Source organism: Lygodium microphyllum, chromosome 2, assembly GCF_053477565.2.
Source record: "Lygodium microphyllum isolate KBCC chromosome 2, Lygodium_microphyllum_v1.1.10, whole genome shotgun sequence".
Lineage (NCBI taxonomy): Eukaryota > Viridiplantae > Streptophyta > Polypodiopsida > Schizaeales > Lygodiaceae > Lygodium > Lygodium microphyllum.
Window position 1 is genome coordinate 54,529,843 of NC_141136.1, and position 144,179 is coordinate 54,674,021.

General features: G+C 43.5%; 1 protein-coding gene across 1 annotated transcript; it reads left to right on the forward strand.

Moving 5' to 3' along the window:
* Positions 1-1,962: 1,962 nt before the first annotated feature.
* On the forward strand, positions 1,963-106,942 carry LOC148039753 (ABC transporter A family member 11-like). Its single transcript, XM_087693616.1, has 18 exons — positions 1,963-2,568; positions 29,239-29,470; positions 48,316-48,485; positions 48,587-48,772; positions 48,966-49,061; positions 49,156-49,356; positions 49,510-49,663; positions 49,769-49,983; positions 50,354-50,471; positions 50,573-50,649; positions 50,737-50,826; positions 50,915-51,058; positions 51,268-51,573; positions 51,708-51,788; positions 75,746-75,922; positions 105,710-105,866; positions 105,950-106,038; positions 106,194-106,942. The coding sequence occupies exons 1-17, from the start codon at positions 2,044-2,046 to the stop codon at positions 106,030-106,032; spliced, it is 3,012 nt and encodes a 1,003-aa protein (XP_087549742.1). The 5' UTR covers positions 1,963-2,043; the 3' UTR covers positions 106,033-106,038; positions 106,194-106,942.
* The last annotated feature ends 37,237 nt before the right edge of the window (positions 106,943-144,179 follow it).

The following is a 144,179-nucleotide window of genomic DNA, read 5'->3' on the forward strand; positions in this document are numbered from 1 at the left end:
GAGGGCTTGCAACAACACTTGCATGCATCACATACTTTTTGTAGGGATAAAGGCCTCACAGTGAATCTTGGAAAAACCAAAGCGATGGTATTCAATATCTCGGCAGCATGGGTGACCTAATCTATGTATCAATTCACATTCGGAGAGGGTGTAGTGGAGAGGATATGTTAGCTCTACAGTCGAGCCAAAGACGGAGAAACACTACATATGTAGATGCACACTCTAGTATGATATGCGAGAGAGATACCACTATCTCTCTCGTAATGGGTTTAGTCTTCTTCGACATGTCATGGAGTACAAGGACTATATATACATAGGGATTTTCCTCTTATAGCACATCTAGCCCCATCTATTCAGACCATATCTACATCATGCTGCACAGTCACATTAGACCGGGCCATTGCACTTTGTATTGCACAAGGATCACGACCACCTGGCAAATGTCTAAGAGGCCCATACCATAATCAGATAAGAGCCATTATTACAAGACATAGGAGATTCATCCCTCGACACATTAGTAGAGCGGCCTTGGACCATTTTAGGATGGAGATTCGAAGAGATGGATCACTCTAGCTAGATGTCATATATACATAGATATAGTCTTCAGTTTTTAGATCCATTTTGATTTTAGTAAATCTCAGCCTCTTAGGATACATTTATTTCATGTTACTTCATGCGCATGCGCGTGCACACACACACACACACACACACACACACACACACACACACACACACACACACACACACACCCACACACACACACACACACACATCACCCTTGCTCCTACCAACCTACTAGCGGCTCACTGAGCAACAATGTGTATGTGAACAATGTGTGCAACGTGTTGACCGAATGGTGGTGGGATGGGGTCTGGTGAGAAAGCAGCATAGATGGTAGCAATTATTGTGCAAATGGTGGGCTACAATTGTGATACAAACGGCATCTACGCCTATGCCGAGAGAGACCCTAGGCACATGCATAAGTTCTACCTGATTTCTATTTAAAGAGCTACTTGATGGAGATAAATTGTAGCACGAGCACATACAACTTGGATCCCCGACCTGCTATCAATTGGAGTTACAAGCACATGCCAAAGATGAGTCCATCAAGTTGAAAATGGGAGGAAGATCATGAGATGGCATCAACTAAGTGGATTCTAGAGCTTACCTATCTCATGTCGATCAATATAAGGTGATGTGATCCGTTAGGTAGGTTTTGACCTTTCACTTGCATTCTATTTGCACAAGTGAAGAAGCGGTGTGCTACCACCTCAGCAAAAAGAAGCAAAAATTTGTTGATAAAAAAGAAGCAAAAATTTGTTGATATATTTAAAAAATGCTTAGTTGCTGTCATTTAGAATTTGTAAAAGTGTATATGTGTACACACACACAGAGGAGAAGAAGAAGAAAAGGGGCAAAGAGGAAAAAAAGAAAATGGAGAGAGAGAGAGAGAGAGAGAGAGAGAGAGAGAGAGAGAGAGAGAGTGTGTGTGTGTGTGTGTGTGTATTTCCCTTCATTTAATTTTTTGAATAAGAAAAGGAAAGAAAATTAAAAACATTTTCTTGCTATTATTTATCAAATTTAAAAAGAGAGAGAGAGGAAGAGAGAGAGAAGAAAGGGGAGAATGACAGAGAAAGAAGAAGAAAAAGGAGGGAAAGAGAGAGAAGAAGAAGAGAGAGATTACATTTTCTTTCACTTACATTTTTTAAAATAAGAGAGAGAAATTAAGAAATATGCTCTTGCTATCATTTATAATTTTTAAAGGTAGAGAGAGAGGGAAAAAGAAGATCAAGAAGAGGTGAAAGACAAAAGAAAGGGGAGGACAAGAGAAAGAAGAAGAATAAAAAAGGAGGCAAGAAAATAGGAGAGAGAGAGAGCTTTTCGGAAAAAAAAAGAAGAGAAGAGAGAGAGAGAGCAAAATGCAATGTGTGGAGAGGAAACTCACAAAGCTCCTTGGTAACATAGCATGAACCCGCCACGAAGGGGCTTAGCGTTCCGCTAATTTTCTTGTGTAAAAATAACAACAGTTCACAAGCCCAATGAATGGCCTCCGGGCGGCGGGCTATATTGGCCTTGCCATTCGTTTTTCCGTTTTTCCCGGGTGCAGGGCTATTTGTTGTCCAAAGTGTCCGAGGAAAGGGAAACCCGAGACCGTTGGAGAGAGAGAGAGAGAGAAGAGAGGGTGCTTTCATGGATCCTTCACCGAAGCTGACGGGCACGAGGCTGCTCTTTCAGCAGTTGACGTCACTGCTGCGGAAGAACTTCCTGCTGTCCTTGCGTCACAAGCTCCGGACAGCCCTGCAGCTCACCTCCTCCTTCTTCTTCATCTTCCTCATTTTCTGCGTGGACCGCTCCATGCAGGCTCGGCTCAGAGCCACCACCGCCTTCCGCAACCTCCCAGACCCCCCTGCCACTCGCGTCACTGCCATCCCGCCTTGTGAGACCGGATTCTTCATCAAACGCCCCTGCTATGACTTCGTTTGGAGCAGTAATTCGAGCTCCTCTGTCATGACTGTTGTGGACCAGATCATGCAGAACAATCCTGGCAGGCCTATCCATCCTAATAAGGTACATTCGAGTGGCGACATTTCAAATGCCAAAACAACACTTATCTTGTGCATGCAACATACTTTTTGGATTATTTGACAACTGTAAAGGATAGTGCAGTTACCATACCATGTAGTAAATATATGCATACAGCTGTGAACCCATTTACAAAGTGTGCGTTGAGGGCATGCACACTTTCTTTTTTCGGTTGTAATACATGGAGTTGTATTACTGAGTGAGACACCTTAAAATGGATGCAAATTGCAACAGCAAAGGAGTGAGGAGAAAAACACTGCAACACTCAGTGGGCACCTACTTGGCTGTAATTATTGAACAATCTTTGAAGATACGGTAAACATTCCTTTATAATGCAAGGACAATATAACGTTGCAGCAATGATGTGACAAAGCCTTCATGATGGTGAAACCATCTTCAAAGAGATACTTTTGTAGTCTTGAGCCAGTTTGCCATGTTACATGGTAGCTTGTTGCTTAATAATAAAGATCCAAAGAAGGATTTAAACGTTGAGCCTTGATCCCTGAATCTTGAAGTAGCTGGGAAAAATGAACTATGGGAGTGTCTTGTCTCCCAATGCTTGGTCGATGTATAACAAACCTTGAAATGGACTTGAAACATTCACACACAAGCTTTTTTGGATGGTAACGACCTCTTTACTAAGTATTCTTGCCCATCGTTGTAAACTTCTTGGCTTAGTGTGCGAGGAGGGAGGCATGTGGAACTTCTCTTGATGATGAAGTGGGGTCATATTCTAGACCACTTCAGTGAGTGTTTGGAGGGTAGGGGTAGTGAAGATGACACAAGCTACCCTAGCATAGAATGAGAAACATAAGGGGATAGACATCGATCTCCCAGCCGTAGAGCCAAATGGATTCTTCCTTGAGTAGAGGCCATTTTCTCATCACAAGGGATGGTGTCCCATAGCATCAGCCCACACAATCATGGTGCGTGAATGAGATATTATATGGGCTAAGAGTTTAGGTAAGGTGATAATACAAGACATGTCTCAAATTAGCTTGAGAGTCCTTTGTGTATCCTTAATTGTCCTAGTCTTAGGATGCATTTGCACCTAGTCCTAAGTGTGAGATGGGAGGATCGAGGTACAACTGGGATTCAGTAGACAGTGTGAGAGTGAGAGACAGAGTTGAAGCACGACACCCAAGAGAATAGACTGAATGAGTGTAACCAAAAAGTACAAAGTACAACCCTTAAACCTTAGGGTTGTAGGGGGTGTTCACACCTGACACACACTAAGTGCCCAAATGTGTGTAACATAAGCACATAAGTACATACGACAATAAGACCATAAGTTTGGGGGAAAAAACCTCTCCTACCGAGAGTAAAAAGTGCCCCAGTGTCCTACTGATCACCGACACTCCCATATGAGCGTAGGCGTAAGTAAGGCGTGAGTCAAATACCCAACAAACCCCCCTGGAGTGAAGAGTGATCAAGAGTACAAGGATCATCCGCCACCAAAGGATATCAAATTTAAAGCATCGCGAAATGCTTCAAATTTGTCACAAGGAAGAGCTTTGGTGAAGATGTCTGCCACATTATTGGTGGTAGGACAATAGACAAGGCTGATATCACCTGCATGTAGCCTCTCTCTGACAAAGTGATAATGAATCTCAATGTGTTTCGTGCGAGCATGAAACACTGGGTTCCGTGCCACTGCAATGGCACTCTGACTATCAGTAAACAAAGGAGTAGGCTCAGTAACAGATACATCCAAATCAGCTAGCAAGCGTCTAAGCCATACGCATTCAACTGTGGTAGTGAAAGCTGCCTTGTATTCAGCTTCACATGATGATGTGGCAACAGTGGATTGTTTCTTGCTAAGCCAAGAAATGCAAGAAGAGCCAAGAAAGAAACAATTGCCACTAGTGGAGTGACGTGTATCATAATCACCAGCCCAATCAGAATCACTGTAAGCATGTAACTGCAGTGGTCCCCCCTTGGCATAAAGCAACCCAAGAGAACGAGTACCCTGCAAGTAGCGAAAAACACGCTTGACAGCTTGCCAATGTGACATACGTGGCTGATGCATATACCTGCTCAAAGCTGAAATTGCAAACTGTATGTCCGGCCTAGTATTGCATAGATAGATAAGACATTCAACTGCAGGAGCATATGTATGCATATCAAACAAATCACTGTCATCATGTAATGACAGTTTCAGTCCAGGTTCCATGGGAGTACAAACTGGCTTGCAATCCTGTAAGCCAAACTTCTCAAGAAGCTGCCCAATATACCTTGACTGTGATAGCCCAATACCTCGAGCATTATGTATGAACTGGATGCCCAAGTAGTAATGCAAAACTCCCAAGTCAGACATGTCAAAAGTTTGCTGCAAATTTTGTTTGAATGCTGAAATCTGATCAGCATGTGTTCCAGTGAGCAAAAGGTCATCAACATAAGGACATATAATCAGCATAGATTCCCCTTCTTTACATACGTAAAGGGTAGACTCAGATGAGCTGTTTAGAAAGCCCTGACCAAGTAAGAAAGCATCTATTTTTGCACCAAGCTCTAGGAGCTTGTTTCAAACCATATAGTGCCTTTTTGAGCTTGCATACCAAATGTTCTGAGCCTTCAACTGCAAAACCAATGGGTTGCTGTACATAAACTTCTTCCTGAAGTTCCCCATGTAAAAATGCAGTCTTGATATCTAGCTGATGCACTGTCCAATCATAATGTGCAGCCAAAGCAATCATAGACCTGATGGTCGTCATACGGGAAGTAGGAGCAAATGTCTCCTCATAATCAATGCCCTTTTTCTGTGCGTAGCCTTTAGCTACCAGCCGTGCCTTGTATTTATCAATGGATCCATTTGCTTTTCTTTTCAGTTTGTAGGCCCATTTCGTTCCAATGGCTTTCTTCCCAAATGGCAAGGACACCAAATCCCAAGTTTGATTCTTAGTAATAGAATCTAATTCAGCTTGCATAGCTGCCATCCAATGCACACTGTGTTGTGCATCCTCATAACATTCAGGCTCTTCATTATCAAAAGTACTTGCTGCCATAATAAACTCCATGGTATGTGCCGAATCATGCAAACGAGTTTGCCTTCTAGTACGACCAGCCATGGGTGCTTCCAAAGGACTATCTTGCATAGTCTGCAAATACCATCTAGGTAGCTGTCTAGCATCCTGACTGTGTGCAAGCTCTTGCTGAATTTCAGTTTCAGCATGATGCTGAATATTCCGATCAGCCAATGGCTGAATTTCTGCACTTTCCATAGGAGCAGCTGGCTGAACATTAGGTTCATTTTCTGAACCTCCAGCTGAATCACCAAAAGTAATGGGCAGCAGCCCTTCAAAAACATCACGGGCAGCCTGATATGTATCCAAACCAGCCAAGGATAATTTTGATTTTTCATAAAAAACAACATCCCTGCTGACAAAAACTTTCTTTGTAACGGGATCATAGAGTCTGTAGCCTTTGCTCTCATTGCTATATTCCATAAAAATGCACTTAACAGCCTTGTTGTCCAATTTTTTTCTAAGTACCTGTGGAATATGGGCATAGGCAAGACACCCAAAGGTACGAAAGTGACCAACAGAAGGTTTACGGCTGTTCCAAGCCTCAAAAGGTGTGATAGTCTTCAAGGCTTTGGTAGGGCATCTGTTCAAAATATGGCAAGCACACATGACTGCTTCCATCCAAAAACTATGAGGCAAGCTCTTTGCCTTCAGCATACATCTGGCCATCTCCATGAGTGACCGATTCTTCCTCTCTGCTACTCCATTCTGCTGTGGAGTATAAGCTGTAGTATACTGATGGACTATGCCCTTCTGCTGCAAAAAAGAATTCAGCATAGAGGACATGTATTCCCCCCCTCGGTCCGAACGGAGAGTCTTAATCTTGCATCCAGATTGGTTTTCAACAAGTGCACTGAAAGCAAAAAATGCATCATACACTTCTGACTTCTTTTTCAAACAGTAGACCCAGCAAAAACGTGTAAAGTCATCAATGAATGTCACAAAATAATAACAACCGCCCAATGACATGGTCTGCATAGGCCCACAAACATCTGAATGCACCAACTGCAATCTGGTTGTTGCTCTGAAAGCAACATCATGAGGAAATGAGAACCGATGCATTTTTCCCAAAATGCATCCCTCGCATAAGTGCTCAGGAGGTCTCTCCAAGGGAGGTAAGCCATCCAGCATCTGAGTATGCTGCAAAAGCATCAAGCTGCCAAAGTTTACATGCCCCAAACGAGCATGCCATAACTCTGCCTATATCATAGCAGGAGTAAGAGTGGATGTCAAGTATGCCGACTGATCTACTGAAAGAGCATCCAACTCATATAAACCATGACACAAAGATCCTGTCAAGACCAAAGTCATGCATTCTTTTTCTCTAACCATGTAATGGTCATCATCAAAGGTGACCTGCAAACCACAACGTGCCAAAGAAGAAATAGAAAGCAAATTCTTCTTGATTCCAGGCACAAACAAAGCATCCTGCAGGCGGAGAATAGAGCCATCAATGGCTGTGAGCTGAATCTCCCCAATACCACAAACTGGGTATGATGCATTATTGGCACACTGTACCGATTTCCCAACGGGAGGTGCACTAACTGAAGCAAACAAATCTCTGCGAGATATAATATGTCTAGAAGCACCACTGTCAAAGAACCAAGTGTCAGCATCCTCTGTAGAGCTAAGTGCTCTATCGGCCCAAGAGATGTCATAACTGCAAGTGTAAAAACAATAGTCCCTGTCCACAACAAAGGACGCGAACTCACTAGCAGTGGAAGGAGTAGTAGAAACAGACATTCCTGACTCCTTCTTCTTCTCTTTGGCAATGCGCTTCCTGCACTCAGTGATATAGTGGCCGGGCTTCTTACAATAATGACATTTTCCTTTTTTTGCTTGCGTCCCCCCTTGTGTTTGATTCTGCGATGTGCCCGAAGTGCCAGAACTCTGTGGAGCATTTTTCACCTTGCTGTTTTTGCCTTTCTGTCTTGCCACAAAAGCCTGCTCAGAGACTATAGCATCCACACCACTATTGTTCCGTGTTTGCTCCTCCTCTAGAAGCAAACTAACCAGCTGAATAAAAGTGAGTGGGTGCTCAGCAATCCTCATGGTGAGGTTCAATGCAGTATGAAAAGACAAGTACGAAGGAGGTAAGGAATTCAAGGTGGTGGATATCAACTGTGCATCCGAAAAATACTCATCTACATTCATGAGCTGCTCCCTAAAGTCCTGAATCTTATTTAAGTGATCCTGCATAGAATCACCTTCATGCATCTTCAGAGTTTCCAACTCTTTCTTCAAGAAAGAGATCCGAGTCTCATTCTTTCCTGCAAACATATGCTCCAAAGTCAACCATGCATCTCATGAAGAAGATGCCGAACGGATATGAGGTATGATGGACCGCTGAACTGCCAGAGCAATCAGCGACAAGGCCTGTGCATCACGTGTATCCCAAGCTTTTTGAGCTGCAGTTCTTAGAGGAAGTGGCTGAGGTGGAGCGGGCTGGGGTCCCCGTTGTCCACGTGCGCCATGGGGAGGAGGAGTAACGGGAGCTACAACTCCCGGTTGAGTTTCCTCTCCACTGACATAATCCCATAAATTCTTGGCCACTAATACATTCTTCATCATGAATGACCAAAGCGAATAGTTGTTTCCGTCCAATCTGTCTTCCTTGGATACATATGTAAAGACATCACCTCCCTGATTTGCCATGATGACAAATTTCCAAAGACAAAATGAGCAATGTCAAAGCAGTATGAACTGGAAACCTGCAAATTTCCAGAAATTGCAGCAAACACATTAATGTGCAAGGGCGTACTCTGTCAGAAAACTGTCTTTTAATGCACGCTTCCCAAGGTGCAAACAGTGCACTGCAACACTGTTATATCAAAATCCCCAAATTTTTTGCCAAAATTTCTGTCAAAACAGTCTTTCTGTGACTGTACTAGCAGTTCATATGCAACTGTCCCCAAAATACACAAAAGCCCCAAAATTTCTGATGATCCAGTCCAGAAATTTGCATCAAATTTATCCCACACCTGTGCTGTGCCTGCGGTCCCTGCTGCATATGAACCTCCTCTGCAAGAAATTGATTCTGGACTAAAATTAAAAGTTTTTGTTTTTAAGAACCTAACGTGATCAGGGCGGACGAGCAGAGTGACAGGTCTGACGTGGACTCGTCAGACAGGCGGGCAGGACAGTCACGAGCAGGCGTTGCAAGTGGCTGGTCGTCAGGCGGGCGGGCAGGACAGTCGCGAGCTGACATGGACTCGTCAGATAGGCGGGCAGGACAGTCGCGAGTAGGCGTTGCAAGTGGCTGGTCGTCAGGCGGGCGGAATCTGACTGCTGACGACGCTGACGTCTGACGAAAGAACAGCGCTTGGGCTGACGTGCAGGCTATTGCGAGCTGCTGGCGGGTGGCTTGCTCTGCAGAGGAGGCGACGCTTCCAACATACAGGTAGTGCGCTGGGCAGGGCACGCGATGTTGCAGGCGTTGACTGCGCCTGCTGGTGGCGCGCTGAGACAGGCAGGTGGAGCTGTGCGCTGACGGCTGGAGCAGAACTGGCGTGGGCTGCAGACTGGACTGCTCTGATACCAAATGTGAGATGGGAGGATCGAGGTACAGCTGGGATTCAGTAGACAGTGTGAGAGTGAGAGACAGAGTTGAAGCACGACACCCAAGAGAATAGACTGAATGAGTGTAACTAGAAAGTACAAAGTACAACCCTTAAACCTTAGGGTTGTAGGGGGTGTTCACACCCGACACACTAAGTGCCCAAATGTGTGTAACATAAGCACATAAGTACATACGACAATAAGGCCATAAGTCTGGGGGAAAAAACCTCTCCTACCGAGAGTAAAAAGTGCCCCAGTGTCCTACTGATCACCGACACTCCCATATGAGCGTAGGCGTAAGTAAGGCGTGAGTCAAATACCCAACACTAAGTGACTCTGGCCATGGTTGATATTGTAGGCACCCATCCAGATGCCCAAGGATGTACCACTTTTCACCTTTATAGATGATTGTTGTATTGCCAATATCTTTTTGCATGCAGAGGTGTGGCTAGTTATATTACTCAAAAGAAAATAGAACAAAGTGCAAGGGCTCAATAGTCTAGTATTTTAATCAAATCAAATATATACAAGGCCTCTCATGGTAGTTTGGGGGGATAGGAGAAAGAAGCCATGGTGGAGTATATAGCACCACTTGGGTTAACTGTCTCATAATGTGCTAAAACACATGCATTGGCAACTAGGTGTGAAGGAACTACTACGAGAGCTCCTATAGATATTGAGAGTTTCCTTGCAACTGCTTCTAGTGGCCGCTGGGAGAGTGAATGATGGATGAACAAAGCTTCCTGAAAGTGGCATATATTGAAAGGCTCTCTTTGCTAAATATCAATTGGTAGCGGGCCTTCCAGATTTGCCACGTTGTGAGCTATTGTTAAGCTCCCACACCTCGGATCGCGATGCAATAGGCTCCAGTACCTATTGGTTGGGCAAGCCTCTAGGCCCACCACTTTACATGAACAAGCCTTAGTGATGAAGATCATGTCATACACCTCAGTTTCATAGAGTAGGTGTTCCTTGATGTCAAGAAATACCTATCTATAGATAACAAACACAATTGTACGACAAAGCATAGATTGATAAAAGAACTAAGTAGGGTTAGGATAACTCAGAGACAATGAACATTGAAGATGAATATAGAATAATGAATGAACAAAATGCTAATGTAGTAAACACAACATGCAAGGTGAATACAGAACCTTAGATTCTCATGTCACTAGGAAAGCTGCAGAGAGGGTGAGTTGGAGAATGTGTCATCCTTTGTATAGATCCCGAAACGTGGTAGAAAGCCTCCAAAAGTGTATCTCAGCAGCAAACATAGATTTGGAGAGTTTGGATTAGTGCCATATAGGTCTGGGACAGCTTGAATAGTAGACAGCAGCATGAAGTGTCAGAATGGTGTGGGTGGCTGTAGTAGACCGAAAACACAGCAGTAAATGATGATGTGGCAGGCTAGCAACTGGTTGGATGCAGAAAATGCAGGCATGAACTGGTCACACAGCAGCAAATGTTGCCTGGAGTGGTTGCTAAGCTGGTGGCAATGGCTGGAAACACTGGCAGCAGGCTGGAAAACTATCAACAGCAGCAGATGGAGGGCTGGATGCTAGCACCATGTTGTAGATAGTAAGCTTGAACTGAGACGAAGGGATAGGGACGATAGAGAATAGGTACCAACAATTTATAAAACAAGGATAGACTAAGTGGCAGGTAGCCTGTGTATTTATAGATGAGTGGATCCTCTCAAATTAGGGTTTGGCTTTTAGGACACAGACATTCGCTAGGGACACATTTCTTTTTAATGAAAGTTTGGTAATAATTGAGTTTTGGGGTCGTAATAAAGAGCTAATTAGTTTATAATGCAGTTTTTACCCATCACCCTCTCTCAAGCCTAAATTTGGAACCACGAAGGGACTGTAAAGATAGCTCAAGCCCACAATTATCCCAAGGCATCCCACCCCAAAGCAACTAGGGCATCGGATCAAGGGTGCATGTTAGCTTTTGCCGAAGGACCTACCAACACTATAGAGGCTCTTACCAAGGGAGACTAAAGGGTCACCCTAGAGATGACAAGGTATCTGACAAAGGGTGCTTGTTGGCTACCCAATGGCCTACTAGGAACAACAAAGGTGGATGGAACCAACCACTTTGAACTTTTTTTTTGGGTGGGATTGAGCGTTTTCATGCTATTAAGCATTTGTACTCCAAGGAGGAAATGAAAGGGACAGACAGATCCAACACACTACAAAACAAATGATCTATCTTGACCACCCATGGGTGTTAATGAAAGTGGCCTACTGGGACCTACAAAGGCGAATGGAACCATTGTGAACTTTTTTTTCTCTTGGTGAGATTGAGTGTTTTGGTCGTATCAAGCATTTGTGGCCCAAACAAGAAATGAAAGGCATGGTCAAACCAATACACTACAAAAACAAATCAGCTTATCCTGATCACCTATGGGTGTTGGTGAAGAAGAAACGTGTGGGGGTTGTGTGTAGAGTTGCCATAGAAACTGCCCAAGGACATTGCCATGCGAACTACCACAAAGATTGTGGATCTAGAGTTGATCACTCTTTGACCGAAAAGTGATAAATACACATGGATGCATGTTTACAAGATCAGAATGCCAATGCATGGGGTAATGCAAAGGACAATGTAATAAGTCATGCACAAGCAAAATGCAATGCAATGTTGTCACTCGAAGAGTGCTCTCGCAAGGGAATTATTTTCTTGTCCAAATTCCTTTTTGCAATCATAATCATCCTAATGATACGGATAATGATACAAAGTACAATAATGATGTCCATAAAGCAAAAGCAATCAACACCCAAGGAAAAAAGCTTTCCCCTCTTACCACTAGATGGTGAAAGAAAAAGCTAGAGGGAACCCCCTCTCCCCATCAGGCTAAAGTAGAAGGGGAGAGAGCATCCACGCTGATCTTGGGTAGCAAGTACTGAAGGACTAGGTGGTTGACTGGTTTAGTCTATCTGACAAAGGCACAAACTCTAGGCGCATGGTGCCTAGCTCAACCTGCTCTCTAGTGAAATGGTAACGGACTCCTACATGCTTCGTCTTCATACTAATGATGGGTTTACCAAGAAGTGTGATGGCACTCTGGTTGTCGCAAAAGATCATGGTTAGAATGTGACATTGAAATTCAAGTGTTGCCAATAAGCTCGTGAGGTAGACAACTTTAGTGATGCCATCTTAGAGTGCCTTAAACTCCACCTCGGGGTGGGAGGCAACCACCCTTTCCTGTTTACGGTGGCTAGACTATACGATGGAAGCCATACCTCAGGAGAAGATATAACCGTCATGCAAATACTAGGCGTTAGGATCTCTTGCCCAATTGGAATCTGTGTAGCCTTGCAAAATCAAACCATAACCATATGTATGTGACATTTGCTAGGCATGCAATGTGGGTGACAATGGCTAATGTTGTTATAAGTTGTGCTGGATAGGTACTGTGGCCGCTTGGTCTCAATTTGACCCTAGAGCATTAGTTAGGCCCAAGAAATGTCTTGTGGTGACATTTGGACTAGGCATTAATTAATTAATTAATGCTCGACTAAGGTCAAATAAAGTTTGGAACAACTTTTAGTTCCAAAGGGCTTAGCACATTAAATGAGGATGGCTGAGGCCAATTAGTGGACATGTCAAATGGAATGAATTAATTTTCAGTAATTTATATTTGAAAATTAATTAATTAATGCTGAAAATTGCTTTTGGAATATTGCCACTTGGCAAAATTGCCCATGCAAACCAAGGGAAGCTGTTTGGGGGTTGGCGGCGGCTGTGCTCAGGCATTTTGAATGTGGACAGCAGCTAGAGGAGAGAGATCAGCCATCAGGAAGCAGTCTAGAGCCAGATGCCAGCTAAGAGGAGCCATAGGTTACATGCGACTACCCTAGGAGGCTATCTGATAGCATGTGCTAGCATTTTGGTGCTGATTAGGGGCAAGCGACAGCATATTTTGAGCCCTGGCTAGTAGCAAGTGAGAGGTGATTGGGTTGGTTGGAGTGGACAGCTGCTGCTGGTTAGAACCATTTGTGGGAATAGAAACCCAAAATTTCTCTCTCCAGTCATTTCTCTTCTTCCCTGACATTTCCCCAGAAATTCTCAATATTTTCCAGCACTTGTTAAAGGGAAGTAGTTGTCTACTGTTGTCAAACCCCAAGTTATAGCAGAAATTAGTGTTTCGCAGCCACCTTGGGAACCTATTCAACATTAATTGAATACCTAGGCAATGGAGTAGCAGCTGTAGTTGAAGAAATTTGATTGTACTCGCATGCAAGAGATTGAAAACTAGTTTGTGCCCAAATTGAACTAATCAAGGGGCAAATTGATTTCAAAAGCTGCTGGTCATTTTTGACAGCTTGTTGTATTGAGATTTGAAGAGAGATCAGCCTATATCTCAGTGTACTTCAAATTGTAGCAATACAATCTAAAGGAAGACCACAAGAGGCACCAATTTTTGGGGCCAATCAGGTGTCTGTTGTCCAAGATTAATTAGCAAAGTATCGAATTTCAGATTTGTGAATTTATTACTTGCTGTAAATTGTGTTAAATTAGGTCATCTACCACCCTATTTGAGAATGAAGGTTGGTTTCATGGTTCTATTGATGGTATACATCAACTTGTTTGAGTAAATTGACTTGAGGCACTTGTGTGCAAGCTAGTGAAGCTGTATTTTACTGAATTTGTGATCAGCTGAGTGCAAAATAGTAAGCATGCCATCATACTCAAGTGATATGGGTTCTAGCAATGATGATGCTTCATAATTTGAAAGATCAATGAGCATTGGTAGAGATGGAACACTAGATCTTGGTACGGTATGAAACATAGGAAGCATGGTGAGATTGTAGGTTCTGACCAAGAAACGGGTCCCTCAAGGGCTCAAAATGTTCATGACCAACAAGAAGAGGATGATTGTGATGATTAATTCAAAGCTCAGCTGAGGAAAACAACTAATATCTTTGCCCACTTGGCAAATATCCTTGGTTTGTGTAGTTTTTGCATTATACAAAGGACAGCAAGGGCAAGAACAAGAAGTCATCTTCTAGAGCTTTGGGAAAGTAGGAGGGTTCGAAAGAAGTTCTATCTCCAATGAGTTTTGGACAGCAAGGCATGCATGTTTTTTTTTTTCCATTCCAAAAAAAGAGAATTCTATTAATAACACCTCCGAGAAAGCCCCCTAAGGTAAATACAAAGTACAAGAAACTTTGTGAAGAGTAACTAAGTACATCAAAGATACAATGCTTGTGTAAACAACGAGTTTGGTGGGCTAAAGTGCTAGACCATCTGAGGGGTAGTATGAAAGAAGGCGTCTGAATCCCAAATCTGCCGGAAAGCCTCTCTTTTCTTTCTCATCCTTTCAGAGCTGCCCTGCAACCTCTCCCATCTCCCACGGAGAGTGTGGACTATCTCTGTCTAAATCCTCGATAAAGACTCCCCGATGGGTATATCTTGAAGATCAATGACCTAGCTACATCTTGCAGTCCATATGTACCAAGCTATAATGCTGGAAATCAACTCCCATCTGTGACAATGTCCTTGAGTCCATTATGTCTGTGAGTAGTCTAGGATAGGGATCCTGCTCAAATGCTGTCCAATGATGAGAAAAGAAATGCTCCCCTGAGTGTCTTCATAGCTGTATGTTGGACCTCTGTGTGTGACCCAAGCTACAGCCCCACATTAGCATGCAAGGCATGCATGCTATTGTGGGGCAACCAAGACATGGTGAGTTCAAAGACTAGAATAAGTGCATGATTTGATAGCGTGGTTTCTACCAGCGACTCAATTCGTCCTTGTAAATGCGGGGAAGAACGTGAGAATGACAATACTTTGAACTTAACCAACTTGATCAATTATCACCATGAAAATTAGAAGGTAGAGAGAGAGAGAGAGATAAAAGAGTCGACACCACGTTGAGAGGGGAACGGGCCCCTCCCCCTTTTCAGGAATTTATTGAAATAAAACCACGGGTACCAAGTGCTTGAACCATAAACAAAAGGGCTGATTTGCTGTAATTCTGAAAATTAGGGTTTTGAAACCCTAATTTCTGCAAACTCCCGAGCAATAAGTTGATTTTCTTCTTTAGTGCTTAGATTAGATTAAGCTAAGTAGAAAGTGTTTCTTGGATGAGAGACAGATAGGAGAGTACAAAGCATGCGATTGAAATTTCAGTATGAGAGCTTGTTTTAAATGAAGAGAGAGACCTTGAATATATAGGTATGGGGCTTAGGTGCTCAAAAGTGAAAAGTAGAGACTATAAATGATAAGTGTTTATTGAAAGTGACAAGTGTCTCTTGAAAATGACACATGTTTTTCTAGATGCCACATGCTACTTTTTTAGAGAAAGAAGCTTCCAAACCTTCTATTCTAAAAATCTCTCAAATAGTTAAGAATTTGAGATAGCTGCTGAAGACAAAATTATTTTTTGCAAAATTCCAAAGCCTTTGGTACGAACAGAATTTTCATTTGAGCAACTTTCAAAAATAGTAACCTCGTAAATATTAGAAGTTATCAAATTTAGCTTTTGAGCATGTGGTTTCACTTTCTAAAATCACTAATTATATAGGCTTCTAGTTAATGTGACTATGTGAGAGTAAAAGTTAGTCATTTGAGCTTTTTGGTCAATCTGATTGCCCAACTAAACTTTTAATTTCTCTTGGGACATCTCGTCAATGATGACGACCCAAGTATAATTATAGGGCGTTTTGGCCACTCTTAAATGGAAAGACGAATATTTGATTATATTTTGAAACACTTAAATAATACAAATCATTTTTCAAAGTACATGAGCAAAATTAATTTGGAATCATTGAGTCAACATATCTTGGTAACAATTGATATAAAAAAGATTTGTTACATCCCTCTCTCTTAAAATCTGTCTAGTCCTTGAGACGTTGCTTGAAGTATTTTTGATTCTACAACTTCTTCAAAAGAAAATTTTTAGAAATGTTTCTTTCTCATTTCCTAATAATATGAAAGACTATTTTCTTTGGTTGAAGTATCTTCTCCTGTTTATCTACTTTAGGTGGATTCTCTATTGCAAGTTCAAATGGTGGAGACCCTTCATAAGACTTCAGAAGATAGATATGAAAAGCATTGTGAATTCTCCAATGCTCTAGAAGTTGTAATGTGTAACAAACATCATTAATCTTTTTAGTGACTTGAAATGATCCATAATTTCTTGTTGTAAGCTTAGTGACTTGGGATGAAGGCTTGTTAGAGCTTCTTAGATGAGCTTTGTCAAATTTTAGCCACGCTCAATCTCTTTCTTGGAAAATCAATTGCCTTCGATGCTTATCTGTTGCTTTCTTTTGTTTTTCTTGAGATCTTTGGATAGCTCGTCTAACTTGGGTAAAAGCTGTATCTATATCACGTATGAACTCATCAATATGAAATATCTCCTCCTTGGTTTTGAGAATAGGTAATAAGAGTGGTTTTCTATATATGATCTCAAATGGTGCTTTACTTGTAGAAGTATGAATTGTGTTATTATAGACATATTCTACCAAAGGCAAATAATTTTCCCATTGTTGGTTGGCTTCATGGCAATAGCACTTCAGCATATTCAATATTGTGAGATTGGCTATCTCATTTTGACCATCTGTTTGAGAATGATAAAAAGAAGAAAATGTAAGCTTTGTACCCAAATTTTCAAAAGAGCTCGCCAAAAGAGACCAGTGGTTCGTGGATCTCTATCACCTACAATGGATTGTGGTCACCCATAATACTTAAAGATTTGTTGAATCCCCCAGATGATTTTAAAATCTTCATCAAAAGCATACATGTTCCTTATACTAGTGAAATCTATATAATGAATCATATACACTGTGAATCTGAGGTCTTCTTGACAAGGCATCTGCTATCTTGTTTTGTTTTCCAAGAATATTCAGTATTTGAAAGTTAAATTGAGCTAAATAATTGGCCTATCGAATATGCTTTTCAAAAATCTTTGGTTGGTTGAGAAAATATCTTAAACTATCATGTTTTGTCTTGATGAGAAATTCTCCACCTAAAAGATAGTGTCTCTAAATTTTTAAAGCTTGAATGATGGCCATTAACTCCTTTTCATAGATAGTAGTATTCCTTTTTACATTTTGCAACCTTCTACTTGCATAAGCAACTGCATGCCCCTCTTGGTTTAAGACTGTACCAATGCAGTCTCTTAAAGCATCACATTCCACAAAGAAAGGTTTCGACAAATTAGGTATAATAAAAACATATCCTTTGTTGATATAGAACTTTAGAGCTTCAAAAGCTTCATTCTCTAGTTTGGCTCATCGGAATGCCATTGCAACAACTTAAAAATTACAGATTTGGAATTTGCAACTTGTGTACCCACTTTTGATCGATATAGCCGAAATTATAGTATACCTTGAAATTGTTGTCCGCAACCTTGCGCCTCCAAAACGGAGCCTGAAACGGCCTCAAATATCCAAAAAAATTGTGGACAGGCCCTTAAGGGCTTAATCTGCAGAATATACAGTGCTCTTCTCACACACCAAATCTCACAACAATCTGAGATTTTTACTCTACCTTGAAGGTTTTTGAGGACAAGTCTGTTGTCCTTGTCAAGATCTCAACTGATCAAAATCTTGCAGATTTGCTCACAAAAAGTCTCTTAGTAGAGTGTTTTTCCTTCCTTAGGAAGTTGATGGGTGTTGGATGAGATGACCTCTATTCCTCATCCTATTGTACTCTATGTACACATTGTACTTTATCACTTTTTTTTTCTTGTTTCCTGTTGACTTGATACACTAGACTCATAGTCGCGATCATCTACTTGCCGTTTAGTTGGTCTGACCAAGTGATTAGGGATTGACGCTGTTGGTGCTGCTGATTAATTGGAACAACATTAGGGTTTGTTGAACTGGGTGAGCTATGCAAGTCCAAAATCACAAGCAGAGTCTTGCATCTCAAATTTATTGGCTGAAATAGTTAATGGACCTTTGTATGAAGGAAGGGACTTCTGTGTCTACACATTTGAATGAGTTTCACTCCATCATCAATCATCTAGATTCATAGGAGATTGAGTTCAAGGATCCTTTGCATCCTTTATTTCTGCTTGGTACTCTAGCTAAGTCATGGGATACTTTTTGAATGGCTCTATGTGCTAACAACTCAAAGGATAGACTGAAATTATAGGATATTGAGATTATCCTCTTTCTGTATACAAAATTAATGGTAGACCTGTTGGCACGTGAAGGGGAGGAAGATGCTTAATTATATTTTTTATATTTTGAATGGCTAGTGTGTGAATTGATTGCCAATGAAAATTATTTTTTCGAAGGAGAGGATAAAGGTCCTTGGAGTAGTTGGCTATGTTGGGTGTAGAGGAGTTTATCTAGTTCAAACAACCTAAAAATTGTTGTAATTGCTTAATACTAGTCAAAATATCAGGCATGTCAAGGATCTTTGTGAGGACATGGTCTTGTAATTTGATTGTTCCTTGTTTCTTCGTTAAATCATGCAATGGTCCAATAAACCATTGCAAATCATTTAATGAATCTCTTGTAATAAGAGCATAATTCCAAGAAACTTCAAACTTCATGATCACTAGTTACAATTCTGGCCATTCTATGAGAGCCTTGACTTTTTTTGGGTCCATCTGGATCCCTTCTTTGGATACAATATGGCCTAAGTAGTGAATCTCTTCTAGAAAAAATTGACTCTTTTTGCCATTCGCATAAAGTTTGTATTTATGGAGTTCTTGAAACACTATTTTTAAGTGTTGATTATGCTCTTTTTCATCTTTTGAATGGACCTAAATATCATCAAAGAAAATACTTGTAAACTTCCGATGTGCACTAAAGATTCTTTCCATCGTTCTATTAAAGGTTGCAGGAGCATTGGTGAGACCAAACGGTAGCACAAGAAACTCATACAAACCAAAAGTTGTCTTGAATGCTGTTTTATGAATATCTTGAGGAGCAATCCTTATCTGATAGTAGCCACTCTTCAAGTCAATCTGGCTGAATACTTTGGATTCATCCAATCTATCCAAAGATATCATCAATTCTTGGAATGAGAAACCTATTCCGAATTGTAATTTTGTTGAAGGCCTTGTAGTCCATGCACATGCGACAAGATCTATCTTTCTTCTGGACTAAGAGAATTAGAGAGCAAAAAGGTGAGGAACTTGGTCTTATTAGACCCTTCTCGAAGAGCTCATTCACTTGCTTCATAATCTCCTCTTGTTGTGTTGGGCTCACATGGTGGGGTTGCCCATTTGGATGTGAGTTCCTAGGAATGAGATCAATGTGATGATCTTTTGGTCTCTCTGGTGGTAACTCATCAGGTAAAGTGTTTGCAAAATAATCTTCATACTCCTTTAAGAAACTCATTCGGTCCTTGCTCATATTTGAGATAGACTCTTCAATTCTAGACTCTTTGTTAGAATCTTTGATAATTAAGTACGAGAAAATAGACTTTTTCATTGCTTTACAAATTTGTACATGGGATAAGATGGGAATAGATTTTCCTTCCACCCCTATATCAAAAGATACATTTTTACCCTTGAAAGGGAATCTAAAATTATTTTGATTCCAATCAATGGATGGATCTATTCTTCTATGCCAAGGTATTCTTATTACAATATCACAATGACCAAGATCTCCTATGACAAAACTCTCATGATCTACATAATCTTCTATGTCAATTCGAAGTTTTCTCAAAATAGGAGTAATTTTAGACTCCATTCCTTGAAAAGTATCACCTGACATTTTTGGTGTTTCAAACCTCTCCTTTAGTAGATGTAGAGCTTCAACAATACGAGGATGGATATAATGATATGCAACCCCTATATTAAAATGAATGAGAACAAGTTGATTAGCAATCTTACCCCAAGTCATAAAAAGCTTACTTTTCTTTGATGGAGTTTCATCTTGTTGCAAGGATTCCTTAGGTATAGCATTTGCTTGAGGTGCCTTTTTGGGCTAGTTTTCCTTCTTTGCCTTATTAGGACATTGACCAGCCATGCGTCATTTTTGTCCACAAGAAACATCGCCATTTTCTTGTATATTCTGCTAATTGCTGATATGTTAGCTTCTTTTTGGATGGCAAAGGTGGTCTACCTCCATCCTTATGCTTTGGTTCTTGTTTATCTGCTTTCTTTTGGTCAAACATCTTGATCTTCTTCCTTTGTGGTTCTTCTTTTAAGGCTTTACCAAGCATCCATGGCATATGCAGTCCTTTAGCTTCTAAGGTTGCATCTTGGGCTACTTCCAAAGTATCAGGCTTTGTCATCTTGGCAGCTTGCCGTATCGTCGGATGTAATCCATGGATAAGCTTTCTTATCTCCATATTGGAAGGAACTTCATTAAGAGATGTAAATTTAAGAGAAACAACTGTAAACATGTTGATATATGTTTCAACATTGTCTCCATGGCTTTGCTTCAGCTCATTCCATTCTTATTGCATATCAGCTTCAAAGGATGATTGCAGAAACTTTTTGTTGAACATATCCTTAAACTCTTTCCAAGACTTGGGTTCCTTTTCCTCTTGAATAACTTTGAGCCACCAATTCAAAGCGGCATTCTTCAGATGCATTTTAGCCATTTTAATTTTCGATTTTTTTGTATAATCTTCACTACCAAAAGCAACATTAAACTGTCTAGTAAAAGACACAGCTTTCTGAGAATCTTTCTTACCATAGAAAACATCAAACTTGATACTTTTCTCTCCAAGCTTGAAGTCTCTTTTAGCATAATTTTTCTTTGCTAAAAGTATCTTTGGAGATTTAGTTACCATAGAAATAGCTGGTTCTTTGACTTCCTTTGTACCGTTCTCCATGGAGGGATTCTTGGGACAAGAGGAGGCAGCTTGTGTATGATGAGACTTAGAAGTCATTGCTTGGGTGGATCCTTGATTGATAGGTGATATGTTACCTTTCATAGACTTAGTTGCATCAATTACATTGATACCTTTCATATTAAAATAAGCCTTCGTAGCCATAATACTATCTGTCTCAAGAGCCTTCTCGGTAAGGAAATCTTCAAAGACCTTCACTTTAGCCCGTGCTTTAGTCCTTCTCTCTATCAAAGCTTGAATTTTTGGATTTGTTTTCAGCTCCTTGTATCTTTATATCATCTCATAATCATAGAAGCATATAGATATAGAGTGTTGGGAGCCTTTCGATTGTTTACCAAAATTCTTCTCTTCACCTCTTGACATGGTGAGAAAGTTGAGCCCAAAGATCTTGTCACCCATAAAAGTTTTTGCAAAGAAAAAGTCCTTGCTCTGATGCCAATGTAAGTGCAGGGAAGAATGTGAGAATGATAATACTTTGAACTTAACCAACTTAATCAATTATTACCATGAAAATTAGGAAGGAAAGAGAGAGAGAGAGAGAGAGAGAGAGAGGAGTCGATACCACATTGAGAGGGGAATCAGTCCCTTCTCCTTTTCAAGAATTTATTGAAACAAAACCACGGGCACCAAGTACTTGAATCATATACAAAGGGTTGATTTGTTGCAATTTTAAAAATTAGGGTTTTGAAACCCTAATTTCTACAAACTCGGGGCAACAAGTTGATTTTCTTTTTTAGTGCTCGGATTAGATCAAGCTAAGTAGAAAGTGTTTCTTGGATGAGAAAGAGATAGGAGAATACAAAGCATGTAGCTGAAATTTCAGTATGAGAGCTTGTTTCAAATGAAGAGAGAGACCTCCAATATATAGGTGTGGGGCTTGGGTGCTCAAAAGTGGAAAGTAGAGGTTATAAACGACAAGTGTCTCTTGAAAATAACACATGTCCTCTTCTAGATGCCACATGCCACTTTAATAGAGAAAGAAGCTTCCAAACCTTCTATTCTAAAAATCTCTCAAATGGTTAAGAATTTGAGATAGCTGTTGAAGACAAAATTGTTTTTTGCGAAATTGAGAGCCTTTGACGCGAACTGAATTTCCATTTGAGTAACTTCCAAAAATAGTAATCTCCTAAATTTTAGGAGTTGCCAAATTTAACTTTTGGAGAGCTTCATTATATAGGTTCACTGGTCCATGGTTTGTTTCTTCGATCATGAGCATTTGGTTTCACTTTTTGAAACCACTCATTATATAGGCTCCTAGTCAATGTGACTATGTGAGTATAAAAGTCTTAGTCATATGAGCTTTTTGGTCAATCTGACTACTCGACTAAACTTTTAATTTCTCTTGGGCATCTTGTCAATGATAACCCAAGTATAATTATAGAGTGTTTTGGCCATTGGCTACCCTTAAATAGAAAGATAAACATTTAATTATATATTGAAACGCTTAAATAATACAAATCACCTTTCAAAGTATATGAGTATCGAATTAATTTGGAATCATTGAGCCAATATGCCTTGGTAATAATTGATATATAAAAGATTTGTTACAGTCCCCCTTGAGGGTTGTTCCAATCACCCACATAGAATGTGTCCAAATATTGCAAGAGGCTATCTTCTAGTTGTTTGTAGCTCTTGGGAGAAGTCTAGTGATCCATCTTGCATGTGGAAGATTGGGTCTCTTTAGACATCTTTGGTACCAACTGCAAAAAGAAAGGCTTGCCAAGCCTCCTACTCTCAGTGTGCAATATTCTAGAAGTCATATATCTCTATCTTGTTGATCCTTGAAGACCTCTAGATTGTAGAAATCACCTCCAACAATCCAAGACTCCACCTTGGGCAAGCCAACCACCACCTCTAGTCAAAAAGCAACCTATGCTACGGCCTCTGTTGATGCATAGATGTTGAGGATTTCAATGCAAGAACCTGAATATCTAACATGATCCACAAGGTCCCCCTTGCGATGACAATCTTGTGATCTCTCACACATGACAACAAACTTCAACCAATTAAGGTGCAAACTCCACTCTGCCCATGAGCACTGCTCGAGTACTCCCAATAGGTGAAGGATCCTCCATAGAGCACCTTCCCAACTGTGCTAGTTTGAGAGAGAGAGAGAGAGAGAGAGAGAGAGAGAGAGAGGTCCATTCCTTGGCTTTGTGTCAGACCGGGGATTCTGATGATGACTTGCTCACTTGCATTGAATGGTTGAAAGGCAAGGTCCAATCTCTTCAGGAAGAGGAGTATACAAAATACAAACAGTTAGCCAGAGCCGAAGCTTTATATGATAACAATAGTCAAACTCATCAATTTTTTGCTCATCTGCATCAGAAATATTCTCGGAAAAATATTGTGCGCTTAAAGGATGGGCAAGGTGATATGGTGACTGATCCTGCCTCCATCATTCGAATGACTATTGACTTTTATAGGGCCTTGTTGGGTCCACAAGAGATCCTTACAGATGCTGTTCTCTCTGCTCGAACATACATTTGTGGCCTGGTTAGTAATCAGGTCGCACCAGAATGGGTGAATCTAATGGAGGTCGATATTTCCGAGGAAATGGAAGGAGTGCTGTCTCACTTGCCTCGAAGGAAAAGTCCAGGCTGGGATGGGCTTCCTAATGAGCTGTTTTCAGCCAATGTGCAATTGCTTAAGGACCCATTAACTCGATTGTGCCAGCAGGTGTGGAACTCGGGTATGATGCCTTTAGATTGGAAGATTGCTATCATTAGGTTGTTGCGCAAAGTTCCCTCTCCGTTCTCTTTGAAACAATGGAGACCCATTCCAGTTATGGGATTGTTATATAAAATCTTCTCCAAGATCGTTGCCAACAGATTGCAAAAAGTATTTCCGCACCTCATTCATCCACGTCAATATGGTTTCATTAAAGGTCGGAATATAATGCACAACATTTTGAATGTCCAGCTGGGAATCGATTATGCCAAAGCTTCTAGCTAGCAGGTTGTTATGCTTCACCTGGATATTGAGAAGGCATTTGATCATGTCAGTTGGTCATTTTTGCGGCAATTAATGTCTACAGTGGGTTTCGGCCCCCATATAATTTCTCTTGTTGATACCATCAGTCAGGGTGCTGTGGCCTATATTGCTCTTAATGGAGGGACTACGGAGAAAATCGCCTTATCTCGGTCTCTTCGGCAAGGCTGTCTACTCAGCCCCTTGTTGTTTGCTTTGGTAACTCACCCGATGCTCTCATTATTGGATAAGTTGGCAGCTCAAGGTGAGATAGTTGGCTTATCTCTTCCTAGCAGTGATCAGCTTGTGGGCCAATCTTTGGCAGATGATTCTTTTATGTTCCTCAAGGCAGATCCTATTAATGTCAATCGGGCAATGGTGGCTTGGAACCTTTTTGCTTTGGCATTGGGTCTTCACATTAATACTCAGAAATCCACCCTTCTCTCTTGTACGGAAAATGATCTGCAGGCCTTGGGATGGAATGGAATTGTGATCCCGAGGGGCAATATAACTAGACACCTGGGATATCCTATTGGTGTGGAGGTTTCTCCCTGTGCTTTGTTGGATTGGATGGCATTCCAAATCCATGACAGGTTCATGTACTAGAAATCTCAGAGTTGGCCTCTTCATGTTAGGCTAAAAGTGGCTCAATGCACCATGATTAGTATGATTTCATTCTTTCTGTCATTGCTGCCTTGGACTAAGAAGTCCCTTTTGGAATTGGTCCAGCCTATCAGATTTATGCTGTGGAAAAAGAAAGGCAATTGTTTGGGGCAGGTATGGATTTCCTGGCAGCATGTGACCACTCCGAAAAGGATGGGGGGTGCAGCTTTGTTGGATGTTAATTTGCATATGGCCGCTTTGAGGCTGTCTCTTTTGCAGAGTCTATGTATTCAGTGTCATCCTTGGTTAGATATTGCCAAATTCTTCATAGAAAAGACTGGCATCTCTCATGGAAGCATGGTTATTCATGCTTCCTGGTGGCATGCTCTTAATTCTATGAGGCCCATAAAGATCTCCCAGTTTTTTCTCCTTTCTCATTTAATTGCTTGATGGCAGTAGATGCTTCGTTTTGCTGTCTGGAGTCCTCCGGATATTCATATGGAGGAAAATTCGCTGCAAGGAGAAATACTGGCTTCCTCAAGGTTGTTGGATTGGCCACATAAAGATTTGCAGCGAGATAAGTTTAATCGAATGGCTAGGTTAGGGTTGAAGACAGTCTATGATGGGGTTATTTTGGGGCAGTCCCGCCTTTATTCTTTTAGGCGTATTCGTCAGTACTTTAGGGTGCCTCGTGGATACAGGGACATTTGGTCGTCAATACAAGACTATCTTTAGAGGTTCTCTCCTTTGCCTGCGTTACAGCCATTGCATCCATGGCATGACTAGAAGTTTGTGCTTCCTGATGACTTTCAGAAAAGATCACCGAATCAGATATATCATCAGATGGTGGAAGCTAAAAGATGGGTCACGGAGAAGGTTAATAAGTTCTGGTATCTCAGGGATAGCAGAAAGAAGTGGCGGGACAGATTTATCCAGCTTTAGAAGTCTAAGGTTCTGTATTAGGGTAAAGTGTTCATGTGGAGGCTGCTCATTGGGGGTCTTCCAATGGGAGAAGTGCTCTATGCCCGAAAGATCTCTGCAGGCCGCTGTGTTTTCTGTACTACATGTGATGAGACATTGCTTCACCTCTTTGTCTCTTGCCCTATTGCGAGACAGATCTGGAATTTCATTTCCCGTGTGTGGTTCTCGGTGTCCCAGCACCGCATACCCGTTCATTCGTGGATTATGGGAAATATGTCCTCTATGCCCTCTTTGTCTTCAGATTGTTCCTACCTATTCCATTTTCTTAGATGGACAGCCCTGTGGCACATATGGCGTATTCGCAATGCCTTTATTTTTGATTCGGCATCAGGCATCCATGGGCATGTGGCCCGTGTGCGTGGATTGGTCTTATGGCAACTTATGGCAAATCACTTCTATGATGTTAGCAAACCTGGTCCTTCCGGACATTGCCGCTCCCTGGCTGGCGATTGTTCGCTCTACTCCAGCTGGTCTTTGTGTCTGGTTTATTAGAATTGGTTATGTAATAGGTTGTTCTGAGAAGCCTGCTCATGTCTTATAAACTTCTACAGTGACAGTGTGAGAGAGATTGAGTATGCTGACCTGATGGTCTGATGTAATAGCATGTAAGAGATACAGTGAGAATGTTGACCTGATGGTCTCATGTAAATATTTACTACTAAATTCAATTATCTTCACGAAAAAAAAGAGAGAGAGAGCTTATCCTCGTAAAGTAACAGAATGTTGATGCATCCAATGAGGGCTGGTTGTAGTGCTTGCCAAACAGCTAGCTTCTTGGAACACTATGCTATACTATCATGGACCCTATCCTATACTATATCTAAGATGCTAGGTGTATACTCATGGAAAATCTCCAAGGTTTGCTAGATAGATTCCCATTCAGCATGGTCGAAGTTGAGAAAGTGGGGGAATTGGGTATGATGCAATGCCTTTTGGATGTCGATTTAGAATAGAGCTCCACTCTTGCAAGCATCCTAGCCTATGGGCGTAGTAAGGGCGTGACATTACGACTTGAATTGCGGAGTGTGCCCCCATCAGCCAAGTTGTTAGTTAAGCCTCTATTCAAGCTACTTGTGAGTGGCCACTCAATCATGTCCAAGAGGGAGCGCCACATTGTGTGGTATGTAGGAGAATGTTGAAGTGATGGAACTCTGCTCCAAACCTCCACTTAATGTCTACCATGCACTTAGGCCACTGCTTCTAAAGCAACTCCACAACACCACCTTCCGGCCATTCATCACTTGGTCTTTGATGCCCTCCACCAAGACCACTCACTAGAGTATCTATCGTGTAAAAAAAGTAGTCAGGCCCTTCAAGGGCAGCAGTAGGTGCATTTTTCCATTCATAGATTTGCAAATCACAAAGGTTTCCACCTCTGATGGAAGTACAAACTCCTGATGACCTGCAATCTTCATGTATGACCAAGGTCCACAATAAACTTGTGTGAAAGAAGCTGGGCATTGCCCGGTTACTGAGAAGGACGTGGAGCCTCTTGTTGGACAAGAAGGGATGCTTTGCTGCTATTGGGGGGAAGTCACTAGGGTGTGGAACTTGTCACCTCATGGAGAAGAAGCGCTAGGGGTAGGAATGACATGTGGTCCAGGGAGGATGAGAAAGAATGGGTTTAAGAGGGAGGAGGGGGGTGGGGATGATTTGGGAGGTTAGAAGGTCATACCATTTGCTTCAAGGATACCTCTGACTTGTGAGGGACGGTTTTTTTTGGGGGAGGGCGGGGGGGCACGGTGCAGAGGTGACAGAAGGAGGGGGAGGGGGAGGTAGAGGATGGTGTGATGCTAGTAATAAGGAGGGGCCTGCTGCTGTGGGGGGCCTTGCTGAGTGGATGTGGCCCTCTTGGGTCCTTACTCTTAGTTGGGGCTGTTGGGGATGTCTGGCCCTTACTATGGTGATATTGGACTCTGGTTAAACCATCATCCGCTGCCATAGGGTGGGACTCCGTCTGGCAAGTGGTCTGATGCTGAGCAGGCTTATGTCTAAAATCTGTACACTTTGCACCCTGATGTGCGATTGCATGGTATCCAAGACACTGGCTTGGTTGGCCTGTGCCAATGATCTACTGATGAAATGAGGAGTTATCAGCCATGATCTGCAACTTGTAGGTATTTTCTTGACATCAGCAACTGACACCTGTACCTTCAGTAACTCCACACCTGTCGCCACATCTGTGAAGGATGCATTTAAAGTCCTCCACCAGCTAGCAATACTCCACTGCAAGATCTGAAAAGAGAGTAACAGGGTGCCATAGATACCTGTTGTACAAACCAAAGTTGGAAATCATGATGCATGCAACCATGTAGATACCCCTTTTGCAGAGACCATAGGCAACTTATCAAGTAGCTCCTGCATGACATTTGAAAAAGTGAAATGAACTATAAAGATATCCTGTCCCATCAGCATGGCCTTGGCTATGCATGAGGTGCCAATGCGAAGGGTAAAGTGGAGTCAATCTTGGAGCTATGCTCGAGAGCACGAGTCCATGACCTGTCCATAGAAATCGCTCAACTCCAACTCCTGCTCCATTTCCTGGACTATGCATGAGGTGCCAATGTGAAGGGTAGAGTGGAACCAATCTTGAAGCTATGCTCAAAAGCTGCTGCAGAGAGAGAGAGAGCAGCAAAAAACACAGTTGAGAAAGGAAAGTGGGGACAGAATGCCTGAAAGGGTGGAGGAGTGTGGCAAATCCCTGTGCTACAGGGTGGCAGTAAGCATGCAGGGATGATGGGGCAGCAGAGAGGAAGAGCTTGATGGTGGTGCCAAGGAGGGCATGAGCAGGTGGGCAGCAGAGAGGCCACTGGCAGAGCAGGCAACAGGGTGGCAGTAAGCATGCAGGGATGATGGGGCAGCAGAGAGGAAGAGCTTGATGGTGGTGCCAAGGAGGGCATGAGCAGGTGGGCAGCAGAGAGGCCACTGGCAGAGCAGGCAACTGGCACAGGAGAAGATGGCGGGGCAGTCAATGCAGCTGGAACAGATGCCAAGTGGCGACAGCAGCAACATGGGAGTGGGGCTATCTGCCCATGTGGGGGGGAGGGCGGGACAGGCTTATGCGACGATCATACAAGTATCAACAATATCCTGAAGGAGAAAGTTAGGAAAGCGAACTCTAGAGCAAGCAAACTCTCATGTTGCCTCTGTCTTGGGTAGTGTTTCAATTTTGACTAAATATTCGGGACAGGCAGTTCTTTGTGATTCTTTAATTCTGTAATGAAGATCTGTTTCAGATTTGAGTGGAGGGCAACAAGCTGTGTCTTCTAGGTCGAAGACTTCTTGGATTGCAACAATTTTCTCACCTTATCCCAGGGTTCCTTTAAATGGCTTACATGGTACATGGCATAAGCTTGGATATCTGGAGGTAAGTCCAATTTGTAGGACGCACTGGTTATCTTCTTGGTGGTTTGGAAAGGTCCATGGAGCAAAAAACTATGAAGATAGCTTAAGGCATTTGTTGGTGCTCATCATATAAGAAAGCTTTAGCCAGCTCAGCAGGTCTATCTCTGAGCATTGAATATGTTTCCCCTTTCCATTGTTAGTATAGGTTACAACCTCTATTTCATATATAGGAATTTGGAAGTTTGGATTTGTCTGATGTATAAGCTGCAAACCTCCAAATTGTGAATGTCTGTCATAGCCGTTCTATGAACCTTTTGAGTCAAGGGCAGAAAGTGGTTTTAAGAGTCATGTAGACATCAGGCTACCAGCTGTCAGATGTTAATCTTGGAGTCATTCCCTGCAGGTGTTGGGATTTAGCACAATAGCTGACGTAGAAAGTTGGCTATTGAAGAATCCATTGAGATGCACTGGAGCTTTGCACATGGAGGAAAGAAGTCCTTCTGTTATTGCATACGGGATTCAGACAAATTCTACAGGAAAATCTGAACGTGGCTACTATGAAGATCCAGTTTTCAAGTTTCAACTTCCTTTGCAGTTGGCAGCTGAGAGAGAAATAACTCGGTTCCTTGATGGAAGTAAGGGATTTAAGACCTTTTAAATTGTGGTGTTTTGTTTAGGACAGATTTAGATGTGATGTAGTGGTGTAGAATGGCTAGTAAATTTTCATATGGGAATGCTTTCTTTACAAAGGTTTATGTCAGGAAATTTAGATTGTCTAAAGTGATACATATCTGCATTGAAAATTCTCTCTCTTTATTCAACTCATGATATATACATGTGAAAGTGCATGTGGTTTTATCTGCCTGTGTATGTTTGCAACCAAAATAATTTTACAGGTTTGCATGTCTGCAAGGTCATTGGATTCACATACAGAAGTTTGTTGCATGCACATGTTAAGATAAAAGTTTGTAACATGGTTCTATAGAGTAAGCATGCTCTGGTTTTAGGGTTAGGTCGCACACAAAATACATTGTTGTTAATTAGTCCATGGTTCTTGAACTAAATTTATTAAAATGCTTCAAAAGTTGCATGTAGCAAATGGTCATGAACTCTTTCTTATCTAGTGCAAAAAAAATTAATTTCACCGATCAATAATTAAATTGGCTAGGTCAATTTGTCTTCTAAGTATTCGTGAGTAGTTATTAGCCCTTAGACTGCCAGTATTAATTACTTAATTAATACCTAGTCTCTAATGTCACCACCGACATTAGTGTCCAATAACTTGGTCTACGCTGAAATCTGACACCAGGTACCACCTAGTAGCTACCAGACATAACTTATTGCAACTTTTGCCTTTGACACCCATTGCATCCTCGGGGTCCTTGGCCTGTTACCATGAAATAACTATCATGTGCATCACATGTGCTAAATAACCTTGCACATTTGATTAATATCTTAATCAAATGTTATTAGCAAGATTAGAGTATCTCACAATTTCACGTCCCCATGACAAACCTCCCCCTTGAAATCCCTGCAATCATCCTTGATTACATTGCATTGTGCCAAAAGAAAAGCATACTGCATTAGAATTTTCATAAGGCATCACAATCACAACATTGGTCACTGTTGTCTAACCATGCAATATGCCCCAAATCTTGCTGAAAATTTCTAGCCAGCATAAATCTGAAATACAGTCCAAAACTGTTGTTAGAAACCCATTGGATGCATCCATAACTCACGTTTCTCAAGTGTTCTGACTTCAGAACCATAGTAAAGCATGTTCTTAGCATAAACCATGGCCGAAATTGTCAATGGCATTTACTAACATGCTACGATCCATGGAACTAGCTGTAACCATTGAAAACTAAGCATAATTTGATCATAAACTGATCATTTGCTGATCTGAGAATTGATCACAAACTGTTGCAAATGTGACTCCAAACTGATTACAAATAGATTGCAAAACTGATTAGTAAAACTGATGCAAAAACTAATGTAAAATTGATCCCAAAAGTGACCATAAAGAGTTCTTAAACTGATCAAAAGGTAAAAAATTATGCCAAACTAATCGTACATTGATGCAAAAGTATAGTTTCAGTGCCCGGTTGAAACTCATACTCATCTGCATACATCTCACAGTGACTAGTATATTGAGTAAGTGACCTCATGGCAAACATACTGTCAGCACAATACCTTGGATGCATGCTGAATATATTTGAGTTTCACTACATACGAGAGCTGTCCACAATTGGAGGAGTGGAAATGCTACCTCCCCCTTGAGCATTAGGCAGTACTTTGGATCCCTGCTGTGCTAAATCTAGGATCAATCATTGCATTTTTCCCAATGCTTCATGAATTTTCAGGAAGAGGTATCATCCCTGCTTGATTTCATCTCACTATCTAAAGACATTCTTGTTATAATGCTCAGTTGAAAACAATTTCAATACTAGAGCAAAGGCTCTAACCTTAAATCAGGTCCTTTGGGCCTATCGAATCAAGGAAATTGATAGTATCCCGACAATGGAACCATGAAACCAACCTTCCTTCTCGGATAGGGTGGTAAATAACTTAATTAAGCACTTAATTACAACAATTAATAATTGAGCATAAACTGAAAATGCATACTTTAGTACTTTAATCTTGGACATTGGACACCCAGTTGGCCCCAATACTCTCACACCTTACAGTATTTCTTTATCTTATATTGCAAATGGAAGTAGTACAACTCAGATCCTCTAATCTCCTTTGCTAATAGAAGTGCCTCTTGCTGTTAAAATTGATGAACAAGCCTTCAAATCAATTTGCCCCCTTGGTTTGCTTGATGATTGGCCTTCACCCTACTCCTTGAAAGACAAATTTAGCCCCAAATTTGATATTTGTTGGTTGGCCTCTTGAATCTCTCTAAAATTCCTCAATTTCAGCTATTGGAATTTAAGTCCTAGGCCCTTAATCCTAAGCATGCATCCAAAGACAGATGTCCAAACTCTAATCTCTACTAAAAAATAGGATTTACAGTAGAGATTTTCCAATATCTTCACCCTAGACGACTCAAATGGCTAGATTTTGCCAAGATAACTTGAAAGATGACTTGGGGATGAGAGAGAATGCTGTAGAGAGAGAAATTTTAGAGTTTAATTGTGAGAAATGCTGAAAAACTGCTGTTGCACTGCTCAAACAGCCATGGAAGATATCATCTACAACTTAGGACCACAAAAAAGACTACTGTCCCATCCTATATGCTCTCATTTGTACCAGAAGGGCTTTCGACTGTTGTCACTACTCTTGAAGGTCTCCAAACTACTGTCACATGCTGAAAGATTGATCCCTGGTGGTTGTAAATCACATTACCAGCCTTTCCTTACTTTGTAACAGTCTCCTTTTCTCTCACAATGGCTAGAATAGAATTCAAAACCCCCTAGAAACGTTTTTTCTACTTGCATGGGTAAGTTTTGCCAAGTGGTAGCCTTCTAATCCCATTTTTACAGTATTATTCAGCTTATTTATTAAATTATTTTTTAGAATATTAATTTTAAAAACTAATTTAATAATTATTCTAGTGCTCAAAAATATACTTTCACCAGCCAATAATCAAATTAGCTAGGCCAATTTATCTTTCAAGTATTCGTGAGCAGTTATTAGCCCTTAGATTGCTATTAATTAATTAATAAATACCTAGTCTTTAATATCACCACCACTGACATTAGCGGCCAATAAATTGGTTTAGGCCGAAATCTAACACCAGGTACCACGTAGTACCTATCAAGCATACTTATTACAACTTTTTGTCTCTAACACCCATTGCATCCTCGAGATCCTTGGCTTGTTACCATGAAATTGTTGAGAAACCCTTCACCCTTCACCCGCAGTTTGCGTTTTTGCGTTTAGGGTTTGCAGGCCCAAAAAGGAACGCCATCCTAGACTGACTGTGCCTATTTATAGGCCACTCTCTCATTCATTCATCATGACTGATTCATTCAGTCCTTCACCTCTTCTCTCCAACCTCTTCACTACCCTCACACCCCTTCAGGAGAACATTGCAGTTCGTGGTTCGTGGCTGTCTTCATCATCTTTCTTGTGCTATGGCACCCTTGGTTCCTTGTATCGCATTCACTCCATGATTTGGAACTTCATCATTCCATTCATCAGAGTTTCTTCTCTCTTCTTTTCTCTTCTCCATGTTTGCCGAGTTCACTCCGTATTCCTTCGTGCAAACCCTACTGTCTTGCTGGTACGTTAACTTTTGACATGGTGTCAGAGCTAGATCTGCTCTAATAGCAGCAAAGATCCTCCACTCCAGTGAAGGCAAAGACCAGTGGCGGGTTCGGCTTCCACTTCTCTTCTTCTTCCATTGCATCAAAATCTCATGTTTGAAGATTTCAGGTGTTTCAGCTTGCTGCCCACACCTTGTTCGCGGAGGACATCTCAACCGAAGCTGTCTATTGCTGTCTCCATCAGTTGGCGCCTGATTTCCAGCCCTCTTTACGCAATTTGGAGCTGATTACAGCCAATCAACTGCTGTTCCTATGTAGACCTGCTGCCGTACAGCCTGCCACGTCATCTTTTGACATGGTATCAGAGCTAGATCTTGTTGGGGGTAAAGGCGCCTCTGCCTAGCCGCCTGTGTATTACTACACTGACAGTCACCGCCACTGCACACTGCAGGTAGCGGGCGCCCGTCACCGTCACTTTATTCTTTATTCTTTTAGTGACAGTTTGAATAAAGGAAGGCCCGGTCACACATTGTGATTGTTGGAGTTTCCATTTCCAGTCTCTCCCTTTCTTGCTCTTGCTCTCCCGCCATAGCTCTCGAGTCCAACCTTCGATCCGTCGCTCCCTTTCAACTAGTATCAGAGCTTTGCTTTCCGACTCTTGAGCTTGGTTCGTGGCATTCTCAGCATCCCATCGACTCCGTACTTGCATTGGGTCTCCTTCTCGGCAGCCATATCCGACTCCCGTCACTCCCCGGCTTCCGGAGCACTTTCCCGGCATTGTTGGGCACCTTCAGGGCATTACATCAGAGGTATTTGATCATTTTCTTCAGGGTTTACTTCAGTTCTCAGGTCTCACAGGCTGTAAACAAGATTGGGGCAGCCACCATTGAAGCTTCCTTGCTTCATATCTCACTTGCCTTTGAACAAGACTTGCTAGAGCTTGTTTGAGGCCTTCCTTGGCTTTAACCGGACCCCTCCGAAGCTTGGCTACCATTTTTTGCAGCCCCAGGACCAGCATTTACAATTGGCGGAATCACGTAGCTCCCCCATATGTGTCTTCAGCATTGACAGTCACAACAGCAGCTCTCCTCCTCCATTGGCACTTGAAAAGGCTCCATTTCGGGCATATGAACATGCTTTGATGCTTGGTTTTGATGGTTGATGTGTTGGCATAGAATTTGGACTGATTTAACACTGTTTTGGGACTGTCATAACAGTCCACAGGCAGTTTATGACAGTGTTACACTGACATTTGATGCTATAGCTTGTTTGGCATTGTCATTTGATGTCCGGTTGGTCCCATTTGATGCCCGGATGTTAGGGGAATTTATGCCTATTGTTTGGCAATCATTTGGAGTTGATTTTGGTGCTGAAATTCTCAGTTTTGAACAGTAAATCACTGCTGTACACAGTTTGGCTGAAGTCATTTTACTCATGTATACTTATGCCTATGCTTTTTGGGCTATGTTTTGGACATATATGGTGATGTATTAACACTTGGGGCTCAACATAGAGCTTGGTTTTGATTCGGGATCGTTGGTTGAGCTTGAGCTCGCTTTGCAAAGCATTTGGATGCTCCGTCTTGGATGTACTTATGGCATGTATGTTGTTTATGTCTGACCGGTCTTGACATGCTTAGCCTATGCCATTACTACATGCTAGTTACATTGTTTGGAGCCTATTGCTACTGGAGCTCGGTCTTGGCTTGACCTTGGATTCTCAGAGCTTACTTGAGCTATTTATTGGCTTACCAGAGTTGTATCTTGGGATGTACTTGATGTCTTACATGCTTATGGATGCTACATATGGATGCTCTACCGCCTACATGTTCGGGATGTACTATTGATGTATTGTCTTGGACTTATGTCATTGGCACTGTGTCTTGCCTTGGCTTGAGCTCTTGAGCTCGTACATACGGCTTTTGTGCCAGTGGGAGCATTCTTGAATGCTTATCAAATATTGAGCAGATGGTATTTTTATGCATTGAGCCGTTACATGCTATTGAGCAGTTATCGACACTTGAGACTTTGGAACTTCTTACCTTTTGGGATGATACATCATATGTCTTGGTTCTCTGTATGCTTATGAGCTAAGTCTCAGTTTTGGATCCGTATCTTTGTGAACTGACACCTACTTGTGTCAAGTTTTGGTAGTGGCAGGAACACTTTGCCCCGTTGCCTGGGGGGTGTGCCTACTCACTAGCAGATGTTTGTATGACATACTTGGGTGTTGGATTCATGCTTATCGACCATCATATGCTTATGCTATGTCTGCATGATGCCGGCTTTGGTCTTGGCAGTATCTGATTGCCTTGGGATCCGATTTTGGCACTGTTAGCTCTCTTTTACTGAAATCTGAAATTTATTACAGCAAACATATATGTATGGATTGACATGGATTTTTCATGCTGAAATACTCTGAAATGATGTACTTTCACTAGTACTCGGTGGGCAGCAGCTTTGATTCCACTTTCTCCGCCATTTTTCCTCAATTTTGGTGATTTTTTGGTCATTTTCTGCAGTAAACAGCAAGTAGTTTTGAACTGTCTATAGTCTTCTAGCCTGCATTATGGCGAGTTCGTTCATTGATCATGCTATTTTCAACATCACTAAGCTTGATGACACAAATTACTCTTATTGGAAGAGCTAGATTTGGCAGGTGTTGGTGCAGAAATCACAGATCAAACCTTTGAGGTTAAGCGGGCATCCGCCTGCGACTATGCCAGATGAGGAATGGCTTGAGCTTGATGAGTTATGCAAGTCCACTATGTATTGTCTCTCACAGAACAGGTTCACTATAATGTCTTTGAGGAAGAACAGAGTGCATGGCAGTTGTGGGAAAAGATAAAAAATCTCTATGACAAGAAAAGTCCAGCGAGTCAGATGTATTGGCTGAAGCAGCTTATGGATCTGCGCATGAAGGAGAATGTGACTATGTCTGCTCACTTGAGCCAGTTCCATGCTATACTCAAGAACTTGACTTCACAAGACATTACTTTTGCAGAGGATGTCACTCCTCTTTTCTTGCTTGGTACTCTTAATGAGTCATGGGATATATTCCGCACTGCATTATGTGCCTCTGCTACTACCTTGAAATTATTTGATGTTGAGAGTACTCTTCTGCAGAAAGAGGTTAACCGTAAGAATTTGGATGCCTCTCGTGTGTCTCATGCTATGACAGTTAGAGGCAGGAATGATGGATATGGAAAGCATGGCAGTGGTAGTGGCCGTGGACGGGATTCTCAGAAATCTCGGTTCAAGTCTCATGGGAAGTCATGTAGCAAATCCCGTGGCAGGAATGCAGATGTTACTTGTCACCATTGTGGGAAAAAGGGCCATATTAGGCCACAATGCCATGAATTGCGCAATGAAAGGCGCAAAAATAAGGGGAAAGACAAAGTGCAGGATAAGTCTTCTGATCGCAGCATAGTACCTGCAAAGTCCAGTGTTAAAATTGAAGAGATCAATGTTATGCAGCCTGAGAATGTTGATAATGATTATATCCTAGCAGCTTCTTTTAGTGCTTTGCAGATGACAAAGATACACTCTATGTATGCACAGTGTTGGCTCTTGGACTCAGATGCGTTCTTTCATGTGACACCTTGTGGAGAGTGGTTTCATTCATACCGTACTGTTTCGGGTTTTGTGCGTTTGGGTGATGACAGCTCTCTTGATATTGTGGGCATTGGTGATGTTAGACTGCAGTTTCCTTCTGGCAGCAGTTTTGTTATGCAGGATGTACGTCATGTACCTGCTTTGATACGCAGTCTTATGTCAGCTGGACAGCTTGATGACGCAAGATATCATGTATGTTTTGGAGACTCTGCATGGAAGATCACTCGTGGCAGACTTGTGATTGCGAGAGGTGCCAAGGCTGGCAGTCTCTATCCCTTGATTGTATCAGCTTCTTCCCTTGATCATGTTTTGTCTGTGGGTTCTATCCCACATGTATCTCTTTCGCATGCCCGTTTGGGCTATATGTCTTTGAAGGGAATGAAAATGCTTTTTGGTTTGCAGTACTTACGGCCCCTTGATTATGCATGTTTTGATTCATGTGAGCATTGTCTTTATGGTAGGCAGACTAGGTCTACGCATAAGAAGTCTGGTAGGCCACGCATGAGTGAGCCCTTGGCATTGGTACATTCGGATGTCTGTGGGCCCATGCCTTGTCAGTCTATGGGTGGTGCAAAGTATTTTGTTACGTTCATAGATGATTTTTCACGGAAAGTATGGGCTTATCCCATTAAGCTAAAATCCGATGTCTTGGCTGTGTTTCAGAGATGGCTTGCATTGGTTGAGAACCAGTTTGGGTATAGGCTAAAATGCCTAAGGACAGATAATGGGGGTGAGTATGTCTCACGTGGTTTTGAGCAGTTATGTGATGAGAGGGGTATTAAGCGTTAGTTGACCGCCCCCTACACCCCCCCCCTCCCCCAAGAATGGTTTGGCTGAGCGGATGAATAGAACCATCCAGGAGCGTATACGCAGTATGCTTAGCCATGCAGGCCTACCACAGAGCTTTTGGGCTGAGGCAGTTAGTATAGCTGTGCATGTCATAAACAGATCACCCTCTAGTGGTTTGGATTTTCAGGTTGCAGAGGTATGGACTGACAAATCTCCCTCTTATGCGCATCTCCGTGTCTTTGGATGTGAGGCATTTTGCCATGTGCCTAGGGACAAGAGAAGTAAGCTGGATCCCAAGAGTATCAAATGCATTTTCCTTGGTTATGGGGATGCAAGCGAGATGGGTTACCGTCTCTGGGATCTGCATGCGCGGAAAGTCATCCGCAGTCATGATGTAGTCTTCCATGAAGACAAAATGCATAGGCAGCCTGAGAGAGTTGTTGAGATTCGCAGGGTCATATTTCAGGAGGAGCCGAGAGCTCCCGCAAAGCCAGTTGGACAGCTGTAACAGATGCTCATGGTCAGGGTGTTGGACAGGCAGTTGGGCAGGCAGCAGAGCCTGCCGTTAGATGGTCTACTAGAGACAGACGTCCACCTGATAGATTTCAGCCCTCGATGCATTATGTCTTGGTTACAGATGCAGGAGAGTCTTTCACCTATGATAAGGCTATGCGCAGGGGTGACAGTCACTCCTGGGAGAGGGCTATGCAGTCTGAGATAGACTCCCTGCATAAGAATGACACTTGGGATTTGGTTTCCTTGCCTATGGGCAAGAAGGCTTTGCCATGTAAGTGGTTGTATAAGCTAAAAAGCACCCCTGGACACCCCAAGCCGGCATACAAGGCTAGATTGGTAGCAAAGGGTTTTAAGCAGGAGCATGGTGTGGACTTTGACGAGGTCTTTTCTCCTGTGGTTAAGATGACCACCATGCGCTTAGTCTTAGCTTTGGTTGCTCAGCTTGACTTGGATTTATACCAAATGGATGTCAAGACAACTTTCTCTTACATGGGGATTTGCAAAATGAGATTTATATGGAGAAGCCTAAGGGCTTTGCAGAACTTGGCAAGCAGCACCTAGTGTGCAAATTGAAGAAAAGTCTTTATGTCTTGAAACAAGCACCTAGGGAGTGATATCATAAGTTTGATGCCTTTATGTTGTCATAGGGCTACAGCCGGAGTGCTATGAATCCGTGTCTTTACACGAAGAAAGCCCCTGATGGTTCTTTATTGATTTTGGGACTCTATGTGGATGATATGCTGATAGTAGGGAAAGCTCATGATAAGCTAGATGCTCTTAAGGCTCAGCTCAAGAAGAGCTTTGAGATGAAAGATCTGGAACAGGCCGCTCACATACTTGGTATGCGCATTAGACGCGACAGGCATCAAGGACTCCTCTACTTGTCACAGAGGGAGTACATTCATAAAGTCCTTGAGCGCTTCTGTATGCAGGACGTAAAGCCTATTGGCTGTCCATTGCCTTCTTATGTGAAGGTATCACAGGCTGATTGTCCGCATACAGATGAGCAGAGGGCCGAGATGGCCAAGATTCTCTATGCATCTACAGTGGCAGTCTTATGTATGCCATGATAGCCACTCGTCCAGATATTGCCTTTGCAGTTGGTGTTGTGGCACGCTATATGGCTACACCTGGCAAGAAGCATTGGGATGCCGTGAAGGGTATCATGAGGTACGTGAAGGGCACTGCAGATATGTGCATATGCTATGGCAGCCAGGATACAGGAGTTGTGGGGTATACTGACTCTGATTATGCAGGACATGCAGATAGTAGGAAGTCCACTTCCAGCTATGTATTCACCTATGTTGGAGGTGCTGTTTCTTGGATGTCCAGGGTGCAGAAATGCACGGCCCTTTCTACTACAGAGGCCGAGTATGTTGCAGCCACTGAGGCTTGCAAGAAGGCCATTTGGTTGGGTCGTTTAGTTGCTGACCTTGGTATTGATGCTATCCCTACACTGCATTCAGATTCTATGAGTGCTATTCAGTTAGCCAAGAATCCGGTCTTCCATGCGAAGACGAAAGACATTGAGGTGAGGTATCACTTCATACGTGGGGTCGTTGAGGACAAGTCTGTTGATCTTGTCAAGATCTCGACTGACCAGAATTCTGCAGATCTGCTCGCGAAAAGCCTCTCTACAGAGTGCTTTGCCTTCCTTAGGAGGTTGATGGGCGTGGGATGAGATCACGTCTTTCCTCATCCTGTTGTACATGTGTACATGTTGTACTGTCTTTTTTCTTTTTCTTTTCACTCCTCACTGGGGCAGATTCGCCTTTAAGTGGGAGGTTGTTGGGGGTAAAGGCGCCTCTGCCTAGCCGCCCGTGTATTACTACACTGACAGTCACACTGCAGGTGGCGGGCGTCCGTCACCGTCACTTTACTTTATTCTTTTAGTGACAGTTTGAATAAAAGAAGGCCCGGTCACACATTGTGACTGTTGGAGTTCCCATTTCCAGTCTCTCCCTTTCTTGCTCTTGCTCTCTCGCCATAGCTCTCGAGTCCAACCTTCGATCTGTCGCTCCCTTTTAGATCTGCTCACCTAGCAGCGAAGATCTTCCACTCCAGTGAAGGCAAAGACTGGTTGTGGGTTCGGCATCCACTTCTCTTCTTCTTCCGCTGCATCAACACTTTTTTTTTTGCGGCTGCTCTAAACTGCGTTTGCAGCTTGCAGCTAAGTCAAACCAGCCCAAGGCTCAGCCTAGCTTGTGTTTGTAGCTAGTTGACCTCTGCCTTCTTTGCCCAGCTCCTGGCGGGTGTTTTTCTGCCGCTGGCCGGCTCCGCTCAGCTCTTGGCGGCTGTCTTCTGCCGCTGGCCTGCTCCGCCCTACATCCTGGCAGCTGTTTCCTGTCTGCCCCAGCGGCTCAGCTCCTGCTGTCGGCAGTTACACCCAATCTGCCTTCATTTTTCAGGCGGCTGCTATTGGCGGCGCTGGCTGCAGATTGGCAATTCCACCTAGCCAACTGGCGGCACTGGCTGCAAACTGGTGGTTCTGCCTAGCCAGCTGGCAGTTCCTCCCTATCTCCTTGCGTTTGCACAGGCTGCTGCTGGTGGCTCAGCCACTCAGCTGGCGGCACAACCAACACTGTTGTTTCTCAACTGGCGGCTTTTTTCCACAACCGGTAGGTGCACCTTAATTGCTAGTGGTTCTTTCTAACCACTAGTGGTTTAGACCATTTCCAGCTCTTCCCCTGCCCTCCCACCCTTGAGCGGTGGACATTGTGGCTTGTGGTTTGTGGCTGACCCCTCCCTTCTCCAGTTTGCCACACCGGTACCATGGCGTCTTCCTCGATAGATTACCCTTCTATTGGGTGTTCCTACTGCGGCATGACTAGTCATCCCACCGAAGGCTATCGACTTTGACCTTTGCTCCCCACCCCTCTAGAGTATATGCGTCTTCCACCAGGCACTCCTTGTGCCACCTCTCCTTTCTGGGCCACAGAGATTCTTCTGCATCGGCTATCAGAGTACTATTCTCAAGGCAATAAGATGCATCCGATGCGCACTAAGTCCTTTCGAGCACATGGAGGATCGATTGGCGCTATGACATCTTGGCGATTGTTGCAATGGCAGCGGCAGTCTTCTTCCACTTATTTTCAGGTACAGTGGCTTCCACGACCTACGGATCTGCAGTCCGCTCCATCGAGAGACAGTGATTATTTGATACCGTCTCCTCGTCAATCTACTCCTTTGAGAGGCAGTGGTGGCTCGACTCCTTCCTCTTCTTCGGCTACCCAGTCTGCTCCATTGAGAGACAGCGACTGTTGCCCGCATTCTGAGCCCTACCCTTCCCCACCCTCGACTACTCAAGTTTGAGAGGCTACATTTGGGAGCTCTTGGGCACCCCAGATATCTTCTTCGGCATGACCGGCGGTACTTCCTTCATCATCAGACATTTCAGAGTCCGTGATCCATGAGTTTTTGGATTCCCTATCTATTTCAGAGGGGGATGTTATTTCTTCGCCCTCAGAGGGGGCATCTACTTCTTCTTCGACTTCAGAGGGGGCCCCTCCACCTCCCACCTCAGAGGGGGAATCTACTCCACATGATGTTCTTCACCCATCCTCTACTTTCTTGGGGTGGCTGTCTTCGACATCTCTTCTATTGATACCCAGGATCTTCAGTTACCACCTAGATCGGGACCTCGGAGGTTCATGGTGACGAGGCCTTCGTATTCCTTCCAGCATGGATGCACGGAGCTAGTGGCTTCTCTCTTGAGGTTGTGTTTCGGGTTCTCCAGTTCACTCTGTCTACTGGTCTTTACTGCAGGTTTCCTTTCCGATGGAAATCTTGGATCTTAGGAGTCCTCTACATCTTCTTGCCTTGGTCACTTGGTCAGCATGGAGCCACCTCCCGAGATTGAGTACGGGCATATCATTATGGTTCTCGGCACCACACAAAGTTTGACATTCCTCCTATGCATTGCATGATTTCATCATCTTTGTACTAGGGCGCTTGGGCAAGTGAACAATTTCCCCACAAGGGACACTGTCCAAGTGGCACTTGCTACATGAGCATTCTTCAGCATGTAGCATTGCATCTCCGCCTTACTCTTCTCTTGTTCCCCTTTTTGTAAGCTTTCATTCAAGTTGCTAGCTACTTGTTCAACTAAGGAGGGTCTAGATCTCCATATCTGTGCAATTAACTCTCTAGGAGTGTCATCATAGAGCAAGTAATCTGGAATCTTGACACTAAAGTGGGATCCTTTGGTTCTCTCAAAGAGAAGGAGCTAAATAGGTGAGTGGTTTAAGAGGGTTGTGTCAAGTATAATGCCCATTAGACTGCCCTTGTCGCAAGCCCAATCGTCCACATAAAATCGGTCAATCCTAGAGAAAGTCCTAGCTCCCACTACTGGAGAACTAGAGTGATCCTGTGGACCTGTTAAACTTTGCTGTGAATCATGGGTCTTGGCCTTGGATCTCAAATACCTGAAAGGAGACCTTTGAAGATTGCTAGGAGACTGGATGAGCTGTAGAACCCGAAACTCAACCTCGTGAGAGAAGCCACAAGCTTCGTGATTCCATGCTAGAAGGAATACAAAGGCCTAGCCACCAAGTCGCTGTTGAAGACCCAAGGGCTCCGATCTAGGTAGATCCTCTAGATATTGGGTATGAGGAGAGGAAATGACTGCTCAAAGGAGAGCCACTTCTCGAAAGTGAAAGGTAGTGGTGTGTGAAGAACTTCATGGCACATAGGGTCCCTCTCTGAATCAGAAGGAGTAGAAGTAGGAGCCTCCTTTAAAGCTGAAGAAGAACTAGAAGCCCCCTCTGAGGGCAAAGTAAGAAAATCCCCCTCTGAATCCTAGTCTGAGAGAGAAAGGGAATCCAATCACTCATGGCTCACGGACTGCAAAGCATCTAATGACGAAGGAAGTGCCATCGGTTGTGCTGAAGAAGGTATCTGGGGCTTGGAAGAAGAAGCCAGAAAGCACCTAGAAGTGGCCTCTCGAACTCGAGTGGAAGAGGGTGGGGAAGAAGGAGGCTCAGGATGAGCCAAGGGTGGGGAACAGTCGCGGGCTCTCAAGAGAGGGGACTGTGAAGGAGATGTGGGCCGTGGAAGCCACTGTACCCGGAAGTGGGTGGGGAAAATCTCTGCACAATGGGGTGGTCTCCAGGAGGGCTTGTCGCCTCATAAGATCTTAGAGCCTCTGTGTGCTCGAAAGGACTTAGCGCGTATCAGGTGCGGCTTATTACCTTGAGCATAATACTCTGATAGCCAATGTAGAACGATCTCTGTGGCCCAGAAAGGAGAGGTGGCACAAGGAGTGCTTGGTGGAAGACGCATATACTCCAGAGGAATGGGGAGTAAAGGTCGATGTCGATAGTCTTCGGTGAGATGACCGTTTGTGCCGCAGTAGGAACACTCGGTAGAAGGAAAATTTGTCGGAGGAGATACCATGGTACCGGTGTGGTAAACTGGATAAGAGAGGGTAGGAGGGAGAAAAAGGATATCTTTCAATGTGCAGCCGAAATGATAGAGAAATCAAATGTGGATGCCGAATCCGGCACCGGTCTTTGTCTTCTCTGATGAGGAGGATCTTTGTGGGCAAACGCAACCAAGGAAGGCTGGATTTGATATAGATGACAGTGTAGGAGAGAGAAAGACTAAAAATGTAGGTGAGGAGAGAGAAATACTAAAAACGCAGGAAAAACCAGCAGCAGCAGTCAATATGTTGAAATCAGCTCCGAACAATGTGTGGTAGGTGCCAGACTGTTGTAGATAGCAATGGCCATCTTGGACCGCGATGTCCTTGCCGGGGTGTAGGCAGTAAGCTAAAATACCTGAAATCTGCAAAAAGGAGATTGTTTTCTAAATGGAGAGTGAGAGACAACTGCAAACAACTGCAAACTGTAGGTGGAAGGCTGGAAACAGGTGCCAGACTGTAGATGACAGCAAGGGACAACTGAGACTGAGATGTCCTTTGCGAAAGGGATGTGGATAGCAAGCTGAAAACACCTGAAACATGCAAAAACGAGATTTTGATGTAGCGGAAGAAGAAGAGAAGTGGATGCGGAACCCGGCACTGGTCTTTGTTGTCACTAGAGTGGAGGATCTTTGCCGTTGTTGCAAATCCAACTCTGATACCATGTCAAAAGATGACATACCGATGAGACAGTAGGGTTTGCGGGGAGGAACATGGAGTGAACTCGACAAACATGGAGAAGAGAAGAGAAGAGAGAAGAAACTCTGATGAATGGAATGATAAAGTTCTAAATCATGGAGTGAATGTGATACAAGGGAACAAGGGTGTCGTAGCACAAGGAAGATGATGAAGACAACCATGAATCACGAACCGCAATGTCCTCCTGAAGGGGTGTGAGGGTAGTGGAGAGGATGGAGAGAAGAGGTGATGAACTGAATGAATTAGCCGTAAGGAATGAATGAGAGAGTGGCCTATAAATAGGCAAAGTCAGTCTAGGATGGTGCCCCAAACCCTAAATGCAAACCCTAAATGCAAAACGCAGAAACGCAAAAACGCAAACTGCGGGTGAAGGGTTTCTCAACAACTAGTTTATCTCCTCAAGCTCCAAGTAAAGCTCCCTAAATATTTGCTTCTCCTTTAAGTCTCTCTTATAAGTCGCACTTTTAAGTGTGCTAACAAAGAGCTTGAGTGAATCTACATTCACCTATATATTTAAAGGATAAAAACTTAGATTAAACAAATGAAACTTCTCGAAATATATTTCATAATCTATGAATAAAATTATGAAGCAAAAATTATTAAAATTGGATATACAATACCTATCTTACCATAGATATCTCATACATATTACATAGCATGCGTAAATTGGAGTGACAATAAATTAGTCCCCCCAATTGCCACGTGCTAAGCTTATTACAATTTTTGGTATGCGCGAGAAAATAGGCAGATCAATTTCTCTCACATGCATTTGACGAATAATCCTAAACCATGTGAAAAGAAAATAAGTTTGAACTTCAAACTTGCAAGACGTAACTAGAATCAAATGAAAAAAGATAAGAGATTTTCAAATCTATGCAAAAATACGTAAGGCCACTCTTTGGAGGTGGGATAATTGGTAGCTAAATGACTCCCACAAAATAAGGGGCTTCACCAACGATTCCCGCTTCCAACAAATGGTAGATGCGAAAGCAGTGCCCCTTTGATCACTATAATTGATGAGATTTTGAAGAAAGGCATCATGTTGCTATTCTGCCAAAGCCATTGGAAGGAAAGCATCATGATCAGTAAGGACATTGGTATCCATGAAAAGAGAGGGTTTTTTGAAGGTGGGATGCAAGAGTGCTGTGAACCCATGAATGGGTCACTTCATCCACTTCCATCTCTTCTTTATCAAAAAGAGAATATTATCTCTTTTAGGGGTGGCATCCAAGATGTCACGACAGTAGGTATAAGAGGATAAAGATTTAGAGGGAGATTTAGATGTGAAATTTAAAAAGAAAGAGAGAGACAATGCGAATTAAAAAGTCTTAAACTAAAAAGAAGCACTAATCATTTAGAATAAAATAAAATAAAATAAATACCATGAAGAAGAGACCTCTCCATCCAAGATGGTCGATGATTGTATCTCCTCCATCGCATTCGCCATGAGATGATAGAGGAGGCCAATAGTAGCCTTCTTCGTGTCCGTCATGCGAAGCACCTTGTAGATGGGAGTGATGGCAATGATAATGCCTCTCACCTCCATCCAAAATTTCTCCTTTAAGCAAAGCCTTTGAATAGCCTTTGCTTCCACTTAGCTTGATGTGGACTCCCCTTTAAGCCACTCCGTGAACTCATCTGACACGATTTTCTTTTGTAGCTTGTTGTGAACGTCATAGAGACACTTGAGAAGAAGCTATATGGTTGCAAGCCTTCTAAGGCTTCTTCAACTGCAAGTCTGAGTATGAGCGATAAATTGCAACTCGGACCTTGGAGTTGATGAAGCCAACGATTGTGTAAGCGTCGTTGACAATCCTCGCCACCCACTCCAACTTGCCCATATTTTTCATAAGAAGATCTAGACAATGTTGCAAAATAATGGATTTAGAATCATTACTTGAATGATGGCTTGTTGCATGTGCTGATACATGAACGAGCAGGTGGTTCTTCTTCCCCTTGTGCCCGCATCCATCGCTCGTAGGAAGTATGTGCCAAGTGAGCAAGAGACAAGGATGTTGATGATCCCCCTTTTTTTGTAGTCACTTCATCCATCGGATAGGATAGTGCATCCATACTTTGACCAACTAGCATGCACAGCCTCAAGGGACTTGTCAATTCTCTCTCTCTTCTCATTGAGTTTCTTGGTATGCATGTCATTATATATGATACCATACCATCCCTCGCATGGACTCACGGTGGCAATGGTTTTCACCATCTGCTTCATTGATCCACTTTGAGAATATGGAAAGAGAGATTGCACTCAATTATGGTGCATACAATCTCTATTTGCGCTTGCCTTTGCCTCTTCTTGAGAAAGGAGAGAGGACCGGAGGCTTGCTCTGTTGCTTGGGCAAGAGTTGCTTCTCTCTTGGGCATAGGTGCACCACTCAAATGGCTTTTTCTACATGGGATAGAAGAGGTCCCTCCAATGGAGGAAACTAAGATAATTGGAGAGAGAGCTTCTTCCGCATCCGAGACCTTATGATCGGGAGAGACCATCTCCTCACTTGCCCTTGAAAGGCCTTTGTGCCACTTCGATGGCAAGTATTTCCAATAACAATCTTCATAGACATCGTGGGAAATACCAGGGCATGGTGTGGCCTCCCCTCCTAATTTGCAAAGATGGATGAGAAGGTGAGTGATGGATGAGATTTGGAGCTTTGGGCAATACTCGCATTGCCACTTGCAAGTGTTGGATTTTTCCTTCACTTGTTCGAAGTAGGCACAATGCAAGAAAAAGGCTTTATGTGAAGAGGGGGTGCCATTGATGATGTATAGGGAGAGCCTAGAGGGTCACAAGTGGAGAGTGAGATGATTGAAGAAAGGAGTGGAAAGGGTAGAGAGCTTGAAGGAGTAGAGAGATTGAGGGAGTAGAGAGAGGCTAGAGCTTGATGGAGGAGGAAGTTGGAAGGGTTGAGAAGTTAAGGGAGGAGAGAGTAGGAGGGAAGGAGAGCTTGAAAGGAGGGGGGGTGGAGAACTTGAAAGAATGAATGAGATGGGGGAAGGGGGGGCGGGGGAGATTTTTATAGAAAGGGAGAGTGCTTTAGGATTTAGAGAGAGAGAGGTTTCAAATTCTGAAATTTGAATGGTGGCCCATAGGAGAGGATGGTTGCATTGTGCCATTGTGTGTATTTGAGAGAGAGAGATGGATGGATCATGAGAGAGGGAGAGGAAAAGAGAGAGTTTTTAAACTTGTTAGTTTAATCTTTAAACTTTTCTTTTGAGTCTATGTAAGAGAAAGATAAGAAAGAAAGAAAAGAATAAAGAGAAAGAAAAGAATAGAGAAGAGAAAAAGAAGAAGGAAAAGACAGAAAAGAAGAAAAGAAAGCACAAAAAAAGAGAGAAAAATGGTCACTCAAAAGTGACCGTTTAGTGACTGTTTGGCATACGGGAGGTAGGGGGCAGCCTGAGTGGGGATCAAGCTGGACATCCGGACGGGACCGGACTTGTTGAACATGACTGGATGGGTCGAACGAGTTGACCTGTCCATCGGATGTGGACAACCCTGACCACAATTTCAAATCTCACCCATCCCATCTTTTTCTTCCGCTACTTCCATATCTATGTTTACAACACTTTCCATGTCACCATTCACCATTCCACTTGTATAACCACACACTACACTAGGGGGATCTTCAAACATAGGCACATCCTATCCCTTTAGGTCCTTTGCTTTTGCACATCTAGGTGGTGGGGTTTTATCCCCCAACGCAACCATCCATGGGGACCTATATGCATGGGTATCTCATCCACACGTCTCAAGCCCCATTCTAATCTCCCATCTCCCAAGTGGCCGTATAGTTTGTGAAAAAACACTTAAGAATTTGAGATAATCATACTTGTTTTTGTTATCTCAGATCAGGTAATAATCACATATCAGTTCTTGTTCCAAGCTGGTGACACACGTTGAAGAGAAAGAAATGTGCATGTGATGGTTGGAACAGATCAATTCTAGAGGGCATGAGATGGGTAGTAAGAAATGGAAGAAAATCAAGGTGCTAGGAGGGTAGATGGATTTGGGAGGGAAGAGGGTGTTTCTGATGGAGATAGGGAAGATCAAAGATGTAGGTAGATGAGAGGCAGTGAGGAGGCTGGTACAAGTCTGGCAGATTTAGAACTTTCCCTTTGTATGAAAACTGCAGCTCACTTTTCATCCATTTTCTCTTGATGTTTTTCATTGTCTGTCCTGGCCTCTGTATATACTGAGCTGAGGGGGTTTTCAATTGTTGCAGATGCAGATATTGAATGGATGGTTTCCTTTAAAGAGTTTGCTCATCCAGCCATGGATCTTGTCTCCTATGCTGGGGCCATAGCTCCCACATTCCTACTTTCAGCATGCATGTTTGGATTTGTTATTCAAATGAGCAATATTGTTGCTGAGAGGGAGCTAAAACTAAGGCAGGTATGAGATCACAAAAGGTTCTTATGTTTCTATTCAGTGTTCCCTGCATTCAGATATACAAGACGAGTATATACTTAGAGAGGTTCATTTGCATTATGCAGGCAATGTCTGTCATGGGACTCTTAGATTCTGCGTATTGGTTGTCTTGGATTGTGTGGGAGATTTTTCTTGTTTTCGTATCATCTCTTTTACTGGTCCTTTTTGGGAGAATGTTTGGATTTTATCTGTTCAAGCACAACAGTTTTGGCCTGCTGTTGTGCTTGTTCTTCCTTTTCAAAGTCAATATGGTAAGCTTCTTCAGTCGTTAAAGGCTTCCCCCTTCTCTCTCTTTCCTTGTCACTTAACACCTGCAAATGGTCCTTCTATGGCCATCTGCTTTGTTGCAGTCTTACAAAAATGAAAGTTCCATGAAACTTCAGGGATGGTAGATTGGTTATGCTGACACTTGTTCTTTTGTCTATGAAATTTGAGGGATGGTAGATTGGTTATGCATACATGCTTTCGGGGCTTATTACAAAATCATACTCAGCTAAAACCGTTGGATTCTCTGTATTTATTGTTGGCTTTATTACACAGGTATAAAATGCCTTTACTAGCTATTGATAGAAGTGTCTCCTTAAAGCAAGAAATGTGAATGGTCTAGTTGATAAAGGAAATTTGCTGGATGCAGTTGGTCACTTACTTTGGATTTCCTTATGATCAAAGTTTCTCAAAGTCATTTCAAGTCATTTGGTCATTTTTCCCACCAAATCTTCTCGGTATAGCTTTATTCTACCTTGGGCGTGCCACAACAAATAGGCAAGATCCAGGCATCAGTTGGGCTGGTCGAAAGTCTTGTTCTTTTTCACAACCGGACTGTGTCCTTACCATGGTAATTCTGGTTGGATTCACTCATCTTATTTTTATCTTCTATCGGGAAAACACTCTTTGATTAACCTTGGCTTTCCTCTCTATGGTATATTTATTTCTGTGGTAGCTTGACTAAATAAGACTAAGATTTGCTAAGTACTTTCAAATGTTGCAGGATAATATATTTGGATGGATCACAGCAACTTTCTTTCTTTGGATGTTTCTTGCAATTTATATTGACAATGTATTTCCAGATATGAATGGAGTGAGAAAGTCTTGGTTTTATTTTCTTCAAAAATCATATTGGACTGGACAATCTAAAGCTCAAAGTAAGCAGAAAGACATTTTCTTCATGTTTACTATTTGTGACTTCACTCTCTGAATTTCCAGGGAAAAATAATCCTGCAGTTTAAGATCTAGATTTACATGTGTAGATGATCAAGTTTTCACACACAATCAACTTGTATCTCCACTACCTGAGCAAAATAGTCAAGATGAGGATGTAAAAGCAGAGGAAATGGCTGTCAAAAGTGCAAACGTTGCTACTGATAGTGAAATGCACATTGCTGTCCAAGTGGCTGGACTTGTTAAATCTTTCTCCAGAAAGGCAACTTGCAGTTGTAAAACTTCTGTTTTTCATGCTGTTAAGGTAAAAATTTGCCTTCTTGAAAAATTGGGTAATTAAATTAGCTTTCAGGATGTTTGGTTTAATGCCATGAGTTGCTATGCAAGCTTTGATTATACAAGATTTCCATTGACCACTGGTTGTTATACAACTTTAAGTTATAGTAAGTAATTTGGATATCATACATTATGGATTCTTTAGTTCCATATTATTTCGCAGGGCCAAATCTGTTTGTTTACATCATAGAAAGGCTTACTATTTGTTCATATAATCCATCTGCATGACTGTAGCCCATGTTTTGATTTGATACAAGTCTTGGAAAGGCTTGAAAAGGTGGAAGCAGGCAGATGGCAGAGAACTGTGTGCTGATTATTGATAACATGAGTTGGAACAGGGTCTCTGGGTGAACATTGAAAAGGGCTCAATATTTTGTCTTCTTGGTCAAAATGGTGCTGGTAAAACTACCACAATCGGCTGCATCACAGGAGTTTTACCAATCACAGACGGGGATGGTATGATAAGATTGAATTTCACTTGCATCTTGCACTTTGCTGGCTTGAATTCTGACTTTTCATTTAAGTGTTGCTTCAATGAGAGTTGATGTGTACCACAGTTATAATATATGGTCATTCAGTTCGAAGTGCAAAGGGAAAATCTCAAATTCAAAGGCAGATGGGTGTCTGTCCTCAGGTATAGACCAATTTCCCCAAGGTCCTCAATACAATTGAAAAGAGAAATATGAAGTAGACATGTTTTTGAAATAATTTCTCTATGCAGTTTGACATCTTGTGGGGAGCCCTAACTGGGATGGAGCATCTTTGTCTATTTGCTGGCATAAAGGGCTTGCATCCTTCGAATATCAAACAGGTAACACTTTTTTTCTACCAAGCTTGAGTTCTGATTACACATTTACCTGGTTTGGCTGCTAACAGAAAACATTTTGAATCTTTGAAAGCACTCTTTAATGTTGTTGGAACGCGTTCAACTGCTGGACGCAGTAAATGTACGGGCTGCATATTATAGTGGAGGAATGAGACGTCGCCTTAGCTTAGCAATTGCTCTTATCGGTGACCCAAAAATTGTCTGCCTTGATGAGCCTGTAAAATATCTAAACCAACTCATTGATGACGCAGACAACATAGTTGAAATGTGTTATAAAAATCCATTATCTAAAAATGGCAGATAATGAACTTTTGTTTATGAATCAGAAAGAATAAGCATCTATATCATATAATTTGCCATATTTTTACAGACTTGATTTATGTGTGGTCAAATTCAAACAGCATGTCTTCAAATTTTTGATTGCAGACAACAGGCATGGATCCAGTGACACGAAGGCATGTATGGAGTGTCATAGAAGAAGCAAAAATTGGCAGAGCTATAATTCTAACAACACATTCCATGGAAGAAGCAGACATCTTGGGTGACAGAATAGCTATAATGGCAAGGGGTACACTTCAATGTATCGGTACATCCATTCGGCTAAAATCATGCTTTGGAGCTGGTTATATTGTCAATATCAGCTTACAAAAGACTGCTCACAGTCAACGGTTGAATAACTCAGTCGACAAAGTTGATTCTACAAGGGTGCCCATCAAGCAATTTTTCAAAGAAGTATGCTCCCGTTTGAAATCACGCTCATTACTAACTCATGAAGTTTTACTTTCAAGGAGTTTCACTTGGCTATTCTTGGTTTTAGGATCTGCTCGATAATGATTTGTTCCATTGTATATGTTAATTGTGAGCAGCATTTGGATATAATTCCTGAAGAGGAGACTCAGAATTTTATGACCTACATCATTCCTCACGAAAAGGAGGCTCAACTATCAGTAAAGTGATACTGCCATTTAAATAATCTTCAAAATGGTGTTTCTGCATGCCAATAAGAGCAAATTTTGAAAAAGTTTGTAGTTATACAAAAGCAAGGTGGCAGAAATCCATTTGTCTTTCAAAGCAGCCGTGTCTGAGTAACCTGTGAAGTTAGATGACTGGTAGCAGCTCTACGTTGCCCCCCTCCCCCCTCCAAAAAAAAAGGAAAACACAAAAAGACACAACAAAACAAAGGTAGCATAGTGCTGACGGATTTATTCAAGTTACTGCGGTAAATGCACTCAGTTCACATGCAGAAAGCATGCTGATAGTAAACTGATTTGCTCCCATTCGTGCAATCAAGCACTTTTAACTGCCCAAGTTTATGGTGGAGTGCTCCTGATGGGCCAAGAGTACCTCTTCATTCAACCAGTAATAGCAGTACAGAAAGTTCACGTGGAGAACTTCAAATTTGTCAAAGAGCTGATTGCCTTCCATCCATACTGCTTATATGTACAGATTACAAGCAGATAATTGTGACAATAACTAAATTGCTCTTATAGACAGAATCACACTGGAAACACATGAAGGATCGCTATGGTACCCAGCATCGGTGTAAACTGGCACACCTTTCCAAATCATTAGCATGGCAGCCCAGAGAAGCTAGAAGTTCATCAAGCTAGTGCAAGTTGCATACAAGCATTTTGTGAGACAAGTTTTAAACCAGTGTATGTGAGGCTTGTGCTGTTAACATGATCCTCATGACGTGTACTAGCTGGATACATTTCTCTTTGTTTGGCTTGGTAGAGGGGTTTTAAATCAATTTTACAAAATTGAAGCTACCACCTTCATTATCATGTGATTGGCATCATTTCCTTTGCACAGATAAAATTCACAGCTCGATGAGATACACAGAAACTAATTTGGTTTTTCCAGAAATTGAGGCATAATTGCATTCTTAAGCTCTCCATTGGGCCTTTGAAATCAACAATTAAAATAGTTTGGTTTATCAAGATGATGTATGATCAATTTCCCATACAACTTTTGATATGGAGCAAAAGAGGTATTGCGGAATCATGCTGTAGGCATGAAAGTTTTTTTGACATCAAATTCCACCAAAAAGGCACTTCAATTGCCTACAGTAGAAACTGCTATTGCATAGATTTACCAAGGGAAGATATGCACTGCTCTTTACTTTGCATGAAATATCTTTGATTTAGATCAACCAATCCTTACAACCCCACACTACACCACCAACCCTCCACGTTAGACGTGGGTGGAGTGATGGAAGTGTTGAGAAACCACTTCTTCAATTCACACACTTCATTTTAGGGTTTTGCAGTGACAGCCCCAAAAAGGGATGGTGTCCACATTTTGGCCACTTTTTCAGTGGGCACCCACATAGTGGTGCACCACCCTAGACAACTCATGCCCATAAATAAGCAGTTACTTCATTTATTCTTTACACTCCTACCACCACTCTTTAGTCATTCTTCACCCCTCTTCCTCCGTCATTGGACACCCTTCCCTTCTCTCACCAGCCCCTTCCATTGCCCGCACACCCCTTTAGGAGGACATGGCAGTTTGTGGCTCGTGGCCACCTTCACCCTTCCTCTTGTGCTTTAGGCACTTTGTTCCAACATCAAGCCTTGTGTTTGGACCATCTTCTGCCTAGAGCACTATCATCTGCTTGGCGTTAGTACCCTTTTCCATCAAGCTCCACCGTCACCTGCGTTTTTCAGTGTGGAGATCTTCTTCTTGCTAAGCATTATTATCTCCAGCTTGGCATTAGCATCCTAGCCTCTAGCGACAGTCTACATCACTGAGCGTCAGTGATTTCATCACTCGTCTATCACAGGGGTTACTAGGACTTGCGTTTTTGCAGCTAAGCTTCTCCTCCATCACCTGGCACCACTTATTTATCAGAAGGTTGTTGGGACCTACGTTTTTGTAGCTTGGCTTCTCTTCCATCACCTGGCATCATCATCTGTCATAGAGTTTGCTAGGACCTGTGTTTTTGCAACCTGGCTCATCTTCCATCATTTGGCATCATCATTATCCACCTTGCGTCAGCATCTAGGCTGTTCTCCCTGTGTTTGATAGCTCCGATATTCTAGGGTTTGCGTTTTGTTGCCCAAGTCCCTGGCATCAAAGGACTGCAGTTCGCTCCCTTGACAGCCGTGATCATCTTCCACATCTTTGACGGCATTAGGGGATTGTAGTTTGCTCCCTCGACAACTGTCTTTCACTTTCTAGTGATTACTTCGATAGTCCACTGCCTAGAAGATTGCATTTCGCTCCCTTCACTGTGCAGATTCCCACAGGTGCTTCCACCTGGTTTAGATAGGACTGTGTAGTTATCTTTTGAGCTTCAGCTCCGCTATATTAGCTTTTCTTCTCATAGTATAATTTAGTGCATCATCACTGTGTTCTTGTGTTTCTGAGTTTCTCTTCTCTCTTATTGTTTGCCGTACACACTCTATGTTACTCCTCGCAAACCCTATTGTCTCTTTGCATTATCGCTTATTTTGACATGGTATCAGAGCATACCCGTTATTTTTTGACATAGTATCAAAGCACAGGAGCTTAGAGAGCTAAAGACCATGTTCATCAAAGAAGGCAAAGATAGGTTGCGGGTTTGGCATCATCTACTGATTTTCCCCTTCATTTCCGTTGCATCACAAGGAGACAAAGATACTTTTCTCTTCCTCTCCTACTCACTCTCCCTTTTACAGGTTGACACTCTGGTGCTATGACTTCTCCCCAGGCTGATGGAAGACCACTAGGTACTCTTTTGGCATCACCAGAACCCCCACTGATGCTTGCCTACGTGGACCGTTGCTCCCTATCCCACTAGAGTCTACCACAAGCACTTGTTGTACCACCTCTCCCTTTTGGGCCACAAAGTTTATTATGCACCAGCTTTCAGATTTTTATGCTCGAGGCAATAAGACGCATTTGATGCGCACTAAGCCCTTTCTAGTCATAGGAGGATCGATTGGTATCACACCCTCCTCGCAACTGCCGCAATGCACTATGGAGGTTGCTTCTACTTCTTCTAGGGTTTTAGGAATGCCACCTCGAAAACCCGTGGTTTTGCAATTTGCTCCCTTGAGAGACAATGATTGTTGGATACCATCCCCTTAGCAGTCCGCTCCTTTGTGAGACAATGGTTGTTCGACCCCTTCTATTACTTGAGCTCCGCAGTCCGCTCCACTAAGAGAGAGTGGCTGCTGCCCACCCTTGGCTCCACATGAGCCTTACCTTTCCCCACCCATGACTAGTTGGGTTTGAGAGGCCACCTTTGGGAGTTCTTCAATATCTTTGATACCTCAGATACCTTCTTCGGCACGACCGATGGCACTTCCTTCATCATCGAATGATTCAAAGTCCACGATCCATGAGTTTTTAGATTCCTTCTCTCTCATAGAGGGGGATTTAGAGGGGGATGTACTCTCTTTGCCCTCAGAGAGGCTTCTACTTCTTCAGCTTCAAAGGGGGCCCCTGCATCTCCACCCTCAAGGGGGACACCTACTCATCATGAAGTTCGTCACCCACCATTTACTCTTTGGAAATGGTAATCTTTGAGCAATCATTTCTCCCATTGATAACCAGGATCTTTAGAGACTGCCTAGATCGAGGCCTTGGAGATTCAGCCGCAACTTGGTGATGAGATCTTCAAATTTCTTCTCGCATGAAGCTACAGAGCTAGTGGCTTCTCTCTCAAGGTGGAGTCAGGTTCTACAGTTCATCCCGTCTACTGTTCCTTACTACAAGTTACCTTTCAAGTGGTAATCTTGGATCTCTGGGATCCTCTTCTTCTTCATTCTATCTCTCTTCACTCCTCTTTCTTCATTCCTTTTTGGGCTTGAGAGGGGTGTGTTGAGAAACCACTTCTTTAGTTTACACACTTCATTTAAGAGTTTCACATCGACAGTCCCAAAAAGGAATGATAGCCACATTTTGGCCACTTTTTCAGTGGGCATCCACATAGTGGTGCGCCACCCTAGACAACTTATGCCTATAAATAAGCAGCCACTTCATTCATTCTTTACACTCCTACCACCACTCTTCACTCATTCTTCACCCCTCTTCCTCTGTCATCAGACACCTTTTCCTTCTCTCACCTGCCCTCACATCTCTTCAGGAGGACATTGGAGTTCATGGCTCGTGGTTGCCTTCACCCTTCCTCTTCTGCTTTAGGCACTTTTTTCGTTATCAAGCCTTGCGTTTGGAGCATCTTCAACCTGGCATCACCATCATCTGCTCAGTGTCAATACCCTTTTTCATCAATCTCCACCTTCACCTTTGTTTTTCAATATCACTAAGCATGAATGGTTTCATCACTCATTTATCATAGGGACTGTTGGGACCTACGTTTTTGTAGCCTGGCTTCTCCTCCATCACTTGGTATCACTCGTTTATCACAGGGGCTGCTAGGACTTTCGTTTTTGCAGCTTGGCTTCTCCTCCATCACTTGGTTTACTCATCTAGCTGCTGGGGACTTGCGTTTTTACAGCCTGGCTCATCTTCCATCATCTAGCCTCATCATTATCCATTTGGGCTGCTCTCCCTGTGTTTGACAGCTCCAACATTCTAGGATTTGTGTTTTGCTGCCTAAGTCACTCCCCGCCATCAGAGGACTGCAGTTCACTCCCTTGACAGCCGATGATCATCTTCCACATCTTTGACGACATTAGAGGACTACAGCCTGCTCCCTCAATAGCTGTCTTTCACCTTCTAGTGATTACTTCGATAGCCCACTGCCCAGAGGACTGTGTTTCGCTCCCTTCACTGTGCAGATTCCCATAGGTGTGCCGCCTCATTTAGACAAGACAATGTATTTATCTTTTGAGCTTCGGTTCCGTTATATCAGCTTTTCTTCTCATAGCATGATTCAGTGCATCATCACCATGTTCTTGTGTTTCTGAGTTTCTCTTCTCTCTTAGTAATTGCCCTATACACTCTGTGTTACTCCCTGCAAACCCTACTGTGTTTTTGCACTGTCGCTCATTTTGACATTGTATCAGAGCATACTTGTTATTTTTTGACAGGAAGCACTAAAGGTTGTTGTAATAGACTGCACAACACAAGATACAAGAGAAAAGACAAAAAAAGAACAGCACAAAGGGAAAACTTAGAGATATGCTTGGGAAATGGAATCCATATACCAAACATGAAAAAGTTGTGCACAATAGCGAGTCATTAGCTGATGTGGACATTGTCACTAGCTCCCTCTCTCCAATAGAATGTGCAAGTAACTAATTATGTTGACAAGGACTGAGGAGGAGGGAATTGTGGCCAATAAATAGTCCACAATTAGGAAAAAGTTGGCCAGCTGAATAATAATAAAATAATTAGGTTGGCCAGCATAAAGTGACTAAAACCTTATAAATCAGGAACTTAAAAATGCATAAATGAAATGTTGTGCCTAGCCCAGTAAAGAACATCCAGACTCACTCAACTAATCTACTAACATTCTCTCTCAAATCATGGGTGATTTGATACAATACAAGGATACAATGATAATGACTCATCATAGTCCATACCAGAACCATTAGAATAGGACCATGGATACCCAACCTATATCCGTGCTGTACCTGTTCACCTCAGCCTCCAAAGGATGAAAATGCAAATTTTTGTCATGAAGAATCCTCCTAATCAGGTCTGCCCACAATCAATCAGTCCTTCTACACTACTCTAATACCATATTAGAGTGCAGGGAATGCAAAAGCCCGTGGACAAGATTGAAAGACAATGAACACGAGAGAAGAGGGGAAGAGAGAAAAGAGAGAAGAACGCAGAAATCTGTAGTCAATTAATGCTGAAATGAAGAGGGCAGATGTACAAGGGCTCTCAATGTATCTCCTCAAGCTGGATCTCTCTTACCAGCACCTGAAAAGAACAAGTGATGGAGGGCAGGCTGCAGAGTGCCATATGCAGTGCAAAAAGAAAGCAATAAAATATGCAGGTTGTCCAGCAAAACTGACCGACCAGCTGGTGGCCATCATAAATGCAGACAACTGCTGCACACAGCCCAAGAAAATCAGCAAACTGATGCCAGGCTTCCATATGGCAATACCCATACCTGTAATATGGTGCTTGTACACTGTGACTGCTGAAAATGCCCAAATAACTAACACGAAAATGTGTAACTCCTCAAAGAGAACCAACCGCACCAACTGTAGCTTGAGAATGCTAGTCTGGGGGATGACCACTCTTTAACAATCCCTCTCATATCCTGGATGTGGCATAAGACTTCGGGATCTAGTGTGTTGTCAGAGAACAACTTGAGGAAGCGCCTTCATAAATAAATATGCGAGATTATCCTCTATCTTGCAGTAGACCACATCAATAGTCTCATCCAAGATCTTCTCTTGAATGAAATGGTATTGTATCTCAATGTGCCTCGATCTAGCATGAAACATAGGATTTCGTGCCAAAGCAATGCAACTCTCATTGTCGCAATGAAGGGTCATAGGTCCTCTCTACGGGTAGCCAAGCTCTCCTAGTAACCTCTAAAGCCACACTTACTCACATGTGGTAGAAGACACTGCTCTATACATTGCCTTTGTGGAAGAAAGGGCAACTATGGGCTGCTTCTTGCTACTCCACAAGATAACACCTACACCCAAAATAAAGCAATATCTTGTTATTGACCACCGTTGGTCAATATCTTCGACCCAATTTGAATCCCTCCTATGTGTAAGAATCAAAGCCGAATCTCCAGTATTTGTTGGATGATGAATACCAAGATTGGAGATCTCCTTTAGGAACCGCAAAATTCTTATAGTAGCCTTCCAATGAACCACCTTGGATTCACTCATGAATTCGAGCAACAAACCTATAGGAAAGCACAAATCAACCCGAGTGTTAAGGAGCCAAATCAAGGACCCAAACAACTGCATGTGGTAGGAAGCAGCCACCACCAGTGAATTTGCATGGGTTGTAGCCTTCCAGCTCAGATTGATAGGAGTAGAAATGGCCTTACATCCCTCCATCTCAAACATTGCCAAAAGCTCCTACACATACTGTTGCTAGGAGATGAAAATTCTCCTCAAAGTCTAGTAAATCTCATGGCCTAAAAAGAAATGCAGAAGGCCCATATCCATCATCTCGTACACCTCATGTAGTGCCTCCTTTGTCTAATTGACTTTCTGGGCATGGCTACTTGTCAAGATAAGATCATCCACATAAAGTACAAACAACGTGTGTCCGCCATTTGAGATGTGTACATACAACTGGGGATCGAAAAATGAATGTTGATACCTCAACTTCCCTTGGAGGAACGAGTCTATCTTCTCGTTCCAATCACGTGGAACCTATTTGAGGCAGTAAAGGGCCTTTTTCAACCTATATAGCTAGGGGATTGCTCAACATAGATCTCCTCCTTCAAATCACCATTAAGAAATAAAGACTTCACATCAAGTTGATAAACTGGCCATCTTGTATGGCTGGCTAAGGCAAGAATGACCCTAATGGTATCCATCCGAGCTGTAGGTGCAAAGGTGTTGTGGAAATCTACCCCTGGCCGTTGTGCAAAGCCCTTTGCAACAAGTCGTGCCTTGTGCTTATCTACAGTGCCATCACTATGATATTTGGTCTTAAAGACCCATTTAACACCAATCATCTTCCTATGAAGAGGCCTAGGCACAAGATTCCAAGTGTCATTCTGCTCAATAGCATCCAACTCCTACTCCATAGCCTTCTTTCAATGCTGTGACTGCAAAGCCTTCTTTACGGACATGGGCTCCCTATCCTGCGTGGCACAAGTCATCAAACAGTATAATTAGTACAAACAAGCTCAGTGAAATGCGCCTGGTATTGAGAAATCACTTATTCACTTTTCACACTTTAGTTAGGGTTTCGCACTAATAGCCCCAAAAAGGGACGGTGTCCACATTCTAGTCATTTCATCACTGGGTATCCACTCAGTGGTGCGCCACCCTAGATAGCTTATGCCTATAAATAGACCATCACTTCATTCATTCATCACCCTCTTCAATCATTCTTCACCCCTTTTCTTCTGTCCTCATCCTTGTTCTATGAAGAGTGATTGTGGTGGTAAGTTTATCTCCTACAAGTTTTTTGAGTTTCTATAAGAGCAAGGCATTGCACACTAGCTCACCTCTACCAGCTCCCCCACCTAGAATGGAGTTGTAGAGCATAGGAACCGAGTAGCCATGAATATGGCATACTCTATGCTATTTGCAGCAGACCTCTTTGAACACCTTTGGATTGAGGCTATTAGCACTTCGGTGTACATCCTTAATTGATGTTTGATTGCGGCGGTTCCTAAAGGCATTTTTTGACTCTCAGTATATTATTTCTCACTTCAGGGTTTTCGATAGTCGTACTTATACGCACACTCATGATGACAAGATAGGAAAGTTCACCCCTTGAGCAGATCTCTTGATCTTTGTGGGCTATTCTTCCGAAGCTAAAGCTTACTGCTTGTTCGATCCTCGAACGACCAAGGTGATCATTAGGAGGGATGTTGTCTTTGATAAGAGGGACAGTGTGCAGTCTTTTGCATCAGAATCTGCATCCTCAACTCCACTCACATCATTTGAGATTATGCCTATTAAGTTGGGTCTATTGTCCACTCTTCACCTTCTTGTAGATACTTTAGCTTCCAGGCCTCCTCCACAAGACTCGTTACCTCATTAGTACTAGCAAACCATGTGGGATTTGGGGATTCTTTCACAAGCTCACTTTGGAGGGCCCGAGAAGGTCTACTGGGCTCGCTCCTCAAGCTTTGTATGCATCGCTAATTACAGCTAATTACATTGCACATTTTGAGCCAAAACAATTGGCAAGAGGCTCTCTAGGACCCTCTGTGGAATGCGGCCATGGAGAAGCAACTGGATAGTATTGATTGAAATGGGACTTAGACATTAGTGGATCATCTTCGTCACAAGCTGGTCATTAAGGCGAAGTGGTTTTTAGGACTAAGCTGAAAGCTTATGGTACTTTAGACAAATACAAGGCACGCCTTGTAGTGCAAGATCTCAAGCAAAAACATGGCATTGACTATGAGGAAACCTTTGAATCTACCACTCGGTTGATATCATTTCGTCTGTTGGTTACGCTCGCCACTCACCATGGTTGGCCAATCTATTAGATGGACGTCAAAAGTGCCTTTCAAAATGGTTATTTGGAGGAGGAAGTCTACGTAGAGTGGCCTCCCGGCTTTGCTTTCGTCGTTGACCCGAATGACAAGGTATTTCGTCTGCGGAAGCTCTTTATGGGCTGAAGTGTTGAGGTCTTGGTACCACATCCAAATCTATATGTGCGCACCACTAGTGCGGGGGTTAGCTATACCCTATTGTACGTCAATGATATATTACTCACTAGCTCCAATTCCATGGCTATAGCAGAAATTAAGGCACAACTATGCTCTACATTCAAGATAATCGAATTAGGTTTGCTATCTTATTTCTTGGGGATAGAGATTGTTAGTTTTGAGAGAAGTATCTTTCTGTCATAGTAGAAGTACACCCTACAATTGGTGGAACAATATTTCTTTGATCAGAAATGGCTAGTGGCCACACCTCTTGATCCCACTATTTATCTACATAAGGATATCTCCAATTAGTCTTTTGATGCTCACACTTATCATTCTGTTGTAGAAAAACTACTTTGGTTGATTCATACTAGGCCAGATCTTGTATACTCAGTTAACTTGCTTAGTCAGTATTCTAATGCACTTAGATTGTCTCATTTGATTGCTTGACTAAATGAATTAAGATATTTAAGGTATACTTGTTATTATGAACTAACTTATGGTCATGGATTTTACATGCAAGGGTACATTGATTCTGATTGGATGGGAGATCCTGACATCCGGCGTTCCCATGGAAGCTATCTTTACACGGTATGACACCCATTTCTTGGGCTAGCCGTAAGTAGGAGATGGTGGTGACTTTCAAGGTCGAGGCAGAGTATTAGGCTCTTTTCGATGGTACTACGGAGGCCATCTATATGAGGAACTTACTAGCTGCAGTTCAATTGCCTTGCGAGTCGCCTACAATTGTCTATTGCGACAACCAAAGTGCCATTGCCCTTGGAGACAATCCTATCATCACCCTTCCGATATGGCACGTGGCAGTTTATTTTCACTTCACCAAGGAGTAGGTTGAAGCTAGCCATTATTTGCCTAGAGTTTGTGCCATCCAATGACAATTTTGCAAATATTTTGGCCAAGACGATCAACAAGCCGGTTCTATAGTACCTTCTACCATTGATCAGCTTTGGTATACCCTCCTCTATTCTTCTGATTGATGAGGAGAGGGTGCTTTCATCTTACTTCTTCTAATTTGAGAGGGGGCAATTTTCTTCTCTTAATAGTGACAGTGATGATGCTTACAGTTTTTCACTCTCAAACATTTCTTTACTTTGTATTATACATTATAAACACTTATAACTTCATCTGCATTGTTAAGATCATATGATTGTAAAAGGGCACTTGGGCAAGTGAAGAATTCTCTTGCGAGGGCACAGTTGAAGTGGTACTGTTGTATCGCATTCTGCATTAGCATGAAAACTTGCACCTTCCTTTGTGTTACCCCACGCATTGACATTCTATTCATGTAAACATGCATCTATGCGTATTTATCCATTTTCTCGGATTTTTAAAGATGACCAATTATATTAATCACATAAGAAATACAAGAGTCACAGCACAAAAGAAGAAGAAACTACTATATGCCGAGCAACTAAATCCTCTCTAGGGAGAAGGTCAGCATGCTGAATAAGATCCAACTGCTAGTGGAGAAGGCCCTTGAGCTTAGCAATGTGACTTTGAAACCCGGAGGCCAAATAAAAAATGAAACAATATCTTCATATTGGCTGCATGGGAGTGGAATATTTTGCCTTGCCAAAGACCCAATCAGATGGGCACATTCAAGACCATAGCTCTTGGATTTTTTAAAAGATGACTAATTATATTAATCATATAAGAAATACAAAAGTCATGGCATAGAAGAATAAGAAACTACCATATGCCAAGCAACTAAATCCTCTCTAGGGAGAAGGTCAGCATGTTGAATAAGATCCAATTGCTAGTGGAGAAGACCGTTGAGCTTAGCAATATGACTTTGAATCTCGGAAGGTGAATTGACAATGAAATAAGATCTTCATATTGGCTGCATGGGAGTGGGATATTTTGCCTTGCCAAAGACCCAATCAGATGAGCACATTAAAGGCCCGACCACAGCTCTCCAAATGTCCGATGGGAGGGACCGATTTTTCCTAGCTAATGGATAGGAAATAAATCTGTGTGTGTGTGTGTGTGTGTGTGTGTGTGTGTGTGTGTGTGTGTTTTTCGTAATAGGTAATTGTATTAATTATGAAAAAATAAAAGCATAAGATTGCAAGTTTACAAGATGCAAGATGGCTCTAGTTCATTGTGCATAAAAGATACAAAGTCACGGCCAGGGAACAATAGAGATTGTCGTATGCAAGGGACTAAATCATCTCTTACCAAGATATCAGCATGCTATAGAAGGTCAAGCTGCCAGTGGAGAAGACTCTTAAGCTTCACAACATGAAGTTGAATGCACGAGGTGGCATAAAAAATGAACGCATTGCAAGCAACCCAAATATGCTAGCAACCCCAAAATCTGAAAAAATGAAATAGAATCTTCATGTGAGGCTGAGGCAGACCAGTGTATTTAGCTTTTCCAAAAACTGAGTCAAGGGGACGCATCCTTATGCCCACCACCGCAAGCCAAATGTCCAAGAGAATGGCCCAAATCTTCCGAGCAAAAGCATACGACACGAATCTATGAGACGAGAAAACTCCACTGCAGTGGTACAGAAGAAACAATTCCCATTTAGATATGCCTTTGCGGTGAAGCGCCGATGCAAGAGGGAGGTCCCCCCTACCAACATTCTCCAAATGAATACCTTGCATTTGAATGGCTTCTTATTGATCCGTCCCTCCATAATTGTCAATTTCCACCAAGCTTTAGATTTGTGCAATCCCCAGAGACAATTGGCTTTGATGGTGATCTATGCATGGTCTATGATCATGAGATGATAGGTTTAATTAACTAAATAGGACTAAAGGATCAAACACCTTGTAAGATCCCAGTCTTGCCATGGGCAATGGGAATCCAGAACAACAAAGGGTTGTCGGTATTGCAAGAGATTAGAGACTCTACTCTAACAATCACTATAGCCACACGGTACTCCAAAGACTCTTCTGATAGTGCGAAAGGACATCAAGGTGCCTCGGGGCAATATTGGCATCAGCCACCAAGGTCAATCCAAGGCATGCTATGTGACTAAATTTAGGTCTCTCCTTTGATTTTCCTTTCCACGAAAGAATTGGAGAGACCGCTAGAATTTCCATCGAGAATGAATTAACCGTCCACCTATCCTCTATTGGATGCCAACAAGCCTTTGAAAGGATGATTTTCCATGAAGACACCAAATGATTAAGAAGACCTGAGGCAAACATAGAAACGTGAGCCTCAGCATTACGCATGTGCCACCAGGAACCCTCAATCCTTGTATTGCCATGCCAAAGGCCCCATTCTTCAAGGAAAGCATAAACAATAAGAATTCAGGGTTGTTGAGCAATACACAGGGCTTGAAATAGTGACCAAAAGAGGGCTATTATATGGGTTTCCACATCCAAAAGTATCCCACCTCCCATAGATTTCAGGGTGCAAACATGGCTCCACAATATCCAAGCTATACCTACTTGCACAGAATCCTTCTTCTAGAGCATGAAATGAAAGTGGCGGGTAAGATCCTTCAATGCAACATTGTTCCAGGGCAGCAATGGCAAGTTGTAGGTGAGCATAAGAATCATAATGGTCTGGGCTACTTCAAGATGCACATGGAATGGCCAAGGTTGAGATTTCCAATAGACAAACTTGGCTTCCAATTTTTGTGATACCCATTTCAGCAAGACTTTCAGCTGCATATCAATCCCCAAGGGGTAACCAATATAGCTTACAATGTCACCATGTTGTACCAACTTACCCTACCATCCTAAATCTAGCAGATTGGAGGGCGTGCAATCAATAAGGGAAGATTTGGTAGCATTGATTTGCAAGCCCAAACAACTCCCATACATCCAAGGTTGACAAAAGATTAGAAGCATTAGCTTTCAAAATCATGAGTGTGTCATCAGCCAATGCTTGACCAACAAACTATCACTGCAAAGCTAGAGAAAGACCAGCTAATTGCCCCATATTTGCGAGATGCAATAGCATGGAAAGAATAGGGTGAGTAGCAAGTGCAAAGAAGAGTGGGTTGAGAGGAAAGCCTCGTCAGATCAATCGCGCAAGGGAAAAAGACTCGGTGACTCCACCATTTAGCATGACATGGGAGGTGGCGCCCATACTGATGGTGTAGATCAACCTTGACATGTGAGATCAAAAACTCGTAACTTTCATGAGATCTGCAGCAAATGACCATTCCAAGAAGTCATTGGCCTTGACATGTGAGATCCAAAACCCATAACTTTCATGAGATCTACAACAGATGACCATTCCAAGAAGTCATTGGCCTTTTCCAAGTCTAGCTGCACCAGAACAACCTCCTATTGCATGTGATGCACATAGTCTCTTCCCATATGTGCATTGAGGATATTATGAAGAATATTTCTTCCCTTAATAAATGCATATTGGTGAGGATGAACAAGATCAGGCAAGTGATTATGGAGATGGTTTGCCAACACCTTCACGAAAATCTTATACATAGAGCCAATCAGTGAAATGGGTCTCCACTTGGTAAGTTTGGACACCTCTCTCTCTCTCTCTCTCTCTCTCATTCATGAAATTTGTAGCTTCCCCTTTGTGAAAGGGCTTGCAACATTAGCAATGCGAAGTGTTTGACGAGCACTTGGAAGAAGATTTATTGGCAACTAAGTGTATGACAAGCGCTTGGAAAACAATTTATTGGCAATTGTTGAGTTTCTGTGTTTTATATAGCACAGCCAGCCACGATAAGTTGACACCAACCATGAATACAAACAAAAACAATTCAGCCACAGACCCTGAACTATGAAAAATAGAGAATTGCCATTTTTCATGGCTGCTGTTCTCTGCCCCAAGCCTACAAGTGGAAGGTGAATAAGTTGCCCAACCCATGAGGCATACGAAAATAACTGCTAACAGATACACTTGCACTCACGTTCAACCATGAACAAATGAGTATTGAGACTTCCCTATAGGCTACAGTATATGCTCATTCTTTTTGCAAATAAAGTGTGACTGATTATATTACTTCAGAAAAAAACCTGAATACAAAGAAATGCTCATGCTCAAGAGACTAGCTGGAGTTGATGCAAAGTCATAGATGTATCAAGTATACAAGCCTCTTAGGGCAATTTAGGGGGATGGGGGCAAGAAGCCATGGAGGGGGGGGGTGTATCGCCATCTCGGGCTGCCTGCCTACATCACGAAAATAGGTCCTGGCTACCCCAAGTGCGCATAAAGTGGAAACGGAGCTCTTGATAAGCTCAAGACTTACCTTGCACCTAGTCCCATCGGCCACGAAGGGAGTGGATGATGGAGGTCCAAAGCTCTGCTAAAGTCGCATGTGAAGAAAGTCTCTCCCCGCCAAAAACCTCTTGGCACCGCACCTTCTAGACATGCCATCCAATGAGGCTCCCTATGATCTCCCATATCTCAGAGCGGTTTGTTGTGGGCTCCAGTACCTGGCGGATGGGTAGGGCCTCCAAGCCGACCACTGTGCACGACCTAGCCTCAATAAAGAATATCGTGTATTGCATCCCAGCCTCATACAACAGGTGATGGCTCTGGCTAACTGCCTGTCAGCAGAAAGCTCCCCATGAGATACACCCAAGGCTGGGTGCTACACGGCGAAGGATGCGGCATGCTCCTTTCCACACAAGTTGCGCCACCTCACACAACCAAAGGCAATGCTTTGGAGTTTCTTGAAACTACTGTGTGCAGCGTTTACACCCTCCATCCTTCTGCATCTGGGCTAACCAACTCCCCATCGCCAAGTCTCCATGTGCCACCAGCCATAAGAAATATGATACCCTCCTTGTCCTCCAGCTATGCCATAGGCAGTGCCCGCATTCGTGATGCTGTGCTCTGCCCAATACCTGCTACATGATGGCACCCAGTCCGTGTCCTCCTGCATCAGTACGTGTCTGCCAATCCTAGCTGTATACTCCAAGAACCTCAGTGGCTTCTTGGCAACCGCAATGGCCGGCCATAGCCACTCTCCTGGATCCCACTCCAGCTCATCAACTGGCCTGCCCTCCCAAATCCAAAGGCACTACTCGCGAAGCTCCTCCCAGAAAACATAGGGGTCTAGTCACCATGTCTTCCTCTAAATGCCAACTATCCGCATCCTCCTCCATAAGAGGACAGCTATCCCCTCATCCTGTTGCCCTCTGTCAAGGGCCAGATGCCCCCTCTCCTGTACGGTGAAGAAGGTCCCATGTGGGGAGCCCACTCTACCTGCCACCTGTAGGGGGATATCTGTCGGTGAGAACTTAGCGGCCCATACTTCCCCGAGCTCTACCGGCTCTCATATTGGGGGGCCAAGCCACTCCTAAGGTATTGCTGTATCAATCTCCCTTCTCCTCAACTCAACCCCTCTCTGGCAACCTGATACCCACTGCAACACCTTCTCTATCACCATCCTGTACACCTCTTGCCAGGTCCTAATGGTGCAAGTCGGGCATTCGCCAATCTGTAACCCCTCTTGATCTTTGACCTGGGGGTTCCAAATCACCGGTTGGTGGTCTATCTCCTCCTGGCAATCTAGGGGGACTCTAAACTAGGGCCTTATAGAGGCCCTGCCACACACGAAGTAAGCTGCGTGTAAGAAGGAGGATCTGGTGGGCGTGATCTGGGCTGTCGTGAAGATCCATCTCAAGGACGATCTCCAATCACCGCCCAGCCTTGATTTACACTCCTGGAGACCCTCCTGCAATAGGATCATAGTTACCTGGAACGGGGAACGGGAAAAGGAGCGGGACCCCCTGGAACGGGGGGAACGTCCAAGGTGGGGGAACGGGAACGGGGGGGAACGGCACATACCTTAAGTGCCCCAAGTATGCCCTACATGATCAAGTTGCCCCAAAGAATGTCCCTCTAATTGCCCCAATACCCCTCAATGCTCCAAATTGACCCAAATGTCCCAAAATTGACTCGATTACCCCCACAGCTCCAAATTGCTCATGAATTGCCCCAATTATTCTAGTTTCCCTTGAAATTAGACAATATAAATGGATGATTACCTTGGAATTGAAAATAGGCTGAAATTTGATTGTGATTTGCAAGAGTTCATAATGCATCAAATTTAAGCTTTGCATGGACTTCTAATTGGCTTGTGGGTTGTCTTGACACTTTGAATATTCAAAAGAGAGAGAGAGAGAGAGAGAGAGAGAGAGAGAGAGAGAGAGAGAGAGAGAGATTAGTGTGTGCACATTAGGCAATGGAGATAGGTGAACATGTTGTAGAAGGAGTGTGATATAAGCAAAAAGAAAAAACGTGGAAAAATGTAAATTTTTGGTCAATGGGCCTGGAATGGCCGTTCCAAACAGGGAACGGCAGGAACGGTAGGGAACGGCCCAGGGAACGGCAGGGAACGTTCCCTGGCCGTTTCACCCCCTCCAAGGATCTGGAACGCGTTAAACCGTTCCTATAGGCCGGAACGGCCGTTCCCTGTTTCTATGAATAGGATCTTCTAGGTCTGCCCTCCTGGTGTGAGACCGCGGACTACTAGCTTGCCCAAAAGGGCCAGACTCTGATACTTTGGGTCTATGATCCCAAGCCCTCCCTCTGACTGATGTCAGATGATGGTTGCGCATGCCACCTTAGCTCGAGAGTCCTTCGAACCGTCTAATTCCAGCTCACAAGGAATCTCGCACTAGGCGGCGAATCTGAGCTACACAGGACGAGGAGAAGCACCAACACGAGGCGATGTACCAGGCCGTCGCTAGGAGGACCTGGTTAACCACCAAGGCTCGGCCCGCTAGGGAAAGGCGAGCAGTACTCCAGTAGGTCATCTTCCTCCGAATAGAGTCGAGGACTGGAAGAAACTTCTGGGCGGGAGTGATGTCGAGTCCCAACTGAAACCCTAGGTAACGGACGGTTTGCCCTCTACACACCCATGTAAATCCGAAGTGGACGCCCCACTTTGTGCTAGAGTCTAGGTCTGTAAGGAAACCAACCGACTTTTGCCAGTTGATTTTCGCTCCTGCTGCAGTACAGAACACCTCGAGAGCTAGTCTCACTCTCTCCAGCATCAACTCATTGTCCTCTATATAAAGTGTTGTATCATCTGCATACTCTGAGTCCTCTCTCACCAAAAGTCGGAGGTCGTGTAACCCACTCACACGTGATCTGTCGAAGTGAGACATTGCCTCTACAAAGAGTAGAAACAAATACAGGGCTAGTGGGCAGCCGAAACTCCTCCCCTCACCTGCCACCTGTGAGAACCCTGCTGGTAGTTGATCTGTAAAGTGTGGAGACCCCAGGATCCATGTCTGGGGGAAGCCCAACCTCACCATGGTGCCCTCCTAGAAGTCCCAGTCCACCTTGTCATAGGCTTTCTCGAAGTCCAGGAGTAGTACAACCAATCCCTGACCACTGTGCTGGGCCCACTTTGTCGTCTCAAAGAAGGTAAAGACATTGTCAAGGATGCTCCTATCTTGGACAAAGTCTGTGTGTGTGTCATGAATGATGTCTGGAAGCACAGGTCGGAGTCGCCCACCAATCATCTTTGCCAGTGCCTTATAGGCTACTGACAACAAGGTGATCAGTCCACTGGGATAGCTCCAACCGGTCTCCTCCTTTGGGGACGAGATTGACAGGACTTGCCGATAGACTCCCTGGCATCCGTCGTCCTGACTTGAAAATCTCCTAGAAAGCCAACAAGAAGGGGTCCTTCACTACCTCCCAGTAGGTGGTGAAGAAGGCCTTAGAGAGGCCATCCTCTCTCGGGAATTTCTGCCCATCTTGTGTGAGAAAAGCCTCCTCTAATTTCTTCTTTGTGAAGGGGTCTAGGAGGGAGCGTCCCATCTTCTCTATGACGAGGGACGAGATGTGATCCCAGACCTGCTGTTTGCATCGTTGTCCTCTGGCTGAGTCTGTCTCCTGTTGGAAAAGGTGTCTGTAGTAGTCGGTGGCAATCTCCATCACCTTGTTTGGGCTAGAGCAGATCCTCCCATACTGATCCTGAAGACTGCATATGTGCTCTCCTGAGGTGCAGGGCTGATGTGCCTGGAAAAACTCCCTGCACATCGTGTCTCCCTTCCGCGCCTAGAAGACTGATGAGGTGCGGAGTGAGAACTCTGAGCACCAGTCCTCTAGGCCGGTGATGACTACTCGTGCGCGCACCTCCTGTGCGTGGAGTATGGGATCCCCTGGTGCCTCTTGTAGTAATCTTTGCGTGGCTCCTATGTCCCGCTAGAGTGCTCTCTCCTCCTCCCAGCTCTGCTACTTGGCCTATAGAGTTGCCTCCTGGGAGATACTGCTCCACTCGGCTAGGACCTCTACAACCTCCTTTGCGATCTAGTTCTTGTTGTCCCACTCCCTAGTCCAAATCTGCTCAATTTGACTCTTCACCTCCTCCCTCCTCTAGATCGAGCTGTCAGGGATCCAACAAGATCGTGTGTCTAGGGAAGATGCTAGGGGATCAAGTATCAGGAGAACCGTATTGGGAATAAAGGGCCATCGTGCCTTTTATATGTGTACAGGTGTGAACACACCCTTAGCACAGGTGTGAACAAACCTAAAGAGGTACACTTGTCATTGTACCCAAGAACATCGTGCTCACTCTCCTCTCTACTCTGCACTCTCTCCCTCTGTCTCTCTATTGTGAGAAAGCATTGCGTGTCTCGATCCTTGCGCTCTTTGTCTTAACAAATTGGTATCAGAGCTCACAGGTCATGCACGCTTTCCGAAGTCATTAATAGTCGTTAGGTTGACTGACAAACGAGCAGGAGCTTACAGTCGTCAGGCTGAGTGTCGCAAGAGTAGGAAGTGTCGCAGGCGAGTAAGTGTTGCAGGTGTTACAAAACATGGATCTAGAGCATAGCATTGACTATGGAGAACGGAAGTCAATAACAAGACTCATGATAGCATAGACAAGAGGACAAACTATTGCTCAAGTGAATTAGGTTCCAAGATGTAGACTTGGACTCATAAACACAATCTTGAGCTGACCATGACAAAGACACAGAATGAAGTTTTAAGTACAAGATAGCATTGCCTTGAAAAGTGAACCAAGTACATGTCTTTATAGCTTTTCAACTTCTCCACTCTCCTCACTGTGCATATGGAATTCAAGACATCTCTTCCTGGAGTATACATCATTCGTTATTTCTCAACACTCCCCCTCAAATGATGAGTCCCTACACTTGTTGGCTTTTGCCCTCCCTACATGATAACATGGCCCGAGAGACTAGCTCATAGGTAGCCTAGTCAAGTTAAAGTTTGAGACTTTACATCTTTGGCAAGGGTTTTTACAAAGCAGATCCACTATGGGAACAAATTCCTTAGAACAATCTGTCAGAATTGTTGATGGTAGCGGAAGCATCTTCTTCTTCTTCTTCATTCATGAATTGACTTTGGTGGTGGTCATTCTGCATCTGTTGTGCTCTTTTCTTGTGAAAACATTCACTGGCAATATGGCCAATTTTACCACAATAATGACATGTCATCCGACTTTTGTTGTTGATATTGAATCCTCGACCTCTTCCTTTGGGTCCAATAGCTCCTTTAGTGTATAGGAGATTTTCCCTTGAGCTAGTATCTTTTCCATCTTTGCTTTTAAATTTGCTTTCCCCATCAAGCAATAAGTGCTCGATGTCTTTGAGTGAGAGATTGGGAACATTACTTAGTGTTGAAACAAGGTTCTCATATGGTTCATGATTAACACTGGCAAGTATCACTACTATTGCCTCATCCTCATCAATGTTCTTTTTAGGAGTTGCTAGCTGAGTTTTAAGACTCTTGAACTTATTGATGTGTACAATCATAGATGAACTGTCTTTTACATCCAACTTATAAAATTGCATAAGTAATTTTACCTTCAAGTTCTTTGCTTGGGTACCAAACATCCTGCCAAGTTCCTCCCAAGCGGTCCTAACATCTCTAATGCCAGAGATATGATGTAGCACATCATCACTTAGTCCCCACGTGATGATGCCTAGTGCCTTGTTATTCATCTTCTTCCATTATTTGATTTTTGATGAAGTTACTGCAAGGATCCTGCTTTCTGAATCTTCTTCCTTGTCATCTGCATCACCTTCATCATTTTCAAAGAGATCCCAAAGGTCTTTTCTCATGAGGTGGTACATGGTATTTTCCTTCCAGGCATGGAAACCTTCTCCATTGAACTTTGCTATTTGCTCAAGTTCTGCCATGTTGACAAGCTTCAATTATTCAACAAAAGAGTTGTATTTCGATGTGTCAAGAGACACAAGTGCAAGGTAATGTGAATGCACACTCTGTAGTATCAAGAGATACTATGTCTGGTCTTTATGCTTGACTCTTCTTCCTTTTTAATGGTGATTATTTGATGCTTGTCTTTTCCTTCAACTTAAGTCCTTGCTGGAAACTGAGCTGGGAGCTCAGATCAGAGTGGCAAAACCTTCCAATGGAGTGAGAAGAGTGAGATGGAAGAGGAGCTTGATAATGATATTTAATTAAGTATTCCAAGTCTTCTAAACACTCCACAAATGTCTTCTCCTTGATGTTTATCACTAAGTAAGCTAGTGAATCATAGTGGCAATAGGTTGATTTGAGTGTCTTTGCATGAAAGACGGGATTCCGTGCTAGCGTGATAGCACTTTGACTATCACAATGGAGAACAAATAACTCTGTAATGCCAAGTTCTCCCACCAGATGTGAAAGCCATAAAGCCTCCTTGCATGCCTCAGTAGCAGCCACATACCCTGCCTTTGTAGTAAACAATGCAACACACTTTTGTAGCTTGGAGATCCAAGAAACTGATCCTCCTGTGAAGGTAAACACATACCCGGAAGTGGACTTTCTACAATCCGCATGACCAGCATAGTCTGCATTCGTAAAGCCAACAACAGATGCCTTCTGCTTTCCAAAGTAGTGGAGAGCTCCGATGGATGTGATCGAGTGGCCCCTGGTGCAGACGCCCCGTTTCTACTAGTGCATAGAGTCCCGCCCCTCAGCCTGACTGATAGATGCCCTGATGGTACCACCAGGTGCATCCATCACCCCCATGGTCCACCCGAGGGATACCATGGGGGAATGGAGTTCACCGTCCAGGCCGGTAGCGAAGCGTATCTGCATGCCTCACAACTCGTCTTCTTCGTCAGTAGCTTCCACACCGAGCAAATGCTTGTTCGGTCAGTCATAAGTTTCCCTATGAGCTTACATCTCGCATCCTCGAATGTGAACAGCCTCCACTATAGTGGAGCACGTGGTTCCAAGAAGTTGTTTGTTCAGCAGGAGCTGCAGCCTGCCCTTGCCAGATGGATCGACGCCCTACTGCTACAAGAGCACAAGCTCACTCCCGCCCAGGCCCAGCGGGTAGGGAAGATACTCCCGAGTAGTTCACACACTTATTGGGAGCACTCCATCGATGCCCACATCAGGAATGGAGGTGTATGTACCTTGATTGGTCCGAGCCTCACTATTGGGAGATGTGGTCTGCCACCTAGCTCTTCACCTCCTCCTCTATTTGAGTCATCGTCCAGTCTCCTATGTGAGAGGTCTGAAGGAAGAAAGCATAGTTCGGTCCATGCGGTGGTGCTAGTAGATGGACCTTGCCGCTCCTTGACTTGCATACCACAAAGATTCCCACTTCTAGGGGTAGTGGGAACTCTCCACGCTCCGTAACTCTCAGGTAGGACCACGGCCCACTGCAAAAGAACTCTTGTGGTAGCAACTGCGCCTGTCTCGCGAAAGTGTGACGGGCGGCAGGGATGGATGAACTGGTGGCTATGTGGGAAGCGGGGGGGTGTGTGTGTGGCTAGACTACTTGTGAGTGGAGGATGTCAATGTATGGGGCTCTTCACCTCCTGTTTTGGGGGGGGGTTACCTGGTACTGGGTGGGGATCAAGGGAGGTGGTCGACGGGGGTGATGATGGGGAGGGGAAGAATGAAGGGATAGAGGGGTGGTCGAATGCACAAGGCGGGTGTGGGGGGTATGGGCCCATAGATGAGGTGGCCTGTGATGCCTCTGTGGGGGGTGGATGTGTGGGCATGTGGTCCTACGGGGTGGGGCAAGAAGAGGGGGCCGTGTGGTGCTCTGTCAAGGGGGCGATGCTTGCTCTCCTGCACCCTGCTGCCATGGCTATGTCTAAGGGGTTGACTGCGGCCCCCCCTACCGTCTCCCTCTCTGTCGTCTTTGGACCGGTGTAAAGCCATCCGCATCCACTTGTGGGCCTATCGGCAATGCTGCCTTGGCTCCGAAGCGCATGCACTCTGCTACGTGATGCCCAAAGTCATGGCAACGCAGGCACTGCCCTGGCTGCCCAGTCACTATAACCTACTGCCTGAAAGAGTGACCGCCTGCCTCGATCTCTAGAAATTGTGGTATATTCTTTCTCTCCTTCACTGCCACCCATACCTTTGGGACTCCTGCGGTTATCACTACGTCCGCGAAACAGGTGGAAAGGACAGTGCCAAAGAATCGTCCAAAGTCTTCCACTAACTAGCAATACTCTATTGCCAATCCTAGGAAGAGTAGGGTGACCAGGTGTCTAAGGAACCTGATGTGGAGTGTGAATGCCTCCATTGTGAAACCATTGTATCAGGGAACCATGTAGATGACCCCCTTTGTGGAAGCATAGGGTGAACTGACCAGTAGCTCACGGGCTGCTTTTGCCAAGGTGAGTCGTACCATGAAGATCCCTTGACCCATTAGGACCGCCTCCATGATCTGCGTTGTGCTGATGCGCAACGTGGAGTGAAGCCAATCCCGAAGTTGGGCCTTGGATGGGGAGTGTCCAACTACCTAACCAAATATTGTTGTTTCTTTAAGCTCCAGCTCTTTGGCCCGGACGGCTAAGAGTTGTTGCTCAGAGAGGATGACGCACAAGGTGTTTGACTGGGGGGCGTTCGCAAAATGCACGGGCATCTAACCAGAGGTTTCCATTGCGTGTCCTTGCTGAGAACCTACCTATCACGCTACTGTGCTACCAAAGGGGAAAGTTGCTACAGAGGAAGGGAGAAACTGGAGAGGGGGGGGGGGGGGATTGTTGTTTTCTATGCAAGTGGTGGGTCTCCCTGACTGGGACGGGCCTCAAGGCGGAGGAGGCGAGGGCAGTGCGCGGGGGGGGGCAGGGATTATAAGGAAACAGGCGGGGCAGGGGCAGGCAGCCAGGGGTAGAGAAGGCAAAACAGGAGCAGGCAGGACAGGTGCAGGAGCAGGCGGGGCGGGCAGGGTGGCCAGGGACAGGTAGGTTGGACGTAAGCGGGAGGCAGTTCGGCAGGCGTAGGCGGAGCAGCAGGTCAGGCGCAGGCGGGCTGTGGCCAGGATCAGGCGGGGACGTGGAGCGATGGTTCAGGCGGGCTGCGGCCAGGATCAGGCGGGGACGTGGCGCGATGGTTCAGGCGGGGGCAGGGGCAGGGGCAGTGGTCGCAATGCGACAGGGGCAGTGAGCTCTCTTCGTGATGGTTTTCGTATATGCTCATTCTACATGCCGCTAATACCAGTTTCAGTCGTGTATTATGTGCTACTGATCCTCTCAGTTAGCGTATGAAGGGTTATTCCTCCCAGCTTTTACTATCAACAGGTGCATGCTCTGTATGATGGTATCAATATCAGGTTCCAAGTACTCATCTACATTGCCATGAGCACTCTTATTGTGAGATGAGCTCTGATTTAAACTGCCATTAGCACTCTCATTGTGAATTGTTATCATAAGCAATTGTCAATGGGTGCATGTGACATTTCTGATAATTTTTTCAATAGTTTTAAAAAGCATGGACTGCATGTTACCTAATGTTTTAGAGAATCTGAACCTTCGTCTTTTCTTGTGATACAGGAATTTTTTACAAATCTAGAGTCAATAAAAGCTCAATTAGGAGTATCTGACATCCATGTCAGCTTAACAACTTTAGAAGAAGTTTTTTTGAAGATAGTCAAGCAAGTGGAGCTTGAAACTGCCACTGCGGAAGGTCGTGTTGAGGTTTTGACTTTATCAGATGGCAGCTTCATAGAGGTAAGTGATTTTCACAATATTTGAATGATTAGACCTCTACTGTCTATGGAGATTACATTTTGTGTGAAAACCATGGGGTTGAACTGTAGATTGTTCTCAAGAGGATGCTCCTTTTATAGCAGACAAGCACCTTGACATGATGAAGATTCTTGTAGGTCGTTCTTTCCAAGAACTTGTTATGGTCCATTGTGTAGGTTTATTTCCTAGCAGCATTTTTTCACGCCTAACCACTTCCAGCATGAGCTATTTGATAACTTTTCAGTATGCCCTTAGTACTTACAAAAATTTCTTGGGCATGCTATTAGATTTACCGCATGCTTCTATCTCTGACCTGTCTGTACATTCTAGTACCAATCTGTTTGGAGACCAGACACACAATGGGATCATATCTTCAGTGTATCATATTTACACATCATAGAGGCCCTTTTGGCTGTGTTGATTCTGAAAGTTACATTTAGCTCTTAGGTTTGATGTATCCAAAAATATACAAAGACCGCTGAAAATGCTGAGAAGGTTTGATTCAGGTTCACTTAGTTTAAAAGTATATGAAAGGGGAGGGGCAACTTTGCTGATTCCAAATGTACTAAGAAATTCAAATAGAGACAATCCACTTAAGCTCAGTGCACTATTAGTTGGCACCATGGTGAATGGTAGGAACTGGAGTGAGGTCCTTGGAAATGGCTTAACAGTTCTCAGCTCATCATCGTCATTGGCACACAAGTGATGTGTGTGGATAAAGATTCCAGCATGCAAAACAAAGAAATTCTTGTCAGAATGATGTCTGTAAGCAGAACTTAGGATCTGTTGAAAAAAACATAGCATATGTTGAATTTGCAGTTCATTGATATGCTTTTACAATCATCTTTACTTTGGTTGGTCCACGAATTTTCTCATGATAGATTTCTGGAAGCATAGTAAAGATTTGAGCCGGAAAACATATGCCTAGAAATAGTCCCATCAACTTCAGATAGCCTAATTGTCCGAAGCATGGAATTCATCAACAAATGCATCGGAAGTGAGATCCAGCAGCTCAGGGAGCGCACTCACATCTAATGGGCTGGTTGGGAGGCTGGCCTCACTCATTCTGTCAGGGAATGGAGAAATCATAGCATATATTGAATCTGGAGTTGACTGAGATAGAGAGCCGGTCCAGCCAGGAGAGGTTTGCTGCACAGTTTTCACCAATGGGCATCCTGTTACAAGTGGCAGGCAGGGGTCAATGATGCCCCTTCTAGCACTTTATTCTCTGTATTGGAGGGTGACTGCCAACTGGCTAGCTCTAGACAGAGGATAACATGGCCTAGACTTCCCTGACATCCCTTCAAGGAGGATCCGAGTTATAGGCCTCCAAGGGAAGAGAATGGACATGGTGGTCCCACTCATAGCATGGTGCCGCTGGATTAGGGAGAGTCGGCCTTTGGATGAATCAGATTAGGATCCAGAAGAGCGGCTCTGGTCAGTCTCTGCAGTCACCCAAAAGCCATTGGGTTTCTTTTGCTTACACGGCCCAAATTGGCAGACACTTGATGTAGGCTGACATGGACTGGGCCGGCCCCCTCTCATAGTCAACATTGGGCATTGGGCTTATCACACATGGGGTCTTGCAATTAGGAGTTGATTGTCCCAAATGTAGCATGACAGAGTTTGTAAGCATTGCCCATAGTGCTTGGAGACTCTGAAGCATTGCCTTTGGTCATGCAAGGCAGCACGGCTGGTGTGGAGAGAAGTCTACTAACTACTCCATCAAGTTGCACCTAGCTTGGTTGCATTTCATGAAACCAACCTTCCTTCTTGGAAAGGGTGGTGATCTCCCTGATCAAACACTTAATTACAGCAATCAGCAAATAAATATAAATTGAAAAGAACAATTTACCTTAATAATCTTGGACATTGGACACCTTGTTGGCCCCAAAATTGGCACCCCTTTCAGTATTTCTTTAACTTCAATTGCCAATGGATTGATTACAAGTCAAGATTCCACAATTTCCTTGGATAATCCAAAAGCCCTTTGTTGTTCCAACAACCAATAAACAAATTGGGCTATTTGCCCCTTGATTTTCCCCTAGGACTTGCTCTAACTGGACCCCAACTTGCAAAATGCCGCCTCAAATTTACAATGGATGGCTGGGCATTTGAAATCCTTAACAATACAAAAATTTGCATGTATTGATTTCAGTGTATAATGCCTTCTCCTATTGGCACAGGTCCTAAGCTGGTGGCTATTTAACCCTAATTTTTGCAGAAATTTAGGGTTTACAACAGAAATCCCTTTGCTATCCACCAAATATGGTTGAGATATGCTCCAATTGGCTAAGAAATGCATAGATCTCTTGACGATGGGCTGGAATTGGTGAGAGGTTGCCACAGAGATAGAAACTTTAGAGTTTCCACACAAGAAACCCCTAAATCTACCCACAGCTTGTACAAATCAGTATTTAATGCTCTCAGGTGCTATGTTGTCACCTTACTGTTGCATCGCCTATTGCTATTGAAGGTCGTCGTGCTGTCCCTAGCTCCAAAATGACTCATGTCTGCTGTCCTAGTCCCCCAATGGTTGTGTTCTCTGCTAAAAATCGAACCAATAGTCCCCCCTCTCTCTCTCTCTTTTTTTTTTCGTAAACTCTCTCTCTCTCTCTCTCTCTCTCTCTCTCTCTCTCTCTATGTGGCTCCAAATTAACTAAATGGTTGAGATCTAGCCTTCAAAAACGTTTTCTCAATTAGCATGAGCATTTTTGCCGTGGCAATCTTCTAAGCACATTTTTCAACATTATCCAACTATAAAATTAATTTTCAGACTTAAAGAAATTGAAATTTTAATTTCAGCCCTTCTAACCTAGCCCAAAATTAAATGTGCCCATCCATAATAAAATTGGCTAGGCCATTTGCAACTTGGAGTAGTCATCACCTCTATTGACCCTTAGACTGGCATTAATTAATTAATCAATGCTAGTCCCTGGTGTCATCATTGACACTTATTGGGTAAACAATTATCCCAAGGTTAAAACTGACATCAACTAACCACTAAAACCCAGTTGGCATAACTTATCACAATTGTTTTCTTTGACACCTACTGCATCCTCACGATCCTTGGCCTATTACCATGAAATAACTTCCACGTGCAATATATGCTAAATAGCCTTGCACATTTGATTAATAACTTAATCAAATGTTATTAGCAAGCTTAAAGCATCTCAAGATTTCACGTTCCCGTGACAAATCTCCCCCTTGAAATTATTGTCATTGTCCTCAATTGTAGTGTATTGTGCTTGTAGCCAAAGGAAAAGCATATGGCACTGGAATTTTCATAAGGTATCATAGTCACAACATTGGCCACTATTATCTAGCCATGCCATATGTCCCAAAGCTTGCTGAAAATTTCTAGCTAGCATAAACATGAGATAATATTGAGAAACAATCTAGAATTGTTACTAGAAACCCATTGGATGCATCCATAACTCATGTTTCTCAACTATTCTGACTTCACAACCATAGTAAAGCATAAACTCAGCATAAACCATGGCTGAAATTGTCAGCGGCATTGACTAACATGCTGCTGTCCATGGAACCAGGAGTAAACCATTGAAAACTGAGCATAATGTGATCATAAAATGATCACTTTCTTATCGAAGAATTGATCTCAAACTGTTGCAAATGTGATCATAAATTGATTGCAAAAACTCATATAAAACTGATCCCAAAAGTTATCATAAATGGTTCTCAAACTGATCAAAAAGTGAGCTGAAACTAATCAGATTTTGATCTCAAAATTGAGGCAAAATCTCTTGCCTTATTGATCATGAACTGATTTCAAAGTGATGCAAAAGTATAGTTTCAAAGCTGCAGTAACAACTATACTCATCTACATACATCTCATAGTGGCTAGTACACCAAAATAGTGACCTTATGGTAGACATACTATCAGCACAATACCTTGGATGTATGCTGAATACATCCAAGATCCACTATATACGAGAGCTGTCCAAAAGTGGTGGAGTGGAAGTGCTACCTCCCCCTTGAACATCAAGCAATGCTTCGCACAATACCTTGGATGTATGCTGAATACATCCAAGATCCACTATATACGAGAGCTGTCCAAAAGTGGTGGAGTGGAAGTGCTACCTCCCCCTTGAACATCAAGCAATGCTTCGGATCCCTACTTTGCTGAACGTGATTGAGCCTGAACAAAACTCAACTCTAATAAAGCCTTCTAGGCAAAGTTGCAACAACTGAGAATAATCTACCAAGTCATCCTCTTCCATCCATCTCTGAGCACAAAGTGTTCATGCTTTTGGCCATTGCAAAGTTGATCATAAACATTAGCAAAGTCTGAATCAGCAACATATTGCTCTTTCATGGCATCCAACTCAATGTGATAAACCATGCTAACGTTTGAAATTTGTGGCTTACGTAACAGTGCATCAGCCACAACATTCTTTTTACCATCAATATATGCAATTTGAAAGTGACATGTAGAGAGAAAATTTGTCCGTCTTATATGCTTCTCTGACAACTTTGTTTGCGTTAGAAAGTACCTCAAAGTTTGATTGTCTGTTTGCATTGTAAAATCAACCTCCAACGAATAATGTTTCCACGTAGACAATGCATGAATTACAGCCAAGAGCTCTTTCTTAGAGACCTACAAATTCTTTTCTGCACTGTGGAGAATTCGGCTCTCATAAGCCACAACTCGGCCGTCTTGCACATAAGAACAACCCCAATGCTATTACCACATGCATCGCATTGAACTAAGAATGACTTCCTTAGATCGGGCAGCACAAGTAGAGAATCGGAAGTTATCTTTTCTTTCAACTTTTCAAATGTTGAAATTTTCACTACTGTCCATCTAAATAGCACATTCTTCTTTTGCAAAGCATGCAATGGAGATGCAATTTCAACAAACCCGTGTGCATACTTCTTGTAGTAAGAATATAAACCCAAGAAAGTGCGGATCTCATACACATTCCTCAAAGATGGCCATAATCGTATTGCCTCAATCTTTGCAGGGTCCATGTGAATACTATTAGCCAATACAACATTCCCCAAAAAGTGGATTTCAAACAAAAAGAAATCACATTTTTATCATTTATAACCAATCTATGCTCGTGCAATTCATTGAATATAATGTCCAAGTTTCTTCTATGCTCTGCCTTGTTCTTTAAATAGACAATCATTTTATCAAAGAAAGTGTCTACAAATCCTCTATGTGGCTTAAAGATACAATCCATCATCCGATTAAAAGTGGGAGGAGTATTCGTAAGTTCAAAACTCATACAATCCAAAAGATGTCCTAAAAGCTGTCTTAGACATATCTTCCAGTCTAATGCGTATCTAATGATATCTACTTTTCAAATCTATAGGGCTGAATATGGCTACCCCTTGCAATCTATCCATAATATCACCAGTCCAAGGAATTAGAAAGCTATTCTTTATCGTGATCTTATTTAAAGCATGATAATCAATGCACATATGCCATGAACAATCCTTTTTCTACACCAAAAGCACTGGAGCTCAAAAAGGAGATGAGTTGGGCTGAATCAACCCTTTTTCTAACAACCCATTTACGTGACTCATAATCTCCTCCTTTTGGGCTGCACTGACTCTATAGGGTGGCTTATTAGGTGGCCTACTTCCAAGGATAAAATCTATGCCATGATCTTTTGGCCTTTCAAGTGATCGCTGCCTTGGAAGTGACTGAGAGAAGTTATCAGTATACATTTTCAGAAATGACATGTGATCCTTCTCTAACTTAGACATGTTCCCAACATTCTCACTATCATTTTTATCCTTAGTAAAAACCAAGTACGGTGAAAGATGATTTTTCATTACTTTAGAAATGGTAGATGCAGATATAACAGGGACAAATTCACCTTTCAACTTTACATCAAGTATGAGTATCTTTCCCTTATACTGAATAGTGATCTTTTTTGCATAAGAATCAATCACTGCATGCATACGGTGACACCATGGCATACCAAGCAATACATCACAACCCTCAAGTGGAGCAACAAAGAACTCTTCATTGTCCACGTACCCTTACATATACAATCAAAGCTTTTCAATGAGTGGTGTAACGGGCTCTGCATGGCCTTTACATACCATTCCAACTTTTCCCATAGGTCCCATCTAATCCTCTCTGATGCCTAGACAAGATTGCCATGTCAATAGAGATGAAGTTGGCTTATGCACCATTATTTAAGAAAATCGATGTATGTTGATCCCTAATTTTGCACCATGCTCTACACTACTTAGTAGCATCATCATTGGGCTGATCACCAACAACATTGGATACTAATCCCACTGATGTTTTAGGGTTCTTTTCTTTAGAATCTCCTTGATTTTTTGATTTTCCAACTTGCTGCCTATTGGGACACTCCCTTGTAATGTGACCCTCCTATTCACAAATAAAACATTTATTTGCTGCCATCAATTCCCTACATTGTGCCAATGTTTTCGAGCCCTTTCTTTATTGTTTTGGCCTCTTTTTCAGATCTGTCCTTTTCTCAGCCTTAAACAACTTTTTATTTGGCTTCTCCCCGCTCTCTAGAAAGCCCGAATTCTTCCTATATAGCAAAGCATCGGCTATAGCAAGAGTCTCTATGAGTTGAGACATGCTAGACATGGTGGATTTAATGCAAAGATCTTTGATTCCTTTGGGCAGCCCACAAACATAATTTTCCACATACTCATGAAGGGGTACAGGGCGATAAGAAGTAATAGACAGCAATGCATCTCAACACTTCTTGTTATATTGCTCTAAAATCTTACATTCCTTAGCATCCAGCTTATTCCAAATCTGTCATAATATCCACCTCAAAGGTACTTTTCAACCAATTCGATGCAAACATTTGCTTGAATTGTACCCACGTTGACGGTGCTCTATCTTGTTGAGAAACCCTTCACCCACAGTTTGCATTTTTGTGTTTCTGCGTTTTGCGTTTAGGGTTTGTAGCCCCAAAAAGGGGTGCCATCCTAGACTGCTAACTATGCCTATTTATAGGCCACTCTCTCATTCATTCTTGACGGTTGATTCATTCAATCCGTCACCTTTCCTCTCCAACCTCTCCACTACCCTCACACCCCTTCAGGACGACATTGGGGTTCGTGGTTGGTGGGTGTCTTCATCATCTTCCTTATGCTACGGCATCCTTATTCCCATGTATCACATTCACTCCATGATTTAGATCTTCATCATTCCATTCATCAAAGTTTCTTCTCTCTTCTCTTCTCTTCTCCATGTTTGTTGAGTTCACTCCGTGTTCCTCCTCGCAAACCCTACTATCTCGCTGATACGTCATCTTTTGACATGGTATCAGAGCTAGATCTACTCAAAAACCAACAAAGATCCTCCACTCCAGTGAAGGCAAAGACCGGTGGCGGGTTCGGCATCCACTTCTCTTCTTCTTCTACTGCATCAACACTCTGACTAGCGGCTGCTCCCTCCTGTGTTTGTTGTTTTCCAACCTGCGTTCAGGGTTGTTGCTGCCGCCTCCACCTCTCCTTTGCTGTGTTTTACTGCGGCATTCTATTGTTGTGTTTTACTGTAGCGTTCTACTGTGGCATTTTACTGCCATGTTTTATTGTTGCATTCTACCGCGGCATTCTACTGCTGCGTTTTACTGCCGCATTTTACTACTCTACATTGGGAGATATCCTTTTTCTCCCCCCCATCCTCCCTTCTCCAGTTTGCCACACCGGTACCATGGCGTCTCCACCGACAGATTGCCAGTCTACTAGGTGTTCCTACTGCGGCAAGAACGGTCATTCCACCGATGATTGTCAACATCGATCTTTGCTCCCCAGCCCCCCAAAGTATATGCATCTTCCACCAAGCATTCCTTGTGCCACCTCTTCTTTCTATGCCACAAAGATCTTCTACATCAGCTATCGAAGTATTATCATCAAGGCAATAAGCCGCACCCGACGCGCACTAAGTCCTTTCAAGCACACGGAGGCTCTAAGACCTTACGAGGCGATAAGCCCTCCTGGAGACCACCCCACTGCCCGAAGGTTTCCCCCACCCACTTTCGGGTAGAGTGGCTTCCACGGCCCACATCTCCACAATCCACTCTCTTGAGAACTCGTGACTATTCCCCACCCTTGGCTCATCCTGAGCCTCCTTCTTCCCCACCCTCTTCCACTCGGGTTCGAGAGGCCCCTTCTAGGTGTTTTTCAACTTTTTCTTTTGAGCCCTAGATACCTTCTTCGGCACAACCAGTGGCACTTCCTTCATCATCAGATGCTTCGTAGTCCGTAAGCCACGAGTGGTTGGATTCCCTTTCTCTCTCAAATTGGGATTCAGAGGGGGATTTTCTTACTTCTCCCTCAAAGGGGGCTTCTAGATCTTCTTCGGCTTCACAGGGGGCTCCTACTTCTACTCCTTCCGATTCAGAGAGGGACCCTATGTGCCATGAAGTTTTTCACATACCACCACTTTTCACTTTCGAGGAGTGGCTCTCCTTTGAGTAGTCATTTCCTCTACTCATACCCAATTCTTCAGCAGCAATTTAGTGGCTAGGCCTTCGTATTCCTTCGAGCATGGAATCACGGAGCTAGTGGCTTCTCTCCCGAGGTTAAGTTTTGGGTTCTACAGCTCATCCAGTCTCCTGACTATCTTCAAAGGTCTCCTTTCAGGTGGTATTTTCAGATTAGAGGGTGGATCTTCTTCGTCCCTTGGTCAGCATGGAGCCAACTCCTGAGATCGAGTACGGGCATATCCTTACGGTTCTTGCATCACACAAAGTCCAACATTTCTCCTATGCATTGCATTTCTACACTTGATGTATCTTGGATGCTTGAATGTCTTGTATATGATTTATTGAGCTTGTATTGCTCATTTGACATTCGGTTTTGTTCTAGTGGAAGTCACTTGAACTACTTAGCTATTTTGCATTAAGCAAAGTTTTGGGTTTATGCAATTTAGCTTACTTCAGTGAGACCGTGGGACTCAGTTGAATTATGTCTATGCTCTCGAGATGTTATTTGGATGCAGTTGTTGCCTAGTGGGCTGATTTGATTTATGCTTTGAGCCAGTACCTATCTTTGTCAGGTTGTTGTCAGTGATGTATTTATCCTGCTTGGCTATGTAATGAGCTTCTTTACACTTGCTTAGTTAGCTATGTATATACCAGTTCTCTTCCGTTATCTTGAGACCTACTATATGCATGATAGTTATGCCTATTGGAAATATCCCACTCTGACATTGGAAATATCCCGCTCTGACACATTGAGTTTGATAGTTCTTGGTACCGGTTGCATGCTCAATGACTACTAGTGGTTTATTTATACCCTACTTCTTGCAAGATATACTTGGCAGTTACAGATTGGATTCTATCAGTTGATTGCTCACACTTGGTTTTGGATTTACTGGTGTAATTATTTTCAGCTTGCCGTAATTGCAGGTTTATGTATCATTTATGAGAGCAGATGCCTTGACTTGACTGTCATTCTTTGGCAGTTAGTGGACAACTCTACTCTTTGTAGTTTTTCCTCTGTTAGACACTGTCTTGGCTATGCTTTTGGACTGTTTTGCTGTCATTTACAGTAGCCTGTTTGTCTTGGACTGTGCTTTCATTTACTGCTGGTGGGTCAAATGACATTGCTATCTTCAACATTGATAAGTTGGATGGCACCAACTACAGCTATTGGAAGGCACAAATTTGGTAGCTTCTAGTGCAAAATTTACAAATTAAGCCATTGAGACATGAGGTTGTCAAGCGTAAATGCATTGATGCAGAGGGTTGGGCTAAATTGGATGAGTTATGCAAATCTACAATCATTTTTTCACTCTCTAAGTAGGTCTACTATAATGTTGTCTCTCATGGACAAACCACCTAGCACTTATGGGATAAGATTCGTAATGTCTACGATAAGCAGGGCTCTACCTCTCTAATGTATTGGCTAAAGCAACTCATGAATCTTTGTATGAAGGAGAGAACTTCCATATCTGTCTACTTAAATGAGTTTCATTCTAGTTTCAGTGACTTAACTTCGTAGGGGATTGAATTTAAGAACAATCTTTCTTCCTTATTCTTGCTTGTTACATTGCTCAAGTCATGGGACGCATTTTGTATAACTATGTCTACAAATATGCTAGTTGATGGGGCTGAAATTGCAAGATGTAGAGGGTACGCTCTTGAATGAAGAGGTTAATAGAAAGAATGTAGATGCTTTTCGCACCTCTCATACTTTCATAGTCAGAGATAATAATAGTAGAAGCAATAATGACCGTCATGGGAGAGACTCTTAGAAGTCTCGTTCTTAGTCACATGGACAATCTTGCAATAAGTCCTATGGCCATAAATCCATATTGACTTGTCATTATTTTGGGAAATAGAGTGATATTTAGCCACAGTGCCATAAAATGTGTGATGACAAATACAAGGAAAAGGAAAAAAGAGTAAATTCAGGAAAAAAATGATGATCGTAGCATTGTCCCTAGCAAGTCCAGTGTCAAGATTGAAGAGATTAATGTCATACAAATTGATTCTAATGATGATTACATACTTATAGCTTCTTCTCTTGATGTTTTGCAATTGATTGATGCCTCATCCACCTATACTCAGTGTTGGTTGATTAATTCAGGGGCTTCATTTCATGTCACATTTCATCGAGAGTGGTTCCACTCCTACCACAATATGGCAAGATTTGTCAAATTGGGTAATAACATGGCATTGGATAAAAGCTTACTTTCTGCTAGACAATTGGATTATGTAGATTATGTTGTATCTTTTGGTGATTCCTTATGGAAGCTTACCCGTGGAAATCTTGTTCTGGCGTGGGGTGCCAAGTCTAGCACTCTTTATCCCTTACTTGGATATGGATCTATCTGTTGGGTATCTCACACGCCTTACTTACGCCTACGCTCATATGGGAGTGTGCGGGTGATCACTAGGACACTGGGGCACTTTTTACTCTCGGTAGGAGAGGTTTTTTCCCCCAGATTATGTGTACTATTTTGTATGTGCTTGTGGTGCACACTTACGGGCACTTACTGTGTTCGGGTGTGAACAGCCCCTTATAACCCTAAGGTATAAGGGTTATCATTTGTACTTTCTGTTTACACTCTATTCAGTACTATTGCATTGGGTGTCGTGCTCAACTCTGTCTCTCACTCTCACACTGTCTACTGCACTTCAGCTGCACCTCGATCCTCTCCCATCTGACATTTGGTATCAGAGCTGGTCAGCAGCTCTGTTCGGTTCCCGAGGACTTGCGTCAGCACTGACAGCTCGTCAGTACCTGTCTGGTACAGCACGTTCAGCCTGTACCTTCGTCAGCAGCCACGTCACTTGCAGCTCAGTCCTGCCCGTCAACAGTCGTAGTCGTCCGTCAGCAGCTCGCGAGCAGCACCAGGTCCACGTCTGACATTCAGCTGCAGGCGCTGACGTATGCCAGCGCGCTGTCCAACAGTGCAGTCCTCGTCAGCCCGCAAGTCTGACGCCCTGTCCCGCCAGACGAGCTGCTCCCGTCTGCCCTGTCCCGCCACTGGTGCCCTGACGTGCCGCCTGTGTCCTGACGCAAATCGTCAGCCCGCAAGTCTGACGCCCTGTCCCGCCAGACGAGCTGCTCCCGTCTGCCCGCCATCTGACGCCCTGTCCCGCCAGACGAGCTGCTCCCGTCTGCCCGCCGTTTTTGACCACGTGCAGCCCGCCTGCCCATCGCGACTGGTCAGCCAGTCTGACGACCTGCTCCCGCCTGCCCGCCTGCCTTTGTCACGTCAGCAGCTCGCGACGTGCTACACGACCAGGTAAAATTTTCAAAAATTTTATTATTTCAGCCCAGAATAAAATTCTGGAAGCGGCGGTTCACACGCAGTTGGCACAGATTTACTGGAAAAGTAAATTTCATGCAAATTTCTGACTGAATGGTCAGAAAATTTTGGGGCTTTTGTGTATTTGGAGGATAGATGCATTTAAACTGCTGATACAGTCACAGACCGACTGTTTTTGACAGAGATTTTGTCAAAATTTTGGGGATTTATTCATAACAGTGTTGCACTGCACTGTTTGCACATTGGGAAACGTGTTGTGTCTGTCTGTGACACATTGAATGCACATTTTGGGGCTTTTGTAACAGACATTTGTGACAGAAATTTTGGGCAGAAAATTTTGGGGCTTTTGATGTTTTAGTGCTGCTGAGCACTAATTGCACCTTGGAAAGCGTGCATCAGTGACAGTTTTTGTGACAGAGTACCCTTTGCACATTAATTGCAGACTTGTGTTTGCTGCAATTTCTGGAAATTTGCAGATTTCCAGCCCGTACTGCATTGACATTGCTCAATTGCCTTTTGGGAAATAATGGCAAATCAGGGAGGAGATGTATTCACCTATGTGTCCAAGGAAGACCGATTGGATGGGAACAATTATTCCCTTTGGTCTTTCATGATGAAGAATGTATTAGTGGCAAAAAATTTGTGGGATTATGTCAGTGGAGAGGAAGCACGACCGGGAGTTGTGGCTCCCGCTACTCCTCCTCCAGGAGGACGTGCAAGAGGGCAACCTCAGCCCCCTCCACCTCAGCCCGCTCAGCCACTTCCCCCAAGAACTGCAGCTCAGAAAACTTGGGATACACGGGATGCACAGGCTATGTCGCTGATTGCATTGGCAGTTCAGCGTTCTATCATTCCTCATATTCGTTCAGCAGCTTCTTCACAAGAAGCTTGGTTGATATTGGAGCAGATGTTTGCAGGAAAGAATGAGACTCGCATCTCTTTCTTGAAGAAAGAGCTAGAGACTCTAAAGATGAATGAGGGTGATTCTATGCAGGATCATCTCAACAAAATTCAGGACTTGCGGGAGCAACTCATGAATGTGGATGAATACTACTCAGATGCGCAGCTGATTTCTACGACATTGAATTCACTGCCTCCCTCTTACTTGGCTTTTCATACTGCCTTGAACCTCACTATGAGGATTTCGAAAGAGCCCATCACTTTCATTCAGCTTGTCAGTTTGCTTCTAGAGGAGGAACAAACTAGACGGAACAGTGGTGTGGATGGTATAGCCTCTGAGCAGGCTTTTATGTCAAGGCAGAAGGGTAAAAACAGCCAAGGGAAAAATGCTTCGCAGAGTTCTGGTAGTAGTAACACTTCACAGACAAGTCAGAAACAGGGGGGCACGCAAGCCAAGAAAGGAAAATGCCATTACTGCAAGAAGCCTGGCCACTACATCACTGAGTGCAGGAAGCGCATCGCCAAAGAGAAGAAGAAGGAGTCAGGGATGTCTGTTTCTGCAGCTCCTTCCACTGCTAGTGAGTCCGCGTCCTTTGTTGCAGACAGGGACTATTGTTTTTACACTTGCAGTTATGATGTCTCTTGGGCTGATAGAGCATTTAGCTCTACAGAAGATGCTGACACTTGGTTCTTTGACAGTGGTGCTTCACGGCATATCACATCTCGTAGAGATTTGTTTGCTTCTCTTGGTGCACCTCCCGTTGGGAAGTCTGTTCAGTGTGCTAATAATGCATCATACCCTGTTCGTGGTATTGGGGAGATTCAGCTTACAGCCATTGATGGCTCGATTCTCCGCCTACAGGATGCTTTGTATGTGCCTGGCATTAAGAAGAATCTGCTTTCCATTTCTTCTATGGCACGTTGTGGTTTGCAGGTCACCTTTGATGATGACCGTTGCATGGTCCGTGACAAGGAACACATGACATTGGTCTTGACAGGTTCTTTGTGTCATGGGTTATATGAGTTGGATGCTCTTTCGGTAGATTAGTCTGCATATTTGACATCCACTCTTACTCCTGCTATGTTAGAGGCAGAGTTATGGCATGCTCGTTTGGGGCATGTAAACTATGGCAGCTTGATGCTATTACAGCGTACTCAGATGTTGGATGGATTACCTCTCTTGGAGAGACCTCCTGAGCATTTATGCGAGGGTTGCATTTTGGGGAAAATGCATCGTTTCTCTTTTCCCCGTGATGTTGCTTTTAGAGCAACAGCCAGATTGCAGCTTGTGCATTCGGATGTTTGTGGGCCCATGCAGACACAGTCATTGGGTGGTTGTTACTATTTTGTAACATTTATTGATGACTTTACACGTTTGTGCTGGGTCTATTGCTTGAAAAAGAAGTCAGAAGTGTATGATGCATTTTTGGCTTTCAGTGCACTTGTGGAAACTCAGTCTGGTTGCAAGATTAAGACTCTCCGTTCGGACCGAGGGGGGGAATACATGTCCTCTATGCTGAATTCTTATTTGCAGCAGAAGGGCATTATCCATCAGTACACTACTGCATATACTCCACAGCAGAATGGGGTAGCAGAGAGGAAAAATCGGTCACTCATGGAGATGGCCAGATGTATGCTGAAGGCAAAGAGTTTGCCTCATAGTTTTTGGATGGAAGCCGTCATGTGCGCTTGCCACATTTTGAACAGATGTCCTACCAAGGCCTTGAAAACCGTCACACCTTTTGAGGCTTGGCACAGCCGCAAACCTTCTGTTGGCCACTTCCGTACTTTTGGGTGTCTTGCATATGCCCATATTCCACAGGTACTTCGAAAGAAGTTGGACAACAAGGCTGTAAAATGCATCTTTATGGGATATAGCAGCGAAAGCAAAGGCTACAGACTCTATGATCCCGTGACCAAGAAGGTTTTTGTCAGCAGGGATGTTGTATTTGATGAAAAATCAGAATTATCCTTGGCTGGTTTTGATACATATCAGGCTGCCCGTGATGTCTTTGAAGGGCTGCTGCCCATCACATTTGGTGATTCAGCTGGTACTTCAGCAAATGAACCTAATGTTCAGCCAGCTGCTCCTATGGAACATGCAGTAAATCAGCACATTGCTGAAACTGAAATTCAGCAGGAACTTGTACACAGTCAGGAAGCAAGACAGGTGCCTAGATGGTACACGCAGACTATGAGAGATAGTCATTTGGAAACACCCTTGGCTGGTCGTACTCGAAGGCAAACTCGACTGCATGATTCAGCACATTCCATGGAGTTTGTTATGGCAGCATGTACTCATGATAATGAGGAGCCTGAATGTTTTGAGGATGCACGACATAGTGTGCATTGGATGGCAGCCATGCAAGCTGAATTGGATTCTATTCATAAGAATCATACTTGGGATTTGGTGTCTTTGCCAGTTGGCAAGCGTGCCATTGGTACGAAATGGGTCTACAAATTAAAAAGGAATGCAGATGGATCCATAGATAAGTACAAGGCACGGCTGGTAGCTAAAGGCTACGCACAGAAAAAGGGCATTGACTATGAGGAGACCTTTGCTCCTACCTCCCGTATGACGACCATTCGGTCAATGATTGCCTTGGCTGCACATTTTGGTTGGCAAGTGCATCAGCTGGATATAAAGACTGCATTCTTACATGGGGAACTTCAGGAAGAAGTGTATGTACAGCAGCCCATTGGTTTTGCAGTTGAAGGCTCAGAAAATTTAGTATGCAAGCTGAAAAAAGCTCTATATGGTTTGAAACAAGCTCCACGAGCTTGGTACGCAAAGATAGATGCCTTCTTGCTTAGTCAGGGGTTTGTAAACAGCCCATCTGAGTCTACCCTTTATGTACATAAAGAGGGGGGATCCATGCTGATTTTGTGTCTATATGTAGACGACCTTTTGCTCACTGGAACACGTGCTGATCAGATTTCAGCATTCAAAAATAATTTACAGCAAACTTTTGACATGTCTGACTTGGGTATTTTGCACTATTACTTGGGCATCCAGTTTGTACATGATGCTAGAGGCATTGGATTATGTCAGTCAAGGTACATTGGGCAACTTCTTGAGAAGTTTGGCTTACAGGATTGCAAGCCAGTTTGTACACCCATGGAACCTGGGCTCAAACTGTCATTACATGATGACAGTGATTTGTTTGATATCCATACTTATGCTCCAGCAGTGGGATGTCTCATCTATCTATGCCACACTCGGCCAGACATACAGTTTGCCGTTTCAGTTTTGAGCAGGTACATGCATCAGCCTCGTATGTCGCATTGGCAAGCTGTGAAGCGTGTGTTTCGTTACTTGCAGGGTACTAGAGCTCTTGGATTGCTTTATGCCAAGGGGGGACCACTGCAGTTACATGCTTACAGTGACTCTGATTGGGCTGGTGATTTTGATACTCGTCACTCCACTAGTGGCAATTGTTTCTTTCTTGGCTCGTCATGCATTTCTTGGCTTAGCAAGAAACAATCCACTGTTGCCACGTCGTCATGTGAAGCTGAGTACAAGGCAGCCTTCACTACTGCAGTTGAGTGCGTATGGCTTAGACGCTTACTTGCTGATTTGGATGTATCTGTTACGGAGCCTACTCCTTTATATACTGACAGTCAGAGTGCCATTGCAGTGGCACGGAACCCTGTGTTTCATGCTCGCACGAAACACATAGAGATTCACTACCACTTTGTCAGAGAGAGGCTACATGCAGGTGATATCAGCCTTGTCTACTGTCCTACCACCAGCAATGTGGCAGACATCTTCACCAAAGCTCTTCCACGAGACAAATTTGAAGCATTTCGCGATGCTTTGAATTTGACGCCCTTTGGTGGCGGATGATCCTTGTACACTTGATCACTCTTCACTCCAGGGGGGTTTGTTGGGTATCTCACACGCCTTACTTACGCCTACGCTCATATGGGAGTGTGCGGGTGATCACTAGGACACTGGGGCACTTTTTACTCTCGGTAGGAGAGGTTTTTTCCCCCAGATTATGTGTACTATTTTGTATGTGCTTGTGGTGCACACTTACGGGCACTTACTGTGTTCGGATGTGAACAGCCCCTTATAACCCTAAGGTATAAGGGTTATCATTTGTACTTTCTGTTTACACTCTATTCAGTACTATTGCATTGGGTGTCGTGCTCAACTCTGTCTCTCACTCTCACACTGTCTACTGCACTTCAGCTGCACCTCGATCCTCTCCCATCTGACACTATCGACCATGTTTTGGTAGTGGCTACAATACCACACATATCGTTATGGCATCATTGCCTTGGGCACATATCATTAAAGGAAATGAAAATACTTATCCGTCTACAGTATCTTCTGCTCCTTGATTATAAGTGTTTTGATTCTTGTGATCATTGTCTTTATGGTAAACAGACCCGTAGTTCGCATAAGTTTGATATTACGCGCATGGGTAAGCCTCTAGCTCTTGTTCATTCTGATGTTTGTGATACTCTACCGTGCAAGTCGTTAGGTGGTACAAAGTATTTTGTTACTTTCATTGATGATTACTCGCATAAGGCTTGGGCATACCCCATAAAGCAAAAATGGGGAGTCTTGGCTACATTTTAGTGTTGGCTTGCTTTTGTTGAGAACCAATTTGGATATAGACTGAAATGTCTACAATCTGACAATGGGGATAAGTATGTATCTAAAGCCTTTGAGAATTTTTGTGATGAGAGAGGTATTAAGTGTGAGTTGGCCCCCTTGTATACCCCGCCCCAAAATGGTATGGCTAAGCACATGAATAGAACAATTCAAGAGCGAGTTCATAGTATGCTTAGCCAAGCAAGCTTACCACAACATTTTTGGACTAAGACTGATACTATTGCAGTACACTTGATTAATTGATCCCCATGCATTGCTCTTGACTATCACGTTGCAAAGGAGGTGCGGTTTGAAAAACCTTCATTATATACTCATTTGCGTGTCTCTGGTTGTAAAGCTTTCTGTCATGTTCCCAAGGACAAGTGCAATAAGTTGGATCCAAAGTCCATGAAATACATCTTTCTTGGTTATAGGAATACAGGCCCTCTATGGATTATGTTATAGTGATAGACGGTGAGTCTCTTACCTATGATGAGGCCATGCACAGAGATGATAATCACTCTTGGAAGAGGGTCATGCAGTATGACTCACTGCAAAAAAATCATATATTGGATTTGGTTCCTTTGTCTAGTGGAAAGTGTACTTTGCCATGCAAATATACAAGTTGAAAAGTACCCTTAGATCCCAAGCCAGTCTGTAAGGCCAGATTGGTTACTAAGGGTTTTAAGCAGGAGCATGGTGTTGACTTTGATGAAGTTTTCTCTACGCTTGGTATCGGCTTTGGTTGTGCAACTAGATCTAGATCTCTATCAGATGGATGTCAAGACAACTTTTTTACATGGGGACTACATGATGAGATTATGTTATAGTGATAGACGGTGAACCTCTTACCTATGATGAGGCCATGCACAAAGATGATAGTCACTCTTGGAAGAGGGCCATGTAGTATGACTCACTGCAGAAAAATCATATGTTGGATTTGGTTCCTTTGTCTAGTGGAAAGTGTGCTTTTCCATGCAAGTATACAAGTTAAAAAGTACCCTTAGATCCCAAGCCAATCTGTAAGGCCAGATTGGTTACTAAGGGGCAACTAGATCTAGATCTCTATCAGATGGATGTCAAGATAACTTTTTTACATGGAGACTACATGATGAGATTTATACGCAGTAGCCTAAGGGCTTTGAGGAAAAGGTAGGGACACCTAGTGTGCAAGTTGAGAAAGAGCCTTTATAGCCTTAAGCAGACACCTAGGGAATGATACCATAAGTTTGATGCTTTCATGCATTCATAGGAATATACCTGTAGTGATATGGATCTGTGTTTATACACAAGGAAGGCTCGTGATGGCAAGCCTTATGATTTTGATACTCTATATCGATGATATGCTACTTATTGGAAGTACTCATGATGAGCCAAATGCCTTGAAAGGTCAGCTCAAGAAGAGCTTTGAGATGAAGGACAAGGGACAAGTCTCATATATTCTTGGAATGTGCATCATGAGTGATCGCTCTAAGGGACTCCTTTACTTGTTACAAAAGGAGTGCATCCAGAAGGTCCTTGAGCACTTTCACATACAATATGTTAAGCCTCTTGGCTGTTCTTTATCTCCTCATGTGAAGGTTAGTCGAGCCAATTGTCTGCAATCTATTGTCAGCAGTCTAATGAGAAAAAGGCCGAGATAGCCAAGATCCCTTATCCATCCAAAGTGGGCAATTTGATATATGCCATGATAGCTACTCGTCCTCTTGTCATAGCATTTACAATGGTGTGACACACTATATGGCTACACCTGGTAGGAGACATTGGGATGTCCTGAAGGGTATCATGTGGTGCCTTAAGGGCACTATAGATATGTGCACATGTTATAGTGTTCAAGATACAAGAGTCGTGGGATACACTGACTCTAATTATACAAGACATGTAGACAGTAGGAAGTCCACCTTTGGCTATGTCTTCACATTTGCTGGAGGTGGTTTTTTTGGATGTCCAAGGTGCAGAAATGCATGCCCCTATCCACTACAGTAGTAAAGTATGTTGCATCCACTAAGGCTTGCAAGGAGGATCTCTAGTTAGGCTATCTGGAGGTAAACCTTGGTATTATTGATGTGGTCTCTAGACTGTATTCAGATTTTATGAGTGCTATTCAGTTGGCCAAGAATTCGGTCTTCCGATGTGGTCTCTAGACTATATTCGGATTTTATGAGTGCTATTCAATTGGCCAAGAATTGGATCTTCCATAGTGCGAAGACAAAGCACATTGAGATATATTACCACTTTATCAGAGAGGATGTTGAGGACAAGTCCATTGAGCTTATCAAGATCTCAACTAACCAAAATCTTACAAAGCTGCTCACTAAAAGTACCTCAGTGGAGCATTTTGCCTTCCTTAGAAAGTTGATGGGCATTGGATGAGATGATGTCTTTCCTTATTCTGTTGTACTTTATATACATTTGTACTTTGTTACTTTTTTTTATTCTCTCCTCACGAGAAGCTGCTCACTAAAAGTACCTCAGTGGAACATTTTGCCTTCCTTAGAAAGTTGATGGGCGTTGGATGAGATGATGTCTTTCCTTATTCTGTTGTACTTTATATACATTTGTACTTTGTTACTTTTTTTTGTTCTCTCCTCACGAGAGATATATTCACCTTTACGTGGGAGGTTGTTAGGGAAAAAGGCACATGTGTCTATGTTACCTGTGTATTATTACACTAATAGTATCTACATACCTATACATTGCAAGTGACCGGTCCTTTCACCTGTACATTCTAGATAGTGGACACCCATCAATGTCACTTTATTTTTTGTTCTTTTAGTGACATTTGAATAAGGAAAGACCAGTCACACGGGTCCGTTTACCTCTACATTCTAGGTAGGGGACACCCATCACTATCACTTTATTTTTTATTCTTTTAATAACATTTGAATAAGGGAAGGCTGGTCACACATTGTGACTGTTGGAGTTCTCACATCTTGAGTCTCTCTCTTGCTCTGTTGCTCCATCCACCATAGTTCACTCCTCCATTGCTTCTACTTGTGCTCTCACTCAAGCTTCTCCCTTTAGGGATTTCAAGGGGAATGTTTATCACAAAGACCTGAAATTTTGAGATGCTTTAATCTTGCTAATAACATTTGATTAAATTATTAATCAAATTTGCAAGGTTGTTTAGTACATGTGATGTACATGGCAGTTATTCCATGGTAACAAGCCGAGGACCCTAAGGATACAACAGGTATCAAAGGTAAAATGTATAATAAGTTATGTCTGATAAATACTAGGTAGTATTCAGTGTCAGATTTGGGCCTAGACCAATTTATTGGCCACTAATATTAGCGGTGATATTAGAGACTGGGTATTAATTAATTAATTAATGTGAGTCTAAGAGTCAATAACTACTCAGGGATACTTGGAAGACAAATTAGCCTAGCAAATTTAATTATTGACTAGTGAAATTGATTTTTAAACATTAGAATAATTATTAAATTAATTTAATAAGCTAAGATGCTGAAAAATGGGATTAGAAGCCTATTACTTAGCAAAACTTGCCCATGTAAGTGGGAAAAACGTTTTAAGGGGCTAGTCGAAACCATTTTAGCCATTGTGAGAGAGGAGCCTATTAGAGAGCAAGGAGAGGTGGTTGATGTGATTTGCAATCACCAAGGATCAATTCTATAGTATGTGATAGTAGTTTAGAGTCCTCTACGAGCAGGTGACAATAGCCCAAGATCCTTCTAATGTAGATGATAGCATACATGAGCGAGCAACAATCTTTCTGGTGGTCCTAAGCTGTAGGTGATAACTTTCATGGTTGTTTGAGCAAGCAACAGTGACTTTTCAACGTTTCTCGTAACGGAAGTCTGAAATTTTTCTCTCTACAGTAATCTCTCTCATCCCTCAGTCATCTCTCAAGTTATCTTAGCATTTTTTAGCAATTTGAGCCATCAAAGAAAACCCTAATTTACAACAAAAATTAGGATTTGACAGCCATCTCAAGATGTGTGCTTAGAATTAAGGACCTAGAACTTGAATTCTGCCAAGTAAAATTGAGGAATTTTGGAAAAGTTCAAGAGGTCAATGAGCCAATATTTGATGAGGGGCTAAATTTGTCTTTCAAGGAGCAGGATGAAGGCCAATCCCCAAGCAAGCCAAGGGATAAATTGGTTTCAATTTTGACAACAAGAGGCACTTAGATTAGTGGAGAAGATTAGAGGATCTCAGTTATACTCCTTCCATTTCCAATATAAGATAAAGAAATACCGCAAGGGGCACTAGTTTTAGATTCAACAAGGTATCCAATGTCCAAGATTAAAGTGCTAAAGTGTGCATTTTCAGTTTACGTGAATTTTATGCTTGCTATAATTAGTATTTAGTCAAGTTATTTACCACCCTATCTGAGGAGGAAGGCTAATTTCACTAATACCTAGACGGGCTGCTATGTCTACAGAGATGAAGTTGGCTCGTGCATCATTATCAAAGAATAACAATGTGTGCTAGTCTCTAATGCTCTGCACAACTCAATAGCATCATCGTTGGGCTAATCACTAACAACATCAAGCACCAATCCCATTGATGTTTTGGGCTTCTTTCCCTTAGAATCTCCCTAATTTTTTGATTTTCCAACTTGGTGCCTATTGAGACAATCCCTTGCAATGTGACCCTCTTGTTGACAAATAAAGCATTTATTTGCAGCCATCAATTTCGTATATTGTGCCAATATTTTCGAGCCCTTTCTTTGTTGTTTTAGCCTCTTTTCAAGCTGATTTTCAGATCTTCCCCTTTTATTAGCCATAAACAACTTTTTATTCAACTTCTCCCCACTCTCTAAGATTCTTGAATCCTTTCCACGTAGCAAAGCATCTGTTGTTGTAGCAGTCTCTATGAGTTAAGACATGCTAGAGATGGTGGATTTAATACAAAAATCCTTTATTCCTTTGGGTAGTCCACAAACATATTTTTCCACTTGCTTATGGAGGGGTATGAGGCGATAAGAAGTAGCGGGCAGCAATATATACCAAAACTTCTTATTGTATTGCTCTAGTTTCTTGCATTCCTTCGCATCTAGCTTATTCCAAGCTATCATGATGTCCACCTCAAAGGTACTTGTCAACCAATTCGATGTAAATATTTTCTTGAATTGTATCCATGTTGACAATGCTCTACCTTGTATCAAAAGAGTGTACCACCATTGCAATGCATTTTCCTTCAAGAAAGTGTATGCCTTTCGAATCTTTGAGGACTTGATGAAGTTTCCCCTTGAATAGGCTACATCAAACTATTGAATGAAAATCAAAGCTTTCAATCTATCTTGTGCACCACTGAAGGATTCAAACTTCATTGCTTTTCCACCATCATCATAGTCTTTTGTTGCTCCTTTGGGTGTCAAGTTGTCATATAGTGACCGTTGCAAAAAGGGTACATTTGCTGAATTTACGTCAAAACCAACACCAAACGGAGCATTTGCATGACCGGCACTCATTCATTGAGCCGCATAAACATTCAGGGATCCAAATGCATTACGAAACATGCTACTTTGTGCCCTAGGTGTCAAGCCAATGCTGCCATACATAGGGTTTTGCACATTTCTAGCAATACCTGAATACATTGGGCCTGGCATACCATGCATTGGCTACTACATACCATAGGCATTTATGCCATACATTCTTGTACGCAGTCCATGTCCAATAATAGCATGAAAAATCATACTACCACCAAAGTATCTTAGCTGCCCCATCATAGTAGACATGCTCGGCAATTCAACATCCATTGGATTGGCACTTCCATGATGGTTTCACATTTGCATTCCTGGCCTCGTGGATACCAAGTTTTGCTTCATTAGCATCTTTGGGAGCTTCAAGTGAAGGATTTAGCATTACCTTTGATACACCTTGCTATCCCCAAGGTGTGGAAGATACCTTCTTCTTCTTGCCCTTGCTATCCTTCTTTGAAGCATTCAAAATTTGGGTAAATTGAGGATCCTTTGCCAAATCAGCAAAGAGATTTGTTGCTGTTATTATCCAATTTCTAAACTAGTCATCAAATTTCTCTTCACTTTATGCATCTTGCCCAATAGCAATATTTTCAGCTTGTTGTCCATGGGTTAAGCCTTGTCCAAGATGAGGCATTGCATCTCCTTCTTTCCCATGTGAATGTCCGTACTAAAAGGCATTGTCACTACTTAATTCCATCTCACTGTATGAAGACATATTGCTGTAATTACTCAATTGAGAGCAAAAATCAGCATTAGCACAAATCCTTGGCTTGCAATCAAGTGCCTTGGGCCCACCAAATCAAGGGATTGAGTGATATCCCAAGAGTGAAACCATGAAACCAACCTTTCTTTTTGGAAAGGGTGGTAATCTCCCTAATCAAGCACTTAATTATAGCAATTAGCAAGTAAATATAAATTGAAATGCATAATTTACCTCAATAATCTTGGACATTGGACACCCTATTGGCCCCAAAACCGGCATCCCTTTTTGTATCTCTTTAACCTCAATTGCCAATGGATTGTCGAGATTCCTCAATCTCCTTAGTTAATCCAAAAGCCCTTTTCTATTTTAATAACCAACAAACAATTAGGCATTTTGCCCCTTGATTTTCACCCAAGACTTGCTCTAACCAGACCCCATCAACTGGCTAAATACTGGCCCAAAGTTACAATAGATGACTGGGTATCTGAAATCCCTAACAATATAACAATTTGCATGTGTTGATTTCAGTATACAATGCCTTCTCCTATTGGCACACATCCCAAGATGGTTGCTAAACCCTAATTTTAGGGTTTACAACAAAAATCCATTTGCTGTCTATCAAATATGGGTGAGATCTACTCCAAATGGCTGAGAAATGTTGAGATCTCCTAAGAATGGGCTGGAATAGTTTAGAGAATGCCAAAGAGAGAGAAAATTCAAAGTTTCCATGCAGGAAAATCCCTAAATTGCCTATAGCTTGCTTCAATCAACATTTAATGTTGTTGCTTGCTGCCTGGAGCCTCTAGAATGTTGTGGCTTGCTGCTGATGAAGGTCTTCCTGCTGTCACCAGCTCCAAAATGGCTCCTGTCTACTGTCCTAGCCTCCAATGGATGTGTTTTCTTCAGAAAATTAAACCAACACCCCTTTCTTTCTATCTCTCAGGCTCCAAACTAGCTAAAGTACATTTACCCTTTTCCATGCAAAGACTCTTGGGGTTCAATTCTTAGCAAGGGCCATGAATGTTACATTTTAAAATTGTCCTAGGGTCAAAACTGGCACCAATTGACCATTAATATCCAATTGGCATAACTTAACACAACTTTTGCCTTTTACACCCACTGCATCCTCACGATCCTTGGCTTGTTAACATGAGATATCTACCATGTGCAACACATGTGCCAAACAACCTTGCACATTTGATTAATAACTTAATCAAATGTTATCGGCAAGATTAAAGCATCTCAAAATTTCACATCCTCGTGACATTTCATGGGGGGCCTTCTGCTAGCAACGAGTTAGTCCAAGCCGCCACTTACTATATGAGGCAAAGATGCATGATGCAATCTCCATCATCGAGGCTGTTAGAGATTAGTCATCCCTTGGACTAGCATTTCTGTGGTTCTTATTGGTTCAATCAGTTCTCTTGAAGGGCATTATTCATTATTCATGTCAATTAGTGGGCATTTTCAGTAGTCACAATGTACAGACACTTTATCAGGCAAGCAATTATGCCACGTGGCAGTTGGAGGACAGATTGCTGATTATTTTATTCATTTCTGCAATAGTCGGCACGTTGTTGATCTAGTTGGCCAATTTTGTTGGCCGCTTGCATTATTTTATGGCATTATTTCCTCCTATTTAGACTCTAGGGGCAGCCTACTCACTTCACTTGTTTTCTAGGTGTTGGTAGTAGAGATTCAGCTCCAAGAGATACATTGACAGCCCTTGTATATATGCCCTTTTCTCTCTCCCTTTCTCTTGTGTTCATTGTCTTTCAATCTTGTCCGTACACTTCCACATTTTCTGCACTCTAAGATGGTATCAAAGCAGCATAGAAGTGTTGATTGATCGTGAGCATACCTGATTGGGAGGATTTTTCGCGACAAAAATTTGAGTTTTCAGCCTTTGGAGGCTGCAATGAATAGGTTGTGCATGGAGAGTGAGGTTGCTGTTTTTTGCAAGTCCTTGAAGTTCATTGAGGAGAAAAGGCTGCATTTTCAGCCTTTTGCTACAGATTTTGAGTTTTCATTGCCTCCAGCAGGGTGAAACTCTTTGAGGACAAGTAGAGGAAGCCCTAGTAGGCACCGGCACTATGCATGGAGTCAAAGGGGGTTGCCCTTGGTTTTGTGCAAGTAATTCCATTTGCAATGTCAACCAAAATTAATGCAAAGTTTCAGGCTATTATGTATCATAAGATCCCTGTGTTTCTAGCTCTTCCTTTAGATCAAAAGCTTGATGGGAAGAATTACCACATATGGCGTGTAATTATGTTTGCTATCTTGGAGTCTTATGATTTGGCAAAGCTCATGACTGAGGCTATAGACTTTCCCATAGCTCGTGATGCCTCCAAGCCAAGTTGATGAAGATACATGCACATTGGGACAAATTAAATGCTTGCATATTCTTTCCTCTTTCTCTCTTGCACTCTCTCTTGCACTCCAGCCATCATTGCTCACATCGAGCACTTGACCATAGCTCAAGAGATATAGCTAGAGCTTGATGAAATGTACAATTAGATGACCGTAATGAAGCGGGTGTCTCTAGAGGTTTTGGATGCTATTGAGCGGAATGGCACTTGGGATCTTGTGCCTTGGCCCATTCGTAGGAAGTTGGTGTAAAATGGGTCTTCAAGACCAAACATCATAGTGATGGTACTCTGGATAAGCACAAGGCACGCTTATTGCAAAGGGCTTCACACAGCAGCCAAGGGTGGATTTCCATGACATCTTTGCATCTACGACTCGGATGGCTACCATTAGAGCTGTTCTTGCCTTAGCTAACCATAGGAGATGATCGGTTTATCAGCTTGATGTGAAGTTTGCCTTCATACATGGTGATTTGAAGAAGGAGATCTATATTGAGCAACCTTCTAGCTTTTCCTCATTATATGGACAAGTATACAAGTTGAAAAAGGCCCTTTACAGCCTCAAACAGACTCCATGTACTTGAAACAAGAAGGTAGAGTCATTCCTCCACGGAAAGTTGAGGTATCGAAGTTCCTGTTGCGATCCCCAATTATATGTCCACACCTCAACTGGAGGGCACCCGTTGTTCATGCTTTATGTGGATTATCTTATTTTGATAGGTAACCATGCCCTGAAGGTCAAGGAGACTAAGGCGGCACTACATCAGGTGAGCGAGAGGACGGACATGGACCTTATTCATTTCTTTTTAGGCCTTGAGATTTACTAGACTCCAAGAGGGATTTTCATCTTCGAGCAACGATATGTGTAAGAGCTTTTGGCCACGTTTGAGATGGAGGGATGTAAGGCCATTTCTACTCCTATGGATCCGAACTGGAAGGCTACGAGCCCATGCAAATTCCCTGGCAGTGGATGCTACCCGCTACAGGCAATTGATTGGGTCTTTGATTTGGCATTTCAACACTCCGGTGATTTGTGCTTTTCCATAGGTTTGTTGGCCGGATTCATGAGTGAACCCAAGATGGTACATTGGAAGGCTACTATGCGGATTTTGCAGTTCTTGAGGGGGACCCCTGATCTTGGTATTCATTATCCAGGAGGTATTGGAGATTGGCCTTTGGTTCTTACAAACTGGATGGATTCAAATTGAGCCAGAGATGTTGACCAATGGAGGTCAACGATAGAATATTGCTTTACCTTGGGTGCAAGTGTTATCTCATGGAGTAGCAAGAAGTAGCCCATTGTTACCCTTTCCTCCACAGAGGTGAAATATAGAGTGGCATCTTCTACCACATGTGAGAGAGTGTGGCTTCAGAGGTTACTAGAAGAGCTTGGTTGCCCTCAAGCAATCCCTATGATACTTCATTGCAACAAAAAGAGTTGCATTGCTTTGGCACGGAACCTAGTGTTTCATGCTAGGTCAAAGCACATTGAGATTCAATACCATTTCATTCGAGAGAAGATATTGGATGAGACCATTGATGTAGTTTACTACAAGACAGAGGATAATCTCACAGGTTTGTTTACAAAGGCGCTTCCTTGCCTTCCCCAACAGCACTACAAATCCCTGAGCCTTATGCCCCATCCAAGGTTTGAGAGGGGTATTAGAGATTAGTCATCCCCTAACTAGCATTTCTTAGGTTACTATTGGTGTATTCACTTCTCTCGGAGGTACTCTCAGAGGGCATTATTCATTATTCCTATCAACTGGTGGGCATTTTCAGCAGTCACAATGTACAGGAACTTTATCAAGTAGGCGATTATGCCATGTGGTAGCTAGAGGACAGATGGCTGATTGTTTTATTCATTTGTGCAGCAGTCGGCAAGTTGTTGATCAGATTGACCAGTTTTGCTGGTCACCTGCATTATTTTATGGCGTTATTTCCTCCTATTTAGACTCCAGTGGCAGCTTGCCCACTTCACTTGTTTTCTAGGTGTTGGTGGGAGAGATCCGGCTCAAGGACATACATCAACAGCCCTTGTATATCCGCCCTCTTCATTTCAGCATTCATTGATTGCAGATTTTTGCATTCTTCTGTCTCTTTCCTCTCTCTTTTTCTCTCATGTTCATTGTGTTTCAGTCTTGTCCATATGCTTCTGCATTCATTGCACTCTAACAGAGGCAGGATCATGTGTTGTGGTCAATCTAGAGGCTTTGCCTAGCTACCAGGTATTGGAGCCTACAACATCACAATCAAAGGTTTGGGAGATCATTGGGAGCCTCATAGGGTCACACATCTAGAAGGCATGCTTCCAAATGATCTTTAGTAGTGAGGATCTCTCTATGTATGGTATGGTACTTTGGCAAAGCTTTGGTTGTCCGTCATCCATTCTAGAACTGTTGGGATCAATTGAGGGTGAGACTCAGCACTGACAAAAGCTTCGACGGCAGTTCATTCACACTTGGGGTGGCCATTGTCTGTTTTTCACAATGTAGACGGGTGGCCCTAGGGCATAGTTGCTCTAGTATTATATATGAAAGGGTTCGTATTGTACGGTATCATAGGTACAATACTGTAGGTATCAATGGATACTTCTTTTCTGTTCAATCCACAGTTTGGGATGAGTTAAATGCTTCTTGTACAAATAGAATTCTCTCATGGGATTATATTATTTGAGATTCAAACGACTTTTCCTTTTTTTGTCCAAAAAACAAAAAGGTTTTAAGTAGCTTTTAGGAAAGAATAACATAGTTTTTGTTGTACTGTAGCTTTAAAAAACCTTCTGGTACCCTTAATACAGTATCTTATTGTATCGTTTTTTATCGTACCGTACCACATCGTACTGTTCATTCTTGACTACCATGCCCTGTGGGGGAGCTACATTTCCCCTCCATGGTTTCTATCCCCCATCCCCCCAAACCACCTTGAGAGGCTTGTATATATAAGTGATTTCTGATTTACAAACAGCTCTAGCTAGACTGTTGAGCACATTTACTTCCTGTAAAATTCTTCGGAGTAATATAATTAGAAAAAAAAGGAAGGGAGATCCATTCATATGATCATCAGACTTTGCATGACTGTAGCCAAGAGAATTATTCTGAACTTGAAATAATTAAATACTTGTGGCTTGCCATCCTTGGAATTTGAACAAATAAGTGGTTGATATTGCTTACTCAAGATTTGCTAGTTGTACACGTTTTGAGGCTTGCAGGTAACCCATGCACTGTCAGTGACCTGTCCACCTGCAACCTGCACCTTAACAGCACAAATCTCAAAAGGATAACCCTGGCTACTGTTGAAAGTTTAGGGTAGTGCCATGCTAAGAACTGACTAGACTATCAATAATGGAAAAGCTGACACACATTTGTACCCACTAAGCAAGTCTGGCATGCAGGTCAGTACTGAAAAAGGTGATACATGCATTAAATCTGTCATACGCAATGTTTAGCAAGTTTCCATAGGTTATTCTCCTGATATGTGGATGATATACTCTCAAGCTGCAAATGGTTGCCCTCTGTCATGGATCCCATTTACCTTGGGCAGTAAAGTTCTGTGTGGGATAGTGATAAGGCTTGGCCAGGGATAGTAGGACCCATCTTTTGACAGAAGATGAAGTCTGGAGACCTGGAGGGTGCTCTGGCCATTCAATGAAATCTTTGTTTTTGGTGTCCCTTGAATAGAGAGGAGGGAGGGGAGGGGCTTTTTTTCTTGCCTTTGGTCAATCTAGAGGCCTCTATAATCAGAACCTGCAGCTACACTTTAATTGACATCTGATGGTTTGCTGTATTGCATTACCTAGCACTGGTCAATCTTAGAAGCATCTATAACCTTTTTATAGAATAAAAGGACACGTTCATAGCTATAACAGGGTCTACTGCAGCTTAACAATCTTGAACTGATTAGTCATGATACATCTTTTCTTGTGGATTTGCTGCCAGATCTTTTTAATCATGGTTGATACTTGTTGTTTCGTGTGCTGTATATATTTTGTTGCAGGTTCCTGTTGGTGCTCCATGTGTCACAATTCCAGGAACACAAACTAATGAAAATCCAAATGGGTTGATTGTCAAGTTGAATTGGCAACAAGATGAAACAGGAAGACTATGCTTGATAGAGCAGTCAGAACCTATACCTTCTGGAGACAAAACTGAGGGTACAAACAAAGATGTTTTCTTGCACTCAAGCTCTGAATTAAGCTCAAGCTCAAACAACAGAAATGACAATGCCAAAAACCAGACAATGGACGAAAATGGTACACAAAGCTTGCGGCCAAGAACTGCTGGCTGGGCTATAGAGCCATGATGCGGGTGCAGCTGTGAGCCATGGTTACTTCTTACCTTCTTTTGTAGAGCACTTTGTCAAGTAGCATTCATTGTACCATAATTCACAAAAGCATCATACATAGAGGGCTTTTTGTGCATTATTTGCTTGGGGTGCACCTGCAGGCTCCTACGACTAACTTTTGATGTGGTCATTGCAGAAAATAAATGTGCATGACAACCTAATTAGTGCTGTTGGATCAAAACACAAATGGAATTTTGCACAACCTTACACTCTTTTAGTCGATTGTGTCTAACAGAACGTAATTATTAGTTATGATGTGATGTCAAAAGCAATATACTCATGGAGCAAGTAGCATGTTGCAGAAACATTACTGAGCCATCTCAGTAAGGCACAACAGCTGTGAACTAGACACACATGCCAAATGCCAAGTGACACTAAAGGGCCTCAGGAGGAAACTTCATCATCTAGCAGACAGCAGGCACAACAGCTGTAAACTGCACACATTCCAAATACCAAATGACACTAAAGGGCCTCAGGGGAAGAACCTTCACCATTTAGCAGACAGCAGGCACGACAAGAGGTGAACTGCATACCTGCCAAATGCCAAGTGAGACTAAAGGGCCTCACAGGAAGAAAGTTTGTCATTTAGTAAACAGCTCCAAACATTGAGACAGCCATGAGGAGTAATCACAAATGAAGAGATGATTAGTGGAGAAGAATTGTGACAGATATCTAAAAGGCAGAACAGAAGCTTCTGATCTGAGATTATAATCAGAATGCAGAACAGAAGATTCTGATCTGAGATTATGATCAAATGCAAAACCACAGATTATATCATTTGCTTCTAAGGACAATGCCAATTTTTGTGCAAGCATTGAAAGCTAGTGTGATTGAGGAAATAACCTGAGATCACGTAAGGAATTGAATCATAGTTTCTTGATCTTACAGTTTGTTTAGAAAGAGTTTAAATACAAACACAGTTCTGATTTTTCTGTTTAAAGTTATGCTAGCAAAGACTCGAATCATCTGGTTTGCATGGTGATGATTGAGACCCAACCTGGGTAAAGATCCTGAGAGGGTTAAACAAAGAGTAATGGAATATCATGTGAACAAGATCTCCCGAAATGTTGGAATATGAAGTAACATGTGATTACTGTTAAGTAAAAGGAGATCAGTTGAGATCACTGAATGAATAAGAAAGTGAACAAGAAGTTCAATGATGACATTGACATGTAAGAGTGATAGTTTTTGCCTTCCTATTAACATTTCGTAACAAAACTTTGAAAAACTGACAAAATGACACCCATAAATTTTGTAGTGTTTGTGTTTTCCTCATAGGGGAGGAAAATTTGTCTTGTAAGTGCTAAAGGCTCGTCCCTGTGAGCTTTAGTGACATTGCTTTATATAAGGAGAACTCGATGCATGACCAAAACCCTAATGTATGCCTTTCCTCAAAAGTGCAAAATTAGAGGCACAAGGCTTATTCGAAAGTTATGGAGTCGACAAGTGTCATGTGATACTTGATTCATAGTGAAGATATGGATAGGTTTGTGATCAAAGTGGAGTAAAATAATTTGCTGAAAGAAGTGTCCCTAATCACAAAAATGGTTTGACATATCCTTCTTGCCTACCTCCAGCTCTTGCAAGTTGTGCATTCTCAAAGTTTGAATTGGTTGGATAAGTGTGCCCTATAAAATTTGGCCAATCAAGACTTACAAAAATTGAAGTGTGTTGCATGCCCTAAGCCACACATATAAGATACGCGTATTGTATTATTAATATCACAAGTAAATATTTTCATATAAGTATATAATAATAGTCTTTTGTATTATATAATAACATACTATTATTGTGTATTAATATATATACATATGTTACATTCTTTATATTATACATAATCATTAATATAATATTAAATAACTTCAGTGTAATATAGTACTGCATAATAACGTTAATAATTAATGTTATTAATATTAAGTATATTTTTACTCGTGTATTTTTATATTAACATTACTTATCTTATGTTGCTAACATATATATCTTATTCAAATCAATATATAGATAGGTTAATGTCCACATTTATGTTTAATGATGAGTTTGTCATTTTATACTATTTAAATCAATATATTATTTCTCAATGAAAATGGAATTGAAAGGATGTGGCAAGATAAGGACTTCCTTTTTTTTTCAAGCAAAACCTCTCTCTCTCTCTCTCTCTCTCTCTCTCTCTCTCTCTCCGTGAATAAGTGTATATTAATGTATGGAAATATTTACATCAGGCCTTCATGTCAACCAAACAGGATGGAAACAACTATAGTGAATCCATCAAGCTATTAGTACAACTTACTACATGAGTAGCACAAAGAAATCACACAAAAAGGACAATTGAAGTAGAGTGACATAGGGATAGGAAGCAGTAATGTCAAGAAGAACCAAGTTAGCTGACATCATAGAAGAGATGTACCATAGCACTAAACCACGATCATGCGCCACATGATCATGGATGCCCAATATTGAATAAAAAATAAAGGTATTTCAAGTATGCCAAAGATGCCACAAGGCTATCCATCTAAGGAAATGGAAAAGACATGAATAATTTGAATGCAAAGAAGACATAGAGGACATGTTTCCTATAATCCACAAACGAGCTAGTATCTGGTGTTGAGTCGTCAAGAACTACACGCGAGAAATAAAACTCCAAATCTGTCGAGCAACATGGCAAGAGACAAAGAGATGAAGCAATGTCTCATCGCATATAGTGTAGAATATATAACGACCAATAGAGATCTTACGGGCACACAGCATACCCCTAGTAGGAAGACCTCCAATAAGCAGTCTCCACATAAACACTTTAACCTAATACAGAACCTTAAGATTTCCAAAGTTGAATGAATCTTTCTTGTCTTTTTTTTTTTTGCTATCTTGAATATGCCATAATTTATTAACCTTTCTAGTGACCCATCTCTTGGCCTCCAGCATCCAATGATATATTTGATTAGTTGACCTTTTCTCGAAATCATCAGGAGGCATAAACATCTAGTCATGCCATGGATACAGTCATTGTAATGTAAGCAAAGGAGAGAACCTCTAAAGTTTGTCATGTATGGACAATCAAATGTCACTATATCTGTGAGGCACCCGAAAGTGCTAATGGATACACCTGAAAGAATAAAGACAGGGCTGCTTATGAATAGCACCATCAAGGACTATTTGCAATCCCAAATGAGCCATTCGATTAAACTTGTCTCACTGCAAATCTTTATCCGGCCAATCCAACAACCTAGATGAGGCCAATACTTCTCCTTGTAATGAATTTTCCTCCTCTAGAGGGCGCCAAACGGCAAAACATAACATCTCTTGTAAGGATGCAATCAAATGAGAAAGAAGAAAAGATTTGGAGACCTTAATAGATCTTGTGGAATTAAGCACATGCCACCAGGAAGCATAAATAGTTGTGCTACTACTATGAGAGATGCCAATCTTTTCTATGAAGAATTTAGCAATATCTAACCAAGGATGACTCTATACACATAGAGCTTACAAAAGGGATAGCCTCAAAGCAACCATATACAAGTTAACATTCAACAAAGCTACACCCTCCATCCTTTTAGGAGTAGTCACATGTTGTCATGAAATCCACACGTATCCTAAACGATTGTCTCTTTTTTCCACAACATGAATCTGATAGGCTGAACCAATTTCAAAAGGCACTTCTTAGTCCAAGGAAGCAAAGGCAAAAATTGAAATCGTACTGATCATAATGCATTGAGCAACTTTAAGTTTGACATGTAAAGGCTAGCCTTGAGATTTTTAGTACATGAACCTATCATGAATCTGGGAGGCCATCCAATCTAGCAAGACACGAGGAGCTACCTCCACACCAATAAGATATCCCAAGTGTCTAGTTATATTTTTCCTTGAGATCACAATTCCATGCCAACCCAACGCTTGCAGATCATTCTTCGTATATGAGAGTAGAGTAGATTTCTAAGTAATAATACGAAGACCCAATATCAAAGCAAAAAGATTTCATGCCACCATTGCTCGATTAACATTAGTGCGATCAGCCTTAAGGAACATAAAAGAATAGTCTGCCAAAGATTGGCCCACAAGTTGGATACCATTGGGAAGAGACAAGCCAACTATCTCACCTTGATCAATCAACTTATCCAACAATGAGAGCATTAGGTGAGTGACTAAAGCAAACATCAAAGGGCTGAGGAAGCAACTTTGTTGAAGAAACTGAGATAAGGCAATTTCCTATGTGATCCCTCCATTAAGTGCAATACAAGCCACAACACCCTGACTAATAATATCAACCAGAGAAATCATGTGAGGACCGAATCCCATTAGACATTAATTGATACAAAAATGACTAGTTAACATGATCAAATGCATTCTCAATATCAAGCTAAAGCATAACAACCTATTGGCATGAAGCTTTGGCATAGTCAATTCCCAGTTGAACATTCAAAATGTTGTACATTATATTCCGACCTTTAATGAAACCATATTGACCTGGATGATCCAGGTGCGGAAATACTTTTTGCAACTTGTTGGCGATGATTTTGGAGAAGATTTTATATAAAGAACTCATGAAATGGGTCTCCATTGTTTCAAAAGAGGCTGGAGAGGGAACATTGGGCAACAACCTAATAACATCAATCTTCCGGTTTGAAGGCATCATACCAAAATTCCACACTTGCTGACACAGGTGAGTTAATGGGTCCTTAAGCTACTCCGCATGGGCTAAAAATAGCTCATTAGGAAGCCCATCCCAGCCAGGACTTTTCCTTCGAGGCAAGTGGGACAACACTTCTTCCACTTCATCTTCTGAAATATTAGCCTTCATCAAATCCACCCATTCTAGTTTGGCCTGATTACTAGCCAACTCGCAAATAAATCGACGAGGAAAGTGAACAGCATCAAAAAGAATCTCTTGCGGACCCAACTAGGACCTATAAAAGTCAACAATCATCCAAATGATGGAAGCAAGATCGGTCACCATAACACCTTGCCCATCCATTAAATGCACTATATTTTCCCGGGCATATTTTTTATGTAGATGAACAAAAAATTGATGGGATTGATAGCTACCTTTCAACCATTCAATGCATGTAAGCAAGTCATCATTGGAATCCCCTGACTGACATAGAGACAATGAATGGGCCAATAAAGATTGGACATGCTACAATTCAGCTTGTAAAAAGAGGAAGCATGTTGAATACCATATTGTCAAGATAACGCTCGCACATTATCCCTAAAAACAGCCCATGATTTCATCCCTCCAGATAGGACCCTCAAGGTGTGGGAGCTTTCACTCAACCGCCAAGACCCACGGACCGCTTATTGTTTCAAGTGTTCCAAGCCGAGCACTAATGGCTACCTCTCATATAACCGACGCGCCATCCATATCTACGGGTGTAGTTAGCTTACCTTGATGCCGTTCGAGTTACCTCCTCTCTCGCGCACTCCGGTAGCTCCACGATCCAAGTGCAAGCTTCAAGCAAGCTCGATCCTCCCGCTCCAAGCTCCAAGCTCCATTGCCGCGAGCAAGACAAGAGAAGAGAAGAAAAGAGAAGAAGAGAGGAGAAGATGGAGAGCTTCTTCTCCTCGGTCCCTCACCCTCACACACTCACTCCCTCACACTCTCACACTCCCTCTCTCAAACACAAGCTCAAGCAAGCAAGAAGAAGAAGAAGAAGAAGAAGAGGAGAGCTACTTTTGGCCACACACAAGAATGAGCTTCTCATTCACTTTTCAACTTTATATACAAAACCCTAAATCCCTTTTGGGCAGTCATCCTCTTTTTCCCCTTTTTACATGGCCGGCCATAGCCTAGGCCCTTTTTCCCATTGTCCTTCTATCTTCCTAGCTTCCTTTCCACCGCCCGTCTACATTTACAAATTGCACGGGTGAGAGCCCGGCGCTCTTTTACAAGATTTCAGGGTGCGCCTTTTTATTTTAAAATGCGCATTTCCCCTTTTGCCTTTGCTTTGGACTTTTAAGGTTGCCCTTGCGCTTTTGGCCTTTTCTCACTTTCTTTCTTCAGTCGGGCTACCTTTTTTCCGCCTTTGCCCTGCGTCTTTTCCACTTCTTTTTGCTTTCTTCGTGTTGGGGTTAACATTACCCCCTCCTAGACGAGTGCCAGGACGAGTGCCAGTCCCATGGCACTCACCGTCGTAGGTAGCAGGCTGTAGCATGCACCGAAGACGTGGGTGATAAGGACGCTATGGTTTCCGTGGAGGAGTGTTGGTGGTGGTGTGGCAGAAGGTCCTGGGGGCCTGTTGATGGCCAAGGTGGTTGGTGGAAGGTTGTTGGAGTTGGTAGTAGGGCTATGCTCTGTGGGGATTGCATTGATGGCTAGCACAAGTGTTGGTTTGTTGGGGATTCTGCACATGACGATTCTTTGCGGGCTTGTTGGATGGTAAGGGACAAGTATCAAAGTTGAGTGTTGATGAAGAGCAACAACACCTTATACCTGCAATTGGAAAACCTCACCTGTGATCTCTCCTTAAGGGGTAGTGCTAGGCTTCTCATCGTGCACAAGACATATTTTGATTAGTTTGGGAGACAGGTCGAACGCTAAGCAAGCCTAGAGTATTGTCCTACACTTGAGGACCCAAACTATGGATATACTTTGGTGCAAATATTATGTGAGTGCTCGTGCATACTTAGATATTACATAGTTAGAAGACCGTGGGCTAGTTTCTCATAACAATTCGTGGATGAAGCAAAGTTGTCCATGTGGAGAAGGAGTACGCGTGAAGGCATATGAGACATCCTTTGCATTGTGATTGCACGATGTAGCATAATGGAATACAAGGACACCGCACTTTTAGTAGCTGGAAACTATTGGACTTGCTTGATGAGTACGGTGTACTTTTCATGGCCAATCGTGCGGTGCTTATCACCACTGATTGCAATGGTACGAAGGCAGAGTGCAAAAGAAAATTGTGCAAGTGGGTCAGGGTGACAGGTCTAACCCTAGGCGAGACAAGCTCCCCAGGTATGTCCTGCCCTTGATGTGCCCTGAACAATTGTGGTGGGTGAGTGTAAGGGGCTAGGGGACTAGGGACGAAGCCGGTCGACCAAGGTCACCAGACGTACCTAATTTGAGGACCCCTAGGTGCTGTGATGTGATCGTGGGTGCTTCTTATTTTTCCATTCTTTTCTTTTCTTTTTTTGCCTGAGTACACCCACTACAATATGTTGAGGCTATAAGCCTTTCAATGGGTTGGAAAATGTCAAGCTTCGAAGGCTCAGAAAATGAATAGTACAATGATGATGGTGCCCTAGCCTCATTGTTAGAGAAGTAGTTGGCGAAAGGGGGAGATACACTTGAGATATTGCAACCCTTCTTGCGGCACATGCGATGTGGGTACAATTGAGGTAACGACTGTCGTGAGCCAACTATAGAGCTTGACCCAGAAAGGGGGCGTGGCCCAGGAATGTTTTGTGGGCCATGCAATGTGGGCGGTTGGCAAGGGTGCTTTCGGCAGCGTGGCTTTGCCACGGCTCGTTGTGGGGTTGTGGGTGTTGCGGTGATTGGGCATTGAACATTTTCGCACAAGGACCTGTATTATCCTGCATCCACTTGTCGCTTCATGAGAGCATATGCATTGTGTATGCCACAACTATAATAAACCAGTGCAATGCAAGGAGACATCACTTATTTGAATTCTATGGTGTTGACTAGACATTTATCTCCTGCGCTTGATTAGCTTTTTCTTTTGCTAAAGGCGTAGCATATATTAAACGCAGATATGATAAGTTCATACAAGTCAGGAACATGTCAACACTTAATAAGTCGGGAACACTTAACCATTTCAAAACCAAAAGTCCTGGCCAGTTATCATTTGATAAGCCCTTTATGCATTATGGGCTACTCGATTTGTACGAGGCGGGGCGAGTCTGGATGGCCAGGTGATTGGGGATCTGCTGGTGTGGGGCTCCCGTGGGGGTGAGCAAGGAACATGTCGGCCGGGACATGAATGGTGTAATCCCGGCCCACTACCGTCTCCAAAATATCTTTAAATAACTCATTAAATTCTTGTCTTTCCTGAGCTGCCCTTTCTGCCTTTGAGCATCTCGGGCCCGAGCGGGAGCTGGGAGTGCGCACCACTAGTGCTGCCACCTATTGCGCATTTCGAGTCTCGACTTTCTTGACTCGAGGATTCTTCGGCCTTCGCCCTGGGCAATGTCGCTTAGGGCCTCGCTTCTTGGCATACCTCTTGATGGTGGGCACATAGCGCTCCGGTGGAGGGACGCGTGCCACATGCTCCCGCCTTGTGCGCAGAGCGTCTTTGCATGCTAGATCTCCATGATCCTCCATGCATTCCGCCGCAAAAGGAAACCTGCAAGACGCACTTCAAGGGTTAAACCTTAATACAGGGTACAACTGTTTGTATGGAAGGGATTTTAGTGTGGTTTATGAAGCGCATATGACAAAAAGGGGAGAGGTGAGGCATGCAGTGATTGTTGTAGAGGAATGGTCCCCATGCTGATGTTCGCGTTGCCTCCAGTCATTAACGGATATTAGTTTGTGCTAAGTCGCGTGGACTGGTTGTCGTGGAGTGGGACAGGGTACATCCTCGGAAGAAGGTGTATAGGACCAAAAAGGGAAGAAGGTGTATAGGAAGGGACTACACCCTATCTACACCATCAGAATTGTTGGTCAAGGCCTCCTATGGCGGCAATATGGGTTGCATGCCCTTCACTTGGAGGTGGGGCTAGTCACACGACTTTCAAAAGTGTGATGAGAGGAGGACCTGAGGAGCTTAGCCTGTCCAACCCGACTTTTCTCCCTGCGCCGCTTGACTATCATTGCTTGTGTGTGTTGATATTGTTTATACATGGTGACACAAAAATCAGTGTTTATTTATATACATATCTATGAATCCATGTCACTTCACGAGGATAAGAACCAAGTGTAGAACTCGGGGTTGTACCCGAGCGTGGCACACGCATCTAGTATTCGTGGCAGCTGACTTAATACTGATAAATACTTTGCCATGTCGAGTAGCATGGAACCTTGACCGAGTCTACTGGCAATATGTAACTCCTCCTCAGTGAGGACCTTATCAATCAAAGGGCCCTGTAGCCTAGTCCCAGCTAAGCCCGTACCTCGAATGTCAGTGAGCACTCGAAGGGAAGTTGGTGCCACGTAGGTTGGGTCTCTTTGAGACCGCCATTTGGCCAATCGCTCTTCTGAGACCGTCATGATCTGAGCCCCTAGTTCGGCCATTACAACGCGGCTTTCGCACCAACGCTGCTCAAATTGACTCTGGCCTGCTGACAATCGCTTTAGTAGCTCTATGTCTACAAGATTCGGTCGGCAAAGCACTTCATTGAATGTGACGGTTAAGCGCAGTTCGTCAGCCTCCTCGTCAGGGATGAGTCGCATATGTTCATGCAGGAGCCTATCGTAGTGCCCGTTAAGATGTTCTTGTTATTCCCATGATAGAGGAAAGGTCAAGTAATCTCCAAGCTGCTCCTTGGGGATCGTGCCCATGTCCACAAGGACATAGACACGTGCGACCACTTTGAGCTTAGCCTCCAACTCAGTTAAGCATTCTGCGACGCTTCTATGTTCAACGAGGGCTTGCTCAGTTGCTATCTCATGCAAAGTTCTAAGAGTTTCCTTAGGCTTTAGCATGGCTGGGGGCTCAGACCTAGATGAGCAAGATTTGTCAACGCTAGGTTTTCTTATGCTCTTGGGGTTCTCATGTTTCTCCTAAGGTTTTGTTGTTATTTCGTCATGGTTCTTCTCGGACGTGACTGGTATAGATTTGTCACCCTGTTATGACAACGTTGTATCCACTCTTGATTGATCAATGTGAGTTCTATTGTCAGTGGATAGAGTGTTGTAAGCAACTGTTGATGGCAACTGTTGCTTTGGTTTGTTGAGCACACAGATGTGTCTGAGTTTTCACCGCTATTAGGAGAGGCATCAGTGGGTTCATTGGTGGATGGACTCGATGCTTTATTCATCAGCTCTCCAGCGTCCGTCTCAATGTTCTTCGGGTCCACAACCACCTGCAACTGTTGTTGTTTTCTCTGCTTTCTCCTCTTTTTCTTGGTCAATGAAGGTGCCTCTCTCAACGACTCAAGACCCTGGGCTATATCGACCGTTGATGTGCTTGGTCGAGCCTCAGTATTTCCCTTCTCTAGTGTGTCCTTATGGGACATAGCCATGGTTTGCTGAATAGCCTTGCCCGGTTGTGAGGGCATAACTGCCGACCTTTTCGGAGAGTCTAGCTTTTCAACCAACTCCCTTGCGTTTGACTTCTCCATCCTAGGCTTTAGGCACTTTGAAAGTGCTGGAGTTATCGAGGGATTTGGTTGCGACACCTCCTCCTCAGGTAAACTACTAAGGATACGTTCCACAAGGGGCATTGTCACAGCCAAGGGCTATGACTGCTGTGGTCCCTGATTGGAAGCAGTAGCAGCTAGTTTAGTGGGCTGGCTACCCTTGGTGGATTGCGGTGTCAAGTCCCTAGGGCGATCGGAAGTGGTTGTGTCTTTTGTTGGCCCTTGAGCACTCATTTGTGTGGCTCAGGCATATCCTTGGGTCGAGAGCTACAGATGGCATCATGTCCCACCTCTTTGACGATTGGAAGCTTAGATGGAGATAGAGATTGGAATTGAGCAGTCGCCCTTGACAATTGCTGTAGTGCTTCCTGTGTCTGTTTGGGAGAAGAGGGCATAGGAGATCTAGGACTCCTAGGTGGACGTGGCACTAGCCGAATGATTTTCTCAAGGCTATTAGATGATTGTGCCCTCTGCTTTGTTGAGCGAGTAGCCTTGCCATGAGCAATGTTGTGCCTATGATGTTTGTTCTCCCCTTGGAAAATCAAAGGCTCATTGGGCACTAATGATTTTTGTGCATGCTCAATGGCTACATATGACATCTACCTATTTAGCCTGCTAGGCTGAGGCTCTTTCTTTCGAACAATCATGTCTAGTTTCTTGCCTCAAGACCTAGAGTTTCTCTTAGATTTCCTCCTGTGCTTCATTGCTTTTGATGCACTCTGGCCTTCAGTCGACCAGGGAGGTTTGGCAAGGGGTTTTGGCACCCAAATCCATCGGTTGCTTGCATAATACCCTTGAGCACGAAGCAACGCTTTGGATATCCATCGCGGCATTGTGCTAGCTCTCCATCGATGCCTTCGCCTATAAGGCTTGGGCTTCTTTCGTGGTCTTCTACGATATTTGTGAGTCCAAACCCTATCCTTGGCCTTGTCTCTTGACCTTCTTGTTTCCGGCATGGCCTCACTCACTGGTTCTCGTTGTTCGACCTGTGCTTGTATCAACTCTTCCAACAAGTCCTTGCCCTCGTTTGTAGGCTTGACTGTTATGTCATCACTTTCCTTGCCTTTCCCTTCAGGTTCGATGAGATCACCATTGCTAAAGGTGGTGACTATCCTCACACCCGGTAGTGTCAGGTGTATCCTCTGTGCTACTTAGTCAGCCTCACATTTGGTCGCCCTTTTGAAGGGTCTTCCTAGGAGGGTTTCCATCCTGCAGTTAGCACTTTTTGGAGGAACATGAAATAGGATAGGCAAGCTTTCTGTTTCAATTGTCGCAAGGATTTTGCACTTCCCTACGAGTGCTTGTGGGTGTCCCCCATAAGGGCTAAGAGTTGCACTAGTCGGTGTGAGCTCTGGTTGGCCTAGTAGGGTCCATGATTCATAGGTCAAGATGTTAAAATCTACTCCTTCATCAATCAGAGCATCGATAGTATGCTCTCTTTTCACGGTGAGTTTGACCCTAAGATAAGCAGGTGGTACGATGTCTTCATCTTCCGGGTCTTGGCTTGTAAATTTAAGCCTTCTAACAGATGCCCTTGAGTCCCCACTTGCATGACCAGACATGGATTCTCCACCAATGTCTTGGGTTGTCTGTACAGTGCTGCTGAAGGTACATCTCTCGTCAAGAGTGTCATGTCTCATCATCTTGGCATGTGTAGCTTGCTGATGTTGCATTTCGCTCTGACTAGACATGGTCTGAACACAATGTCTTTGTACTCTGATGGTGTGGCCTTTTTGCCCTTGATGGTTAGATTGGCCCATTGATGTTCTAGGGTCTCTGTTTCTCATTGTTCGGGTATGGGCTTTCGGCTGCTCTTTTGCAAGTGAGAATCCATGCTCGTGTAGAGCCATTGCTTCATTAGGGTCCAATTTGGAAGACCTGTCACGGCGCGCGTTTATAGCCAAATTTCAAACTGCTTGCTCTAAGTTTCAGCCTAGTGATGGATTTGTGATGTGCCTTTAGCTCTACGTGGTCTTTGGGGTCAACTTTGGGGTTTAGATGCGTCAGAATTTGTATTCAAGATACTTGTCCGATTTTGACAGTTTTTGGTCCGATTCTAAGAGTCCGATTTTCAGGAGTCCGATTATCAGAATCGGACGTCCGATTTTGGGTTGGTCTAATCGGCCCAGTGGTCCGATTTTGCTCATGTCCGACTCTGGGAGTCGGATCAAAAAGTGGTCTGATTTTAAAAGTGGTCCAATTCTGGGAATCGGATCGGACAATGTGGTCCGATTCTGGCAGGTCCGATTCTGAGTGGTCCGATTATGAATGGGTCCGAGTGTCCGAGTGTCCTGTTAGAAATGCGGGATCTAGAGCATGACATAACCGGAAGCTATGGAGGATGGAAGGAGAAGTGTAGACTCATGATGGAATGGACACTGTTTGTTACACAAGTGAATTAGGTTCCAAGATTGAGACTTGGACTCATAAACACAATCTTGTGTATGTGGACAATGACATTGACACTTTACTGAAATGAAAAGAGTACTATCATTGCATTAAGAAAGGAAGCAAGTACAATGCTTTATAGGAAAGTAGGAAACTGCAGTAGGCACTATTGTGCATATGGGATAAGTTACCCTGCATATCCTTGACCCTGAGATTCCATACAAAGAGGCTGTTTGAGTGTGATTGCTGATTCTCAACACCCCTCCTCAATCACAACTAGGAAAGGCACAAAGTGTGTAGAGGCTATAATGAGAACCACCTGCAAAGTGTGGGCATACCACAGACATGGCAGAACACCAGAGGCTGTTGCAGAAAAAGCTAAGTGTGGGTACCATAAACATGGTGAACATCCAGAGGCTGTAACAGGGGCCTCACAAAGTGTACAGGGACTGTAATGCCAAGTTACATAAGGAGTTTACAAAGCTTATGGCAGGAAACATTAGGGCAAGGAAAATACAAGGCTATTAAAACAGTCTATCAGAATTATGAGAGTACAAGGACTGATGAGTCTTGTCCTTCCGATCCTGGTGGTCTTCATCTTCATCTTCTTCCTTTGCTTCATTTTCTTCTTCTTCTTTGACTGCGACTAGATAGGCCTTTTGGGATCTCTTTCTTGCGTGGCAGAACTTCTCAGTGTGTCCGGTCCTTTTGCAGAAGTCACAAAAGAGCTGATCTTTCTTGCCTTTGTACCTGTTGCCAACATATAATGCATGCTCATCTCTAGAGGTACTTGGTTCTTCTTTAGTTTTTAGCTTCTTTTCTTCTTCTAACAGTGATGCCTGGATGTCAACAAGTTCAGGATTTGGCATGTTGATTAAAGTTGTTGATACGTTATTATATTCAGGAGGCAAGCTCTTAAGTAGAACACCGATGCAAACATCTTCATCCATTTTAATGTTGATTCCTGCAAGTTGGGTTAGGAGTCCTTCCATGTAATTAAGATGTGTGGCAAGTGATGTGCTGGACTTCATTTCAAGCCTGAAGAATTCAATTAGGAGACCATACTTTGATGATTTAGATTGTGCACCGAACAGGGTGTCAAGTCTTTTCCATGTATCCTGTGAGGTCTCACAGTTATCCACGTGATGGATATAACTGTCATCTAGCTCCAATTTGATAATGGCCTGGGCTCTGTCATCATTCTTTTGCCAAGTAGTTGCAAGGTCCGCGTCCCGAGGTTTCTTCTCTTTGCCATTTGTGATGGCCCAGAGACCCTTCTTCATCAGGATGAGCTTGATGCGGGTTTGCCAAGTGTGGAATCCGACTCCTTTGAATCGAGCATTTGGCGAGTCTTTGCCCATGTTAGATTTACGGGAACAGTAGCAAATCAACTTCAGACTTTATTAGATTTGAGCAACAGAAGAATTGATTGAGAGACACAAGTGCTAAAAAGCACTAACTGAGTGTCAATGAATACCAAATCTGCAAAAGTCTTTTACTCCAAGTGATCTTCCCCTTCTTGATTTGATGCTGATGTCGTCAGATCTGAGTGACAGTACTTTAACGAACTTCAAAGAGTATTGCTCAGTGATTAAAATCACTGTTGATAACTTCAGTGAGAGAAACAGTGAAAAATGTCAAGATTTTGAAGCTTTTGGCTATGGTGGATTTAGGGTTTCTGAGACAGGGGCCTGGTTTTTTGCTTATTGCAGGAGCTACAGTGCATCATTTTTAAAACTTTTTACATATCTAGGAAGCTTATGTCATGGGCTACCAAAGCCCCATGAAGATTGTGCAGATTGTGGTCAGTATGAGGCGCGCAGGTGCCGCGAACAGATTCGGCGCAGATCTGGACAGCGTGGTCGAATTTCTGCAATGCTGGAGCCAGGGAGCATCAATGTCATTGATTGTTGTGCCAAGATGAAACGCCTTGAGCAGAGGAACAACTCTCCAGAAGAAATCGTGGGCTGAAATGGCCTGGTTGAAGAGTTATGGAAGCTCCAAGCAAGGTAGGTCCTGTCTGGCTATGGCAGACACAGAACAGAGATTTGGGATTTTCACAATGCTGAGCTCCAGATGGTCCAATGTCCTGGATTGATGTGATACAGAGAAGCTTTATGAGTTGGGGAATACTTTTCCAGAAGGAAGCTGTAAGAGATTTGACCTGTGGAGTGAGATATAAGCAGTTCAATCTGATAGGGTGCTGCTGGCTATGGCTGCCATGGAAGCTTCAGTGAGAGTAGAGTTGGGAGATGAAGTCATGAGCTGACATTGAGCTGGATGGAGGTTCAGAAGAATCAAGAGAGGCTAGAGAAGCAATGCCATGCCCAACTGGGCTCTGATACCATGTTAGAAATGCGGGATCTAGAGCATGACATAACCGGAAGCTATGGAGGATGGAAGGAGAAGTGTAGACTCATGATGGAATGGACACTGTTTGTTACACAAGTGAATTAGGTTCCAAGATTGAGACTTGGACTCATAAACACAATCTTGTGTATATGGACAATGACATTGATACTTTACTGAAATGAAAAGAGTACTATCATTGCATTAAGAAAGGAAGCAAGTACAATGCTTTATAGGAAAGTAGGAAACTGCAGTAGGCACTATTGTGCATATGGGATAAGTTACCCTGCATATCCTTGACCCTGAGATTCCATACAAAGAGGCTGTTTGAGTGTGATTGCTGATTCTCAACATGTCCAAGTGTCCGAGTTGGACAGGTTGGTTCGAGCGTCCGATTCTCAAAATCGGACGGGTTGGTCCGAGTGGTCCGAGCGCCATGTGGTACGTCCGATCGGGCTAGTCCAATTCTGGGAATCGGACCAGACTGGTCCAACTCACTCTCAGTTGGGCGGTCTGATTCTGGAAATTGGACGGTCCGACTCCAGAACTCAGGTGGTCCGATTCTGGGAATCGGACCACCGCGAGTTGGTCCGAGTGCGTCGGCGGCGGGCGCGATTCCCGCGCGTTTGACCCCTCCTTACTGTCTGTTGCCCGCAATCACCACCGACTTTCTAGATCTGATTAGAGCACTTGTTGGGAAACACTAGACTCACTTGGAGCAGCACGAATCGCCGGCGCCTAGAGATCGGGGTAGCGCTTCCTCGTCCTGTGAACCAGAAGTTCTCTCTCTCTCTCTCACAAGGCAAACCAAGGAACTGAGGTCTGTCCTGGCCTCCCAGGCCTCTTAAGGTCCTTTCCCAGCACTGCAAAACCTCACAGCTAGTTCCCTGTCCTTGTCTCACCCAGAACTCGAATCTGGTCCCCTGTTTCCCTGTTTTAACCTGTTATGCAGCAACAGAAAACCCTACTGTTTGTTTCTTTTTCTTTGTTTTTTCCTATCCTAAATGTATCCAAAACACAAAGTAAATACCTACACTACTCCATCTCAATCATAAATCTCAAGAAAGCAAAACACCTACTTGCCAAGGAGATCGAATACCCTCTTCAACCCCCTCGCTTCCTACCTATCTATCTCAAGCACCGGTTCGGGGAAAACCCTACTCCAATGCTCGATTCGAAGTGCGCAAGCGCTCAAGGCTTGAATCCGTTGGTCCTGACAATGGAACCAAAATATGGGAGCTTTCCGTTTCAATTGTCAAGACCCATGGACCACTTATTGTTTCAAGCGTTCCAAGCCGAGCACTAATGGCTACCTCTCACATAACTGACGTGCCATCCATATCTACGGGTGTAGTGAGCTTACCTTGATGCCGTTCGAGTTACCTCCTCTCCCGCGCACTCCGGTAGCTCCACGATCCAAGTGCAAGCTTCAAGCAAGCTCGATCCTCCCGTTCCAAGCTCCAAGCTCTATTGCCGCGAGCAAGAGAAGAGAAGAGAAGAGAAGAGAAGAAGAGAGGAGAAGATGGAGAGCTTCTCCTCCTCGGTTCCTCACACTCTCACACTCCCTCTCTCAAGCACAAGCTCAAGCAAGCAAGAACAAGAAGAACAAGAAGAAGAAGAGAGCTACTTTTGGCCACACACAAGAATGAGCTTCTCATTCACTTTTCAACTTTATATATAAAACCCTAAATCCCTTTTGGGCGGTCATCCCCTTTTTCCCCTTTTTACATGGCCGGCCATAGTCTAGGCCATTTTTCCCATTGTCCTTCTATCTTCCTAGCTTCCTTTCCACCGCCCGTCTACATTTACAAATTGCATGGGTGAGAGCAACTCTTTTACAAGATTTCAGGGTGCGCCTTTTTATTTTAAAATGCGCCTTTCCCCTTTTGCCTCTGCTTTGGACTTTTAAGGTTGCCCTTGCGCTTTTGGCCTTTTCTCCTTTTCTTTCTTCAGTCGGGCTACCTTTTTTCCGCCTTTGCCTTGCGTATTTTCCACTTCTTTTTGCTTTCTTCGTGTTGGGGTTAACACAAGGTAAAAGAAGCGATCAGTTGTTGCTAAACACATTCCAAAAATTGATTTTGCTGCAGAAAAGATTGGTTAAAGCGAAGAGACAAACGAGCAAGGAGAGCCTTAAATGCATGAACAAGTTTGTGGCTCCTTTCCAAGACCAAAGGGTAATGATCTAACCAGGCATGTTGTCGTTCCACCCACATGTCAATGACTACAAAGCAGGAGGAAAAAAATTTCTGGCAAATGTAGATCCTATCCAGTTTAGCATAGGTCTCTCTCTTTGTGTGTGTGTGTGTGTGCGCGCGCGCGCGTGCACCCCAAACCTCTTCCCCTTGTTCCACCACATAAACTGCCATTAAGCCCCTTCTCTCTCATCGGTCCAAGCCGCCTAAAAGACAACTAAAAGCACAAACAAGAGTCTACGCTTTACTTAATAGCCCTCCTTTCTAGCTCATTGTCATCTTAAACTTTCTTTTATGCTTCCTTTATAAACCAAGCAAATGGAACTTAACGCTTTTTGAACTCTTTGGTTGCTTTGGGATCCTCTAGTCAAAGTTGTGAATAGTATATAGAATGGATGTGTGTTCCTTTGCACCTTCTCTATTAGATCTTCAAAGAAGAGGAAACAAATGAGCAAAAGATTACATCCAAACTATTCTAGAATGTCATTAAATGATTAATTGAAAAGTGATAGATCAAGCTTGATTCATAGTGAGCATATGGATAGGTTTGTAATAAAAGCATGTCAAATAAAATGTGCTTTAAAAACTATCCATGGTCAAAAAGTGTGGCATATTCTTTATACCTGCCTCAAGCTCTAATGAGTTGATGTGCATTTGCAAGTTTTGAATCACTTAGAAAGGGAGTTTTGTATTATTGGCTAATCAAAGTGTGTTCCTTTTATTACACCTTTTTTTAATTGATCTTACCATGCATCACATGCCTCTACATGAAGCAATTCATTGAGACCAACCATAATTAAGGCTCTATAGATCATGTGGCATGGTATGATTGGCTTAAAATTAAGTTTAAGAATCTTTAAACCCCTTAGAGGACCTATTAAGCCTACAATTTGAATATTTTTCTAACCATTTAATATGGCCAGATCATATAGTGGTCTCTAGCCAATGGAGCATGGGTTACATTTCAAAAATTGGATAAGTCTACCAAACCTGGCCCTTTAGAACTTTAATAACTTGAGTCTATATTAAAGAAAAGTAACGGAGAATTCAAGTCACCTAAAGGCTATATTCACAAAGCTCTTAAACAAATGAGTGCACTCTACGCAAGGTGAATCACCTCTTTAAAAATAAGAGCCAAAATTTGAGTACAATCTTTCAACAAGTATGGAGGGGGAAAATAGCATTTAGGTACTAGGATATATGATTATTCCAAAAGGTGGAGATAAGAAGTAAGTTCATGCCACACCCAAGTATATGGACTTGAGAGTGCATTATGAGGACTTTAAGTCTCCACGATCATATGTAAGTCTAAGTTGGAGAGAGAACGCAAAGAAAATGAAGAAAGAGAACACAAAAGGAGGAAGAGGACTTGCATATCAATCTCCACTTGACAACTGATGTGAACTTTAGCAAGTTCACAAAGTACCCTCATTTTCTCCCTTGATTCACTAAGTGTTGACACACAAGTTGCAGTAGTTAAAATTTCTCCAATATGGAGTAAACATACATAAAAGGAACACAATTAATAAAGGTGATTGAATCAAACAATAGCCAAAGATTGGCTATGGTTCTACCATATCTAGAGGGACTAAAATAAAGGGTTAAGATTGTCATGTAAGCAAAATCTAAGATCCTTTTAAATTGTGGAGATAAGAAGTAATAACTACCAATATAAATGAACAAACAAAATTAAATGAAGAAAGAGGTGAACAATAGTACAAAATAAGACCATTAATAAGAACATGTGAAAGCATTGATTATATACATCCACTTAAATGGTTATAAAAATGCAAGAGTGAAGATTGTAGCCATCCTATTAAGTGTTATCAAAGTAAAAGAGTATTTGAAATGTTTAAAAGACAAAAGGAAAGAGCAAAGAGTAAACACTTTTAAACTCAATTTTAATCCCAAACTGATTGCACCATAATTACTTTAAGTCTTTATTATGGTGAAGGTGAATGACTTTGACTCATTTAGAGCCATGTGATGCATATCCCCTACCTTTTTGCTAGGGCTAAAAAGAGGTGGAAAAGGAGACAAAATAAGACCATAAAAGACATCATGTAAGAGCAAGGATAGATATCCTCTTATACGATGAAAACCATTTAAGAGCAATAGCTGTAGTGTCATATTAAATTGTTAGGAAAATATTCAAACTATAGGCTTAATAGAGCCTATAAAGGGGTTTAAATATTCTTAAACTTAATTTTAAGACAATCATACCATGCCACATGATTTGTAAAGCCTTAATTATGATTGGTCTTGATGAATTGCTTCATGTAGAGGCATGTGATGCATGTGCCCTAAATTTTGGTAAGATCAATTTTGAAAAAGGTGTAATGAATGGAACACACCTTAATTAACCAATAATACAAAGCTCCCCTCTCTAAGTAATTCAAAACTTGCAAATGCAAATCACCTCATTAGGAGAAATTTATCTCTTGCTACCACTACCCTTTATTCTATTTCCGTGGATGCTTGGATAGGTTCAAAGATCCCTAATACACTTCATATGAAGGGTACCATTCATAGAAAGGATGTGTTTATCTTGATAGATAGGTGTAGTACACATAGTTTTGTGAATAAGTCACTTGTGGTGGACATGTTAAACTACTTTCCCAATTATCTACAGCAACCCATAAGAGTACAAGTAGCTAATGGAGAGGAGGAAATTGGCACTCAATGTGTTCACAAGTTCCCATACAGCTAGTTGAAAATTATGAAACACATGTGAACCTAATTGCTTTGGAAATGGGAGCTTGAGACAAGCATAAAGAATATGCCACATGTTTTGTGATTGTGTACACTTTTTAAAGCACATTTTATTTGACATGATTTTATTACAAACCTATCCATATGCTCAATATGAATCAAGCCTAATGTATCACTTTTCAACTAATCATTTAATGACATTCTAGAATAATTTAGATATAATATTTTGCTCATTTTTTGCCTCTTTTTTAAAGATCCAATAGAGAAAATCCAAAGGAACACACATGCATTCTATATACTATTTACAACTTTGGCTTAGGGATCCCAACCCAACCAAAGAGTTCTAGAGATTATGTGGTGCGTTAGGCTTGCTAACGATTGCGGCATCTTTCTCACTATTCTGGCGCCCCTCCGGAACTAGTCGTTGTTTGAGTATCCGAAATGCGTGAAACAAGAAGCAGTCCCTTAGGAAGATGGTATTGGAGGGATTTATTCCGAAGAAGCCCCACGAACGCTGTTTGTCGTGAAAAGCCGTGGCATGGGCTGAAAAACCCTTGTCTGGAAGGAGAGGATCTTCGGTTTTGAGGTGAAAGTCTTCAGGCTTGTGGTGCTAATAAGCGATCCGTAGATCTTGAGGTAGTGGGCATGGATCATCGGACGGTGAGGTTTCAAGATCTATGCCAATGGCAGCCCATCAGTGGGCGGATGGTTGTCAACATGAAATCTGTGGAGCTAATGAAACCTTCGCAGCGAAGCTTCTGAAGTTGCAGTAATGGGGTCATGTCCAACTTCTGGAAAAATTCATTGTCATTGGAGGATGTAGTAGACATTCGCCTTCAGCCAAGCAGCCCGTTCTTGAAACATGAACATAATCTGCAAGAAAAGTGGTGCACTTCCTAGGGGGTGTGACTGTCTCACTGTGTAGTGCATGGTGCCCGTGCTAGTGGAACTGGGAGATGGGTCGAACCTTGGGCAAGCCCTTGGTAATGTCCCACACTTGAGGACCCAATTTGTGCGGCTTTTGAGGTGCGATGTGAAACTCAGGGTGACAGGTCTGAAAGTCCTACCCTTGATGTGCCCTGAATGTGAAGTGGGGGAGGGGCTAGAGAGGACTCTAGATGCAGTGAGTATGGTGCACCACAATAGTGAACGAAGACAGCAAGCACTTTTCTTCTTTTTTTTTTTTTTTTTGGTAAATGAGAGAGAGGACATTGGGCGATGCATGGGGCACCTATTTAATCACGGGGTGGTCGCAAGCATTGTGATAAAAATGTGTGACTTTGTAGGTATTCCTTAATACCGGCTCTAGCTCTTAGAGGAGTGGTGGACAAAAAGGGGTGATTACACCTTGCAAAACGGGTGCCACTCATATTTTCTAATAGTTCTAAGCAGAAGGCCGGGAGGAGAGTAGCGCGCATCATCAACCTCGTCATGGCTCTACTATCTATTCCTAGGTTAAGATCAAAAAAGAGTGGAGGGAGATGGGCTTCCTCTGCGGCAGGTTTCTGGAGTAGCAGGAATTTGAGAAGTCGGAGATAATTACAAGTGGTTAAGAATGCTGGATCAGGGCAGGAAGAGAAATCTACAAGGAAACGATTTATGGAGGGAAGTATATCTTCTGCCCTAAATACTAAGCACTCCTCCGGGCTTCTAGCATTTACATTATAGATTCTCGGAAAGTCAAAATCCCCATACAAATCTCTGTTGTAATCCACTCCATGCCTACGAGGGTAGGGCATGTAGATGGGATCATTGCGCTCTTCGGGGAGGGAGCTACAAAATGTGGTCCAGGCATCAAAATTGGTGTCCCAAATTCTCCTCCGCCATTTTGGCTGTGCCTGGTAGCCTTGGACGGATTTGGGAACCAGACCAACCTTGTCTTCCCAGTATTCTCATGGCTCTTGCCTCCACCTGGTTACTGTCATGCTTCTCTCTTCCATCCATTTGTTTGCGAGTTTGTTAGCCAGATCTTTGATCTTGGCTGCGACTCCTAGAGGTAAGGCCCGGTCCAGGGATCATGGAAAAGTGAATGAGAGCTCAAATGGCCTCTTATGTAGCTCTCTCTGGCGCCATATGACCAACTCCTAGGGCCAATCTACAGGATGTGTATCATTTCGCAGTGGCATGGGCTCCTCAGGAAGTTGTCATGGAAATATGCGCGCTCGGCGTTGGGCCTCTTCTGCTAACTCCTGCCTCCTTCTCCTTGCTACAATTATGCGTTCAGGTAGCTCGACGTCGGCAGGTTCCTCCTGTAGGATCTCTGGTTGAGGCGGACTCGACATCCTTTGCAGCTCGTCTTCCTCATCTTGCTCGAAGTCCGGCCCCTCTTCGACATTTCGTGCTACCACCGGAGGAACGACTGCTGGTGGTGGCGGTGGCTGCTCCTGCTCCTGAAACCCAACTCCTTAAGCTCCGCAGTGGAAAGGCCTGTACAGTGCAGGTAGTAGAACTGTTGCTCTTTAGTTATTCCTGTACTTGTTGGAAGCTCCCGCTCTTGAATGCTGTATCGTAGCGCCCGGGTGCTTAGTTCCAACTTTCTTTTTACCTGTTCCACTGTATCATCGCCCTCGGCTTGCGTCACGTGGAGCACCGTGTTGAGAAAGGCTTGTCCCTGGGTCTTAGTCGTTATCTCTGCAGCCTCAACCCTAGCCTCGGCCAGTATTCTTTCACACTACCACTGCAAGCCGTTCTGTTAAATCCCTCACCCTGTCAAAGTTCTTTCTTTCCCACTCCACGGCTCTCTCCTCCATCTTTTGCCTTTGTTCCTCTAGCTGGCCCGCCAGGGTGGTTATTACTTGTTGCTGCTCATTTGAATAGAACCATAATTGGTTTCTTTCATTTAGTTTCTGAGCAAGCTGCTCTTCAGCGATCCCTCTTGCTTGATCAACAATGCTAAGCCTGTGGTGCGCTTCGGTCAGGATTTCTGATTTCTCTTGGACCAACTGTTCTAGGCTCTGGATTTCAGCGTGGAGCAGCCTCTTCTGATTAAAGATCATGGCCATGAGGGATTCCACGTCCTCCTGGGAGGTCTCCAGCGCGTCTTGCAATCTCTGCACTTCATCCTGTAGTCGGTTGGCTTCAGCTGTTGAGACCCCCCGCCCTTCATTTTTTAGCAATTCGATTTCCTTGATTAGCCTGTCCTGTTCCTCTTGCTCGTGCCATGACTGGGGCTCCGCTGCATATTCTTGTGGAACAGTGGCTTCGCCATCCTGAACCTCCAGGTAGAGCTTTTTCACTTGGGCCACCCTTTGCTCGAGATCACTGTATTGCTGCATCAGAAGTCTTATGTTCCTTTGTTCCGCTACCAGGCTCTGCTCCTCATCCTCCAACCTTTGCCTAAGGCGGCTTTCATTGGTTTGGGCTTGCTTCGTTTTCTCTTCTAGCTGGTCTCGCAGGGCCTTCATCTCTCTCCGTCTGTCAGCTTCCTGCCTTGAGACCTCTAGCCTGAGGGTTGCTGACGTCTCCTTTTCTTTCTCTAGTTCCAGCAGTGCCACCTTCTTTTCTTCTTTTGCCTTCTCCAGTTGCATTAGTAACTCGGCCACATATGCGTCATAGTCTGCGGCAGGTATGGGAGTATTGGGCGTGGTGGTCGATGCCTCTAGCCTCTGTCGTTTGGGATCTTGCCGAGACTCTGCATCTGCGGCGGCGGCGGGCCTTTTCAATCGAGTTTCAGGGGCAATTTCAACCACCCTGCTTACGAGCATCTGCATCATGGTCATGAGCTGTGCCGCATCGAGAGGAGGCGTGGGGTGTGCAGCGGCGGTGGTCGTGATTTCGGCTGTTGTTGGCACAAAGGAGGGAGGGAGTGGATGTAGGAGGGACTTGCCCTTGCCTACGACCACTGGTGCTGCCTCCACACTTGCACTGGCTTCGGCTTTATGGCCGGGGCTTGCGGGTTCGAGTTCTCCGTCCTCATGGGTCTCTTCCACCGACCTTCGGGTGGCTTCTGCCAGTTCGGCCAGTTCCTGGAGTCGCTGCTTCTCAGCCTCTTCCTCTGCCCTCCTTTTCCTGTCCTCTTTCGCCTTCTTTGACTCCTCTCCTATTCTGGCGAACTCCTCCTCCTCTTTCCTCCTCCTTTCTTCCTCAGCCCTTCAAGACTCTTTCTTAGCCTTTTTGGTGTCAACCCATTCTTCCTTACTTAATTTCTCTTTTTTCTCCTTCTATTTCCTATCACTTTTGCTTTGTTCTGCGGGTTTGGTTGCTCGCGGAGGTGGCATTTCCTGCTCTCCCTCGTCGCTCACTGTTCTCTCGCTCGATTTTCCTCCACCATGGTGAGGTGAGCTTTGCTGCACCGCTTCCTCCTCCATGACGCCCTCATTCTTTATTGCTTCGTCTATGATGGCTGTCAGGATTCCCCCATATCTGATTGTAGCCGCTTTCGATGCCGGTTTCTTCCTTGCGGAACGCGCTATTGAGGCAGGGGACTCTCCTTCTGTCGGTGCTTCCACTGGAGTGAGGAGGGCAGCTGAACTTTGAATGGTCTTCTATACGAATCCATTCCAGTCTATTTCTTCAGGGGTTCCTGCTACTATGCTTTCCAACAGTGGGACCCTGATCCTGTTCATCAGCGCATTGTAACGCTGGCCCGAGAAGAGGGTATGGATCATTTTTGCTTGTAGTTTCACCACTGGGTCTGGGATATCAGCCAAGCTGATTCCATCCATAGTATGCACCGCTTCTTTCTTGACTCCCAGCATGGTGTAAACGTCTCGCCTCGGCCTTCTCTCTTTCTTTGGCACAAGCCCCAGGGCCTTTTCTACGATCGTTGCATTGAGGGGTACTTCGATTCTCCTTTCTTGTTCCCCTGTCCTTACTGTGACGGTGCCACAGTTCTTGCTTCTGTTGAAATTCCTCAGGAAATCCGCGCACATGATGTAATCCACCGTCTGTCCCACCTTCTCCACGTACTTGTGGAGATGGCATCTGTCCACTAAGTCCTTGATAGCAAGTTCCTCCATGATGGCTTCGTCCAGATTCTGTGTGTGCTTGAAAGTGAAGTGACTGAATCCGTGCATCTCGATGGCGATGCCGAATTTGGTCATTTCCTCTTCTGAGAATGGTAGTTTGCCTCCTTTGTCTTGTCCTGCCATGGCGGTGACCTGTCAACACACCATGCCAACATTTAATGCCTAACAATCGGCGCATTTCTAATTAGAACTAAGTTTGAGAGAAGAATAGATGGGCTTAAAGTGGGCACACTTGCTTAGAGGTTTGACCATTGCTATTGTTTTATTCTGCAACATTCCTCCATAGAAACTTTCTTAATTAACAATCTGCTAGCTAGATAACATAACTTTTCATCCTTGCTCTGCTCTTGGTTGTGCTCCCCCCTCCGTCATGAGGAATCTTGCAAAGAATCCTTCCTAGGATTAGCACAGGAAGGACGAGGGAAGAACTTGTTCGTGTGGGTTGACTTACCTAGCTAATAGCCAATCGTAGAAGTTTGGATTGTATTCGAGTTGGGCATGACAATCCAGAGTGGATGGTTGGATGGAGACTTGAGAAATGTAGGTCAAAACATCGTGGAAGAAATCTCCGGTACTGAGGCGACTAGCAACATGTAATTCCTCTTGGGTGAGGAATTGGTCAATGTAGGGGTGGGCGCATGGTCATCTAGATGCTGATTACGGGTGATGGCCAAGACCCTAAACGAGATAGGTGCCACGTACGTGGGGTCATATTCGATAGTTTTGATTGCCCTGCATTGCTCAGCATTGGTCATTATGTGACGACCTTTTTTCTCCCATTGGATCCTTAGCGTAAACCACCGCTGCAAGAATGTGGAAGGTGAGCTTGCCATCTGCATGAGCTCTTGCAGCTCCGGTTCAGGAGCAGAACGTGGAGGCTTTCGATAAGAGGTAATAAGCCTTCTGAGTGCAGCCTGATCCTTCGAGAGTTCATCATTTGCCATCAGTTCAGCAGCAATTTTGGGAACTTTAGTGGTCATAAGTTCGTATTCCTCCCAAGTGCATGGTAGTGCACGAACCGCCGAAGCAAGTGTTTCGTCAAGAAGACCTAGGTGTAGCCTCTCGTAGCGTCTAGCAAATATAGTGAAAGTTTCATCTAACATTTTAATGCAGGTTATTAGGTCGTCCCCAGAAGTTGCGGCAAGGTCCTTAGCCAAAGAGAGGAAAGGTCGTATTGCGTATGAAGGTTTAAGACCCTCTGGTGGGGCTGGTGCAAGTGGACTAGATAATTGCGACTTCCTCATCGGTGTCACGAGTCGGGCCTCGCACGGGGAAGCCCATTGAAATGCTGTAGGAAGCTCTAAGGGCACGGGGGCTGTACTTGGTTCTGAGTTAGCCGTAATCGTTGTTTCTAAGTTCTCAGGATTAGGTAGGTTTAGGACATGGGGCATTTGCTTTGGTCGATAGGTGAGCTGAGGCTTGTTAGCCACCGCTGGCCCTAGCTTGTTAATTATGTTCTGGGCGCCACTTGTGTAACCCTCTCTTGTTAGGAGTAGATTGATTGTAGATGAGCTTCTTAGCTGGCCATTTTTAGGCACCCAAATCCAGGGATTGCCCTCGTAGTATCCTTGTGCCTGCAAGAGGTCTTTGGGAATCCAGCGTGGCGTGGTTGTGCGTCTACAGTGGTAGTGCCTAGACTGCCTCTTGGGTCGGGACGATTAATAATTTGGACATTTAGGGTCACACCTAGGTGGTTTACCCTGATGTGGTTTTTGCCATTTCGGCACCCATAGAAACTTAGACTCTTTGGCCTTGTGAGCGCTCCTGGTGGGCATGGGTCTGGGGTTGAGAAATCGGCATGAGGCCATAGTTTCCATTTGTTTAGACCCGGGATGAAGCATGGTCGTGGGAGTTTCTATCGGCGGCTTCGTAAAAGTGGGGGAGTTAGGGCAGCCCTTGCTGAAAGTCGTCACTATGCGCACATTGCCAATGGCAAGATGTATGTGATTTAGGTCGTAATCCACATTACAGTTGGTTTGTTTCTTGAAAGTGCGACCTAACAGTGATACATTACCAGCGTCCTTGGTGCCAGGCAACACATGGAAGAAGGCCGGTAAACTTTCAGACTCGATGGAAATTACCACCTTGCATTTCCCTAGGAGTGGGTAAGCGGTGCTCCCAAACGGGGTGAGTTGAGCGTTAGTGGGTTGTAGTTGCGGTTGACCAATGCGTGTCCAATGGTCATGTGTTAGGATGTTGTAGTCAACACCTTCATCAATCAAGGCGTCAAAAGAATACACCGCTCCTGCTGCAACTATAATCCGCAAGTATGCCGGTGCCACTACTTCTTCATCCTGATCTGTCAGGTCAGTTACAGTAGCCATGCGGACGTTCAATGGGGGTTCTAACATGGGCGGCTCATGTAATGGATGTGAAGGAGGATAGTACTTCTTAATGCGGATGCCATTAAAAAAGCCTATTCTTTCACCATCAAGTGTCTCCAACTCGACATTTCCGGTCCTACCGATTACGCATACCCTGAAAGGCCCTAGCCCCCGAAACTTCATTTTCTGTTTATGTCCTTTTACTGAGTACAGCAGAACAAGGTCCCCTTATTCGAAGTCTCTCTGCATGACATGCTTGTCAAACCACATCTTTCGTTGAGCCTTTTCGCAAATCAGAGAGAGTGGCGAGGAGTCGGGTCTCCGTTAAGCGCTCAAGTTCTACTAAGCAGTTGGTCCAAGCCTCTCTGCCCTCCCAACGTTCCTGGACTGCTAGCCTCAAACTAGAGATGAAGAATTCTACGGGCAGAATGGCTTCAGTTCCGTAAGTCAGCCTAAAGGGTGTCTGTCCTATAGCCATTTTATAAGCTATGCGATAGGCCCACAAAGCCGCCATTAGCTTGTTATCCCAGTCACTTCTCGAAGTAGACACGAGTTTTGTAAGCACATTGACTAGAATTTTGTTTGTGGATTCGGCTTGGCCATTAGCCTGAGGGTAATAGGGAGAGGACTTCCGGTGAATTATTAGGAAGGTAGAGAGCAAGTGGGCAATTACTTCATTAATGAAGTGTGTGCCTTGGTCGCTTACAAGTTCGATTGGACAACCGAACCGTGAAATGACCTGCTCCCACAAGAACTTAGCAGTAGTCTGAGCATCATTCTTTCTCATGGCCCGTGCCTCCGCCCATTTCGTTAAATAGTCGGTTGCCACAATGATGTATCGAGCTTGGGAATATTGTGCTGCAGGACTGACAGGCCCAATAAAATCGATGCCCCATTTTTCAAAGGGTTGTCGGGCTATGACACGGCTTAGCTCCATCTTGTCCTTCCGCACAGGCACTCTGGTCCTTTGGCACTCATCGCAGTGCTTTACAAATTTAGCTACATCGTGGAATAGGGTGGGCCACCGTAGCTGGGATTGTAGCACCTTTCGGGCTGTTGTGTCCCCACTAAAGTGTCCTCCAGCGATTCCGCCATGTGCTTCGTTTAATGCGTCGTGCATCTCGTGCTCACACACGCATCTGCGCAATAAACCGTCTTGTCCCAACCTGTAGAGTTGGCCAACTATCAATTGATAGGGCTGGATTTTCAGGATAAGTCTCTTCAGCCTAGCCTTCTCAATGGGTCGCTCTGGTAGTCCATTTTCTAGCACTTGCACTATGTCATCGGCCCAATACTCATTCACTAGACAAGTTAAAAAGATGGTCATCCGGTAAATCATCAGGCACGCCTTGTCCAGCGGCTTCTCCTGTGGGTATGCGGGACATGTGGTCAGCCATGTAGTGCTGCTTTCCTTTGCGTACAACCACAGAGAAGTCAAACTCTAGTAAAAGGAGTAACCATCTAGCTATGCGCCCCGTAGCGCAAGGCTTGTTCACAAGATACAGTAGGGCTTGATGGTCAATGAAGAAGACAAAGGAAGTGGCCAACAGGTAATGCCTAAATTTCTTTACCGCAAATACCATGGTCAACCCCTCCCTTTCTGTCATGGAATAGTTCATCTCGGTTTCTATGAGCTGCCTATTGGCAAAACTCACCGGGTAATCCAAATTATGCTCACCAGGCTGGCATAGCACGGCTCCAATAGCGAACTTAGAGGCGTCTATGTGCACATGGAATGTTACGTTCCAGTCTGGGGCTCGCAAGATTGGTGCAATCGTAAGAGCCTTTTTCAATTCTTCATATGCGCGCTGGCAGTCCTCTGTCCACTCAAACACTATCAACAGCTTGTACAAAGGTCTAGCTATTAATGCATAATTTAGCACAAATCGTCGATAATATCCAGTGTGTCCCAAGAAGCACTGAACTCCCTTGTAGTTGTCGGGTGGCGGTAGGTCAACAATGACTCTGACTTTGGAAAAGTCATTGGCAATGTCGTTCCTTGACACTACATGCCCCAAGATGCATCCGTGTTTTACCCAGAATTGGCACTTTAAGGGGTTTAGCGAGAGATGGTACAGCCTACACCTTTCAAAGACAGCTCGCAATTTCTTCAAGTGTTCGTCCCAACTAGAGTGTAAACATAGGTCATCTACGAACACTTCCAGTTCGCGCCTAAGCATGTTCTTAAAGATGGTGCACATTAGGCGCTGGAAAGTTGCGGGTGCATTCATTAGCCCAAAAGGCATGACAATGTAGGCAAATACGCCCATTCCGTGGCAAAAGCAGTCTTGTGCCTATTGTTGGGGTGCACTTGTACTTGATTGTAGCCCGAGAAGCCATCCAGAAAACTGTAGGCTTCCTTCCCTGCTACCCTCTCCAGCATGTGCTCGATATAAGGTAAAGGATAATTATCCCTTTTCGTAGCGGCATTCACTTTTTTGTAGTTGACGCACTCTCGGATTTTTCCATTTTTCTTCATGACAATCACGATAGGTGACACCCAGTCCGTGTGCTCGATCTCATATATGAAACCTGCCCTCATGAGTTTGTCAATCTCCTCCTTCACTGCATGGGCGTGTTTAGGATTCATGGGGTAAGGTCGTTGTTTGGTTGGCACCGCATCTGGAATCATTGGGATGTTATGAGTCACAACCCTAGGGTTGACTCCCTTAAGCGTCCAGTGTCCAGGCAAACACGTCGATGTACTCTTGCAGTAGCGCAACAAGTTTGGTCTCTTCCTCTTCCGCCAAGTCATCTGCGACGAATACCGGTCTTGGTTTTTCGCCTTTTCCAGCCAAGTTAACCTCCTTGACTTTGGCGGGTCCCTCTATCGGTTCACTAGTCTGACCTTCTCTCTTGGCACCTAGCAGGACCACCACTCTGTCACCCTTTTTAAATTTTGTAAACCGTTTGGGCAGATCCTGTGGTTTCCTCTGCCTTTCCGCTTCTGAGCCCCTTGCTTGCTTCTTGGCCTCCTCTTTTAGCCTTCTGCGCCCTCAAGTGGACTGGCAAGTCTCCCTTGGTGCATTTGACCTCAGATGGTTGCGGTATCTCGGGATCACTCTCAGTATTAACTTCCGACTCTGTGTTGAACTCGCATCCTTCACTTGAGGAAGGTGTCCATCTCTACCCTCACTGCACTAGTTCTGTTCCCTAGGAAAATCAATCCATTGCCCCAATCCTCTATGACTCGTGCATTCCTCATCCAAGGTCGGCCTAATAGTATGTCGTAATCCACTCCCTTCATGACAATAAAGTTTACCGAGAATTGCACACCGGCAATCTTCACCAGCCAATTCTTTAAGACCCCAAATGGTCTTACCTTCATTTCGTTTGCTAGCATGACGTTGAATCTAGCAGTCTCTACGGGAGGGTTTTCCCATGCCTCTAGGACTGCATGGTTTAGCACACTAACACCGGCACCTGTGTCTACAATTCCCTTCCGAGTCATGTCCCCTAAGGCTAGGATGGGCAAAACTGCGTGCATTTCAGTGCCCTCCCAAAAAGCATTGATGTGCAAAGACTTAGGATCTGTGTGTAGAGTTAGACTTGGGATCTGTGTAACTGCGTCGTGATCTTGCGGATTAGTGCCCACAAGTTCCGCGTGTCCCTCGATCGAGTCTTTCAACTCTTGCCACAAGGAGTGATTTTGCCTAAGCAGATCCTCCAGGCTTAGAGTTACTGGGGTGGACAGCAAAGTTGTGAGGAGGCTATTGGACCCTTGTCTTCCTCAGAGGCTGGAAGTTCTAGGCCATGCATCCTGTCTGCCCTGGTAAGCTTCCCCCCGGCCTTGCTACTGAGCCGCTTTTAGGGGTGCAGGCATGTTCCCAGCCGGTGGTTTTAAGGGTGATGCTAGTGTGTTAACACTGGAGAAGTCGTCCATAGGGTCTTCCAATATGGGTTCAGCATCTTCAAGGTGCTTTTGGGCGTCCTTGACCCACTCCTTGACCTTGGCTATAGCTTCGAGTTGTCATTTGGGATGGGGATATTCCCCTACCTTGGCACTCTTTTGCTCTGCTGTCTTAGGAGCCGAGGTCTATGCCTCTGCATCTGTGACCCTCTTTCTCGTTACCAGTGTAGTCGTTTCCTCGGTTTTAAGGGTTATCTTCGCATTAGTACTCTTTTTCCGTCTCCTCCGGCTTTTCTTCCCTATTGAGGTTGCATCAAGGTTACTTGGCCCTGGTAAGGAGATACCTGCTTGTTTCGTTTGAGCTTGCGTCATAGCATGTAGTGGGATGGGCATATCCTCACTACCGAAAGTTTCAACTCCAAAGAATCCCAAGGGCACCGATGGCATGTTGGCAGCGCCCGTTAATGACTTCTGCCTAGGACAGTTAGGAAACAGGTGTGTGATTCCACACTATGTGCATCGAAGATCCACTTTGTCCTTGTTAGCTTGTTCTCGCTCTGGGCAGCGTGATGAAATGTGGCCTGGGTGGCCGCAAGTCCAACATGTGACCGGATCCTGGCTTGGCCCTCCAAAGCCTCTGCCTCGTCCTCTTCCTAAGTCCATCACCAGTACTGGCCAGTAGTCCATCAGGACTGGGTTGCCCTCCTCGTCGTAAGATACATAAGGATTGACATATGCCTCTTCCTCAGTGGGCTCCTCCACAAAGTGAACAGGAGCATCACTAGGTGGGTGAGTCACGAAAGGCCCTGGTGGCCTAGGTATGCCAGTTGGGTTCATCTCCAGCCTAGGCACGACCGGTCTTGGGTCAGTTGGTGCTGGAAGAGCTAGCTGGGTTCCCCTGCCCAAGAAATTAGGTGACCTACTGCCTAAGTATGGAGGGTTGTACTGTTGCGCATACGGGAGTCTCCTCGGCAATCTACAATGCACTGCATCATGTCCAAATCTACTGCAATTTGAGCATGGCCGAGATCTAGGATCTTGGCACTCCACTGGGAGGTGATTGCCGCCGCAGTACACACATTGTACATGCGATCTCACCGGCTTTCTAACGAGCTCTTGTAACCGCGCAATCTCCATCCTCATCTCTGCCATCCCTTGGTCATGGTCAGCACTCTTTCCCTTGTCCTGCGCGCTAGCAGTTGCTTTTTTCCCTAAGGGGGTTGATCTCTCAGGGTCCCTCTGGTTTGCGTTATCCCGGTTGGTAGCCCTCATGCTTCGCTCTCTAAGTTGATCATCTACGCATATTGCCTCCTCGAAGACTCGAGCTATAACGTCCCCTTGTAAGGTGGAGTTACTGGCCAGAGCCTTGTAGAGCTCCTCACTCCGAATCCCGTTCATGAACACTGTAGACACTGCCCTTTCGGTAGGTCGCTCGTTGGCAGGGATTCTCTTGTAGAGGCTACGCACTTGAGTAACGTAATCCCTAACGTCCTCCTTCTCCCTTTGACTGATATTCATTAATCTAACAATGAGGTTGTCCGAATATCCTGCCTCTAAGAAACCTTTTGATAAAGAGGCCCTTAAGGCGAGCGAAGTTTGTACGTTCTGCGTCATCCAGACTAGAGTACCAGGTCCTCCTCTTGTCGCCTAAACACATGCCGAAGGCTTGAGCTCGTTGCGCAAGGTCAGTCAGACCGTTTGCCTCACATACTTGCTCGAACTCCTCCATGAAGCTATACGGGTCACTGCTAGGTTCATATCGAGCTAGTTGTTTCGCTACTATAGGGATTCTAGCCTGCCCTTTAGCCCCTTGCATGACTCCCAATCCTGACAGTAGCGCGGTGGCTAGGGCAGTAGCACTTTGCTCCACGGATGTATTGTCCATGAGTCGCTTTGCCACCAGTTTGCTCAATGTCATGCCAGCCTCTGCTGCCCGTTCCCTCTCTACATTCGATCCGGACTTGGCTGCCCCAGCTAGGTCTAGCACTCGTCTAGCCTCATACATATCCATGTCCTGCTGCAGCCTTCTAGCCCTTTGCTCATGGTTGTAGGCAATTATGCCTTCCAATGCTCTCTTGATAGCTCTTCTCTCTTCTTCCAGGTTAGCCACCACTTCTTCTACAGGTCTACCTTGGATCTCGGTTCTGGTGAGTAGATCGTAGTCGTGGACCAGTTCTTGAACCGAAGTTGGAAATTCTCCTAGGTCTAATTGGTCTTCCCCTTGATCGCCTCTTGATCCCGACATTGTTTTTGTTTCCGGCTCCACGAGGTTGTCGATGAATCCAATCAGCTCCGGTAGCTTCCACTCCTCTATCTTATTGCTTCCTATGTCTTTGTGTTTTCTCCAGGCACTACTAGTAGGGTGCTCAGGCACCTGTCTAAGTCTTGGGGTCTCCTCCTACTAGTGGGTTCCTTAATGTTATTAGATATCCAAATGTGTTCCTTGTTATTTGAAAGCAGCGTCGATCCTTACTCACACGTTGTGCTTAGTGCTTTCGTGGTGCTTGGTGCGAAGACAGGCTTTTCTCTTTTCTTGCTGTGCAGGTTTAGTGGAGCAGAAAAGTGAAATGCCGATGCAAAAAGAGTTTAATGCAAACTCCACCTTGTTTCTACCCACGTTCTTAGTCTAATTTGAGTTTTCAACTCGATTCCCAGCCATTCTATGGTCTTTCCGCACCCTGAGTTCGATTAATCTCTGAGGTTCTAATGGCCAACTTGGGTTCTGGAGGTGTTCAGGGTTGCATCCTGGGGTCAGGTCAGCAAAAGATCCTTATCTTTGTGTTCTGGCAAGATGGTCCGATTCTGGGAGTCGGACCGGGATGGTCCAACTCTGAGAGTTGGACAGTCCGATTCTGGTAATCGGACCGCTATGGTCGGACGAGGTTGGTCTCTGGACTGGTTCGAGTCGGACAGTGGTGGGTCCGATTCCTCCGATCGGGCGAGGTGTCTGGTCAGAGAGGCCGGTCCGAGTGGTTCGATCGGACCGGATGGTCCGATCGAACAGTTGAGTGTCCGATTATAAGGGGCAGTCCGAGTACCACGTGGCACGTCCGACCGGACTGGTCTGATCTTGGCAAGTCCGACTCACTCTCAGTCGGACGGTCCGATTCTGGGAGTCGGACGGTCCGACTCCAGAACTCGGGTGGTCCGATTCTTGGAATCGGACCACTGCGAGTTGGTCCAACTGCGTCAGCGGGGAATCGGGGTTGCGTTTCCTCGTCCTGTGAACCAGAAGCTCTCTCTCTCTCTCACACAACAAAGCCAACTAAGAAAATGAGGTCTGACCTAGCCTCCCAGGCCTCTTAAGGTTCTTTCCCAGCACTGCAAAACCTTACAGCCAGTTCCCTGTCCCTAGTTCACCCAGAAGCTTGAGTCTGGTCCCCTGTTTTCCTATTTCCAGCAGCAGCCAAAACCTTTGTTTTATCTGGTTTTACCCTAATCTAACCTCCATCTAGTGCAGCCAATATGAAAAACAGAAATGCAGAACAGTAGTCCTAATCTAATGCTTCCAACAAACCCAAATACTTACTTGTTTCTCAGATTAAAACCTCCTAAATCTCCTAGTTATCTCGAGCACTGTTTAGGCTGCAAACCCTACTTCCATGCTCGATCTGATGCGCACGGCGCTCAAAGCTCGAATCCATTGGTCCCGGCAACGGAACCAAAATGTGGGAGCTCTTCAAGCTCTGTCCTGAGACCTACAGACCACTTATTACTCAAGTGTTTCGAACTGAGCAGCCATGGCTACCTCTCACATAGCCGTCGCGCAATGGCTACCTTGTGGGTGTAGTGAGCTTACCTTGATGCTCAATCAAGTACCTTCCTCTCTCTTGCACCCCTGCAGCTCCACGATCCTTGAGGCAAGCTCAAGCAACCTCAATCCCTCTCCCATGAGCTTCATCCTCCATAGCCACGTTCAAGACCAAAGGAGAGAAGAGAGGAGGAGAAGATGGAGAGGGAGAATGGAGAGCTTCTTCTCCGAGATCCCTTGCCCTCCCACGATCACTCCCTCACCCGCTCTCACGCTCTCAGTCCCTCTCACAAGCACAAGCAAGGAGGCACGAAGGTGAGAAACAGGAGGAGAAGAAGAAGACGATGTCTGCCACACACGAGGATGCTCTTCTCATTTACATTTTAACTTTATATACATGCCCTTAATTTCCATGGGCGGTCGTCCCCCTTTTTTACATGGCCGGCCATTAGCCTAGGCCCTTTTTCCCATTGTCCCTCTATCTTCCTAGATTCCTTTCCACCGCCCGTCTATATTTACAAATTGCACGGGTGAGAGCCCGGCGCTCTTTTACAAGATTTCAAGGTGCGCCTTTTTATTTTAAAATGCGCCTTTCCCCTTTTGTATTCGCCTTGGACCTTTAAGGTTGCCCTTGCGCTTTTGGCCTTTTCTCCTATTCTTACTTCAGTCGGGCTACCTTTTTTTCGCCTTTGCCCTGCGTCTTTTCCGCTTTCTTTTGCTTTCTTCATGTTGGGGTTAACACATTACATGTGTGCTTTTTCAAGAATGCAACCAAGACTAACCAAAAAATACATATTCGATCGTTCCATGAATTACAAATGGTATTTGAGACCCCTACAAAGAAGGGCTTCATCCCCCTTTGCACAGGTTTGATTGTCATATATGGTTGTTAGATTTTTACACTATATTTTGCACATGTAGATATGCATGCATGGATGTAGACAACAAGAGAAAAATAACTCACATCTAAGTACTAAGCTCTTTCCTTTCCAACCTAGTATGAATGCATATTTCCCATATCTATACTTGTGCAAATCCTATTGATGTATGACCCAAAAGAAGGATTGAATTATCACACAACATAAATGATGTGGTAGTCTCACCATGTGAACTATGGTTGACCATGCTAACATTTGCATTATTTTTTACAAGGTTTGAAGTGAATTTTGGTTGACTATGCTAACATATGCATTATTGTGGATGAGCCTGCTAACATATGCACTATTTCAAACAAAGTTTGAAATCCATTATGTTGATATACGAAAATTCCAATAATGGGCTCTATATTTTAAAATTTTAATTTTGGATCATTAATGACTCCAAAGGCTAGATTCACAATAGTTTGAGTGCACATGTGCATTCTAAAAAGGTGGGGTGGGAAAGACTTTATACTTATTTAGAAATAATGCTACAACGATTGCTCTTAAATGGTTTTCACCGTATAGGAGGATATCTATCCTTGCTCTTATGGTGTCCGCCTTCACCATAATAAAGACTTAAAGTAATTATGGTGCATTCAATTTGGCTTAAAATCATTAGGGGAGTTTTGAGGTCTCGAAAATGCCTTTTAGGATGTGGAGAGAGAGTGCTCTAGACCAATAAGAGCAAAGCCTCCGTAACGGAACTTCTATTTTTAAAAAAATTAAAAAATCATTTTACAAAAATATATAAATATGATAATATTACAAATTTGTATTTTTATTATGTATTTTTAGTCTCTTATATTCGTGATTATGACATCTTTTGCATTAATGGCATAGAGTCTCGGCTACTTTTATTTAATGATGTTTCTAGATTAATGATAATGACTGATGTAATCGAAATTCAAATTGGTGAAAATCATGACGCTCAGTTTTTTCCCTCCTTTCTTTTATTCCTCTATTGTTTTTCCCTCCGTTATGATAGCCTAGTCCTCTCTCTCTCTCTCTCTCTCTCTCTCTCTCTCTCTCTCTCTCTCTCTCTCTCTCTCTCTCTCTCTCTCTCTCTCTCTCTCTCTCTCTCTCTCTCTCTCTCTCTCTCTCTATGCATGTATCTCTCTCTTCTACCATGGATACAAAAATTCGACCTTCAACAAGTCGTCTGAGCTCCCAAATCACATCCATATCAGTGTTTAACTCATTCCAAACTGATGGAAGATGGATTCCTACTATCATTAGCAAAGGTAGTTGGATCACCATGCAACAAGCAAAACGTGGAAAAAGGCAAAGACATGAGAGCTCGTTTATCTCTGCTTGGAAGGGCAGAATCCGAGATTTTAAACTTGGAGCAAATAAGAATAGTATCAAAGAGGTACTAGTGCAACATGTGTTCATGCATAGAGAGCTGTGTTTGAAACCTAGATCTTCAAAGCTTCCAATGCATAGACCAAATTGTAAGAATTTGATTCTTAAAGTTTTTCCTTTCTTAAACATGGTTTAGGTTTTTCCATTATAATATTTGTTTGTCTTGTAGATGTCTATCCCTCTAATCTTGAGGAATGGCAACCAGTGGAATCTATTATTGATGTTATTGATGTTATACATGGTTCAATTGGAGAAGAAATGTATAGAGGTAGAAAGAAGACAGAGCTTGCAGAGAATGGAATATTCTTTTATGACCATTCTTATGTTATTCCTATGCGGTGTTGCCAATGGGGATCAATAAAACTCCTTCCTTTACCAGATTTTTCAAGCTTTGAGTGGCCTTTGCCAAGTCCAGCTACTAGTTAGGGCTATAGATGTAAGATATTTTCTGAGATCCAGAAAGCACTAAAATCTAATATCTCAAGTAGGCTAAGCAAAGTTACTTTATTTATGCCTATTAATATATTTATTGATTTCTTCTCTAATATGGAGATAAGAATAACAAAAACCATGCTTTCAGTGAAGAGACTAACATATGATCATATCATACAATTTGTTGATGAAGGATGGGATACAAGGACAGAAGGAAAAATTATATGTAAGATAGATCAAGACTCTATAGCTTGTAAATATATGATTGCTACTCAAAATTTTATCCTTAGCTTTTACTATAGTCGATGGCATTTTGTTGGTAGTAGTCTAGTTGCTTTAGACCAGAATCTTAATGATTTCAGCAAGGATCCTATAGTGGATCTTGATATTTGGTTCAACGAGGATATTATTGCAATCTTAAAGATCAGAAAATCATGTACGCTACATCAAGTGAGGATGGATTTACAAAATGAAGACATTGAACTACCATGCTCCTTTGTATTCCAACTTGACAAGAAACGAGTAAGTTTTCACATCATATTATATCTACTTAGATGTATATCAAGATCTCACTTTCTAACTAACAAACATTTGTAATTTATTTTTTGTAGATATCGAAAA

Bases quoted from the DNA above. Each gene is read 5' to 3' on its own strand.
- LOC148039753 (XM_087693616.1), top strand. From the start codon at position 2,044: ATGGCCTCCGGGCGGCGGGCTATATTGGCCTTGCCATTCGTTTTTCCG. The intron at 29,471-48,315 runs GTAAGGGATTTA...CAATTGTTGCAG, and splicing joins AACTCGGTTCCTTGATGGAA to ATGCAGATATTGAATGGATG. The intron at 50,827-50,914 runs GTAACACTTTTT...AATCTTTGAAAG, and splicing joins ATCCTTCGAATATCAAACAG to CACTCTTTAATGTTGTTGGA.